Source organism: Anabrus simplex, chromosome 8, assembly GCF_040414725.1.
Source record: "Anabrus simplex isolate iqAnaSimp1 chromosome 8, ASM4041472v1, whole genome shotgun sequence".
Lineage (NCBI taxonomy): Eukaryota > Metazoa > Arthropoda > Insecta > Orthoptera > Tettigoniidae > Anabrus > Anabrus simplex.
The window spans coordinates 89,106,421-89,250,599 of NC_090272.1; the positions used below are offsets into that span (position 1 = coordinate 89,106,421).

At 39.2% G+C, this 144,179-nt stretch overlaps 1 protein-coding gene and 1 non-coding gene across 4 annotated transcripts; both read left to right on the plus strand.

The window, feature by feature from the left end:
* Positions 1-5,429: 5,429 nt before the first annotated feature.
* LOC136879153 (calcium-binding and coiled-coil domain-containing protein 1) lies at positions 5,430-103,564 on the plus strand. 3 transcript variants are annotated; one of them, XM_068228955.1, is made up of 8 exons: positions 5,430-5,567; positions 22,694-22,900; positions 22,988-23,083; positions 39,693-39,980; positions 45,279-45,494; positions 62,526-62,714; positions 90,251-90,534; positions 103,451-103,564. In XM_068228955.1, the coding sequence occupies exons 2-8, from the start codon at positions 22,724-22,726 to the stop codon at positions 103,455-103,457; spliced, it is 1,257 nt and encodes a 418-aa protein (XP_068085056.1). In that variant the 5' UTR covers positions 5,430-5,567; positions 22,694-22,723; the 3' UTR covers positions 103,458-103,564. The 3 variants fall into 3 exon arrangements, with proteins under 3 accessions (XP_068085056.1, XP_067009011.2, XP_067009012.2); XM_067152910.2 differs by lacking the exon at positions 5,430-5,567 and adding an exon at positions 7,155-7,274; XM_067152911.2 differs by lacking the exons at positions 5,430-5,567; positions 62,526-62,714 and adding an exon at positions 7,155-7,274.
* A 38,151-nt stretch (positions 103,565-141,715) lies between these two features.
* TRNAL-CAA (transfer RNA leucine (anticodon CAA)) lies at positions 141,716-141,788 on the plus strand. Its single transcript has one exon. It is a non-coding gene; the product is annotated as a tRNA-Leu (tRNA).
* The last annotated feature ends 2,391 nt before the right edge of the window (positions 141,789-144,179 follow it).

Below are 144,179 nucleotides of genomic sequence, written 5' to 3' on the forward strand. Positions count from 1 at the left end.
TCCAGTGACAACCGGTACAAGCACAAATGGAGCTGAGGAACACTGTTGCCAGCCCATAAATATTTTCTCCACCAATTTTTAGTTCAAAATCTGCTAAATTTCGAACTGAAGTAAAAGAGCATATATCAACTGTGTTAATAGAGGGGATTAACTCAACACTCACCGCACTATATGCTCTGAAACAGATCTGCAGATCTGACGTCCTGCGGTTGCATATGAAGCCACATGGTACTACTCTCTTTCAAAATATATGCTGGCAGTTCAAAGTGCAAAGCACATCCGGAAATTCTCAAATCTGTTTCGAAAGTTACTTTCACTTTCATTACTGTTTTCATTGGTTTTGATAAGTACGGAAAAAGATAATGTCTAACACTTTCGCATTTATATTGCACTACCAATAGGTGCACCGTCCGTGTTTGGGATTACTAGGATGCTTAACTAACTAGTCTTTTAAAGTTTAATTCTTTAACCACTTTTTACGAAATATCTGACTGTACATTTAACTTTTTCTTTTGACATATTGACATACCAAACATAACCTGACGTCAAAAGAAACACGATATCAAACACGACACTACCCGTCTCCTCTCATCAAGAGCACAGTAACGATTGCAACCAATTCTGGCTAAGGTTGTGGGCCAGAGCTGCTCTCATTGTGTTATACGGGCCCGCCTGAAAAAATTACAACTCGGACCCTGTCAAATAAAATGTAAAATGTATGAATAAAACCAAACTCCATTGCGCAACAGCGCCGAAGGGTCATGACCTACCAAGCGAAAGCAAACCTATGAATAACTACTGCAAATTAAATCACCGAGCTTGATAGCTGCAGTTGCTTAAGTGCGGCCAGTATCCAGTATTCGGGAGATAGTGGGTTCGAACCCCACTGTCGGCAGCCCTGAAGATGGTCTTCCGTGGTTTCCCATTTTCACACCAGGCAAATTTAATTAATTAAGACCACGGCCGTTTCCTTCCCACTCCTAGCCCTTTCCTGTCCCATCGTCGCCGTAAGACCTATCTGTGTCGGTGCGACGTAAAGCAACTTGCAAATGAAATCACAACAGGAAGATGTAATGCAATACATTGTCAATTTATGTAAGCAAATGAATTATTCATTATTGTAAGATTTCGAACAAAATATTTAAAGGTTCTTTAAGTTGATGCCATCCTGGTGGGAACATCCAAATGTTGTCCATCGATAACATCACAGGGAAATTAAATTAAAATTACCAATCTCTATTCCCTGACAGGTTTACAGGACGCGTGTGCGTCTCCGATAACCCTTCCAAAAATATGAATTCATGCTCCGCACGTGTGAATGAGTCATGCACTCAAATGCTATTACTTAGGAAATGTATACATGGCATCACGCACCCACACGATTACGCGAAGCGCTGTGCTAGTATTTACTTGACTCACCTAATTTACCAAATGATAAATTAAAGTATACATGGCATCACGCACCCACACGATTACGCGAAGCGCTGTGCTAGTATTTACTTGACTCACATAATTTACCAAATGATAAATTAAAATCCACCAGAATGATATTATTATTATTATTATTATTATTATTATTATTATTATTATTATTATTATTATTATTATTATTATTATTGCTGGCCCCGTGATGTAGGGTTAGCGTGCCTGCCTCTTACCCGGAGGCCCCGGGTTCGATTCCCGGCCAGGTCAGGATTTTTACCTGAACCTGAGGGCTGATTCGAGGTCCACTCAGCCTACGTGATTAGAATTGAGGAGCTATATGACGGTGAGATAGCGGCCCCGGTCTAGAAAGCCAAGAATAACGGCCGAGGGGAATCGTCGTGCTGACCACACGACACCTCGTAATCTGCATGCCTTCGGGCTGAGCAGCGGTCACTTGGTAGGCCAAGGCCCTTCGAGGGCTGTAGTGCCATGGAGTTTGGTTTGGTTTATTATTATTATTATTATTATTATTATTATTATTACTATTACTATTATTTGTAGAAATGTTTTAGTGATGAAGTAGATTACTGTGGATTTCTTTCGTTCACATTAAATAATGAACACCGTACCGGTATGTCTCCGTCCTGTTCTTGTCACATCCTCCCTAACGGTACGGGACGACGACGGCTGTGTCGCTGGACCGTTTGCGGATAGCAGTAGCAACACTGTCACAGCAGTGGACCGGTACAGGACGCTGTGAGTCGCAGCGCAAGACCGTCACAGTTTGGTCACAGTAGCAGACAGCAGTGGACCGGTAGCAGCAAACTGCGAGTCGCAGCGCAAGACTGTCACAGTAGCAGTGGACCGGTAGCAGCCAACTGCGAGTCGCAGCGCAAGACTGTCACAGTAGCAGTGGACCGGTAGAGAAGAGGCTTCTGGAGCAGGTTGTCACTGCTCCATTCGGAGAATAGGTGACGCGTACCGGTACAGCAGTACCGACTCACCTCTAGTAGGGCAGTTCACCTAGAGCCACCGGCGAGTGTAGACGTACGGAGTGGAGGGTACCTGGAGTGGGAGAAGGTAGTGTAAGTGCGGAGTGTTGGAAGTCAGCGAGGTGCTTACAGGCAATGATTGGTACAGAGCAGTACAGGGCGAGCATAGGTGGTTGGGAGGGAAGGAAGAAGAAAGAAGAAGTGAAGACAAGAAGATGCAGAATAGAACTGGATAAAATAGGATACTTTATACTTTCTGCAGCGGTGATTTTGATATTGCTTTGGATTGGGGGAGTAGAACTGAACCCAGGTCCGACTTCCAGAGGAAATATGAGCTGGGAGGACATGGAAACAATCAGAAAAATCGTAAAAGAGGTGGTAGCAGAGACATGTCCCTTCGAACAAATCAAGAACATGATCAAGGAACAAACGAGGGAGTTTGAAAAAATGAAGGGGTGGTTTCAGGAAAAGATAGAAGACACAGCTTCACAGGTGAGAAGAAATGGTGAAGAAGTTTCAACATTAAGAGAGGAGATAGGGAGATTGGAAGAGGAGATATCGAAACTGAAAGCCGACGTAGTTGTTAACACCCGAAGTCGCAGAAATAAATGCTTATTTATATATGGAGTGCAAGAGGGTAAGAAGGAAGATAAGACGAGTATAGTTTATAAAGTAGTGGACATAATTCAGGGTAAAATGAAAATAAATTTCAGTGAAGTGGACATTGATGATGTGACAAGCGTGGGAAGATTTAGAGGTAATAGGCCTATCAAAGTGCAATTATTTTCTACACTGATGGCTGATATAGTGGTGCGTAATGCAGGTAACGTGCAAGGAGAAAAAATATGGATAAGGAGGGACATAGGAGCTGAAGAGTGGAGGAATGAAAAAACTCTTAAAAAACACATGATACGAGCTAGGCAGCAAGGGTTGAATGCAGTCATCAGAGGACAGGAATTAGTGGTGACAGGCAACAGATGGAGGAGAGTATGGTCGGTGAATAGACTGATGGACCTAGAACGGAGGATGAAACAAGATGAGGAGGCTAAGAGAAGTGTAGTGAATAACGGGGATGACAAACGAGTGGAAGATAATAGGCAAGTGAAAGATAACGAGGGTAGAAGTGTAATTATAGGAAGTAGTACTGAAAAGTGTCAAGAGAGTCAGAGCGAGGTGCTAAGTGGAAGTATGAACAACGGTAAGGAAAGAGCAGTGGACGGGCAATGCAGGAGAGAGGCTGAAGGTCAAAGGGGTGATGGGGGAAAGGAGAGTGAGCAACAAGAAGCTGAGAGAGCGGAGTGTAGTGGTGTAGTTAGACAAGATCAGGGTATAAAAGTAAGGCCAGTGTTAACCCGTGAGTACCTCGCACAGAATATGAGTTTGAGCGCAGGGAGAGATAGAAGATATACGGACATGATGAGAGGGTTTTGTTACAAGAAGTAAAAAACAATAATATAGCGAGTAAGTAAGTAATTAAAGGCGTGGAGGCTGAAATGTTGTGAAGGAGAAGTGGTATATAAGTTATGATATGTTATAGGGTTGAAATGTGGTGGTGGAGAAGTGGTGGTATAAGATGGTGGATGGCAGTTTGTTGATATTTGGAGCTGGAGGAGTGATGGTAAATGTGGTGTTGGATAAGTGTTGTAATTTGGCTATTTGTAAATTTTGGTTTGGGGGAAGTTGGAGTTTTCGGTAGGTAATTATGATGGGTATTAGGATGAGTATGAGTGTATGGCAAATTGAGCAAATTATGATATGTTATAGGGTTGAAATGTGGTGTTGGAGAAGTGGTGGTATAAGATGGTGGATGGCAGAAGGTGAGTGTATTTGTAGAAGAAGTAGAGGTGGTGGTACTGAGATTGTATTGGTGTCTGGTATAAATGCTGAGTGATGGCAGATGAGTGTGTGTTAGGGCTGAATTGTGGTGTTGGAAGTAGAGGTGGTATATGTTGAAATGTGGTGTTGGAAAGGTATGGAGATGTAGTTATGATATGTTATAGGGTTGAAATGTGGTGTTGGAGAAGTGGTGGTATAAGACGGTGGAGGGCAGAAGGTAAGTGTATTTGTGGAAGGAGTAGAGCTGGTATGCTGAAGTGTGGTGTTGGAAGTATTGAAGGCTTAGTATTCAAGTTATGATATGTTATAGGGTTGAAATGTGGTGTTGATGGCTATTTAATTTTTGGAGCTGGAAACAGGTGAGTTTATTATCATTTTGTATTGTACTGGTGACTGGTATAAATGCTGAGTGATGGCAGACGAGTGCGTGTTAGGGCTGAAATGTGGTGTTGGAAGTAGAGGTGGTATATGTTGAAATGTGGTGTTGGAAAGGTATGGAGATGTAGTAATGTAACTCGGCTATTTGTAAATTTTGGTTTGGTAGAAGATGGAGTCTTCAGTAGGTAATTATGACGGGTAGGATGAGTATGAGTGTATGGTAAATGCAAGTTATGATATGTTATAGGGTGGAAATGTGGTGTGGGAGAAGTGGTGGTATAAGATGGTGGATGGCAGAAGGTGAGTGTATTTGTGGAAGGAGTAGAGCTGGTATGCTGAAGTGTGGTGTTGGAAGTATTAAATTATGATATGTTATAGGGTTGAAATGTGGTGTTGGAGAAGTGGTGGTATAAGATGGTGGATGGCAGAAGGTGAGTATATTTGTAGAAGAAGTAGAGGTGGTATATGAGGTAGGGTTGGTGTGGTATTGCTGAAATGTGGTGTTGGAGTATTGCTGGCCAAAATTTTTGGAGGCGTGATTGGTATTTGTTATTCATTGCCGAAATTTCTGGAGATGAGAGGTAATTTTATTATGGAGTGTTACGACGGAATGAAATGAAATGAAGCAATGTTAACGCAGATTGGTAAAAGTTGCGGTATGGTTGATTGGAACGTAATGACGGAATAAGATGGCCGGTTTGGTATGCAATCATGTAATGGCTGGTTTGGAATGCAACCTGGTAATGCTGCTGTTGCAGATTATGCTGGAGTAGGTCAGGGAACAATAGAGGTGATGAAAATGCTGAAGTAAGAAGGTTGCGTACGTGAGAGTGATAAGCAAGCATGGAGTTGTAACACCAGCAGTAGAATGTAAACATTGACCAGGCTGTTGTGAATTGATGTAGATGGAGTTGGTTCTGGTATAAAACCGGGACGGTATTGTTTATTTCATTTTATGTTATTTAGTATATAGTGGAGAGGGGTGGCTCAGGTTGGACTATTCTTATTAATCTTATTTGTTATTTATTATTATTATTGTGAACATGTATTCGGGGCTGAACGCCTGTTTTGTTCACTAATAAATACAATACAATACAATACAATAGTAATGTAGGGAAGTACCATACAGACAAAGTTTCCAGGTTTTCTTGTTCGTCGAAACCTCTTTCTCGAAAAGTGGTGAAGCTATAACTCTCTACAGCACCACTTTATACATAAAATTCTTTATTTTTTCTCTTACTTTCAGATTTTAAATTTTGCTGGTATGCTTATCTAGTTGTATTCACGCGATAACTAGGTACACCGAGCTCGATAGCTCCAGTCGCTTAAGTGCGGCCAGTATCCAGTATTCGGGAGATAGTAGGTTCGAACCCCACTGTCGGCAGCCCTGAAAATGGTTTTCCGTGGTTTCCCATTTTCACACCAGGCAAATGCTGGGGCTGTACCCTAATTAGGGCCACGGCCGCTTCCTTCCCACTCCTAGCCCATTTCTGTCCCATCGTCGCCGTAAGACCTATCTGTGTCGGTGCGACGTAAAACAACTAGCAAAAAAAAAAAAAAACTAGGTACGTCTGGTGCTGCGATCTAGCGGCAGATTGTTTTTAAGTCGTGTTACACGTTCACCGCCGTCTCGATCCTATAGGAGAATCGAGACGGCGGTGTACACGTTTGAATATGGAATGAGCAGGCAGTATAAACAGCCATCGGATGCAGATCGAGCAGGCAGTGGTTCCAAACAAACAAACCCCATGGCACTATTATACAACAGCCCTTGAAGACCATTGGCCTACCAAGCGACCGCTGCTCAGCCCAAAGGGCTGCAGATTACGATGTGTCGTGCGGTCAGCACGACGAATCCTCTCGGCCGTTATTCTTGGCTTTCTAGACCCGGGCCGCCATCTCACCGTCAGATAGCTCCTCAATTCTAATCACGTAGGCTGAGTGGACCTCGAATCAGCACTCAGATGCAGGTAAAAGTCCTTGACCTGGCCAGGAAACCACCCCGGTGCCCCGGGTAAGAGGCAGGCACGCTACCCCTACACCACGGGGCCGGCTTAACGTTAGTTCACAGACTTAAAATATTATTAACATATACGGTACCGGTACGTTACTGTCTGTGACTCCGTGTAAAGTTAATCATAGCGGCTTATGTTCTCAAGGGAATCGTAGTTCTGTAAATATAAGTTTGCTAGAAATGTATCCTACTGTATGGTGTATGGTGAATCGTGAAGAACGTTCCTTTTTTCATTCTATGGCAACAATGCATACCAGTAGTAGTTTAATCTTCACCGCGACAATTGTTAGCTACTTTCTCTTATAGCTGAGGGTTATCTTCTTTGTTCTAATGTAACACTGGTGCTGTCTCCAAACATAATAATTCTGAAATGTCAGACATGCTTGTCACCTTAGCCATTGTTGCCGAGGTGGAAAAGTGGCCGTGGTTGTTGGAAGTGATGAAGTGCGTGAAGAACTGGCACTGTGATGTAAGCGTATGAAATGATTCCTTCGAGTGAAGACGATGAATTAACAGCATTGCCATCTCGGGTAGTACCGGTATCAATGGATTTGGTGAGATTCGAGGGAGTTAATTCCAAATACCGTATTAATGAAGATATCATTGTGGAATATTACCTAGATGCTGGGGTAAGTAAAATATTAAGTTCATGTTGCGTTATTGAACTTCTAGAATAATAACGGCTTATATTCTTGAGTCAGTTGAAAATTCATCATACCGTACCGTACCGGTACCGTACCTTTGCGTTACAACATCTGCTGTACTTGTTATACTGTACCTACTAATTACGGTACTATAACAATATCCTAAAAAGCTCTTTTAGTAATGTGTAGAAAACGCAAGCATTTACGTTGAAATAACATACTGTAACGTAACATTTGACCGAAATTCAGTGGTGAGATTACACCTTTAAGCTTATTAACTTAATTACTTTTTGTTGTCTAAAAAGTAGTGTACCGGTACCGGTTAGTTACTTCGCGGTACCTATTAATATATACGGCTCATTGATGCCGGCCGTGATCAGGTTTCAGCAGCTGCCTGATACCAAATTATGCAGCACTGAGTCAATATACAGTTCTTGTTAGGCTACCAGTTATGTTTAGAAATCAAGAGAGTTTACTAATAAAGATTGATTCCTTCAGATAGTATCTCAGTTTCCTTGTGATGTTTAACTTTTATTGAAAAACATACACATGATAAATATCATATTCTGAAATTTAGGGGTAGAGGTTATGGTTTTCTCGAAAATTATCTTGTCCCGCACCACATCGACCCACAATATCATGTCTGGTATCCTGGGTCCTGAAAGCGTAAATTGGAACCTGAGGAATGGCTTTTGATAGCTGCTTGTAGAAGTAGGTAACAGTCTGAAACAGACATTTTAAACTACGGCGTCTTAGATGTGATCGATGCTCATATTAAGAGGATAACATTTTGGTAATCAACACAATTACTCTGAAGTGTATAAGGGATTAACTTGCCTATTAGGCCTACAGTTTAGAGTAGATCTATGATACTGGTACCGGTACCTATGTAATTCTTACAGTTAAATTTGTATATTGTTGGAGAATCCAGAGTTCAAAGAACTGCAATACTGTCCCTGCTAGTTCCCTTCTTAATCCTGGAACAGTATCTTTATTCTCCAGAAATATTATGGTACTGGTATGCTAGGGTACTGAGTACCCCAGAAGAGAAACACAATTCTGACATAGTACAACTAAAACAGCAAATACAAATGAGTAAAATGAACCTTGTGGCACAAGATACTCTAGATATTAAGGTCTCCACTCCAATATAACATAATAAGAAGAAGCGAGAAACCTTCTCACTCTGATATAACAATAAGATGATCAACCACCAGGCAAACATTCTAAGGACACTACGGGAGGTTCAGTCGGCTCTAAAAGCAGCATAACACGATCCGGTTCAACTAGTTAGAGTCAAAAGCAATTATTGTTAATAAGAGAACTTATGAATGAAGGATAAGATCATTTCAGAAAGACTAAGGTTCTTTGAGTTTATCGAAGAAAAATCAGATTATTTTTTAATAAGCATTTTAAAAGTGTTACGGTACTACATTAACAAACACAACAGTATCAAGATACATCTTAGTGTGTGTTAAAATAATTTTATGATTTTATATATGTTTACTGTATAAGTGAAGGTTGTTAAATCTAGAATCACTGCCTTCGTAATGTACATATGTACGAGTCCAAATACTTGTGTAAACATACAAATTTGAGAATAAATTGACAGGGCAGACCCAACTATAAATAGTATTTATACGATTATTGGATATTGATGGCTGAGTGGGTATCTCAATACTCGGTTGTTCCACGATGGCCAAGAGTAGGGATTTGAAGTCTGTACTTCATTCAAGACCTCATTAGTTCTCTCAATTTGAAGAGAAAATCTTTGCTAGATTTTACTTCTTGATTTACTGGAAAAATATTCTCTATATAGATTATGGAATCATTCAAGCATGCAGGCAGAACAATCCTCAAAAATATTTATGTTACCACACTCTGACCTGTGTAAATCATATAAAATTTGTTCATCACTTTGAAGACAATCTATTTCATTAATATAATTCGTCAGGAACTACACAGTTATTTAAGGGGCAGTCAAACTGAACACCTGCTACGTGACCATGGAATGGTTTTATTCAAAAGTAATTACCAAAAGTGTTAATACATTTATCCCACTGGGAGATGAGATTATCAATTCCAGTCTTGTAGAAAGAGGTAGGTCGCTGATGGATACACTATTGCACCCACTCTTGCACTTCCTCGGCCGAATGAAACCGATGTCCGCGAATGTCTTTCTTCAGGGCGCTAAAAATTGTGAGAATCACAAAGTGAAATATCTGGGCTGTATGGAGGATGTTGGAAGTGTTTCTCAACCAAATCACTGAAGCGTAGCCTTCGGCAGATTGGAAGAATGGAGGCGAGCATTGTCATGCAACAGGATAACTCTGTCGAACAGCATTCCAGGGTATTGACTTTATGGAGCATTGCAGTTTCTGCAAAGTGCCTTAATAATGCTGTGCATTGATTGTGGTTCAACGCTCGAGGAAGTCGATAAGCAGAGCACCCCTGCAGTCAAAGAAGGAGGTCATCATGACTTTATTGGAACTTGTGTGAACAGCTTTGGATTTCTTTGACGGGGTAGGATTGTGATGTTACCAGGCAAGTTGGCCATGCAGTTAGAGACGTGCGGCTGTGAGCTTGCATCCGGGAGATAGTGGGTTCGAATCCCACTGTCAGCAGCCCTGAAGATGGTTTTCCGTGGTTTCCCATTTTCACACCAGGCAAATGCTGGGGCTGTACCTTAATTAAGGCCACGTTCTCTTCCATCCAACTCCTAGGCCTTTCCTATCCCATCGACGCCATAAGACCAATCTGTGTCGGTGCGACGTAAAGCCACTAGCCAAAAAAAAAAAAAAGTGTTTTCATTGTTGGCTTTACCGTTTGCTCTTGGGCTCGAAATGGTGCCACCACATTTCGTCCCCTGTGACAGTATGGAACAGAAACGCATACTCTTCCTCATGGTACCGCTGCTGATGACTCAGACAAGATGCCATTCTGTCAATCTTTTGTCCTTTCGTCAGTTGACGCGGAGCCACTGCGTGCAAATTTTGCACAAATGCAAGTGATCTTTGATAATGGCATGAACGGAGCCATGGTTAATGTCGACCTGAACACAAATTTCTTCCTCTGTGATCTGTCATTTTTCCTGGATAAGGTCATTATAGGGCCTGTCCTGGGTGTGCATCGTCTTGTAGTGATGTGCAGCCTTCTTGGAATCTCCTAAGCCACTCATGCACACTCGTCATGGACATGCAGTGTTCGCCACACACAGCAGATATGCGACAATGAGTTTCGCGTACTCCAGTACCCTAAGCCACCAGAAAACAAACCACACTTCTCTCCTCTTCTTTGCTTGCCTCCATTTCTACAGGTGGACAAACACACTAGACTAGTCCACGCACCAACAAAGACATAACCCAACAACTGCGTGCATCTGTGAGTTGTCACTATGCAGTTCTCGTACCACAGCGATGGTATTATTGAAACGAAGCAACAGTGTTGGTACCTTTTGCGCAGAATGTGTGTTATGGTCGGTCTTCTGTTTTCATTTGACTGCTCCTTATATTTGAGATAACTTTCAAGAATAATAACTAGCAACAGAAGAGGAAAAGGTTACAATAACCGTATAGTGGGGTACTTACTGCCTCGGAGACATTGCTTGGGTATAAGTGACTGTCACTGCTAAGAAGTACATACATTGACAGAAAGACAGTTGAGTCACAGGAGGTAGGTGCTTAACAGATGTGCCAACATAACTTAATCTAGGAACATCAATTCTCTGGGGCATTGAGTGTCTCCTTGTATTGTTCCAGGGTTAAGCAGATCTACCAGTATTTTAGCTTGAATTTTGTCTTTAATATCCTGCTGGCAAACTAATTACTATACATTTTGGTTTATTTTCAGGTATGAATATCAAACAGTTAATCAGTGATATTAGATACAGTACAGTTTAAGAATTTATGTAGTAAGTACCATCAACTGAGGTGACTGCGGTCAAAAAGTAGTACTGATGTACCATAGTAGAAACATACTGGTTGGAGTATGTTCATGTGTTTATCACATAAAAAGAGATTCATGTGTTTATCACATAAAAAGAGAGAAGTCTTTCTGGAATTTAGAAAAAATAAAAAATGTGGGTTTCAGGAATTTAGGCCTATTACATAAACAGGCAACATTACTTTTAACTAGTTTTTGACTGTAGTCATTTCAGCTGATGGCAGGATACACATATCACAGTATACAGTTTCCTAAAGAGTTTCACAATGTAGGTCATCTAAAGAGTTTAACATCACATACTGTTGTTAAACAATTTGGAAAAAATGAAGCAATGGAAAGTGTTACAATACATAATGCTAGACAGGTTAAATCATATTTAAACATTAAAAGAAGAAAAAGCCCTAACACACCTAATTAGGTGTGGTTTTGTTCTGGTTGTGCCTTCATGTCATCATTTCAGTCACATCAACAACTATTAACTTGGGAAACTTGAGAAAAATTGAAGTACTCCAGATGACTTCATTACTGATGTGGCATCATAAGTCATAGAGATCTTTCCTTATCTATCATTCTGTTATAATAATATAAATAATTCTGTGTGGCTATTGCTAGCCTGATGCCGCTCTTGTGATGAGGGTTGGTGGGAACTGCCATCTGTGAGCAACTGCTTGTTAGTTTGTTGGAGGGCATTGTTTTATGCAGTTTGTGAGGTGCAGGAATGTGGGGAGACAGAGCAAACATCCAGTCTCTGAGCCAAGGGAATTAGCCAATTAAGATTAAAATCCCTTGACCTCACCAGGAATCAAACCTGGGGCCCCAAGGATCAAAGGCCAAGACACTGACCACTGAACCATGAAGCCGGACAAATGTAAAGCCGGCCACAGATGAGCAATCCATCAGTCCAATTGGCCTGGTGCCAATCCAGAAACTTATCGTGTGTGGGGAATCCTAGATGGATCGGCGTGGCTCAGCAGGCACAGCTGGATTTCTGCCCGATCGAAAGTTCACCGCGCCGAGCCATCCCGTGTCTGGGGAATCGCAGGTCCGATTGGACTCGAGCCATCCGTTGGCCTCACTGTGTGTGTGTGTGTGTGTGTGGAATCCCTGATCCAAATTGCTATCATTATTGAAAGAGAATCCTTGTCGTCAACACATATCCCACAAAATGTCTGGCACTACTAGCGGGCGTGATTTCGTACTTGAGGTGATTGGGAGTTATCGCAATCATCCTTGCCTTTGGCAAGTGACTCATACAGATTATCATGACAAAGTGAAACACAATAACGCTCTTGATCAACTTGTGCAATTATTTAAAACAAAAGATCCTGAAGCGAACCAGGAAACGGTGCTAAAGAAACTTGCTTCTATGCGGGGGTCATACAACGAAGAGCTGAGGAAGGTAAGTGGCGCAATTAGCCTATTATTGTTGTTGTTGTTGTTATTGTTATTATTATTATTATTATTATTATTATTATTATTATTATTATTATTATTATTATTATTATTATTATTATTATTATTATTATTATTATTATTATTAAAAATATCGAAGTGTTGGTCATTGAAAACTGAACTGATTGGGGAAGGGTAAGAGATGGTTGCACAGCCCTGCCAGAGTAAAATGTCACGAACCGCCACTGATTGAGATTTGTTCCTTGTGTCGTAAGATTTAACCCTCAACTGGTATCATCTATTTTTGTAACGTAACTGGTATCATACGTCTGTCAGACTCCAGATATTTACTTTTAAATTAAACAATATGTTCTTAAATTTTTTGTTATTTATTCAACTTAATTCCTTTAAAAATATGTTTTCAAATATGTTAGTGCAAAAGGTAGATGAAAAAAATTACAAATCGAGAAAAAATAATAAAATATTAGAAGGATGCTCCAAAATTGTGGATGCTTCTAGAAAAGATGATTATTATGATGATTTCATTGCTATGTCAGTGATATGGAAAGACCATACAAACAAATAAAACATAAAATTACTGGAAAACTCTAAACATAAATTTCATTTTTAAGGTTCAAAATCCATGTTTGTTAGAAAGCACAATTTTCCTTATCACAGGTTATGTTACCTTATTTTTACATGTATATAACTACAACTCAAAACATTTTATGTGTCCAGATATAGCTATGATTTTCAAAATATATAGAAAAACATGTTAGACTTCAAAAATGTTTCACACACCTTCATACGTTCTTTCATTTATCTGCAAAGTGCTCTTGGCAGATATTTTTGGCGCACTTTTGGTGCGGGTACTTCGTTCTTCTTTTCAGTTTCGGATCGCAAAAGTAGCACATTTTACGAACCTCAAAGAATTCAGGCAGTTCAAGTTCCTCTTGTTCATCATCAATCTGAAGAATCCTCCTCATTCGGAATGTCAGTTCATGTGGAAGATACTTCACCTCAGTAAGCCTCCGATGCATTTGTGGATAGACCAGCAACTTGGCAAGTGTCTTCATAAAATCAAGCCTAGCTATTATCTCAATGTCAGAGTAGGCTTGATGAAGAATGAATGCATTGACACCACATCCCACATCAACAATTGTGAAATACAGTATATTGCCATTGGCCATCTACGAGTTCTTCAATTGGATGAGTAGTTCACACTCTTCTGATCCCGCCCATCGACACTCCTCTTCATCATATTGTAGAAAGCAATCATCTCAGACTTTCCAGTTTTAGGATCATCTGCCATGGAGTGATGCATGGAAGATACTAAAATCACTGCTTTTGACTTCTTTGGTGCGTAGGGAAGTAATGTCATAGTTTCTGTAAAACCATAAAGAGAAGACTTCTCTACACGTGTCTTGTTAGGCTGAAACTGAGGGGGATCTCTTTTAAAATTTTTTTTCATTGTTCCTACGTATGTAAGCTCTCTTGTCAGAAACTCCGTTACAAGTTCAGTCAAGGTGAACCAATTATCTGCGGTGATATTTCGGCGTGTCTTTTGGACTGGTTTGGCAAACTTAAATACTGATTGAGTGAGAATGCTCAATTTATTTTCTTCTGCAGAGAGTCTTTGTCCGTAACTGCCTTTCCCTGAATAAATGTAGGTATTATACAAATACTGGGTCCTAGCATATGTCATACACATAACCTTTAAACCGTACTTAGCTGGTTTTCTCGGCATAAATATATGAAACCTACATCGGCCGTGGAAAGGCACAAACATCTCGTCAACACACATAGTAGAGCTTGGAGAGTAACATTGCTGAGAGTTCTCAATAAATTTATTGAAAATTTTGGACACTGCAGCTGTTACATCCTCCCTTTTTCTTTCTTCCCTGTCATCTGGGTTGTCGAATCGTAGAGCTGCCAGGAGAAACAAAAACCTCTTCTTAGTCATAGTGCTGCGAAAAATATCAAGCCCGGTTCCATTCACTGAGAAAAGATTATCTACGGATTCGTAGATTTGAATATTGATGTGAATACTAATAACCCTATGAATGCTTTCAGTTCAAGGACGTCAATATCCTGTACGAATGATGACTTCTTTCGAGAATATTTAGCTCATATTTTAGCAATTTTATTGTTCGTCCACCATAAAATCTCATCTAAAATGTCTTGAGTAAAAAGTAGACCCCATACTTCTTCAACGTCTGGTTTTCTACCTAAGGCATTTACTCTTGGTCGTAGCTCGGTAATCTACAACACAATGTTATGTTGTCTTGTTCTTACAATAGTAGGCGGTTGTGCCTTTCTCCATCGGAAGCATTTTCCCTTACCATAAAAATTGCAATTATCCTGGTGATCTGAATATCCTGTATTTACGTCCCCTTCACCTGTTTGTCCTCGCCTCCATCATCCATACCCAGTGGTTCATTATTATCCACTTCCTGCTCGGAATCAGTTTCGTCATAACTTTTGATCTCGTAATCTGGATCACTGTCACTGTTGTCCACATCATGGTTTTCCAACACTTCATTTATCATTTCCTCCAAGTCTATTTCAAAGTTTGTTTGGTTCATTAGGTCGTAAAACTCACCGAGATGGTCCTGATTGTGGCTCCATTATTATTTATAGGAATTAAACACACTATAAGTAACAACAGTGTTATATTAACTCACGATAATCATAATAAACACTCAATACTGAACAACGTCATTCGCAAACAACAGTCACGGAACGGGTATCGTATGTCTGTTAGACGGCGCGATAAGGAGATAAGGAGAGGGGATGGCCTTGGAATATTTTTCAGACGTCTCACAGACGTATGATACCAGTTGAGGGTTAATTAACTTTATCTCGTCCTTGTACGACAAATTCAATTTTTGCCTATGCTATTTTGGCATGGGGCCTTAGTCCAGGGCAGACGTTGAATTATAAAAAAATCTTTTCTTAGTACACCTCTAGAGCAAAAGATGAACCCAATTTCAGCTTTCTAGGTCTTAATCTTTTGTTCTACAAGAATGTCCTCAGATCCTATCATATCACTTTGAATCATGCACATATATGTATAATATTGTTTACGTTGCGTAAACTTGTCAGTGATTGAGATTTGGTGATATTATGAACAATTAATAAAAATAATGATCATAGTAGTCCACAACTGTCACCTTATTAGCTTACAGAAATGTTTTTTGATAGATGTAGTTAGTGAAGTTAACAGACAATTGATTAGCAGCTTAGATATGTACAGAAACAGAACAATATTGCAGATATATATGCACTTGATTTAAATCGATTTGATAGAATCTGAGGATGTTCTTGTAGAACGAAACATGTCATTCTTTGTTTAATAGTGTGTTTTTCTTACAGGTATGGTATAGTGTTATAACATGTGTTTTCGACAGACTGAAAAGGTTTAAAGTTACATTAACTAAGTTGACACTGGAAAACATGGCTTCTTTCTTTACAAATTTCTTGGTTTTCTCACTGATGATGACATCTGACCTCCCACCATGTCCAACATAAAACCTTGTATTGCAAACAAATGCACTCTGCGTTTTCTCCATGCTCTTTGATAAAACACCTTATAAATGATGAATTTCATTATGGTCCGTATTGACAATTGATCACTATCAAAGGGTAGAGAAAGGTCCTCCTATTCAATACCATTAGCTTCATATAGTGTCCTATATAATTGGTACTAGTTTTGACCCTGCATACATTGGGCCATCTTCAGCCATGATCTAATTGGAAACATATGTTTACATACAACCAATAATAAAGAATACAATTTGATATGTCTTAATTTAAAATTTAAGTCTAAAACGTTGATGAAGTTGGTCTACACAATTTAAATTGAAACTAAAATGACACATTCGAACTGCTGTGGTTGGTGCCGGACTATGTCAATGTCTTTATAGTAACCAGGTGTTCTTGAGTTGATTTGGGAGTTGGTATTCCTTATCTGTATAGTTGAGCCATTTAATTTGTAAATTATGTCTTGTTGAATAGCAACATGAGTAATGGTTTATATGTAGCTTGAAGGGGATATTCACAACTTGAATAAGTGTTCCTTTTCATCTGATGTAGTGAGTCTCATTTAGCTGTATGTTAATCTCGACTCACTCCTCTGTGAGTCTCATATATCTGTATGTTAATCTCAATCTTCTAGCTTCCCATCTTTTCTCATTAATTCATTTCAAATATTTTCTTTTTCAGACATTCACTTCAAACGGAATTAAACAATTCTCGTGGACAGTCGAGATTTTCTTCTGATGGCGCAGCACAAAGATCTCTGCGAAATGTAAAGAATTTCACCTTATTTTCTTGACACGGCATAAGCCCGAAAGCCTATATCATGTCTGTAAGTAAGGACCGTGAAAGCATCAATGGCAAATTTTTTTTGGCTATTTGTTCGGGGCGTTGACCTAGAAAGATCTTTTGCCCCTGAATGGCAACATTACTCACGTTACTATTCAACAAGACATAATTTATGTATCAAATGGCTCAACTATACAGATAAGGAATACCAACTCCCAGATCGACTCAAGAACACCTGGTTACTATAAGGACATTATCATAGTTCAACATGTCCGCCTCCGTAGCATAACGGTTAGTGTTATTAGCTGCCGTCCTCGGGGCCCCGGGTTCGATTCCCGGTACTGCCAGAAATTTAAGAATGGCAGGAGGGCTGGTATCTGGATTCAAAGGTACATGCAGCTCACCTCCAATGGGGGTGTACCTGAAAAGAGCTGCATCACCTCAGGATGAGGACACGAGTTTACTTATAGTTCAACACCAACCACAACAGTTGTAATGTGTTATTTTAGTTCCAATTTAAATGTGTAGGTAGTCCAACTTCATCAATGTTTTAGACTTAGATTTTAATTTAAGACATCAAATTGTATTCTTTATTATCGGCTGTGAGCCCCCGTGGCTCAGGCGGCAGCACACCGGCCTCTCACTGCTAGTTTCTGTGGTTCAAATCCTGGTCACTCCATGTGAGATTTGTGCTGGACAAAGCAAAGGCGGAACAGATTTTTCTCCAGGTACTCCAGTTTTCCCTGCCATCTTTCATTCCAGCAACACTCTCCAATATCATTTCATCTATCATTCATTCATCATTGCCCTAGAGGAGTGCAACAGGCTTCAGCAGCCGGCACAATTCCTATCCTCGCCGCTAGATTGGGGCTTCATTCATTCCATTCCTGACCCGGTTGAATGACTGGAAACAGGCTGTGGATTTTCATTACACCGGGCGAGTTGGCCATGCGGTTAGAGGCGCGCGGCTGTGAGCTTGCATCCGGGAGATAGTGGGTTCGAATCCCACTGTCAGCAGCCCTGAAGAAGGTTTTCCATGGTTTCCCATTTTCACACCAGGCAAATGCTGGGGCTGTACCTTGATTAAGGCCAAGGCTGCTTCCTTCCAACTCCTAGGCCTTCCCTATCCCATCATAGCCATAAGACCTATCTGTGTCGGTGCGACGTAAAGCCACTAGCAAAAAAAATATTTTCATTACTGGCTCTATGTAAACATATGTTTCCAATAAGGTCATGGCTGAAGATGACCCAATGCATGTAGGGTTGAAACTAATACCAATTATAAAACAATTTACTCACATGACTGAGTGAACATGTTGACCAGAGTTTCAAGTTGCAGGTCTTGCTCTTACTTCCAGGTGGTATAAACACAAAAAGTAAAATAACAGCAGAGAAACATGTCAGTCCATCTGTTAATGTGAGCAATAATGAAAGTAAATAAACAAATAAATAATGTAATTTCTTACTAAAAATCATACAATTATGTACAGTAAAACCTCCCTATAACGGACACCTTCGGGACAGAAAAAAATATCTGTTATGAAGGGGTGTCTGCCCGCGAGAGGTTATGAAACCGGTACCATTAAACATAAGTTGGAACACAATAACCCATGTATAGTATGTATTAACAATTCTCGCAAATGTACCTTTAATTGTATACTGTATACAGTATTGTACAATATACTGCACTGTACTCACATGAGAAAGTTGTAGATGGGCTGCTGCAGCTGCGATGCACTGTATTAAAGAGACATAAACACTTCTATGGAAACCTCTATTGAGCACACTGTGCACTATTACCGTTCACCATATTAAAATTAAAAAGAACGTATGAGTTTTTGAAACGTCAAATCAGTATGTAGATGTAGCAATCTCTAGCACAGTACAGTAAAACATTAGCACTTGAAAAAATCCTTAATGTTCGTTTGTTTTGTCCATTTCGGTTTAGCAATGATGTTTTCACTATGTGCAATTAAATCCTGGGTCAAATTTACGCTTTTTTCATCATTTTGTTTACAATAAAATTCTTTCAGTCGCTTAACAATGCCGAGAGCCTCACTGTACGAGGTTATTGGCAGCACATTCATTTCCGTATTTTCTTCAAAGTCGTCATTAGCATCATCTTCACTCCTGCTTTTGTCAGAATCTTCATTTTTGTCCCTCTTCCCTTGGATTGACTGAAGAATCGTTTTCGTGTCTCCACTCTCACACTCTGTTGGAATATCTGAATCAATTTCGATATAGGTGTTCACTTGTACACTGTAACCTGCTGCATTAATCAACTCTTGTGTTGTTTCCATGCTGTCAGGAAGGGTATCCGATTCTATTTCGGGATGTCCACCACTAGCGGGAAATCCAGCTTTCAGAAAGCAGTTACGAATTGTTGAGGCCGTGACGTTTTTCCATGCATTGGTTATCCATGAAATTGCTTGGAGAACATTCAGCCCCTTTGTCAGTGTTTGAAGGGTTACTTCATTCCCGTTAAGTTCTGATACTATGTGCTTCATCACTAACTGTCTGTACATAACCTTGAAGTTCTGGATCACTCCTTGGTCAAGCGGCTGAGAAACTGATGTTACATTTGGTGGGAGAAAGACGATCTTCACATTTTGCAACTTAATTGTATCCGGATGCGATGCTGTATTATCGAGGAATAATAACACTTTTCGCCCCTGGCGTATCATTTTTCTGTCCAATTGTCCTAGCCACTCTATCATTATTTCTCTGGTCATTCGCTTTCCATTCAATGCCAAACTTCGTAACGTCCATATTTTTAAAACACCTTGGTTTTGCAGCTTTTCCTATCACAAGGGGCTCCTCCCGTTCTCCACTCATACTTGCACATAACAAGACAGTAAGACGTTCTTTTGCAACTTTTCCACCAGTACAACAATTTCCTTTGAAACACAAAGTTTTGTCGGGTAAAGCACGGAAAAATAATCCAGTTTCATCGGCATTCAAAATATTTTCTGAAGCATACCCTTCTATGATTGAAGGTATTTTTTCTTGCCAGTTGTCAACAATCTCCATATTAACACTGGATGATTCTCCGCAAATCACTCTGAAGTTGATACCATGTCGCTTTCTGAATCTTTCTAGCCAGCCATTCGAGGCTTTGAAATCTCCAATACCTAATTCTGTCGCGAATTCTAACGCTTTTGCTTGTATCATTGGTCCTGAGACAGGGACATTCTGACTTCTTATTTTAGCGAACCACTCTAGCGTTGCCTTGTCAATGAGAGCTCCACTACCACTTTGAAACAGTTTAATGCGCTGTTCGTTGCCATTTAACTGCCATTCTTTCACTAGTTCCTCTTGCTTTTTCACAATTTCAGTTGCCTGTGTCTTTCCAATCTTAAACACTTCTGACAGTTTACGCACACCACACTTCTCATGTTTATGATAGTCTATTATGCCTACCTTTTCTTTTAAAGTTAAAAACTTCCTCGGAGCCATGTTTACACACACTTACTAACGTAAAATTGAACACATCAAAAGCCCACGAGTCAATGAAAAGTAACCTGACAGTGAAGGTACGAATTCCAGGGCTGTCGAGCATGTCAGATCACACAACTTCTGGAAGTGATAGCGTAGCATAGTGTTGCCTTCCAAGAATGTGTACAGCCAGGATCAAAAGTTACGGTGTCTGTGATTCTTGGAAGTACCGGCTGTGCAAAAAGTAAGCGAATACATGCTGTGCAGGACACAAATACAGAATTTTTTGAAAAAGAAAGTGTTCGTTAGGAGAGGTTTAATTGGAGTTTGTCGTGGCTATGGTGTGTCCGTGTCCGTAATAAAGGGTGTCCGTATAAGAGGGGTAAATTACTCATACACAACATGGCATTTAATTATGGACCTAGAAAATCGTCCGCCGATGAGAGGTGTCCGTTAAGACAGGTTTTACTGTATTATAATATTAAAGGACAAGGTAAAGCTGAGCATAATCTCAGTCAAAATGGTGTATCGGTATCCTACGAATACGGCAGGCTGGGGACTAGAAGGCGTTCTAATGCACTTAGAGCTCTACAATAATAACTCCAGATAAAGGTGGCTTAATGCTAATTCAACTATATTGAAATGATATTGAATGCACTGTACAAAATATACAATTATATACAACTTTATACAACTGATGGTTTTGTCTTGTTTTTAGGGAACTTCCTAATGTAACACTCTCAATACTAGCTAAGAAGTCTTTGGTTCCCTTTCTATACTTGACAATACTAGTTGATACTTATCTTGCAGGAGACTGATGTCTTCCTCGACGTCTTCTCTCTTGAAGCTTTGCGTTCACTCATGCACACTAACACTCACTGATTTCATTGGTTTCCTTCACTACTACCCAAGAGGATGCAGTTCTGTTACTTCTATTTGCTACTATCTGTGTGACTCCCTTAGTGTTAGCCTCAATGGATGTACTGTAATTTACTGCCTCCGTGGTTACCTCTTCCCAACTATCCGGTCAAACTCGTACAGTTCTTGTCCTCGCTCGAGTCTATGGTAGGGATGCTCTGCGCTTCTAAATGATGCCTTCCCTTGAATTACTATCAAATGGGCTCCTTCAGAGACCTTCACTTGTCAATAAATGAACAGCCAAAGTCTTTCACAGCTACTTCTCTTAAATAAAGTCTTTAATTGCCATAGATAATATGAGTCTCGGCTCCTTACCTAATTATTTATACAGTTCCCTGGTCTCTTATTATTACTTCAGGGCTTCCCTTTGTGCTAGCGGCTTTACTAGTCCGCTTAAGGGTATCCTCTACCTAAACACTGTCATCTGAGTGTATATGATTTCCCGGCACACTGCCCAAGAATAGTTATTACCAGTCGCTGGTAATTCTGACTTCGAGCTCTTACTTGAGTACTGTTCACGACCTGACTGGCTTACTGTCACGGACTTCCCTTGCTCCCAACTTCTGCTTCCGACCTGCTGACTACCAGACTAACTTCCCAACTCACTTCCTTACCTTTTGGTTCCCCTTTAAGTTACTTCAGTGTTCTCGAAACGACCCTGCCCTGATGACTTCAACCTCCTCATGATTCTGATTTGTCATTTTCCTATTGGTCAGTAACATCCCTTCCCTGAGGAAGTTATAATCATCTCAATTGTTCTAGACGCTTGAAGAGCTTTAATTTTCTTTTCTATGTGCGTTTTCCAAGCTTCGCTCTGTCGCCCTTTTGACCATGTACACATTGTGATAAGAGAGTCGCAAACATCCTGTGTTTATTCAATATTTCACCATTGGCTGGCTGGTTTCTACTGTTCAGAACTGCATCTTTTTAATATTCCCAATGTATGTCTTAAATTCATTTACATGTATTTTACCTTGACACTTAGGGATTTATTCCTTTTTCTTGACTCTATGATTCTTATTTTTACTTCACTCCGATATTGTGAGGTCTCAGTTCGATTTTAGATCGAACCGTTCACTCACTAAGTACTGATTGCGGGCGGTGCCATGTCAGCAACATGACAGGTGTTTTTCTCCCCAATAGGTAAAAGATGGGACATTTGGGTGTCACAGAACTTTCCTTCGGGACACCTGGACTTTTTGCTGAAAAAGCAGGATTGTCCTGGGAAAAACAGGATGGATGGGAATCCTATTACAGTTACATCAAGGCTTCAGAAGGCTCTACTTTTACAGGGGGATGTCTGAATACTTTTGAATATACAGTACTGTGTATTTCCAAGCTTATTATTGAGACCCCAATGTTTGTCATAATGAATGTGTTTTTTTTTTAAGGTTCAACAGTCTTCACATAACTGGGTGGGTATGTTCCCAAGGGGCTTCTCTAACCTTCAGCAGTACATCACATTTGAATGGACAATTGTCAGTCCTAGAGAAACGCTTTCACTTCAACAAACCATTCAATTTCTTAGCAAGTATTATGCATCAAATGTCCATTTCAATCAACAGTACCAGTTTCTGTTCATCAGTAAGGAAATGGAGGTGAGTTGTAATACTTTTTAATAATGTTACACATGTATAATATGGTACAAGTGATTCACATCTACATTAGTAATATTCATGTTTCAGGTTTTAGGAGGAAGTTCTTATTTTTATTTTATTCCTCCTGATGAAAGTTCCTCCATTAGAAAAGAAATTTACAATGAACAGCCTTCAACAGTTCAGGTAAATATTTATTTTCTTCACTCAATTTCATACTGAATATCTTTGTTCGTTCCTCTTAATACATACACATATGATTTGGGTTGAATTTTAGGTTCTGACATAATAAGCAACCTTGCAAGCTCCCTTTGTGGATCAGTGGTAGAGTGCCAGCCACCAGATCCCAAGATCACAGGTTCAAACCTAGAAGAGGTAGTTGGATTTCTGAAGGGTGGAATTAATCCATTAGACACTTCATGTCATACAGTGCTGGCATGTAAAAGATCTCTGATGACACATTTGGTGTTTGCCCAGAAAAATTAATTAAAACTCAACCGTAGATTGCCCAACAAAGATCTGTTTCTCTGCCATCTGATAAAGAGTAAAACAGAACTTCAAAATTGACATACAGGCAGCCTAGGTGGCATCAAATCAAAATGCCTATGCATGGTAGTTGAGACCATATAATTATTAGTAACCTTGAATGTTGCTTGCACTTGAAAAGATTATTATTCTCGAAATAAATAGGCCAATATAAGACCTTACTTTGCACTCTATGGCTCAAGACCCTGAGGTTTTGGGTTACTGGTTTTACTTCCTACATTTACAAATTTTGGAGATGCCAAGGTGCCAGAAATTTTACCTGCATAACTTCTTTTACATGCCAGTAAATTTACTGACATGACACTGGTGTATTTGAACATCTTCAAATACTCCTGGACTGAGTTGGGAACAAACTGACCATTGTGAGCTCAGAAGAGTAGCTCATTTTGAAAGTACCTCTTGAATGATAACCAGAAGGACTTGCATGATGTCTGTTTAAATTTTCTTACGTGGTGTGTCTAAAAAATGTGTAGGGGATTTCTTTTAATCAGAAAACAAACAAAATAGAAGATCAAAAAATTTCCTGTATTGCCCTTCAAAATAATTGCCATCTGCTATAACACATAGTTGGCAACATTCATCCAGGTTCTGGAAATTGTCAGCAAAGGCTTTTTAGGAATTGATTGCAGAACAGCTGTCACATGATGTATGGCTGCCACATCCACAAAATGTACGCTCTTCATGACCCTCATCAGGCAGGGAAATAGGAAGAAGTCCACAGGAGCCAGATCAAGGCAGTATCGTGTGTGTGCTCATGAACTTGCACGCTGCACACGGATCTCAATGTGCGCAGGGGCATTTTCTGCTTACAGCTTCCCTCCTGTAAACTTGCATCAACATTTCATGCACCTTCCCAATTTCTCAAAGAGCTTAACGTTCAAGCATTGCTCCATTGCGCAATGTTCCGTATTGAAAAGTATCACAGTTAAATTGAAATAATAAATATGGTAGTTCAACCTACTCAATACAAGTAAATAAGAGATGTAGGGATTACATTCTTATTTCATTAAAAGTGGAAATGGTACCGGTTTCAACCCCAGTCTGGGTCATCATCAGCCGATTATAACTCGAAAAACAATGCATAAGTAAGAAAGAAGTTAACGGTCAAGTCCACACAATATCAGTTGAAGAGGCGATTCGCGATTCTACCATATTTATTATTTCAATTTAACTGTGGTACTACCTTTCACACTGACTATGCTCTATTAGCTGCAGCAGGTTCACTATACCAGAAACATGTACTCCATTCTAGTTGGTGCTTCTCATCATATCTCTGAAGAATCATATGCATGTGCACACACTTGCGCCATGCTGTCATTTGGATATGGCACAATTCACCAAACTTTTCAGACAAATCATGTACTATCCAGGTTTCTGTTTCTTATTGGCGTTTACAAACTGTGTTCTGTATCAGTAGATCTGTTATGCATTTCACGATCATGGTGAGCTGGAGCAGAATAATAATCCTTTCAGAGCTGAGTCAGAATTTTGTATACAAACACCAGCAATCAGGTTCACTGTGCCGTCGACACCTCAGACAGCTTCCCCGTCACCACAACTCTTCGTCATTGTCATGGGCACAGTTGCAATCCCAGGTTGAAGAAAGGAACAACTGCCTCTTCTTATATGGTCCCTGCCTCAAAATCAAGAAGACTGAATACCTGGAATCTAATATAAGTGAGGGCACCATCCAAGAACTCAGCAAAAACAGATAGTTTCATTCCATGCCTAGAAAATCAACTGTTTTAAAATCTAAATGAATTTAACATTCCACAATGTAAACTAAAACAAAACGTAGTTACTCATTGGAACAGTACATGCTTAAAATTCGTAAGTGTGTTGAAAGCTAAGAAAGGAAATGAGAGTGTATTAGCTACGTATCTATAAATTCCATTAACTACAATCCAGTGGGAAATGACAGACAGAATGTTTGAATGTCTGAAGCTATGTCGAGATATACCGTACCCAGTATGTGATTTTGTTGGAGGAAGTAAATGCCTCTCACTGCATATGAGGACATAATATGCAAAAGCCGCCAAGTCCACATTGACAAAATTTTCAGAAATTGAGAAAAACATGCCTCTGCTTTACTATTTGTAGTTATCATGCGTGTATTGACAAGTGATATGTAAGGGGTTTGGGAATAATATGAGCAAAGAAAAATAAACGTATACCTATAATTTTCAATGTAAATGTGGATTTTCAAAATTCTGTCATGTAGATGAATGAGAAGTTAAGTCTCTGCAATCAAGCATTTTGTGTTAACAATGACATATGTCAATACTAAAAAGCTTTTTAAAAATGTAAACTCAAGAATAATGGTTAATTGAATGCTTGACATGGCTTCCCAGCATGATTGCAAGTTGGATAAAGCGGCAATGACTTTGCAGAATATCTGTAACAATAAGAAACATTATTGTCAGAACGGTGGTTTCATTTAATAGCTTTGACTCAAAATAGTACTAATGTAGAGTATAAAATGCCATAGCTAAACATCTAAACATACATACCTTATCCTCTTTTCTCTCTCACGTTTCTGGTTGCTAGGATGCGCTTTTCTCTTCAGACGTCTCCCTGGATCACATGGAAATATTTTAACAGAACAATCTTCCATGTTATTAATATATTTCGTGATAATTTAAACACATTTATGTGATCTTAGGACCTGACAAACTGCTCTGAAATGAAACCTATGCAGAATAAAGACATGAACTATGTCACGTGAGATGGACGAGCAGTTTCATTGGCTCCTGTGGACTTGGCGGTTCTTGCTTGCCAAGACCTGATGGACTTGGCGGTTATTGCTTGAAACTGCAAATTTCTACATGCATTTATAACACAAAATGTCGGGTTTTGCTTATGAGTAATAGACTATAACCAAAGAATTCTTCATTGTTCACATAATGGCGTATACAGCTCAAAAATGTCAGAAATGGGACTTGGCGGGTTTTGCATATTATATCCTCATATGTTGTATTGCCTGCAATAACTAATCTAAGTTGGAAAGTTACTGATACACTCCCACCTCGTTAAGGCCTCAAGCCTATGTGATATGACCGTGCCATTAGATGGTTTGAGTCCTATTGGTCGAAAAATAATTTCACCATCAGACTATTGGCTGGTAGGGGAGGAGAGGTGGTGGTATACAATTTCTTATCACTAAGTTGCATGCCAAAAGCCTGGATTCAGTTCCAAACCTCTCCACAATGTTCATATGGAGTGACGGCGTGTGACACTGTTGATGGTGATTTATCTGTTGGAGACATTAAGCCTTGAGCAGACCCCTTGGTGCCATTCAACAGGAGTAGGCTATATGCTGGCACCAGGTTTCACCCTCTCCCTTCCTGTTACCATATATCATGTCATTCATTCATAAACTCCTGTGATGAGTTTGATGTCAAGAAATGTATCTCATCATCAAATCTTGCTGGTTTTCCGTGGTTTCCCATTTTCACACCAGGCAAATGCTGGGGCTGTACCTTAATTAAGGCCACAGCCACTTCCTTCCCATTCCTAGGCCTTCCCAGTCCCATCGTCACCATAAGACCTATCTGTGTCGGTGCGATGTACAGCAACTAGCAAAAAAAAATCTTGCTACAGAGATTCATCTCACTTCATATCCAACCCCGTAGAGAAGAAGGACTACTACTACTACTACTACTACTACTACTACTACTACTACTACTACTACTACTTATTACAAGTTGCTTTATGTCGTGCCGACACAGATAGGTCCTACGGCGACGATGGTACAGGAAAAGGCCAGGAGTGGGAAGGAAGCAGCCATGGCTGTAATTGAGGTACAGCCCCAACATTTGCCTGGTGTGAAAATGGGAAACCACAGAAAACCATCTTCAGGGCTGCCGACAGTGGGGTTCGAACCCACTATCTCCCGAATACTGGATACTGGCCACACTTAAGCAACTGCAGCTATCAAGCTCGGTCTCTACTACTGCTACTACAGCTGGCTGTAGGCAGTGGATACATAAGGTTCCTGCCATTTTTCTTTCTGGGGCTTACAGCTGATTTTTTCCATTATAGCCAAAGGTTCTTCAATTTTTGTTTCTCTTTTGTCAAGATGTTGTGCAGTTTAGCGGGATGTCTCTCAGGATTCTCCCTCAAATCTGCAACTTTCTTCCTGAAAATGGTTTGTCTTGAATTTCTTTGGAATTTATGCCTCCTTCCTTAACATTTTCATGCAAATCTTTAAGCCAAGTGGATATGATTTTTTAAATTCTTTCTGAAGAGTGATTCTTCTATATGACCATCCAGGTTCATCTATAAATGGCTAGCCTCCTCTTTCTGATAGAGGTGGTAAATCATCTTTTTTTCTTTCACATAGTTGGATTTCAGATGGAATGCACAACCCTGTGACACTATTCTTGGGTCCCAGAATTTTCTTGAGAAACTTTTGTTTCTTTTTCTCAGTTGTGGGATCTTCTATTTTGGCTAGCATCTCTGCAGCATAGAAGCATTCTGCTCTGACTTCTCTACATTAGTGCCTCAGTTTTACCTGAAAGGAGATCGATCTGGACATGTAAGTCTCATGGCACAGTTTAAAAGCAGTTTCCATCCTCCTCGCTCTTTCTTCTTATGGTTCTTTTGCATTGCCATTGGGAGTGAAGGGTCATAATCATTCTTTTCTGCCTTGTCCTAGTCTTGATCAATGACTTGAGGATGAAAATTTGTTCTGGACATAAACATCCCTTAGGGAACCCCGCCAAGTACTATATTCCCCAACTGTTTATTTATCCAGGTGGCCCCCCACACTAGTTTGAAGTGCTTTCGACAATATTTGTATTCAGTGGGAAGGAGAAAGGTGCCTCTGTAATTATTGAGATCCATTTTATCATTCTTTTCTGTTCAAGGTGTGAATCAGAGCATTCTTCCACTCCTTTGGGATCTTTTTGTTGCCTAAACATGAATAAAAAGTCCTAACTATTTAACCACATTTTTGCCTACTTAAACAATTCTGCCATGACAGAGTCTTTTCTAGGAGCCTTGTTGTTTTCTTTAGCTCTTTATTAAACCTTTGATTTTTTCTTTGTGAAGAGAATGTAAATTCTGCAGTTTTTCTGTAGATGTTCCAAAAATAAGTCCTTCCTCGGAGGGGTTCACAGTTCAAAAGTTTCTGAAAATAATGAGGTAACTGTTTGCAATTTTTCTTGTTAGTTGTGTTGAGCTTTCCTTCCTCATTCTTGAAACACAGGGTCATGGGAGTGAATCCCTTAATTTTATTCTTAAAAACTTAGTAAAATTCCCTCGTATTATTTTGCTTAACCCTGTGAATTTGGATGATGAGGCACACCTGCTTCCATTCACATGGCCTACAACTTGGATGACCAGGTGGATCCACACATTGCTGAGGCTCACATATCCTCTTATATTATGCCCATTTCATAACATATAGCTTTTGAATTAAGATTTTCATATACTGAACCCATTCTGGCCTGGGGTACGAAGCCACAGTGAAAGCAAAGTTCAAGTATCCATGACAACAAATGTGGCAACGCCCAGGGCCTGTGCGGGATTCAAACACACTTCTCCGCACCCTTGATCTTAACAACTGGATCTCCTGGGGTGGTTTGTCCATATTTATAAATATACATCTAGCTTACAGGCTCAAGGGTGTGGAGGAAATTCAGGACGCACTATTCTACGGCAAAATGAAATTCTTCCAATAGGAACAAACTAAATTTTAATATCCTTGGCAAAATAAAATCATATTTTAAGATAATATAATATACAAGTCTTTGGGACCATACCACCGATTACATGTGACTACGAAATACATAAATTAACAAAAATAATATTAATTTCCCGGACAAGATGATTGTTAGTCTTTATTCAGATAAATGCATCTCGAATATACCATAGTATCTATTAAATTACTGTAATTACGAATGCGTCAGCGAAACCTACATGACATTTCTCTCAACACTGGGAACATAATTACAACTAAACAAGAAAAACAATTGAAACTAGTTGAGTGGTTAATCCCCCTTTACCATTAATAGACAAAAACAAAACAAAAATTGAAATGAAATTACATGCACAATAGAGTGGTCCACTACTCGCAACAGAGAAATACGAACCCAACGTCATTACGTGAGTAAAGTCAGAATTTACTCATAACACATAATCAAATCACTTGTATAAGCAGTCAAGAAACACAAAGAAAACAATTAAAAGAAAAATACACATTCAATTATTGGTTGTATGAATATATCTGTCCAGGTCAAAGGAACCCAGGCGATTCCACGTTGGATGTGCCGGGATTCGAATCATGGATCTTCTGGTATCGTAGCGGGTTGCTGAAAGAAAAACCCTATCTATTTCATTTGCAAAGGGTTCCTATCAGCTAAATTCATTAATTAATTACATAGCCCTACGGCCAAACAATTTCATTGTATACGAAACAAACAGAACGCATTTACAACTCCCTTGTGTAGGAAGATACGATTTTTGGTCAAGGGTCTGTATTTTACCCTAACACTGTTCTCCCCTCAGCCATCCATTTCAACAGCCCAAACAAATGGGTCACCACCCTTATTGGGCTTCCTTCACTCACAACGTCCTTCTTTAAAATCCCTGTGTGACCCTACACAGGATTCTAAACTTCTCATTCTATTGAAAACAAATCACCTGCTTTTAACATTTCGTATATATAACCGTATCAGTAGCCTTTGGTAAGACAGTAAATCACAACTTTAAATAATTAGATCATTAACAGGGATCTTCTCACTATTTAACTCACACTGACACAGGCTCAAAAAATACAGACCCGGGTTCGTGACCTGAGCACACCAAAGAGTAACAAAGAAACAGTGCTTTTAAACTCGATAATTAGTCAAATAAGAAACATTATACTTCTTTACAATGCAGGGGGAATAGAAGAATTAACATAAAATGCTTCCTTATGGAAACCCCTATCTAACTGAAGGTGGTAGATTCGAATCCCAGCGTTGTTCATCATTCATCATACAGCATATCTGTATCCAAAGACCTTATGCTATAAATCTACTACTAATTTGACATTTAAAGGAAAATGTATTGAGTGCATACCTACATCTAGAGGAAATACATGCATTAATTATACTCTATTTACATGCAGTGACTATAGGCCTAGTTATATATATTCCATCATCTTAACCTAATGCACTCACAAAGTAAATTTTAAAGTGTCTATTAAAAAAAAAAAATAATAATAAAACTGTGCATATAACCTGCTCCCAAAATGAATTACATGATTACTGTAACCCAATGGTGAAAGTGGATTAATTACACCGATTCCACCATGATTTCTAGCAAATCAATAACATTAACTCACTCAACAAGCTTCCTATGCTAAGCCCTGAAATATAATTTTCTTTTTAAAATACATCCTACTCTACTGTAAACTTATTTACAAGATACTCATTCATAATTACAAAAAATGGAATGCACTTATCTGAATACTTCATGATGCCTTCTATTCGAGCCACAGGGTGGGCCCGTGCTGGAAGACTTTAGCCCTCCATATCAGCAACAATCATCACTGGTATACCAAGGGTCCAGAGCTGGGTAGCTGTTTCTTGGAACATGGTTGAATCTCTCGTTCTCCACTGAAGACACTGTTACACCAACACAGAATATTATCCACCCATGAACTTCATGTTACAATCACCCTTGATAGTGATCTCAAGGCTACTGTCATGCACAGAAGTTATGCCCTGTTATCTATAAAAATTATCAAAATCCGATTTAACAGTTATAGAACTTATTCCATATTTGATCGCTCTCAAACACATACATTCGTATACTGTTTTTCCAATACAAGCTTATATCTCTCAAATCATTCCCGCACAAAGAAGCATATTCTTGGGACGAGTGACGTGAAGTAGGCTCCAAGACATGTTCCCAACTGACTTGGGGTGCGCCTGCTGCTGGTCTGTTTATTAAAACTGGCACAAGATGGCTGACCCTAGACTCCTCCCGGAGAGGATATCAATCTGTTCCATTGATATGACGAATATCAGTGAAGCAGTGCGCTCAAGAGGTAGCTAAACGTATTCCATGAATCTCGATTGTGTGCGGAAGGTGATCCATTCGTAAACTATCTTGCAATATCCATAGCATCATCCCTGCCTCTTAAGCAGTTGCAGGACTCCCCGTGACAGGCCACATGTTCAATGTATCGCGTGGGGATGCTTTCTTTATGTGATAGAGTCCCTACTGCGTAATTTAAATTGCATGGGATAATTAGCACACCCCTTTCGGACAATCTCTCTACATAATTCCAAAGATGCATGTGGTGTCATTTGTTCTCCTAATCATAGTATAATTTGAGATGATAATTTAATCTCTCCCTCACCTTTTTGTCCCGTTAAGCTGGCTTCCCACATAAAATTTCTGTGCGGAATGTTGGCTGTACGCAATATTCTTCCCCACTGTATTATCACGTGGTACTGGATCGAGGCCTGCCCTCTTCTGTTCTCCTCACACAGTTATCTCTCTTGCATAAGCTCCTTGGATGAAACTTCCCCTGGCTTTCAATGCTCACGCGTTTCCCCTCTCGGATGCGCACGCCAAATGGAGAACATGTTTAATAAAATTTTGAATGTATGTGCCTAGATCACTAATTCATGGCTCTGATACGGCACAATACTAGAAGGTTTTATCAAGGGTATTTCCAAGTTTCCCTTTGTTTGACCTTCACAGCATGTGCATAGAGTGTTTCAGAAATATGAATTCCTTTCAAGGCAGTAGCAATTATGGCATCCAGCAGTATGAGCACTTCTGAATATGGAGAGTTGTTATTTGGGTCGCCAGTCCATAGACTGGTTTGATGCAGTGCTGCATGCCACTCTATCCTGGGCTAACCATTTCATTTCTATGTAACTACTACATCCTAAATCTATTCTAATCTGTTTGTCATATTAGTAGCAAATTTAATTAATAGTGTTTTAGATTGTGATTTGGAGGATAGTGTAAGTGAAGATCTTCCGGAATTAGAGGATGATAATTTGTATGAGGAAGACTTGAATATAAATAGTGTAAATGAGTCAGAAAGTGTGCCGGGCTGAGTGGCTCAGACGGTAAAGGCGCTGGCCTTCTGGCCCCAACTTGGCAGGTTCGATCCTGGCTCAGTCCGGTGGTATTTGAAGGTGCTCAAATACGTCAGCCTCGTGTCGGTAGATTTACTGGCACATAAAAGAACTCCTGCGGGACAAAATTCCGGCACCTAGGCGTCTCCGAAAACCGAAAACGTAGTTAGTGGGACGTAAAGCAAATAACATTATTATTATTCAGAAAGTGTAAATACTGTTAGTGACATGGAGAGAGATAATGAGCATAACTTTCCTACCAGGCCTCCATAACCAAATCGTGCAAAACAAGATGACTGGTGTGGATAAGTAGAGATTATAATCCTGTCATTCACCCCTTCAAAGCAACAGTGGTCCTTCTGAGATTTTATTCTAGAAATATGTGGTCACAACTCTATCAGAGCTCTCTGTCTTTTCAAATTATATGAACTTGTTATTTTCTGTAATAGATAGATAGATAGATAAGGAATGGGTGAGCCCTGCCTTCGCAGGGCTCCACACGTAGGTCTGTGAAGACCCTTTGTGTCCCTTAAACAGGTTTGCCTAGCCCAGCTCTAGTGCTCCTATAAAGGATACCAGTGTCTGGATGTTGGCATTCCTGATGTCTTCCAGGCTCACAAAATGTGAGCCAAGATATCGATGTCTAGTGCTTGCAAGAGCCTCGCACTGCCACAACACATGCGCGGAGGTATCTTCCTCCCTACCGCATCTTCTACACATCGGATCCTGACTGATTTTCATGATGTGTAGGTGTCTCTGTAAGGTATTGTGGCCTGTCAACAGTCCAACTACCATTCGTGTTCTGGTCCTATTCAAATTTATCAGGATCTTTTTATAACTTTCGCTAGGCCCTTTGATAAGTTCGTGCCTGCCTTGCTATGGTTAACCTCTTCCAAATGTCTAGGTGAGACTGGTTCGTCCACTGGGATAATACCAGTCTCACACTTCGGAGTGACACTCCTAGGAAGGGCTCTGGTCCTATGAAAGGATCTTTTGAGCCTTGTTTCGCTAGTTTGTCAGCTTCTTCATTTTACTGATTCCTGTGTGCCCAGGGACCCATAATAGGGTAACTGAGCTAAGTTCACACAGTTGATCTAACATCCTTTGGCACTCCCATACCATTTTTGATGTTGTTCTAACTGCGCATCGTGCTTTTAACGCTGCCTGGCTATCACTGCAAATGGTGATGCATCTTCTATGTCCAGGCATGTTCCATATATATACAGCACAGCCCAGTATTGCATATACTTCAGCCTGGAAAACAGTAGCATATTTACCCATGGAAAGGGAGAGCCTTGTCTTAGGGCCCCAGACCCCGGCGCCTGTGCCCGTCTCTGTCCGCGAGCCATCTGTGTACCATGTACAGCCCCCAGACCCAGTATCCGCGGCCCACTCCTCCCTTGTGGGTATCACCACTTTGAACTTGTAATTCAAATTAAAACTAGGTTTCATCAGGTCCCCGATCATCATTGTCGTAGGGCAGGTCTGGTGAAGCCATGTAAGAATAGAAGCATGACCTCTATTCGGATTCTTGAAGGACCATCCTCTGAGTGACCAGAGGCGGTAAGCACTCATTCCCGCTATTTCCTTAACATATAAATGTAAGGGGGGAAGACCTAGGATGGCCTCCATTGCACATAATGGTGTAGTATCCAGTGCCCCTGTTATTCCTAGACATGCAAGTCTTTGGACACTGTTTAACTTGGTGGTCACAGTTTTACTCTCTGAACCTGGCCACCAGACTAAAGATGGGAAGGTGATCGTGGGCCATACAATAGAAATATAGAGCCACTGGACCACCTTAGGTCCTAGGCCCCAAGACTTTCCGATGGCCCTGTGACATGCCCAAGTAATCTTGCGAGCCTTGTCCACCTTATGATCTATATGTTTCTTCCAACTCAGTCTTGCCTCAAGGATTACCCCTAGGTACTTAACTGAGGTTGTCTTAACTAATTTTTTCCCAAATAGGAAAGGCTTTGACAGTCCATCTAGCCTCCTCCTCCTGGTAAATACCACGAGCTCCGTCTTGTCGGGATTAACCGACAAGTCCGTGTCATGGCACCATCTTTCCACCCTATGTAGGGAGCTCTGTACAAGCTCTGAAACTGTACTGGGGAAATTTGCCAACCTCCATCAGGTTAATGTCATCTGCATAGCCTTGGGCGTAAATTCCTCCAACATTTAACCTGGTAAGTAGTTCATCTACTACCAGACACCATAATGTTGGTGATAATACTCCTCCCTGTGGACACCCCCTGTCTATATTAGCTCTCAACATTACTGCGTTGAGGGTAAACAGAACTTGACAGCCCTGCAGTGAGGCCATAATCCATTTTATGAGCATCCTGCTCACTTCTCTTTAGACTAAGGTCTATGGAGCCCAAAGATGTGTAGTTAAAGGCCCCTTCTATATCTAGGAATACCACCATAGCAAGTTGTTGCTGATCCAAGGCGCTCTCCAGCCTAGAAACAAGATAGTGTAATGCCGTCTCAACCGACTTCCCTGGTTGGTATGCATGTTGTTGAGGATGCAGGGGACAGTCTCTTAACACTTTCTCCCTGATGTGTCTATCCACCAGCCTTTCCAAAATCTTATGAAGAAAAGACGTTAGAGTAATGGGTCTATAATCCTTAGGTCTAGTATATGAAGACCTTTCGGGTTTAGGTATATTCACTACCTTCGTCTGACGCCACAAATCTGTTGTCAGATCATTGGTACAAGAAGATTTCAAGTTCTTCAATCTAGCAGTGGACTTCTCCATTTCAGTGGTTGTAATGTTAGAAATTAGGCCAGGATTTCTCTAGTCATCAGAGATCAGTGGCTGTGGAAGCTGTGTGTTTTAACGTATCCACAAAGGCGCACACAAAATGCTGTCATTTGGCTCAGTTATTTATTCACATCTATTTACAAATTAACACACACAACATTAATCACAGTATTACAAACAAAATACTTCGCTCTGAGAACATCAACAAAGCTGCCATTTTTCCAATTGCCAATCACATCAGCATGGAGACTGCAGCCACTGCATGTCAACACGAGGTCACAATTATATTCTTGCTACACCATAACTCTACTGAACAATAACTCGTTGTTAACCATCAAGACCATCTCCTTATACACGTGCCTGGCCAGGCTTCTAGAAAGCTACATTACAAAAAATACCTTCTCGAAAATTCTAGAGTGCCTAATACATAGATCTAGTGTATAGAATATCGCTAATCGCTTTACGACTCACCGACACAGAGAGGTCTCATGGCAATGATGGGAAAGGAAAGGCCTAAGAATGTGAAGGAAGCGGCCATGGCTTTAATTAAGGTACAGCCCCAGCATTTGCCTGGTGTGAAAATGGGAAACCACAGAAAACCATCTTCAGAGCTGCTGACAGTGGGGTTCGAACCCACTATCTCCCGGATGCGAGCTCACAGCTGCTCGCCCCTAACTGCACGGCCAACTCACCTCCATTGTTCTAGTGCCTTTCTGGAAGTTACAATGTGTTTCAAAATACTGTAGTGGATTACAAATTATATATACAGGTAAGAATAAGTTATATAATATTAATTTACAGGTATTTATATTAACTGAACTCATATAAATATTTATCTAGAGCACATGTTTCATGACATAAACCCACACACAATATGAGCATTCGACTAGGAAAATAATAATAGTACTAATACTAAATGGATGTACATCACAAGTCATAATAATAATAATAATAATAATAATAATAATAATAATAATAATAATAATAATAATAATAATAATAATAATAATAATAATAATTCAAGCTCTATACTTGTATTATTTACCCATGGGTGAGAGAATTTTGTTTTCAAGTTATATCTGTTTATCACACTTGCATCAGCTTGATTATAAAAATTCTCTTATAAGTGTATCAGAATTAAACTTTTGTGGTGCAGTCACTGCCAGTCATCATTCTTCACACACTTGAAACACTCATTTTAAGAGGTTGCCATAGTTGGTGCCCTTGTCAGACAGTAAATATTCTTCTCACACTCTTTCATGTTTGATTGTTGTTTTAGGACATTGGGGGTGAGCTCTTGTTAAATTCCTCTAGGCCTTCCTTTGAGTGGTGGGCTTCAGCCAGTTCTCGTCTTCTGCATAACCTGCTCTTTCAGTGCTAATCGTACCTTCTTTTTCTACACTTTCTGCTTCACTGATTGATACTGAGCCATACCAACTTTTCTGTATGGTTATGTGAAGGATTTTTGGTCCTCAGGAACATTTTTGCAGCTTTGTTAATGGAATCTTGGAGTGCAGTCTATGTGTTGTCCAGGAAATTTGGGATGTTTTTTAGGGAGATGATGTTGCTGATGATTGCCTCTTTTTACTCATTCTGCTTCCCCTCACTTGATTGTCTATTGTCCTGCTGTACCTCATCTGCAGTAACATGGTTTTCATAATGATTACAAACAAATTGTGTTGAGGGGCTAGGTTTTCAGAAGTGATGACCTTCACGTTAATCATAGTAGAGAACTTGCTTCTTTGCTAGAATTAAGTCAGTTTGAATGTTCTTATTTCCACTAGTGTAAGAGATCAGGTGTCTAGTCCTGTTTTTGAATAACATGTTGGTGATAAGGAGGAAGTTGTTCACTTCAGCAAAGCCATGGATCCATTTTCCATTACCATTTCTTGTGTCATACCAATTGTTTGCAATCATACCCACCTCTTCCACTTCCTACATGCCTAACAGAATTACATAATTCCAATATAATTGGTCTATTATTGGATATTATCTTAGTTGCCAATGTTTTGCTCCACTGTGCCAATTTGGGCTCATCTGTTGCTAACTAGCACACCTACCAAGATGCATGGCTAGTCCATGTAGTGTATACATCATAAAAATGTTTTCATTCCCCTATCTGAAGGGGAGGAATTGGGAGATGGTTAAATGGAGCTGTGAAGTGTACGAAGGGTAGGGAGGATTGTACCTCTTGGCTATATGCTTTATTAATATGGAAGTTAAGGTACAGTAAAGAATACATAAATTAGGTAGTTCAAGGGTATTGGTTTAGTATTTGCAATGATTCATAAGAACACCACTTTATATTACTATTTACAAGACAGATACATAAGTAGCACATACAATTGATCGCAGACATCTGAGTATTCTTGGCCACACCATGGTAGATAAATTGGTTGTCCTTGCGGATGAAAAATCTTTGGCTCTTTCACCATCTTCTGTGTAGGCAGTTGATGTCTGCATTGCAATGTTTAATATTTGAGAGTTCATTTGTCCAGTGAGCGTTTAACCAAAATGAGAAATTAACACATTTATTTCACAGGTCTGTTTTAAAATTTTAATTTAAACGTAGATTAAACTGTGTCCAGACTCTTGGAATTTAGATGTACAAGAGCCTGGCTGAGTGGCTCAGACAGTTGAGGCACTGACTTTCTTTCCCCAACTTGGAAGGTTCGATCCTGGCTCAGTCCAGTGGTATTTGAATGTGCTTAAATACATCAGCCTTGTGTCGGTAGATGTACTGGCATGTAAAAGAACTCCTCTGGGACTAAATTCCAGCACCTCATTGCCTCCATAAACTGTAAAAGTAGTTAGTGGGGCGCAAAGACAAAAGCATTTAAAAAATTATTGTTAGGTTTACAAGAATATACTGTTCACTGACTGATAGTTTTCTTCTCTGTCCCATTAGTGAAGAAAATTTTCACCATCAGAATGTTGGCCAGCTATGTTGCACTAACATATCAAAGGTTTTAAGCAGTGCAAGGATGTGAAAGGGCTAGGATTGGGAAGGTAGCGGCCATGGCCTTAAAGGTGGTATACACTTCCTTGTCACTAGATTGTGTGTCAAAGGCCTGGGTTCAGTTTCAAACCTCTCAAAGAGTGCTCACATGGAGTGAAGGCAAGTGACTCCGTTAATGGTGATTTGTCCGCCAGATTGGGTCGTTAAGCCTAGAGCAGACCCCTTGATGTTATTTGACAGGACTGGGCTATGTTCCAACACTGGGCTTCAACCTTTCCTTACTTCATCAATGTCACCACCACCACCACCACCTCCTCCTCCACACACTACACAAGGCATAACATGCAGTTATCACACTGGACCACAGAAACACATACATTCACATAATGATCTTCACCTTTTAAGGAAGGAGTAACTAAATCCTTAACCAAATATGGTGCACACAAATAAATAATGGCAAACCACCCATCAGTATGGCCAATGGACTTAAATCCCCCTGTGGGTGGGGGTGGTAGAATAAGACCCACGGTATCCCCTGCCTGTTGTAAGAAGTGGTATGTTCCGGGCTGTCAGCGGAGAGATGGCGTGGAATGACATTAGTAGACGAATAAGTTTGAATGGCGTTTATAAAAGTAGGAAAGATCACAATATGAAGATAAAGTTGGAATTCAAGAGGACAAACTGGGGCAGATATTCATTTATAGGAAGGGGAGTTAGGGATTGGAATAACTTACCAAGAGAGATGTTCAATAAATTTCCAATTTCTTAGAAATCATTTAGGAAAAGGCTAGGAAAACAACAAATAGGGAATCTGCCACCTGGGCGACTGCCCTAAATGCAGATCAGTATTGATTGATTGATTGATTGATTGATTGATTGATAAAAGGGGCCCCAGGAGCTCTGAACTTTGGAGCGTGGGTTGGCAACCTCGGGGCCCTTAGCTGAGTCCTGACATTGCTTCCACTTACTTGTGTCTGGCTCCTCACTTTTATCTGTCCTATCCGACCTCCCTTGGTCAACTCTTGTTCTTTTCAGACCCCAGCGGTATTACGTATGGAGGCCTAGGGAGTCTTTTCATTTTCATGCCCTTCGTGACCCTTGTCTTCCTTTGGCCGATACCTTCATTTTTCAAAAGTGTTGGACCCCTTCCATTTTTTCTCTCTGATTAGTGTTATATAGAGGATGGTTGCCTAGTTGTACTTCCTCTTAAAACAATAATCACCACCATCACCACTCATATCAAAGGTGCCAGGGCATTCAAATACACATACAGTTTTCTTCTCTGAGGGTTAGTAACTATAATAATTAATATCATTCCAATCTTCATCACTGACATATTCCAATCCTGTCCACATCACTGGCACAGCATTAACCCATAAATGCGGTGGGGGTCCAATTAGCCTTATCGATTCAACATTATTTTTGTACTCTTACAGCCACCAGGAACTTTTAGGACTACACCACAACCTTGTGCTTCATCGGTGGTGATGAGTGCAGCCCAGAAGAAGCAAGCCCAACTTCAAAGGCAGCATCATCTCAAGAGTCACCATAGCTTTGATACAAAAATAACGAGTCACAGTGAAGAATATCGAGCCAGAAAAAATGAACTCTGGAGAAATATGAGCCTGCAAGAAGAGAATCCAACTACATCAAACCAGCATTGTTGTCCTCAGTGTAAACAGCCAAAAAATTCTGTTGATGCTTGTGAAAAACTTGTAGCTCAGGTAAGATATCTTCTTACCATAGAATAGTTTGGACATGCCAATTTCACCATGCTAGGCAAGGTTGAACTAGTCTAGAAAATGTTCATAACTAGGAATTTAGCTTCACAAAATGCACTGTTATTAATTAAAATTGCAACACTGGGAAAAGCACATTCAGTTTACCGTATAATCAGTATTAATGGACATACTAAGAAATCATTATGTGCTCATCATGCTCTTGAGAAGCAGTATAACAGAGAAGGGCATTTTTACTGTGAATCTTTCTAGATATTTTTATGGGCGATTAAATGGAATCAGACAAAGTATAGAGATTGTCAAATTATTATGATAAAGCTAAATAAAACCAAATTCTTAATTTCAAATGAGGATAAATTCTCTTAGTTTTTGCATTCCTTTAGCCTTAATTAATAGTTTTACTCTGTTAGGCATGCTTTCTACTAGGTTTCGGCAACTATTTTGAATGTCTGGGTCATGTAACCATGTTTGGGTCAGTAATTCAATTGATCATCCTTTGTTGTGACCATCTGCATTCTTATTTTCCTTTTAACTATTACCCAGAGATTTGCAATAGGATTCATATCCAGGCTATTCCCAGGCCATGGGTGCACAGAAACTCCATTTTCCTCCAAAACCTTGCCCATGCTCTTGGCCTTATGGCATACTGCTCCATCAAGCATGAAAGGACAAACATTGCCCTTAAACCCTCTCTCATTTGAGGCAGAAGTCTCTCTTGCAGTACCTTTACAATGTACAGATTTCCTGTGGGCTTCCGTAAATGTACTTATTGCATTCCTTTGCCTCATTCTATCTGTTAAGGCTTGAGAAAACGAACAAGGCTAAATATGTATAACTATGATGACGTCATCGCTGCAGGTTAAAAACAGAATAATAGCACGTGCTCACTCTAGCCATAAGCATAAGATCGCATCGTTATAGTAATGCATGTTTAACTTGTTCGATAGAGACATAACGCTATGCCTTGACAGAGGAGGAGGAAGTCAAAACAGCCTATGTATAGCCGCCATCTTGTGCAGTAGCCTCTAAGCTAGCTTTCTTCATAAGAGCCTGTGTAAAGCTGCCATCTTGTGCAGTAGCCTCTAAGCTAGTTTTTCCATAAGAGCCTGTGTATAGCCGCCATCTTGCGCAATCGCCTCCTAGGCCGTCTTATAAGAGCTGCCGCCATCTTGTGCAATCGCCCATAGCCGGCATCTCTAACAGCATCTTGGTTTAAAAACTAAGATAATAGTATGTTGAGAAGGGCAGCTCGGTAAGTATGTTCGGAAGGGCAGCTTGCTTTATAACTATGATCTTAGTAAGGGCAGCTTGCTTGCTTGCTTGCTTGCTTGCGGCATGGCTAAGTCCTGCGCTATATATTTATTTTCATCATCCTCAGTTTCTTACATTAACAATTTTACCATTCTTTTAATATAACGACATTTTAAACCATTTAAATAAACGCAGGGCCTGACCTTAGGCTTTGTTATTTATAGCTGATGATGTTCGTAAAGACGAACGAAACATGTTCTATTAACCAATGTACCTCATGAATATTTTATAGATAATTGAGTGCATTATCTTTGTATTGAATAGGTGGTTATAAAATAAAAAGTTTTTAACTTTAATAAAGTTTACTTCCGTCAAGATAGCAGTAAGCCATGTGCATGTAGTTAAAGATAGTGGCTGACAGCTGTCAAAAAGCACATGGAATTTCAAATTGCCTGCCACCACATGCCTAAGGATTAGGATTAGTGCCATAAAGATGCTCTATTGATTAAAGATGTCAGCTGTCAAAAAGCACGTGGATTTGTTTACAAACAAGAGCACGTGAAATTTCAAATTGCCCGCCACCAAGTGCCTAAGGTAGTAACCGTGAGGTTTAGTGCCATAAAGATGGCAGCACAATGCTCTGTTGATTAAAGATGGCCGCTGACAACTGTGAGAAAAGCACGTGGAATTTCACATTGCCCGCCAACACATGCCAAAGGTGGTAGCTATGAGGTTTAGTGTCGTAAAGATGGCAGCACTGAGGTTAGTGTTGCGTTCTTGTTTAAAGATAGTTGCTGACAGCTGTCAAAAGCATGTGGCTTTGTTTACAAACAAGAGCACGTGGAATTTATCAAATTTCCCGCCACCACTTGCTTAAGGTGGCAAACATGAGGTTTAGTGCTGTCAAGATGGCAGCACTGAGGTTAGCAATGCTCTGTTGTTTAAAGATGGCCGCTTGATAGCTGTCAAAAAAGCATGTGGCTTTGTTTACAAATTCAAATTTCCCACCAAAATTGAAATCTCGTGCCAAAATTCAATTTTCTTGCGCTATGATGTCAGCATCACGTGACCCGCTCCACGGCCTCTGCTTGGCTCGAATTTGGTAGTCCCACAGTCTCTCTACTCAACTAGAAGGACCTGGAAGATGTGCCTACTGGAACTGAAAAAACAACATAAAAACCAAGACTAGATGCCGTGTATGCCAGCAAAAGAAGAACACTTGGCAGTGACCTGTGTTTGGTGCTGTACGGAAAGTCAAGAATCAAGTGATGAAATACATGCCTCTGAGACTCTGCAACTCTGCAAGTAACAATATAAACACCTGCAAGCAACAGCTTTGCAGTTATTGAGACATTTCCACACACTCATAGTATTTGTATTGTTGCAGAGGGAAGCTATAAGAAACAAGTTCCTTACACCTCATTTTGTAGGCCTGTGGTATGAAAAAAAAGAAAGTACAGGTGCATTCCACGGAGCATGTAGTGGAGGGTTAACTTTTGAAGGTTACTGTTTCATCTGATATAAATCTTCATCAACACAGCTTAACCCTAGAATCATAAACTTTCGTCTCCCAAACTACGGACCCCTGTAGTTTTCGCGGAAATTTCCAGATGCTAATGAACTGTGCCTTCCCCCTCCATCTAATCTTCCCCAGCTATCAACAATCACTGCTGACCTTGGTTTCAAGCATAAAGGTCCAGTTGTTTGTTCACTGTGATATGACCGTCGTCTGAGAGACGAAAGTTTATGATTTGTGAAAGTGTTCGTGATTTGTACATAGCTGTAAATAGTGTGAATATTTGGTTTATTACAGTAATGTTTTTATATGTAATACGTAAGCTTAATAGGATACTGAAATGGAAAATCTAGCACACCATGAATTGATAGCGGCAGTTCTTTCTGAATTAGAGAGAACCACTCTCTTCAGGAGACATTAGTGGTAATGTATTTCTTGAATGAAATTACCCGGGCAATACATGGACCAAACAGAAATATTACGACCGACAATTGGTTCATCTCAATTCGTCTGGCTGATTATCTGCATTGCAACCATAACCTGACAATCATTGGAACAATGAGAAAAGACAAGCCACAGATACCACCAGAGATGAAAACAGTCAAAGGAAGAAAGCTTGGGTCCTCCATGTTTTGTTATGATGGTATAAAAACAATGGAATCCTATAAAGGAAAACCAAACAAGAATGTAATCCTCCTTTCTACATGCCATGAAGTAGGAACAATAGCAGCTGGTAAGAAACCAGGCATGGCAGAAGACTACAATGGGACTAAAGGTGCTGTGGACACTTTCGATGAAATGTCAACATTGTTGTCCTCTTCAAGAAAAACGAGAAGATGGCCAATGTGTATCTTTCATAGTGTGATTAATACATCACTTGTCAATGGATACATTGTTGATGTGCATAAGATGGTTCAAAAAGGCCAAAAGCCACTTTCCAGGCGAGAGTTTGCAAAGGATATATCCGAAATGCTAATGGCTCCAATGCTGCAAGAGAGACTTCAGACACCAACTTTGAGGCACAGCCTGAAGTGGACCATCGCTGAAATTCTTGGAAAAGATGGCATTCCTGAAGAGCCTCAATCAGGTACTGCTGAAGGAAGAATAATTTATGCGTTATGTCCATCAAATAAATGAAGAATGACCCGGTTCTTTTGTAAGACATGCCGAAGGCACTTGTCTTGATCACCAGGCAAAATAGTGCATTGAATGTGCCTATTGAAGAAAAACTGACCAGAGTGTATTGTCATCACTACGTGTGGTAGTTTTAAGTATAATATTCTGTATTTTGTGTAAAATGTTGGGTTTGTGCTTATTAAAGTGCTTTTCTTTTTGGTAGTCTGACAGACGAAAGTTTATGTTTCGTGTTACACCGGAGGGACTTTATGATTCTAGGGTTAAGAGTGCTTACAGAGAGTAAATCAGGTTGATTCATTATTTTTATTTCTTTTGGAAAGTGTGTTCTGAAGACTAAATACAAACTGAAGGGGTCCAAGCTCCTGAAGAGAAAGTTAAAATGAACTAGCCTTCCATATTTTCATTTGGTCAGAGACAAAGATGTCAGAATAGATTTTGGATATCTGTACAGCTTCAGTAGGACTGATCTGAAGTAATGTAAGGTACCGGTAATGAAAAGACATTTAATGTAATACAAAGTGTTGTACTTAAAATTTGATAGGCTTGGTCCATCCCAAAAATTTCATCAGAAATGTAAGCATGGAATTGACACTCATGAGGCTTCTAGCTGAGTCTGACACTGCTTCCACATAATTGTGCCAGACTCCTTGTTTTCATATTTTCCATTCAACCTCCTTAAGTCAACTCTTGTGTTCTTTTCCAACTCGGGCAGTATTAGGTTTGCAAGGCCTAGGGAGTTTTTTATTTTCACTCCCTTTATGGCTCTTCTCTTACTTTTCCAACACTGTCATTGTTCAGAGGGTTGGACCTCATTCTTCTTCTTCTTCTTCTTCTTCTTCTTCTTCTTCTTCTTCTTCTTCTTCTTCTTCTTCTTCTTCTTCTTCTTCTTCTTCTTCTTCTTCTTCTTCTTCTTCTTCTTCTTCTTCTTCTCTGATTAAGGGTATGTGAGATGATTATTATCTTGCTTTTCCCCTTAAAAGTAATGATCACCACTCTTGTAGTACCTGTAATACCCATATCCAATAGTCTAGAAAATAAAGATGTAATCACAACTATGGTTCAAGTTATGTTTCTTCTTGTGTATGTGTCATACCTAGTAAGCATGGAGTTGACACTCATGAAGCTCCTAGCTGAGTTTGACACTGCTCTCAATCTGTTCCATTTATAAGTTACTCATAGGAAGCTCTATAGTCAAAGATAGAATTCTCTCTCATTTTATTACATATTTTATCATAGGAAGCTTTATAGTCAAAGCTAGAATTCTCTCTCATTTTATTACATATTTTATCAGATGTGTCAAATACATCAGGTACAATTCAACCTAATATTATAAATTCATATGTGATCAAATACTAATAAGTAACTCCCTCTGAATGCAGGTTAAATCTGCTGCTGAGCATGCTCGAACACTGGAAACCAAATTGCTGGAAGTAGAACAAGCTTTGGAAATGAGTCAAGTAGCTAGGAAAGTTCTACAATTAGCAGCTCATCATGCTAAACGGGAAAGAATGGCTTACCAAAAATTCCTGAATGAACTGATAATGTCCTTATCGGAAAAGGGCACTGTCCGTATTATCCTTGCCCAAGGGACAGAGGTGTGTACAGTTATTGTATTTTATTCCATATCTTAGCTGTGTAAGATGTGTGTTTTGTACCACTAACCTTTTTATTCCACATACTCTGATACTGATGATTCGTGGAATGCTTATTTCACATGTAGTTAGTTCATGTTTGACTAAATTTGACTCTTGACACAGAATAAGTCTAGCAAATGAAGAGAGGATAAGTTTTGCCATTTTACAATGGAATCATCAGTAAGTAAATCCAGTGAAATCTAAAAGTCTTGTATTAACACACTAACTTATGTATGCGTGCTTCGCTGTGGAATTCTACATTGTATACAGAATTCTAGATAAAGTAGTGTACACATTGTGAGTAAGATTTGATTAAATTGTTGAGCTCTCAGCGCCTCTGCTAAACATGATGGGGAAATCGCCATACATCGTTTCTCATGTGAAGACCGGATGGGGGGATTTTCAGTGTAATGGCAGGCCCTGTTGCCTCCTGCCAGTCACAGCCTAATTGGGCAGTTTTCATTATAATGGCAGGCACTCACTCTCCATCTGACTTCTTATATCCTCAGAAAGAATGTTTTTGTGGTTTTCTCAAAGTCTTAAAGGATCTGCCAATGGACAGAAAAACAATGTGACAGCAATATTAATGCAATAAAGTGGATTGTATACATATCTGCATAAGTGCAAATTCAGAGGAAAAATTATTAATGATTAATATTAATGTTTATTATTGGAATATACAGTTTATTGGATAAATGGCCTGCGTATAGATATCATGTAAAAAGGTTCCCTAAAGAACAGTGTGTTTCCAAAACATATCGCTAAAATTTGATGCAACAACGTGAAGAATGTTAAGAATTAGGAAAGCTGTGACTAAGTAAGAGTTAAAACAATCTCATATTATATTATATTAGTGCAATAACTTTCAGTGAACCTCCATGTTGTGATAGCTGACAAAGTTTTTCTTTCTTTGTTTCATCATTTTTTAATCTATTCAAGTTCCTTGCCAATCAAAGGTATTCAAAATAAGATAAGACACTCACACTTCGCTAGTGTACTGTCCTCAAATTGAAGCGGAGTTAGTTGTATATGGTTTGTCCTTGGTTACTGTGAAAAGTAAAGAAAGAGCGAGAGTGTGAGTGGGTGTAGTAAATCACACACGAATGTGTATAGGAGTTCTCAAATTAAATCGTACAGCTTCTCCCATTTTGTGGCTTATTTTATTTGTTCAAAGTAAGGATGTCACACTCCAACCCTCAAAAGTATGCGCCAAAACAGAAACATTCCTTTCTTGGAAATTATTAGAGTTACAGAGATAATTCACATAGACATTTTCTGTGGGAAATCAAATTTTAAGTACACTTATATTCTCCAGTGTTTAATAGGACTAACTGTTCAGGCAGCTTATTCACTTTCAAGGTTCACTATGTAGTCCATTTAAAAATATAGCATGACAGTAAGTAGCCTGAATGTTAACCAAAGCTGTCAGCTATAAGCTTGTCAAATTTGAGCTCCATTAGTCATTTTTACATGAGGAAACACAGACAGGCATACAAACTTTGAGATCTATTATTGCTGCTGTATTTTTCTTAAGTCACAGTTCTTACAGGATCCCTTTGATATTCCAAGGTGATACATAGCCCACATTACCGAATTATATCTTTTAAATGGAAAGAAATTTCAAAATTAGTCCAGTAGTTTCTGATATTAGCTTTCACATATAAACAAACTCAGTATCTCTTTATATATTAGTATAGATTATTATTCTGTATTAAAAAGATTGTTATAATACTGATGTATGGCCTCAAAGAGGCCTGGTGCAGGTCTTTTGAATTGATGTATATATCACACAAATATTCCTTGAAAGGAAACAATCGAGGTTCCACCTTATTCAATACATTATCAAATCTTTAAGTCCTTAAATCTTTAAAAACAAGTACAAAATTTGGTACAGGTTTTGGCCATAATCTTTGGCCTTCTTTAGCTATGAAAATTATTAGATGCATAAATATGATTAATGAAATGATAAATATGTTTAAAAAGCTAACACTGAAAAATCTCTAAAATGATTGTCGCATTAAAAACTATTGTTCTTATGACTGGAATGTTCCATGTGAATAAAGTTAGACTAGAACAACTTGGAAAACATGCATTCTTAAACATTCACACAGAATGACCTAGTATTATTATGCATTCCTGAAGAATGTCCTTGATGTAGATGCATTCAAACATTAGAAGAAAGAATTCCCAGTGTGTAAAAATAATTGTGATTGATGACAACACAGAAGAAGTAGGCAGTTGCTCATCATCATCATCATCATCATCATCATCATCATGTAACCTTCCAGCTGGTCAGGTAGGGTTAAGCTATTGATGAAAAATAAATAAATAATGGCTGAAACATGTACCAAATTTGTACTTGTTTTTGAAGATTTAAAGGTAAAAAATATGAAATATATGAAATATATGAAATATATTGAATAAGGTTGAACCTCTTGTTTCCTTTCAAGGAATACTTGTCTGACATACAAAGTCAGTAAAAAAAAAAAAAAAAACCACACACACGCACAGTGTTCTTGAGCCAGCCAGCCAGGAACCAACATGGGACCCCTAGGAAAGGCCAGCATGCTAACCATTTAGCCATGGAGTTGGGCATTGAAAAGATTAAAAAACAATTTAAAAGGAAGAAAACAAAGACCTGCAGCTAGAAAAAAAATGTTAGGTTCATACAATGAGTTCTGTAGCAGATACAGTTGAAACTGTTTATAGCGACATTGCCTTTAACGACATATTGGATATAACAGTGAAGTGAAATAGAAGCAGATGTCGCAAGGGAAATCCCCATGAATCGATGAAGTCAGCATGGACATGATTAAAGCAGCAGGAGTCCAGGGTTTACAGTGGCTACACAGAGTGCTAAATGCAATTTGGAAAGATGGCAAGATACCTGCTGATTGGAGCAAGGATGTCATTATCCCCCAGTTTAAGTCTGAAGCCTATATAAACACTGTATTTTAAAAAATCACGTAGTACGACCACTCATTATGACATATTGTATAAGATAACATATTTTGATCAAATTTTCAGAGTGATCAAAAACAAAAGGAATTCAGTTGAAATCATCAAAGCAATTGAGGATCCTAATGGAAACCTGGCCAGGAAAGAAGAGGACATCAGAGAGGTTCTGAGGAATCATTTTGATCACCTACTGAACAGGACAGAAGCAGATCAGAGAACAAAAGAACAACCTGTTGAAACCTGCACAGAGGAACCTCCCATTACATAGGCAGAAATAGAAGCAGATGCCGCAAGGGAAATCCCCACGAATCGATGAAGTCAGCACGGACATGATTAAAGCAGCAGGAGTCCAGGGTTTACAGTGGCTACACAGAGTGCTAAATGCAGTTTGGAAAGATGGCAAGATACCTGCTGATTGGAGCAAGGGTGTCATTATCCCCCAGTTTAAGAAAGGAAATTGCCAAAAATGCTCCAACTACCAGGGAATAACACTCCTTTTTCATGGGCTTAAGATTCATGAGAAAATCTTAGAGAGCAGATTGCGTGTCATCTTAGAGCCACAGTTTGAAGAGGAACAGTGTGGCTTCAGACCTAACAGGTCCATAACAGATCTAATCTTCACAGTCCACTTGCCAATGGAAAAATATTGGGAAAAAGGCAAAGATCTGTTTATGGTTTTCCTTGACATTGAGAAGGTATATGACGGCGTTGCAAGAGAGAAGATATGGGAATGCCTGAGAAAAAGAAATGTGCCGGAGGGACTGGTGAGGAAAGTTCAGATGCTGTATGAGAACTGTACCAGCTGTCTGCGATTGGGTGACGGACATTCATCCTGGTTCAAGACCGGAAGTGGAGTCCTGCAAGGCAGTGCACTATCCCCATTGTTGTTTATCACCATCATGGATGACATAATGAAGAACATCAAGAAAATCTCTGGTGAACTAAATACAATGGCCTTTGCTAATGATGTCATGATCTGGGGAGAAACTGAGGAACAAGTACAGTCGAGACTCAATGAATGGAAGGTTAAGTTCCAGGAGTTCAGTCTGAAGATAAGCAAACTCAAAACAGTAGTGATGGCAATAACAGAGAAGGATGACCAGCGAACATCATGCTAGGAAACTATCCACTAGAAAGTGTGGAAAGCTTTACATACCTCGGCATTGTAATATCTCGAGATACACTAGCCACAAAGGAGGTGGCAAATAGAGTGCAGAAGAGCTTTCAGTTTTACCAGCAAGTACGAACACTCCTCTGGGATCCCAAAGTACCAACAAAATCAAAGCTGGTGATGTTCAATCAGTACTTCATACCAGTCTTAAGCTATGGTATTGAAACCTGCACCCTCACTAAGAAAGACTCATCAAGGTTGCAGGCATCCAAGATGAAGTTCCTTAGGTCCACAATTCAAAAAACCAAACTGGACAAGTTAAGGAATGATGTGGTTAGGAAGTAAGCTGGGATTGTTTCATCATTGTTAGATTGGGTCAGCATGTCCAGACTGAGGTGGTTTAGGCATGTAATGAGAATGGAGCCAACAAGGACAGCATATGTTAACTTGGAGAGACATGTGGCAAGGAAAGAGATGGTAGGAAGACCAAGAGCCCACTGGATGGACATCATAAAGATGGACAATGCAGATCGGGGAAGGACACTGGAGGACGTCATTAACAACAAAATGTATCTCAATAAGACAGAATGGAAGAGGCTCGCCAACAGTACCCGGAAAACTGGAACTGTAAAATGATGATGATGACATATTTGGGGGTTCCTGACAACAATGTAACGCTTATTATTGTAGCTTTCAAATTAGTCTGTTAAATAGTCAGGGCTGTGAAGATGTCTCAGAAGAAAGGGAAAGTGTTTAATATTGAAAAAAAAAAGACACATAATATGGCGATTAGAAAATGGGGAAACAAATGTCAGCATCACAAGGGAATCGGGTGTATCACATTAAAGATTTCTACAATTTGGAAAGACAATCTCTTTTTAAAGAAAATTCTTTAAAAATTAAGTGGACCGTATTATAATCTGAGCACAAAGATATTGAAGATACATGGTTAAAGCAGTAAAAAAACAAATAATGTGCCGACCAATGGACCTATGCTTGAAGGGAAAACCAAATAAATTCCTCTCAGTCCCACTCCCCAAATATTGTACTGTAAATACAGTACTTTGATGTCAGTTACATTTTTTGAAGTTTTAACTTAAACCGGTTGATTGGTGTGACACGTAATGTGTAATGTGAGTTTATCTATGTAAACATTTTATGAGTACATGACATGGTAGATGAATAGTGACTTACTAACCTCAGTTCATTGAAAATGGTTGTAATCTAACGTAATTCAGTATTTATTTCCCTGTTTTGAGTTTCCTTGCAACTTTCTAAATTTTTCCTTTTTATTTGTTTGGTTCTTTCTTAACGTTGGGTGATTAAGAATGCACACCGTAACTTAATTTAGTAGTTATTTAGAAATTTATTTAGTCATAAGCAAATTTTCTTTTGAAAAATGGCTGGCTGGCAATTTCCTGGATCTTATAGTTAAATTAAGAACATTAGTTGTTATTAGGAAGGTCGTTTGTGACCATATTAGGTAGATTTTAATGTTATGTATTTTGGTGTAAGATTTAGATCTTCATTTAAGTGTATAACTTGGGATTATCTGTAAAATTTTTGGGTACTAGAGTAAACTCCGGCAAATTTTCTTTTAGTCTTTTAATTTTCCTTTTGAAATCGTAAATAGCACTTGCCTAGGGGGGCTGGGGAATCCCTGTGCTACTGTGGAAGGAAACTTCCATAAAGAGCCTCATGGAGTCACCGGTTTGGTGCTCATGATTTAATTAGTTTAAGAAGAAAAACAGAAAATCCACCCTTCACCCCTTCATAATTTTAAAAGCTCTTCTGGATGGTCAGACGATGGCGTTTCCGATGTCTTCTGTTTTCTGCTGCCGATTGGTTACTGTTGCAGTACCTGCGATACCATGGTCCTTCTTCAAATGGTGATGCCTGTTTGTAGGCTGTTATGTGCCTGTTGGCCACTAAGATCCGACGATGGAGTGGGCTGGTGTTCTTACGAGTAGCTGTACAGCATCACACTTCCCACCTGTTATAAGTCAGTTCACTGTTTGAGTGAGCTGAAAGGAAGCTTCGCTGGTGACCTCAGTGGGACTGAACATATGTGGAGGTTGTGGGCATCGGCCGCAGTCTGCGCCTTAATTAATCAGCGATACCGGTGGTTGCCTGGTGTCTCTTCGACCTGGATGGACGTTCCTGAAGTGAACGGAGTGTTCTAGTGTTGAGTGTCGGATAGGATGTGTGGTCACAACCCCCTCAGTGAAAGTTAAAAAGTAATTGTTTCGAGTGTTGCTCGAGTTTAAGAGGGGGGAGGATGTGGCCGTTGGTGAGCAGAAATCAGTAAAGCAACAGAGTCCTTATTATGTAATATTATGTAAATTTTTGTCTTGTCATCATTTTAGGTAAACAAAAACATTTAAAAAACTGAAGAATTTGTGCAAAGCAAATTATTGTATGCAGCTTTCTTATTTAAAAATAATTATTATATTTAGGCATATGAAGAAATGGACTATGAAGAAGGTTTATGTTCTGTTACATTTCCTGATGTAAATTGTATTATTTTGTTAACTATGGAAAGGGATGTGGAAATTTTATACATGACTTGTGAGGCTGTGTAAGTGGCCCTTCCTGTCATTTTGTAATATCCGCGGAGATGCAAATTCTGCAGAAAGCATAATTCTAGAATATCTTTGTCATTGGTCAAAAGTACAAGTGTTTTTATTGGCCAGTATATTAGGATTTTTAATAGGTGAATGTGGCAAACTGGAGTGTTGCTATTGGTCATTTGTAATCACTCTATTTCCTGTTTGTGGCTCCTCGCGTGTGCGAGTCACTTTGTCCGTGTCTTTGAATTTGGATCACTACAGCGGGCAGGCGTGTTTAGCGCCCGTCCCGCAATGGGTCGTCAGCCGCCAAAGGTAAGCGCATTTTTGCCTTATGTTATTTAAATGCATTCTTATTCCCACTTAATGTAAATTCAGTAATTATGTAGAAGTTCATCTCGTGTGCCGGAGTTTCCTCTAGTTTTCCACATTTTCTAAAATAGAGCATTTATATGACGTAGCATTTATGCTAGTCCGCAACGTTGTTTTATGAGGCAGACCTTCTTTTCTAACTCTAGTTGTAATTTTAAGTAACAGTAACACTTTCTTGAATTGTGTAATTAATTTTGTTTCATTCGAGGTTGCTTCTCTTCATTCTGTAAATTCTGAATCTCTATGTCAAAGTTTGTTCGTGATCGAAGACCTTAATTGTTTCCCTTATACTTCTTTGTTTTGTATCTCAAGTATCAGTTAATCCGCAGTTCATTTATGCACTAATTTATAATTGTATGTTCATTTTCTTAATAATTATTTGTCTGTTGGGTGTATTATTGTAAGTCTTTTCTCCCCCATAACGTTATACGTTCCCATAGACCTCGTAGAGCTTCCCAGCACCTTTCACTCTCCTGTCTTAGTTGTCATTTTTAGGCCTGTAAGTGTTCCCTTGTATTTGATGTAAGTTTGCGTATCTAAAGATACTCGTCACGTTTCCACGTTCTGATGTGAATTCGCCGCCTCTGAGTCATTTTACTATTTCCTTATTCATATTATTAAGTGTCTATATTATTTACTACCGGTATTCCTTGATTCACATTATTTGTCAACTATTATTATTATTATTATTATGTGTAACCGTAATTGTCCCGGTGCGGTTACATATCTCATAAACTTGACATGTTACAGATATGAAAATTGGTATTTGGAATCTCCATTTAAAGTGAAGACACTCATATTTTTTTGTTTTCAGAAAATCAAATTGCGAGGGGGGGAGGGGATAAGTGAAGAAAGAGTTGAATTCTGTTAAGGAGGATACTTATATCTCAAAACTGAAGGTGTTACAGGCATGAAAATTGGTATTTCGAATCTCCTTTAAAAATAAAGAAGCAAATATTTTTTTTGTTTTTGGAAAGTCCACTCAAAGCGGGCGGGGAGAAAGAAGTGAAGGAGTTGAATTCTTTTTATGAGGATACTTATATCTCAAAAACAGAAGATGTTACAGACATGGAAATAGCTATTTGGAATCTCTTTTAAAAATAAATATGTATTTTTTTGTTTTCAAGAGAGGACTCACAATTATAGGGTTGGGAGTTTCCACCTAATCAATAATAAAAAAGAAAATAATAACATACGATTGAGAGAGGACTGTTTCTCACATGTACAGTTCTATGTTGCTTGTTCCAGAGTTAACTCTGCCAGTAGCCTGGTCAACTTTGCCCTAAAAGGCAATACTACGAACATGGTTTCCAAAGAATTGTTTTGGGATAAATGAAACTCAATTTTTCAGTACGTTTTTATACTTTGGAGATTTTCAGATAATGTCTTAGTGCAGTGCTGAGGAACAATTACTTTTATCAAATTACGAAATCCACGCGAGCGAAGCCGTGGATAAGAGCTAGTTCTTGATATTGGTTTTTTTTATAACTGCCTTACATTGCACCGACACAGATAGGTCTTATGGCGACGTTGGGATAGGAAAGGGATAGGAGTGGGAAGGAAGCAGCCATAGCCTTAATTAAGGTACAGCTTCAGCATTTGCCTGGTGTGAAAATGGGAAACCACGGAAAACCATCTTCAGGGTTGCTGACATTGGGGTTCGAACACACTATCTCCTGGATGCAAGCTCACAGCTGTGCACCCCTAATCACACAGCCAGCTTGCCCGGTCTCCATATTGTTGAAAGTAACACAGAGAAAATGAATAAGCAAAAAAAAAAATAACTTTTTTATATATAATGGTACTGTTAGAGAGCTAAAATGTTGGTTTAGCTTATCTAACCCAGTTCAAGCTAGTCAGTAATTCAAATCGATAATGACCTCATTAATTCATCATTTTTGGGACTGAGTTACACAGTCAGAACGCATGAAAGGTTGGATTACCAGAGAGGCAATTGTATTTACTGTGATACTGTCATCGGCGGCCACTACTCGTTTCCAAGAATATGTTTTTCTCCTGCAGTTCCTCTTAAAGTCTGTTGGCTCTGTGGAAATGTCGCTGATGACTGATAAAGCCAATCTTTGCATGAAACATGCGGCCACACAAGTCACATCTAAAGGTGGGTGTAGAACGTGGTTGGATCTGATGTAGTTTACGTTTTTCGTGTGTTTCAATTTCTTGTCTGCGATGTGTCTGCTCAAACAATGAGACACCTTCTGCAGTAGCTTTGCGCCAGTAAACACAGTTTTGTGCAGTTGTTGCCCTGGTGTTAGCATTTATGTTGATGCTATTCATAGTTTTCTTAAGCTGGTCTTTATAACATTTCAAAGGAGCACGTTGAGGCCTTTTGCCATGATGAATCTCACCCTAGAGAAGTTGTTTAGGCAGTCTGCTATCATTCATACGCTGAATGTGACCAACCCATCTAAGCCTACGAGTGATGATGAAGGCTTCTATGCTGTTCATACAGTATGTGCCTTGTCAAGAACTGCTGCATTGCGTATGTAGTCATCCCATTTGATGTTCATGTTGGATCTAAGTTTCTGCTGATGGAAGCGTTCCAGTTTCTTTATGTCACAATGATAAAGTGTCCAGGTTTCACATCTATATAGTAATGTTGTTATGACTACAGCTTGGTACACCATTAGTTTGGTATATATTTTGAAATTCTAATTCAAGAAAACTTGGTGGGAGAGGCAGCCGTAAGCTGTATGGGCAGAGCTTATTCTATTTTCCACATCATTTTCTGAGTTGCAGTGTGTAGTTAGAATACTACCAAGGTAGGTGAATTGGTCTACTTGTTCAAGAGGTATTCCTGCTGTGGTGACATTTGGTTCAGGGACAGTACCTCATGGTGCCGGCTGCGCAAGTACTTGTCTTATGGGTGTTGATGACAGACCAAATCGTTCATAAGCTTCCTTAAAACAGTTGATGTATGTTTGAAGCTCCTCAGGTGTTGCATTGTCATCAGCATATTGAAGCTCCATTATCCGAGTATTATGAGTCAGTTTCTGAGAACGGAGCCTGCTTTGGTTGAACAGTACGCTATCATACTGAAACTTAATTCCCACACTTACATGGTCGATAGTAGAAGTCTCGTGAAGCATGGCTGCCAAGTACAGGGTGAAAAGGGTGGGGGCAAGCACGCAGCCTTGCTTAAGCCCATTTGTGATAGGAAATTCTTCTGATAGCTCATTCTAATGAAGAACTCGTCCAACTATTCCATCATGAAGAGCCTGGATTAAGCCTAGAAAACGGTCAGGATAGCCAAAGCACCCATAATATCATCCACATAGCTTCTCTAGGCACAGCATCAAAGGCCTTTTCCAGATCGTACAATACTAAAAGAAGCAGGATTTGTTGTTCTCTGCATTTCTCTTGGATTTGTCTGGCGCAAAAAATCATGTCAATGGTACCCCTTGAGGCCTGAAACCCAGATTGAGACTCAAGGAGTACCATATGAGAGACAGTCTGAAGACGGTTCAACAAAGTCCTTGACAGAATTTTTCCTGCTATGGATAGTAGGGAAATGCCATGATAAATGCCACAGATACCTCTATCACCTTTCTTGAAAATGGTTACTATGGTGGCATTTTTTCATGTCGGCAGACACTTTCTATGTTTCCCAAATTACTAGAATTAGAGACTGGGTGAGTTGGCCATGCAGTTAGAGGCGCGCGGCTGTGAGCTTGCATCTGGGAGATAGTGGGTTCGAATCCCACTGTCGCCAGCCCTGAAGATGGTTTTCCGTGGTTTCCCATTTTCACACCAGACAAATGCTGGGGCTGTACCTTGATTAAGGCCACGGCCACTTCCAACTCCTAGGCCTTTCCTATCCCATCGTCGCCATAAGACCTATCTGTGTCAGTGCAACGTAAAGCCACTAGCAAAAAAGAAAAGAAAAATGAATTGGGGAGAAAATCCTGGTCTTCAGAAATAGCCCTCCACTTTGAATAAGTTCTAGAGGGATGTTATCTGGTCCGGGAGATTTTCTTGGTTTCATACTTTTGAGGGCTTTGGTGAATTCATGGAAGGTTGGTTGGACTGGCATCCACAGTTGTAGAGGATGTTGTGGCACATGTTGGAGGAAGTCTTCGGCAGCAGTTGAGCTTCGATTTAAAAGTAGGCTGAAGCGTTCCTTCCAGCGTCTTAATGTCTTGACTGTCTGCAAGGATGATGTTATTGTCAATGGCTTTCAGCGCACCTGATGAAGAGCGAGAGGGCCCAAACATTTCCTTTAGTTTTTTGTGGAAGTTCTCTGGTATTGGACAAAGTCTGGAGTTCCTTGGCTTTCTGCTGCCACCATTCATTTTTCATCTGTCTTATATCAGCTTGACATTTCATCTTATGCTCTTGGAAACATTCTTTCTTCACTACAGAGGAAGGGTCTTGTGTAAGGGATAAGTAGGCTTTCCTTTCTTTTACTAATTAGTTTCAGAATGTTTTCATTATTATCATCAAACCAGTCATTTCTCTTCATTTTCTCATAGCCAGTTGTTTTTTCTGCTGAGTCTTTGATGATAGTTTGAAGTGTGGCCCATTCCAGCTCCACATCCTTGGTATTGATTGGATTGGAAGTCAGCTGCTCTGATATGGAATTTTGGAATTACTTAGCAGCAGTTTCATTTTGAAGTTTGGAGGTATTAAATTTCTTCCTTGAAGGGTTTGTGAAACGAGTATGTGGTTTCTGGCGCACCAACATTCTGAGTCGGCTGATAAGAAGTCTTTGATCCGTCCAACAGTCATCGATATTTCTAGCTGTCTTTGTGATGAGGACATCTTTCTTGTTGGGCTGTCGGGTTATGACATAATCAGTGAGGTGCCAGTGTTTTGAACGTAATCTTGTATCTCTGGTAAATGGAATTGTGTGTTGGTGATGAAGAGTTCATGCTCAGCACAGAGGCCAAGAAGAAGTAATCCATTTACATTACAGTTTGCTATGCCTTCACTGCCCATGACATTACCCCATAACCAATTATCTCTACCCAGTCTAGCATTGAAATCACCAAGTAATAATAATTTATCCATGGTGGGCACGTTGGAAAGTATTGTATTCAGTTTATGGTAGAATTTTCAAAGGTGTCCAAAGTAGGTGTGTAAGCAGAGATGAGAGTGATGAATTTATCTCCAGAGAGTGGTATGTGGAGGGTCATGAGTCTTTCATTAACTGTAGTAGGTCTTCACCTAAGCATGTTTACCAGTTTAGTTTTCACTGCAAATCCAACACCATGAATTCGATGTTCACCTTCATTTTTCCCTTTCCAGAAGGTGGTATAGCCTGAACTAGATTCAGTAAGTTTTCCCACATTCAGTAATCTAGTTTCACTTAATGTGGCAATGTCAGTGTTAAGTTTTGCTAGCGCATGAGTGACAAGAGCCGTTCATCTTTCAGGTCTGGTATTACTGTCTAGTAAAGTTCTGATATTCCACGATCCCATAATCGAAGTTCTCTCATGTTTACGACTGTAAAATTGGGGTGTCCCTCTGGGTGTGGTTTCCCAGCTGGGATCTGAATGTGGCTACTGATGTTTAGCCCACATTTTTTAGGGCCTTCCCCATTCAGGGTGGGCAGCGGTGATCCTAAATAGGCCTGCCCAGACACAGATGCAGGACTAGATCCCTGAGTAGCCACTAAGTCTCAGGAAAGGCGACCATCACACATCTGCCGCTAAGATGCAGGTCCAGACTAGAAACTTCCGATTTCACCCTGAATCTGCTTCCACCATCTTTATCCCATCGCCGTTGAACTTTCTAGGAGATGCAGGAGAAAATGCCATAAGCATGACTTTGTTTAAGGTAGACCTCAACTTGTAGGGAGGAGACCCACACACTATGATTTAAGAGCCTTTCACTGCGGCACATGTAGTATGAGACAGGCAGTAGCAAGCTCCGAAACTGCAATGGACTGCCGCGGACTCCAGATTAGCTGAATAGCACCTTTATAGCCAGTCCATCTGGCTTTATCCTCTTCTGCCTCCACAGCCGTTGGAAAACCATAACATTGGGAATGGATCCTCTTCTGCCTGTTTTGCCGTTGGGCACATTACCCTGTGTTAGGGCCCTCCATATTTCTGTCCCCTGGAGAGAGGGTGTCCCAGTATTTTAAAGCCCCCAGGAATTGGGCTACCTGTTGGTCCATGGATCCGAAGATCATCCCTATGGGAATCCCCTATCTGCCACCAGAGGACGTGCTCTTAAGGGGACAGGATCTCCTAATTACTCATTGGGAGTTAACCCCAGCCACAACGGTTGAGGTTATTTGCAGAGTGTGATACTGTACATACTAATAAAGTACAATAAGTACATACAATATAGTAATAAATAGGCATATATTAAACACATAAAAATGGAAAAAAAAGTCGGTAATGCTCATTTGTCTGGCAGATGACATTCGAGATTTTGCTACTGTATCGCTCCAGTTCCTTATCCACAAAATGTCCATAGGTGTGAAACAAGAATTCTTCTCAATGTACAGGAAAGTTAAATTGAAAGCTTGTTTGGCATCAGCATGGAATACTCAACTGGGAAATTGTAGTTTTCATCATCATAGTTTCTTTTTTTTTTTTTTTTTTTAAATATTGTTTGTACTCTGAATAACAGCTGCGATGATGTGATTGTTATCTAGTTCTTCCAATGTAGAGTCTACATCATTTTTAGAAAGCCACTCATCAATTATCTTTTGTTTGAACATCAGCTTTCAATGTTGACATGTCTTGGACAATTGCCTGTGTGTATTTTCATCTTCATTTTGATCAATTTAATTGCCACTACTGTCCAAAGTACATACCAGGATTTTCCAGATGTTGATGTTTTAATTGTTTTCCAAACCTCAGCAATTATGTAAAAAGCATCCCTTATACAAAGAGATTTCAACCTTAAACAAATTTTAGCCTTCTTCTCACTTCTCTAAAATTGATGCAACATATTTCCATCAATATCTCCTCTTTAGCCATTCACTTACACCTCATCTGGCTCCTTGGCTAGATGGTTAGCATGCTGGCCTTTGGTCACAGGGGTCCCGGGTTCGATACGCGGCAGGGTCGGGAATTTTAACCATAATTGGTTAATTCCCCTGGCATGGGGACTGGGTGTATGTGCCGGCTTCATCATCATTTCATCCTCATCACGACACACACATCGCCTACAGGCTTTAAGCTAAAAGACCTGCACCAGGCCTCTTCGGAGGCCACACGTTATTATTATTATTATTATTATTATTATTATTATTATTATTATTATTATTATTATTATTATTATCACCATGATCATCACCATCATTATTATTATTACTAGTACTACTACTACTACTACTACACCTTGATCCATGGGTTGGATGCGAGACTTGACGTTGGGAAGAAAAATACAGCTTTTATTTCTCCCTCTTTTAGTTCCTGTTGCGATGATGCAATATCCATTAACATAAGGACATGTACAGTGAGTTGTTTTGCCTTTAAATGTTCAACTGCAGGCACAAACTGCTCAAAACTCTGTAGTTTAAGAAGGCCCCTGTTCATCCAAGGCATTTGTTTATGGCAGTAATGCACTGGCAGGGATGACATATTAATATTCTTGAATGCCTTCAATGTTTTTGATTTGCCAGTTATAAAAAGTGGTAATTTATGACTACTGTTAGCATTGTTGCAAGTAGCAAAATTCATTCTCTCCTTTGCAAGTTTTGTCCCTTTTGCAGTGTTGTTTCATGCGGCAGGGTTTCTTTGTGGAAGCATCTTATAGTTCAGGCCCAATTCATCAATGTACTCTGAATAACAGCTGCGATGATGTCATATTCCTTAACAATTTTTTCAAGTTGTGAAACAAATGCACTTGATGCTACACCATCAGCTGATAGTTTCTTGCCTGAAATCACCACATTTCAAATTCCATGACTTTGTTTCAGCAGTACAACTAGTTTAATTTTCTCCTTCCAAATTTTTAAAATTCAAAATTTCCTTTTCTTTGATAATGGGGCCATGTAATGGAGTTTTCTTATTTCATGCAAAAAACATATTTACAAAGCATGATCTAATAGAAATAGTTTTTTTTTCCAACATTTTACAATTTCCAAGTCATTGTCCTTCAAAAACTGTTGTCGTATGTTTATTTATGTTAGTTCTTCCTCCAGTCTTTAATCATAGTACTGCTCGCATCAATTTGATGTTGAAATATTTTTTTTATAGGAACTCACCTTCGACTAATCTTTCAAGCACTTTTAACTTCTCTTCTAAGGTCAGTGTAATGTGTTTACACTTTTTGATTGCCATAATTTGATGAATACACAGACTGAAAGCAAATTTTTACTGTAAAACACAAAAACCGTTCACCTTGTTGGAAAACACTGCTTCAACTGCTAAACAAAGAATCAGTATCCACTGGTTGGTCAACTGTCACCATCTTACTGACTCAACAATGTACAGTATCATATGCAACTTTTCAAGTGCCAGCCTGCCTAAAATGTGCATATACAGTACACATCTGGAACTGCGCCATGGTTGGATTCTGTGGAGAATCAAACCATCGGAGGTCAGACTAACAGTGCTCTACTGTTTAATCACAGTAAAGCTCTCATCAACTTGATTGGCAGTTTTTTGTAGGAACTCTCTTTTGTCTAATCTTTCAAGTACTTTTAACTTTTCTTCTAAAATCAGTGTAATGTGCTCACACTTTTTTTTGCCATAATGTGATGAGTATGCAAACCGAAAGCAAATATTTACTGTAAAACACAAAAACTATTCAAGTTGTCAAAACACTGCTTTTACGATAAACACTTCCTAAGCAAAGCATCAGAATGCATGGGTTGGTTGAGTATCACCATCTTACTGACTCAACAATGTATAGTATGTAACTTTTCAAGTGCCAGCATGCCTGCAATATACTACAGTACAGTACATACAGTAGGTTATAAACTTCATGGTTCTGATCCGTATCGAATTGTAAGTACAATATAATTATTAAATTAATGTAGTAATGGTCCACCTTTCAATACTATAATATGTAATATTTCTAAATTACATTAATTAATTAGGGATTAGGTTTGGCCATGTCTGGCCATCTTCAGCCTTAATGTAAAACATCTAATAACTAAACAAATGTACATGCACACAATTGACATGAAACAAATGAAACAATATATACAAATTGACATTAAGAAACTGGGATGAAATTATGATTAAATTTGAAAATAAACTAGGTTCTAACTTCTTGAGTATGCTCATCATTGAGAATATTTCAAGTATTAATTTATACACACAGAACATCTAATCATTAATAATTCAATAGTAAATGGGACTGGTAAAAGTTGACCCTGTAGTTCATCACCAAATCTACAATGGTGCACCACTCAAATAGATTTGGTGATGAACTACAAGGTCAACTTTTACCAGTCCCATTTACTATTGAATTATTAATGATTAGATGTTCTGTGTATATAAATTAATACTTGAAATATTCTCAATGATGAGCATACTCAAGAAGTTAGAACCTAGTTTATTTTCAAATTTAATCATAATTTCATCCCAGTTTTTTAATGTCAATTTGTATATATTGTTTCATTTGTTTCATGTCAATTGTGTGCATGTACATTTGTTTAGTTATTAGATGTTTTACATTAAGGCTGAAGATGGCCGACCCGGCCAAAACTAGTCCCTAATTAATTAATGTAATTTAGAATATTACATATTATAGTATTGAAAGGTGGAATCAACACTAGCTCATGACTTGAAGCATCACTCACCTGCATCCCCTCAACCTTTTATACACCCATTTCATCTCCCCAAATCAACAGCTCAGGCAGATGTGCAGGTCATGTATATGGCATCAACTCGAAAGATCTTCATTGGGCTTCTTCAGAGGTCGCACGCCATTATTATGAACAGCTTGGTTTTTAATACTTAATTTTCTCCTAATTCTGATGTTTGCTTTCTTAGAAATTGATGTAGCTTCCTTTTTTAATAATTAACATTGTTTTATTTCCATTATCCTTTGTAGATGCTGTTGAAGAGAGTAACTGATGAAGCTCAGGAGGCAACCCCTAAGAAGACATGCCCTCAGGAATCATTTCTTAAGGCCATAATAGGTTCTCAAGAACAGACCATACGAGATCTGCAGGCACAATTGGAATGCACTAACCTTACTACTGGATGTCCAACGGCCCAACCGATTATGACTAATATTGAGGTATAGCTACATATTTGTAAAGTCATAAAAAAACACAAGACAAGCTAAAAATCAATGAAAACAAAGAAAATAGTGGATTAAAATTTGTTGTTCCTTAAGCCCTGCAAGAGTACTACTCCCCTTTACCAATATTGTTCAATGGAATATCAATGTATACAAAATCCATCACGCGGGGGGGTCCCCAAGGATTTTTATTGACTTTCCAATGTGCTAGGAAGTTCAAAATTTGCATACTCATTCCCTCTACATTGTAGTTTGGCTAAAGAATATTAAAACTTATGGAAGTGTGGCAAACATTCTGTAAATAATAAGAATGTCCAAGTATATCGCTGCCTCATTCCACAGTCTTTCTCTGCAGCTAATTTGAGTGCTCTTCCTTATCAGGTGGTTGCAATATTCATTCTGTCCACCTCCGTAGAGTAACAGTTAGTGCTACTGGTTGCTGTCCGAGTAGGACCTCGGTTCAATTCACAGTAGTACCAGAAATTTGAAATTGATAGGAGGGCTGATAAATAGTTGAAAAGATACATGCAACTCACCTTAGGATGAGGGCAGAAATTTATTTTTGTAGAATTCATTCTCCTTGCCTTATTGATGTTGATTAAATTCATGGCTGTAAATCTTACTTACTCTTTGCAGCTCTGCATTCTTAATACTTGAAGAATTGAAGGCTGCGCTTTGTGATTTATTCTCTTATACTATCCTGAGGAGGATATTGACACGTAAATGGAGTTCTTAGCTGTAATTCTTACCCTGTACTCTGATTATACAACCTGTGACAGTAAAGTTTGGTGAATGAAGTCAGAACGGTCGATCCGGCAACACTGGTGACACACAACGCTGCACCTGCGTAGCAGCAGGTTTTGACTACCTGCTCCCAACGTTGTTCAGTTGAGCATCTCGCGTGTGCTGTGTAAGACCTGTTTGACACAATGCGTGTTTAGTGCATTGGTTCTGAACTGTGAACAGGACCGACCAAAAGATCAATGTACAGTTTGTTTTAAGCTTGGCAAGACACCGAAAGAAATGCATGCGATGCTGGTACGTGTTTATAAAGATCAAGCACTGTCCTTGAATTGTGTGTATGAGTGGTTCACCCGTTTTCAAGGAGGCTTGGAAAGTGTTTCTGACAAACCCCATAGCGGAAGACTGGTGACCGCCATCAGTGACAAAAACATTGAGAAGGTGAGGACATTAATCACGAACGATAGGCGATTAACTGTGCGCATGATAGCAGATGAACTGCAGATTAACCGTGAATCCGTGCAACAAATTGTTATCCAGAAGTTAGGGAAAAGGAAAACGTGTTCTCGTCTTGTGCCACATCACTTGTCTGATGATCAGAAGCAGGCACATTTAGAGGTTTCACAGGATTTTGTTGAAAGGGTGGATGCGACACTAAATTTCTTGAACTGTATTGTCACTGAGGATGAAACCTGTTGTCTCAGGAACGACCCTGAAATGATACGGCAAAGCATGGAATGGTGTTCTCCGGAATCCCCTCGTCGGAAAAAGGTCAGAGCCAAAAAAGTCACGCATCAAACTCGCTTTGAAAGGAAAGAGATTTGATGATAATCCTGACATCCAACGAAACGTGACGAGGCTTTTGAACACCATCCCAAAGGAAGCCTTCTTGCAAAGTTTCCAGGACATCTATCACTGATCTCAGCAGTGCATAGTTATGGGAGGGGACTATTTTGAAGGACAGTAAGGTCACTGTCATGCATTGTTCGTCTATGTTGATAGTGCAGGACTATTCACCAAACTTTGTCACAGGTTGTATACTTAATAGCAAAACATTGAAGGTTGGTGATTTATGGTTTTTATTCTCTAAGCTGTATTCTCATAAAGAGGACATTGCCTCTTAAATTTAGTTCATAGCTGTAATTCTTATCTTTTATAGTTCTTATTGGAGTTATTTTGTTACTAATTAATATCACTGCTATAAAGTCAAAAGGACGGGCTTTCAAAATGTCAGGGTTCACTAATTTACACATTACCCATTTGTTTGAGGAAATGAAGAAATTGGATTATTTATTCAGCAATCATGTTAATAAATTTAATAAAATATTAGCCATGTGTACTGTACCAGGAATGCACCGCACGGTACATGTATTTATTAAGAGCGATGTCGTGTAATCATCACACGTGCCGAGAACTCCAAGCTCGATATGTTTACATCTACCAGGACAAGCGAGCATGTGTACAAATGGCTGTGAGTGTCGTAGATGTAGGAGCAATGTAAACTAACCCGCCCAACTCATCAACTTGCCTCATGACATGGATACACCTGGAACAATGAGTCACACATTCGAGAACTTTCAATTTAAAGATTGAGAAAACTTCTTTAATAATGGTCATGTCATCTTGGGAGTTATGCCATTCTGTAGCCAATTACAAAAACGTCTCCATTATCAAATCTCAATAAAATCCACCAAGGGATTTTCAAGTAAATCCACTTTTAAATAATCATGTTATCTGATGACGTGTAGGCCTTGAACATATAAAAGGCGAGGCTACCCAGCAATAGACAAGCATTCTTTGACAAGGGCTCTGCTTGGCCAGACTGTCTGTTATTCTCTTCGTCAACAGCGGAGTCAAGTTACAACGTAGTGGTTATTAAGCGCGACGTGTAAGATCTCACACCAAGAACCGAATTCAGTGTAATTTTCAAACTACGCAGCTTAATTTTTCTTTGGTCAGAAACCAAGTGAAGTATTTAATTTATTCCATTGCTATGCAAGTGTTAGAACATCTACATACGGTATATAAAATAAGAGTTTTGTCTGTACATTGCTCAGAATTTGAAAAGAATGGTATTTCTGTATCGGTCATGTCCATAGTAACAAGGAAATGCACTTTTTACTTTTCCGTAACTTCTGTCTGTCTGTCTGTCTGTCTGTCTGTCTGTCTGTCTGTCTGTCTGTCTGTCTGTCTGTCTGTCTGTCTGTCTGTATGTATGTATGTATGTATGTATGTATGTATGTATGTATGTATGTATGTATGTATGTATGTATGTAAACGCATCACGAGAAAACGGCTGAAGAGAATTTAATGAAAATCGGTATGTAAAGTCCGGGAATAAGTCACTACAATTTAGGCCATAAATAATATTTTTTCATGCTGAGAGAAATTGTAGTTTAGGGGAAGGTCTAAAATTTAATTCACCGGGCGAGTTGGCCGTGCGCGTAGAGGCGCGCGGCTGTGAGCTCGCATCCGGGAGATAGTAGGTTCGAATCCCACTATCGGCAGCCCTGAAAATGGTTTTCCGTGGTTTCCCATTTTCACACCAGGCAAATGCTGGGGCTGTACCTTAATTAAGGCCACGGCCGCTTCCTTCCAATTCCTAGGCCTTTCCCATCCCATCGCCGCCATAAGACCTATCTGTGTCGGTGCGACGTAAAGCCCCTAGCAAAAAAAAAAAAAAAATTTAATTCTCAAATATTTATGTTATTATTTGTCCTATATTAATGAAAATTGGTATGGAAAGTCGGGGAATAATTCACTACAATCTAGGCCATAATAATTTTATTCACGCTGGGTGAAATGGTAGTTTAGGGAAAGGCCTAAAATTGAATAATCAAATATTTGCATTATTAGTGGCCCTATTGACAAATAGTATGTAACTAAATTATATGTTATTAAATTTTCCATCATTAATGTCTTATACATTTTTACTGTACCGGCTATGATAACGGAGATATTCACGAATTTGGATTTTTGTTGCTAAGCCTTTGCTGGCAGGACCTAGTGTTTACAGTGCATTATGTCTTCTGGTATAGGATAGAGCAATTTTGTTACTTTCATAGATCTGCCTCTGTCTTATCCTTGGCTTTGACAATATGAAAGTGGCTGAGGTATGAACGATGCTAGTACTGCCATTCCTTATGCAGCCAGTCCCTGCTATGAATGGTGTGAAAATGTTTCTCATACGGTCGGTTGATGCATGCATTTCAGTGGGCTTGGCAGACTGATATGTAATAGCAACTCTGGCTCGGTGAGGAAAGCAACAGGAAACTACCTCACTCCTCATTTCCCTAGTACGCCTCTTCAGTGATGCCGAGGCCATCTATGACAGCTGATGGTAGAGCTGTTGAGGATCCCACCAGCGGAATCGCTGACAGACTGAACATACAAGTCCATTTCAGTGACAACACGAAAAACTGGGTAAACATAATTTAATGAAAATCGGTATGTGAAGTTGAGGAATAAGGAACTACAGTCTACGCTATAATTCATTTTATAAGACGCCCTAATATTACAGAGTCAAAAGAAAACTGACTGTGAAGGGCTACATTACAGGAAGCTCATAACATTGATCAACAATAACATTACATTGACTATTGTTTGTTGTGATGTGCTTTGTGTCTCTGTTGCCGCTCATCTCCAATAGATGGGATTACTGGTGTATACCGATTTTTGTTTTGTTTTGAATTTGCTGTACGTCGCGCCGACACAATAGTACACATGGCGAGACGATGGGATAGGAAAGGGCTAGGAGTGAGAAGGAAGCGGCCCTGGCATTAATTACGTTGGAGCCCCAGCATTTGCCTGGTGTGAAAATGGGAGACCATGGAAAACCATCTTTAGGGCTGTCGACAGTGGGGTTCGAACCCACTACCTCCCGGATATAAGCTAACAGCTGCGCGCCCCTAACCGCACGGCCAACTCGCCTGGTCGTACTGGAAATAATAGCCTGCCTGAATATTGGCGGGAAATGGCTGGGGAGTTAGATAACTTTCTTCTTTAGCATGCCGTTCCTCTGGTTCATAAATTTTCCGATACTTCTGATACGTTACAAACTGGTTCATCATAGCATTCGAGCTATTCGATCCCTAATCTGAGGTACTGACTGCAATGAGCAGTGTGCATATTTAACGGAATAATAGCAGAGGAGTGTTCACGGCTGTGTGCGATCTGGTCATTCCAGCACTGGAACTTAGGACTGTTAGATCGGCACCATAATACTGTTCACTAAAGGTGAGAAAATGTGCGGTTTTTCATTTGATCGAGTATTTTTTATGATAACATTGCTTTTATCGCTACTTTTCTACTGACGACTTCAGGTAGGAAAACCACAAAGACAGTCTTTCTGAGAATCCCGTAGCGAAGCACGGGTACATCAGCTAGTTATTTCAATAACTTAGTATTTCTGTGGTTAAAACCCAAGTGAAGTGTTTAACTTAATCCATTGCTATGCAAGTGTTAAAACATTATTTCAGTAACTGTATTTCATCATGATAACACAAGTGTTTTCCTGTTTCTTGCAATTCAACACTTAAGTGCCCTTTAACTGATGATAAATTTTGAGTACGATAAACTGTGCCAACCGCACTGTTATAAGTTAGCGATGTAATCTGATAATCCATTCTAGTGTTAGTCTTAACTGGATTCGAACTGATTTCTGCTCTTTCTTGTACATAATTACCTCTAACTATTCCTCAGTGACTTTGTTATTTTACGAGACTCACTGTGCTAAGAGTGACTGACAAGTTATTATTTATTTCATCACTATTACCAGTGTATTACAAATAAACTCTTAAATAGCCATTTTTGTGTCAAATGTGACAGTATTATTATTGTGCCCCTGCTCCCTTCACTATTGTTATTTTGTCTTGGTGTTTTTCTAAATTCGTGCGTTCCTCGTCACCAGATGTTTCATTCCATGCTTGTGTCTATATCTTACACCTGTCTATGTCATATGTTACACAAAACACGTTATGCGAACCGCTTAGTCTGATTGTGAGGGTTCGGTCAGCTTCCGCTTCAAACGCTAGCGTTGTGCCACTTCCTGGGGGCCATCTGGTGGCGAATTAACGTACTATTTCCACTTCTAGTCTAATGTTCAAAATTTCATGGGGTCATTGTTTAAGAAGCCTTTCTCGTGGTCAGTCGAGATTTCTTCTGAGGACGCACAGCACAGTTTTTCTGCAAAACGTTAAGAATTTCTTATTTTCTTGACACGGCATAAGCCCAAAAGTCTATACAGCATCGTGTATATAAGTACGGGCCGTAAAAGCATTAATGGCAGTAGTATTATTCGTTGTGGCAAGTAACCACAGACAGTACACTACAAGTGAACGGTATTTATTTTCATAATTTTAAGTGGTAAATAACCATGAACGTGTTTCTGTCATTTAGTTTCTTAAATGAATGCTATCTGCATTTTCAACTTTTGAAGTAACATTCAATAATTTCTATCTGCAAGTGTCAAGTGAAGTTTTCGCATACTTCAAACTACGTGTCGTGCACCTACATCAATTAAAATAAGTTTTTGGTGTCAAGTGCTTCCGAACATGTTGGGGGACTGCGTGACTGTGGACACTCATATAAAGTTAAGTCACGAGTGATTACCCTGCATCAAGATTGCCGCAGACCTCTGAGAAATTCGAGATCCAGGAATGCGGTATGGGTTTGATTCCATGCTGCTGAGCGGATTTCGGAGTACGAGTCCAATTCCATGGTGATGAAAGGACTAATCAGTTAGGACAGGCTATCTTTTACTGCTACAGTACAGACTTCAATCCACAAACTGTATTTTCATTAATGCTTTTGAATTTGTTACGCCAGTCGATCGACCTCAAATTCAAATCGTTAAGGAGAAACCAACTCTAGTAGGGGACATTCCATATCATTCAGACAAAAAAACTGCAAAAAATGAAGTTGGTTTAGTAAATGATGAACATTTTACAACGCATGTTAAAAAAAGCTTCAAAATCAAGATTATGTAAATAATATTTTTCTAACTGTAATAGCTCTCTCAGAAGAACTCATTAAATTTAATGTACAATATACTCTCTGTGAATTTTAAGGCCCATATTTCCATTATCGTTCGAGATAAAAATTGAATGAGGTTGTATATTCCCACATCTATATATATTGAACCCATGACCTTTGAAAAATAAGGAGCCAGAGTCCTAAATTCATTGCATGAGGCCCCCATATAAATTACAAGTTATGAGGAGCCCTAGCTGCAATTTTTATCTCTGACCATAGACGGCACGTGGGGGACAGCTTGGTGATTCTCATTCTCGTTCAACAGAAATTATGTCACCCACATGTGTAGAAGGTGCTGGGATATGAAGTAATTTGGTGAAACTTTTTAAAATTTTTTGTTAAAAGTACATTTTAAGAAGAATTGGTGATGAAACTGCCGTTGTAAATGTCAGAAAATCATAAGTGAAACAATTCGGTTGTTAGTGGTAAAGTCTTTAGACTGCTAAATAGCTCCCAAAGGAAAATTGTCAAAAGACGTGCCTGTTTGTTTAAACTCTGTTACATCGACCAAAATATAGTGCCTAGCTTATAAGTTAATTTAACGACTCTATTGGTTAAGAGAAACCTTTAATGCTTATCATCAAAACGGCTACTAAACTAAACAACTATGTGTTATGTCATAATCAGCCATAATTACATTTTCTTTTAGCGGTAAATGCAAATGGCATGAGAGTGGGAGAAAATTTTATAAAAGGACGCTGCGTCATTTGCAAATCTCGCATTGTTTCCAGTGAATTTGAAGCGACCACACATCATTCAGACTAACATTATAAACTTATTATGGAGACTAAGTCCCCAGAAGGGAAGGCAGTTTTGGCTAAAGGTGGCTATCTAATGTCATCTCCAAGTGGAGGTAGATTAGCAGTCAAATTAATGGTATTCCAAAAAGTGGAACCGTTACATATATTCACATCCAGCAACAGACGGTCATTTTAATGCCGAAGTCCTGCAGTTGAATTAGAAAATATAATTGTTTTACTTCATTGCGTGTGCGGATCAGTGATTTGATAAATGTGTTTGGTTTGGGAGGAAGCGAACGTGTGAAGGACATCTTTTATGTCATTATTTTCAGGTGAATGATACCAAATATAAATGAAAGGAAGAATATGTTTTGTAAAGCCACTATCTGCCAAGATAGCTAGATAAAGAATGAGAGAGGCTGGTGGGCCTGTTAAGGCCACATGCGACATCCAGGTATGTAGACTACCTTGTTTATAGAGTGCATTTTATTTATTTCATGTCATCACCATTTATTTGTGTACATGTGACGCAATTTGGTCACCCTTTTATTTAGTGAAAATGTCAGAAGAATACGACAAATGTCATATTTTTATGTTTCTTGGATAATCGGGAAAGTCACGAAACTAGCCCGTGAAATGTTGTACAGTAGTAGATTTGATGACTGTAAAATGAATATAATGTCTCAACCAGAGTATCATTTCCATATGTCTGTTTCCTATATTTGTTGTTTGCCAAAGTTAAGACATTAATTTATCACAAAATTCTGTTCAGTGTAAAGATGAAATTCATGCAAGTGTAATCCGTGGTTTACCATTAAGAGCGCATGTGCGATAATGATGGAATGTCAGTTGTTGCGGAAGACACACCGTCATGTGTTCAGCGCTGTGAATTTGTCAAGGGAAGGTACGAGGCAAGACAGGTATGTGAGTTGTGGAAGAGAAATATTACACTGGTCAACAACCATTTTGGTGCCAGTCAGATTTGAGTGATTTTAAGTTGTGTTTTGGATGCTGATTTCGAATATGATAAAGATTTTGCTCAGTTGGCTTTAGTTTTTGAGATATTGAAAGTCTTACCAGAAAATATTTTTAAAATAGGAAAATAATTATGAAAAGTGTAATCTACTCACAAACAGTCTGAAAACAAAATCAAATCATTATAAAGTGAACATATGAACTATACAGCGACACTAGATTCAGTTCATGACAGAACGCATAATAGTCTTCACAATTATTGCTTGAAAAATCAGTCTGTACCATTGTCTCCTGTGTGAGTAATCAGGACAGTCGCGTTGGAGATTCTAGCGGTAGTCTGCCATCATGTGCCTGTCCTATCTTCCTTGATACCTTTCCTCCATGACTTGGATGTTTTGATAAAACCTCTCCCTTTGTTCATCACTAAAATCACCAAGATTGTCAGGAAATCTGTCTAGGTGACTATGAAGGAAGTGTACCTTTATGTTCATATCAGCCCCCAAATTATGAAAGTTTGTAAGCATGTTGTGGATCAGTTGTTTGTAGTTATCTGCTTTACGGTTGCACAACACGGAGAAAACTACACCAGGCAGATTCTTCAATGTCAGTCATGACTTTACTAAAATCTGAATCACTGATGAACTGGCAAATTTGAGGACCATCAAAGATTCCTGATTTAAGTTTTTCACAACTGAGTCCAGAAAAAGATCTGCAAATGTACTTGAAGCAATTTAAATTTCTGTCCATGGCCTTAACAAATTGCTTCATGAGGCCTAGCGTTATGTGAAGTGGGGGGAAGAATGCTTTCGCCCGTATCAACCATGGCTCATGTATGATGTTCACTGATCCAACTGTCATATATTCTCTTGAAGGCCATGTCACCTTTACCCAATGATGTTGCTTAGCCCTACTATTCCACATGCAGATGAAACATGGGTGCTTTGTGTAACCACTTTGCTGCCTAAGGAAGGTGCTGACCATCTTCAAATCAACACAAATAAAGTACCCGTGCTGATGATAACGAATTTTCTGCATAATCATATTCATGTTGTTATATTCTTCATGAAGTTTTGTGGAGTGGGCAAGTGGAATGGATGCATAGCGATTCCCACTGTGTAACAGCACACATTTCAAGCTTTTCACAGATTTATCGATAAAAATTTGCCAGTCTTCTGGTCGATATTCCGGCAAACCCTTTTCAAGTAGTAGTCCCGGAATATCATTGCAGTACACAATTTCATCATCTTCATTGAAGTACGAAAGAAGCCCCTTTTCTCTAGTTCGGTAAGCCGTAATATTAGTTTGTGGCTTCAGGCAGTTCATTTCTTTGAGCCTGGATGCCAAGAGTTCTGAATCTTTCTTAGATAGACTGAGGTCTCTTATCAAGTCACTGAGTTGTTCCTGAGAGAACTGCCAAGGTGTAGAAATATTGGCTTCATATTCATTGTCATCTGTATTACTTTCCACGTCCTGCAATTCTTCAACAGCCGACAATGGAAGTTCAGAAAGTGTGGTAAATACTGGCACTGGAACATCTTTGTTATGTGGTATAGGTCTCCTTGCTGAATCCAAACTTGGATAATTCCCCTACTGGTTTTTTTGTATTTTTTGAAACCTTTTACACTCACAACACAAAAATAACAGTCATTGTGGTGGTTTTGTTGTTCTCTCCAAACCATTGACACTCCAAATTTTAAAATTTTCTTTGTTCCATTTGTCCACTTTCTTAGACCTTTCAGATACCTTTTACAAATGTTATAGGGAGCCCAGGACTTATTTTGGTCTCCAAGATGAATACCAAAATATCCAAAATAGGTCTTCTCCACAAAGTCTGTGATGTTTTTTCTATTTTTCAACCAAGCGTATTCACCACACACATTACAGAACTCATCAGGACAGTTCACACAACCTCATCATGAAGAACTCATATTTCACTGCAGCAAACAAATAAAATGTAAAGTTGATGTTTAAGTTGACGTAATATAATGTTACATGACAATAAACAATCAAACATAATTGTTGAAAAAAAAGATTTGCCTCCATAATTCAGTGGATATAGGTAATGTCAGAATACAAGGTTAATTTAATGAACACCCTGTATCTTATAAAGTAGAGCCAATCTGTAAAAATCATTGACAGATTCATATTCAGCAACACCAAAATACCCCATATTTGTTGCAATTCCCCTGACACCTTGAATTTAATATCTTTTTGTTGGCCAGTGTTATTCCAAAGGTCTGTTAAAATTTGTATAGAATTGACGAGAGGAAACCATCATCATCTTCATTTCCCGTTTCCAACTTCCCGGGTCGGCTCGTGAATCAAGGACCTTCATTGCTTCCTGTCTCTCCACCACTCTTCTTCTTTTTTAAGTACATCTTCTGGTTTTCCTCCCTTCTTCTCTATGCACTCCCACACTGAATCTATCCACCTCTTTCGGGGTCTTCCTCGTGGTCTCTTTCCTGTTAACTTCTCTGAAAAAGCTTTTTTTGACACTCTCTCTTCTCCCATTCTTATCATATGTCCAAACCACTTTAGCTTTCCATTGATGCTTTCACGGCCCACACTTATAGACATGATACTGTATATTACTGTAGAAAAGATCATAGCAAAGGGATTAAGAACAAGGATAGAACATCAGTTTGAAGAAGAACAACATGGCTTCAGAGGCAACCAAGGAACAATAGACCTAAATTTTGCCGTTAGACAACTAATAAAAAAGTACTGAGAAAAAGGGAAAGATCTGATAGTAGTGTTCCTAGATATAGAAAGAGCCTATGACAGTGTTCCAAGGAGCAAAATACGGGAATGTCTGCATAAACTAGGGGCTGCAAGTTCTCTAATTGTGAGGCAGAAAGTGAAAAGGGACCTCTTGTTGGAGAAGTAACATTTTCAGTACAAGCAAATTAAGTGGTTGAGGTCGAAAATACACTGACTGACAGAGCAAATGCAACACCAAGAAGGAGTGTTGTGAAAGGGATGAAAATTGGGGAAAAAACAGAGACGGCACGGACGAATAATTGATGTTTATTTCAAACCGATATGCAGGTTACACAATGCGCACGGCATCGACTCAGTAGAATGTAGGACCACCGCGAGCGAATGCACGCAGAAACACGTCGAGATACAGAGTCAATAAGAGTGCGGATGGTGTCCTGAGGGATGGTTCTCCATTCTCTGTCAACCATTTGCCACAGTTGGTCGTCCGTACGAGGCTGGGGCAGAGTTTGCAAACGGCGTCCAATGAGATCCCACACGTGTTCGATTGGTGAGAGATCCGGAGAGTACGCTGGCCACGGAAGCATCTGTACACCTCGTAGAGCCTGTTGGGAGACTGCGAGCAGTGTGTGGGCGGGCATTATCCTGCTGAAACAGCATTGGGCAGCCCCTGAAGGTACAGGAGTGCCACCGGCCGCAGCACATGCTGCACATAGCGGTGGGCATTTAACGTGCCTTGAATACGCACTAGAGGTGACGTGGAATCATACGCAATAGCGCCCCAAACCATGATGCCGCGTTGTCTAGCGGTAGGGCGCTCCACAGTTACTGCCGGATTTGACCTTTCTCCACGCCGACGCCACACTCGTCTGCGGTGACTATCACTGACAGAACAGAAGCGTGACTCATCGGAGAACACGACGTTCCGCCATTCCCTCATCCAAGTCGCTCTAGCCCGGCACCATGCCAGGCGTGCACGTCTATGCTGTGGAGTCAATGGTAGTCTTCTGAGCGGACGCCGGGAGTGCAGGCCTCCTTCAACCAATCGACGGGAAATTGTTCTGGTCGATATTGGAACAGCCAGGGTGCCTTGCACATGCTGAAGAATGGCGGTTGATGTGGCGTGTGGGGCTGCCACCGCTTGGCGGCGGATGCGCCGATCCTCGCGTGCTGACGTCACTCGGGCTGCGCCTGGACCCCTCGCATGTGCCACATGTCCCTGCGCCAACCATCTTCGCCACAGGCGCTGCACCGTGGACACATCTCTATGGGTATCGGCTGCGATTTGACGAAGCGACCAACCTGCCCTTCTCAGCCCGATCACCATACCCCTCGTAAAGTCGTCTGTCTGCTGGAAATGCCTCCGTTGATGGCGGCCTGGCATTCTTAGCTATACACGTGTCCTGTGGCACACGACAACACGTTCTACAATGACTGTCGTCTGAGAAATCACGGTACGAAGTGGGCCATTCGTCAACGCCGTGTCCCATTTATCGTTCGCTACGTGCGCAGCACAGCAGCGCATTTCATATCATGAGCATACCTCAGTGACGTCAGTCTACCCTGCAATTGGCATAAAGTTCTGACCACTCCTTCTTGGTGTTGCATTTGCTCTGTCAGTCAGTGTATAAATAATTTGATTTTTGTGGATTATAATAGTTTGTTTCTTTCTCTACCAGCTGATAATGGTTTTAAAAGTGATTGGAACCAAAATGAATTTAATAATCGATGTCAGCCTTCTGAAAAGCGACCTCTTGTTATAGAGAAATAACACTGGCCCGACAAGCCCTTTTCTAAATCTCGCTGATGCGCATGTATTGCTTCACAAAATAGCTTCTCCTGAATTCTAGTGGCATATTAGGGAACTTGGAATAGCGTTGTATGAAAGAGGAAGATTTTCTGATTAAAATAATGCCTGCCACGACAAGTCATTTGAGAGGCATAAATGCCGATGGGCGTTACCAAATTGCAGTTCTCTTTCTCCCATTCAGCATTTTCCTTTAAATCTAATGATTAATTATTAAATTATCATTAATAATATTGTACATGATGAAGAATGACAGAAAATGTTTCTAGTGTCTACAGAGCTCTAAAACAGTTGACAGCTGATGTGACGTTACTCTCATTGAATGTTGATCAACAACAAAAACGTGTTTACTTCTTGCACAGTTTGAAGTTTAAAATGAGTGAATATGAAGCTGTGAAACTATTAAATAATATTGGCATTGGTGGCAATATCAGTGATGAGGACTATCAAGTGTTTAAAGATTATTTTACTGAAAGAAGACTAAGTAGTGGTGATGATTTAAGTGGTGATGAACTGGAACCTCATAGAGAAGAGTCAGGTAACCTCTCCAATAATTCTTTATTGTGAGATCTTCCAAAGTTTGATGATGCCGCAGGTAGCTACCAGAATATTAATGAAAATGTTATTGTTGAAATACAAATAGAACAATGTGATAATAATGAGAAAGTTATAGATGAGAATGATGGCGGGGAAGACCTAGTCATAACTGATGACTGCATAAATTTAGTCGACACTTTTGATCCTGGAGAAGATCATGCTTTGGTTTTGAAGTTTTTAAAAACAGGTTGTGGATGTAAGGAAAAATGTGATAATAACTTTTCTATTGGTGAATATGTACAAATGCGCCGTGAATGTGCTGAGATTGATCATTATGAAAGCAATGTTAACACATTAGATCAAGTAATTTTAGCCCAATTTCAGTGTTTAACTTTAGATTCTACTTTGACATCTCGTAATCATCAAGTCAAAACTGAGAGGAAACAGCCATGTACCAGTTATTTTCTAAAAGGCCAGAAAGTTTGTAAAAACACTTACATGTTTGCCCGTCATATTAAATCTAAGAAACTGAAACGCCTAACAAAAATGTGTAATGATACAGGCTTGATTTAAATCTGTTAGAGAACTATTTTAAATAGTTCTTTAATAGGTTCAGATAAGTTAATACAGGATCAAATATAATACCTATTATGGTTAAGTTAAATCAACAGGCTTGATAGCCAAAAGACACGGTAATGCAGGAAGAGTTCCTAAGAATGTGACTTGCTTTTCTGATACAGAGTTTGTTGTAAGATTTGTGCACAATTATGCAGAACAACATGCTATAACCTTGCCAGGAAGAAGTAACATTGTGTATAATGCAAATTTAAAACTTAAATTTAAAGCCAAAATTTTTGAAACTTATAAGTCTTCTTTTACAAATGATATGACCCAAAAACCTGTATCAAGTAGGGAGTTTTCTAACATTTGGAAGCAAGTCTCCCCAGAAATAGTTGTTATGAAGCCCAAATCAGATCTTTGTGCATTTTGCTAGAGGCATTTCACATCTGGAACTGCAATGGCTTTATTATCTGAAGAAATGAAAATAGAAACTATTGAAAATATGAGATCCCATCTACAACTTGTTGCAAAAGAAAGGTTTTTTTTAAGGGAACTTTCAAGAAGTCTAAGAAAAATTTTGAAGATGGTGATAGAACTTGTGTATACTACAGCTTCGACATAACCGTAATCATAATACCAATATAATGGTCCGTTATTGGACATTATAAATTTTCCAGCTAACTCATTCTTGGTTGCCTGCGTTTCGCCCTCGTGTGCTAAGCTAGGCTCGTCAGTTGGGACTAAGCACACCACCCAAGACGCAAGGCTAGTGCATACTGTGGAGGCCACTGCATAGGCTATTTGAAGCCACCAGCAGTGCCAATGCACTATGAGAGCTATGTCTCATTTCCAAAAATAGATGCCTGCCTGGCCATCAAATGATGTAGACGTTGATTCCCATAGGGAACCTAAAATATTTGTCCTGAATGAGTAAATTTATAATACCAATATAATGGTCCGTTATTGGACATTATAAATTTTCCAGCTAACTCATTCTTGGTTGCCTGCGTTTCGCCCTCGTGTGCTAAGCTAGGCTCGTCAGTTGGGACTTAGCACACCACCCAAGACGCAAGGCTAGTGCATACTGTGGAGGCCACTGCATAGGCTATTTGAAGCCACCAGCAGTGCCAATGCACTATGAGAGCTATGTCTCATTTCCAAAAATAGATGCCTGCCTGGCCATCAAATGATGTAGACGTTGATTCCCATAGGGAACCTAAAGTATTTGTCCTGAATGAGTAAATTTATAATACCAATATAATGGTCCGTTATTGGACATTATAAATTTTCCAGCTAACTCATTCTTGGTTGCCTGCGTTTCGCCCTCGTGTGCTAAGCTAGGCTCGTCAGTTGGGACTTAGCACACCACCCAAGACGCAAGGCTAGTGCATATTGTGGAGGCCACTGCATAGGCTATTTGAAGCCACCAGCAGTGCCAATGCACTATGAGAGCTATGTCTCATTTCCAAAAATAGATGCCTGCCTGGCCATCAAATGATGTAGACGTTGATTCCCATAGGGAACCTAAAATATTTGTCCTGAATGAGTAAATTTATAATACCAATATAATGGTCCGTTATTGGACATTATAAATTTTCCAGCTAACTCATTCTTGGTTGCCTGCGTTTCGCCCTCGTGTGCTAAGCTAGGCTCGTCAGTTGGGACTTAGCACACCACCCAAGACGCAAGGCTAGTGCATACTGTGGAGGCCACTGCATAGGCTATTTGAAGCCACCAGCAGTGCCAATGCACTATGAGAGCTATGTCTCATTTCCAAAAATAGATGCCTGCCTGGCCATCAAATGATGTAGACGTTGATTCCCATAGGGAACCTAAAATATTTGTCCTGAATGAGTAAATTTATAATACCAATATAATGGTCCATTATTGGACATTATAAATTTTCCAGCTAACTCATTCTTGGTTGCCTGCGTTTCGCCCTCGTGTGCTAAGCTAGGCTCGTCAGTTGGGACTTAGCACACCACCCAAGACGCAAGGCTAGTGCATACTGTGGAGGCCACTGCATAGGCTATTTGAAGCCACCAGCAGTGCCAATGCACTATGAGAGCCTTGCGTCTTGGATGGTGTGCTAAGTCCCAACTGACGAGCCTAGCTTAGCACACGAGGGCGAAACGCAGGCAACCAAGAATGAGTTAGCTGGAAAATTTATAATGTCCAATAATGGACCATTATATTGGTATTATAAATTTACTCATTCAGGACAAATATTTTAGGTTCCCTATGGGAATCAACGTCTACATCATAACCGTAATCCGTTACAGCCTGGGCCTATTTATTTCTTGGATCTATTCAGAATTGGATTATTTGGTGTTATGTGTGAAACTGTAAACAAACAAGTGAACTATCTGATACTGGAAAGTATAGGTACAACAAAAGGCTCCAACGTTGTTGTTAGTCTTTTCCAAAATTATTTGGAAAACTATGGCCATGGAGAAGATACAATGTTCATTCATGCTGACAATTGTGTCGGACAGAACAAGAACAATATCTTACTTGGATATCTTGCTTGGAGAATCTGTAATAACAAATACAAGAGGATTCTTTGGTTGTTCATGTCAGTAGGACACACAAAATTTTCATGTTGACTGGGCATTTGGACTTCTGAAGAAAAAATTGATACAACAATTTGTTGATTGCATTGAGAATTCTACACCTACAACACATGTTAACTCAGCTGTAACTATTGGAAATGAAAAAGGTGAAGTTTCTGTGAATGTGCATGACTGGCTAAATTTCCTGAAGAATAGTAATGCTAACAAAATACCTCACATCACTAAACATAACACTTTGAGTTCAATGTTAGCTACAAAGGTAGTGTACACTGTAAATTGGTCTTGGATGGAAATTAATTTGTATATAGCATCTTTCCTGAGAACAATGGACCTGTGGGTTTTCCCAATCCACTGATTCCAGCAGGGGTGATGGAGCAACAAAAACATTATCTGTTCAAAAACATCAGGACCAGATACTGAAGCTAGTTACAGTGGAGATGCTGAGGAAGAACCTAATGAACTAAATGCACCAGAACCAAAGAAGAGGAGGCAAAAATGCTGTACTTAAAAGAGCTTTAACCAGTTAATGTAAATTAATGTTAACTTTAAAAACCTATACCATTTGAAAAAGGACATTTGAGAGGTAATACTTATGTAAAATTTGTTAAATATGTAGAATTTAACAATGGTAATGTTGTAAAACTTTAAAACACATTTTCGCAAAACACAGTTTTCCTGTCACAAATATTCAACCTGCCAAAACTCAATCAAATTTTGAGATAAAAATCTACTTTAAAAAGAAATGTTTGGGATTCAGTGCTGATCATGAAAGTATCAATAACTCAAAATCCAAAATTTTCAACAAGAGGTCCCTTAATACCAATATAAATGGTCCATTATTGGACATTATCCCTTGTCGCTTTCCTCCTCACAATTTGTAAGATTCAGTTGCTATATGAAAACTGTGAAAGTAGTGTACAAATAGGGAATGGTAGATCTGAATGGTTCCAAACAAAAAGAGGTGTACAACAAGCAGTGCACTATCCCCACTACTTTTCCTTGCACTCATGGATGTAATCATTATGTAATTAAAGCTGCAGAACCTGGAGATTTGTATGCATTAGTGTTTGCAGATGATGTTGCCATTTGGGGAGAAACAGAGCAAGAAGTCCAAAGGAAATTAGATTGCTGGGTCAACAAATTTAAAGGATATAAGTTAACTGTGAGTAAGAAGAAAACAGTAGCAATGAAATTGAGTAGAACACCCAGCGAATGTGACCTCAAACTTCATGGAGAGAGAATTGAATGTGTAGAAAGCTTCAGTTATCTTGGAAGTATTGTATCGAACCAGGGGAGTGCTAAATCGGAAATCCAGAACAGTGACAAAAGGTTCCACGTTCTTCTATCAGGTACGAAAACTAGTGTGGGACAAAGCAGTTCCTGTAAAAGCCAAACAAACAGTGTTCAAGTCTTTCCTCCCGCCAATCATGACATATGGGTTGGAGACCTGTGTGTTATTGAAAAGAGACATCAGCAAACTACAAGCATGTGAAATGAAATTTTTACAATCTGCTATGCAAAAAACAAGAAGAGACAAAATTAAAAATGAGTGCATCAGAAATGACATGCAAGTGACCTGTACCATGGAAGAAAGACTACGCATTGCATGGTTAAAATGGTTTGGGCATGTGCAAAGCATGGAAGAGACTAGATCCCCCAGACAATACTTGGAAATGGCAGTACCTGGAAGGAGATCTGTTGGACGTCCCTGAAGAAGGTGGCTGGACCAAATAAATGCAGACCTTATCGAGAAAGAAACAACACTGTAGGATGTGAAAGGAGAAGAACTCTATAATGACAAGAAGCAATGGAGGCATATAGTCCCCAAAAATCCCACTCGGCCTGCTGGAAGGATACTGAGATGATGATGATGATGATGATGATGTCGACGAACGTAAAGACTTACGCAGTTGTATAAACTGTCACTAGAGTCACTGTAGTCGACAAAGGATGTATTGTGGAGGCATACATTACATCAAAAGTTTTCATTCCCCACCCTGAAGGGGTGAGGCAGGCCACCTAAAGGGTTAGGTCCTCTCTCTGGCCAAGAGTTGTGGGTGGGTTGGGGGGATGTAATGGACGGAGGAAGTGGGTAAAGGGATGCAAAGAAGAAGGTGATGGGAGAGGGGGGGGGGGTTATTGCCTCTTAGTTAAGGGTTTTTTGTTTGCTTGCATGATATATACAACATTTTTAAAAAATAGATCTTCGTTTGGAAATATTATAAGTCTATAGCTTTAACAAAAACTTGAGTTATTTTCCATTGGATCCTATCTGAGAATTCCAGATATGGAAACAGACAGTGAAAGTTGTAAGTAGGCTACTATTAGCAATTGTTCTTTTGATACACTTACAAACCTACTATATACATACTATGAGTGGCAACATTATTGGTCGTACAAATTCGTAGAAGATGGAACTTATTTACAAAACGAGAGAGCTGTGGGAGTTAAAAAAAAAAAAATGTTTCCAGAGGGGTAAAGTTGAAATGAGAATTTAAGCCAGAATGGGTGGTTGAGAAATGTAGATTTAATGTTTGGTTTGCTGCGGCTTGTAGGTGATTGAGTACTAAGGCTCTGTTGTAGGGGTGAATATTGAGCAATGAGAGAGTTATGAAACAGATAAGATCTTCAACTGTGGGTAGTGAGAAAAGGGAACGTTTGGACAATGTGGGCAGGTCGATGGTTCTAATAGGAGCAACAAGTTCTGTTTGATTTTGGGGAGGGGAGGGTGGCTTCTGCAATGGCATGAGTATACTGGGCGAGTTCCTCCACAGGTGTGACACTGGGGTGGTTGGTGTGTGTTGGGACATCTGGGCGTAGCATGTTATTGATTGCAGTGTCCACTTTGGACTTTGAGCTGTGCAATGAGTGGTGGGATGATTGTTGTAGGCGAGGCACCTCTCACACTTGATGGATTGGGAAGGTGGTGCACGAGATGGTTGAAATTTATGGTGATGTCTGTGAATGAGGACTCCGCTGATCATTACCCAGTCGATGTCTTCTGGTGATAGGAGAAGAATCTGTACCATGTATGTTGGACCCGTTGCAGTCTTGATCCGGAACGCCTTTTTTGCCGGGATGTCTTCTGCGTTGAGCTCGGAGAGTATGGTGTCTTCAGCAATAGAGGGGTCTATGCCTTGTATAACGCAACTGAGAAGTCTAGCACGGAGGGGGAGGGGGAGTTTTTGTAGGGGGCGGTGGGAGGGGTTGAAGGAGGGTACTTGATCCTAGATGTTGAGAACCTATGCCAGTGGTGAGAAGATTGGCAGCAATGTCCCCGTTAACCTGTATGATGTCTCTATTTGTAGTTCTTCTGATGTCCACTATGTCTTCTCGGCGTATGTTGTATCTGCGTAGGGTGGAGAAAATTGTTTGGGGTGACTGGAAGTTAGGGGAGGGACTGGAAAGTAAGAATGAATGTGTTCCTGCTGGAGCGGATTGGAGAAAAAGGGAGCAATTGATAGGGCGTCTAGTACCATATACAACAGAAAATGCAAGCTTGGGAGGAGTGTAGGTAGGGGCGGTAGTGGTGGTAGTAGGAGGAATATTCTGAACAGAGGTGTCCATGGGAAGCGGTGGGTCAATTGTCGTCACTGCTGGAGGTGCCAATTGGTGTTGTTGAACTCGTCCCTCTGCTGCCGTAGAATGTGGTGTCAGTCTCGTAAATTGAAATTGGAATTTGATGGTGTCCCATTGTGGAGTTGGTGGCGCTGGGATGAATCTGGCTTGGTAATTGGGCACTGCGTAACTGGACATCAGTCTGGCCCCGTGGTGTAGGGGTCAACGCGTCCGCCTGTCATCCAGTGGCCCCAGGTTCGATTCCCAGCCGGGTCAGGCTTTTTAAATTGTAATGATTAATATCCCTGGCCTGGGTACTGGGTGTTTGTGACGTCCTTAATCTTCCTTTCCTCACACACAATATTCCACACTACCGCTATTCCAATTACATGCAGGTTCATACAACATGGTACCAGTAGGGGCAAAAGATCCACATGGGTCGCCGCCCTGAACAAATACTTTTTTTTTTTAAACTGGACATATGCAACTGCGGCTGATTGGCTGAGTTCGGTGATGGTGGTTGTGGTGGTACTAGTTGTTGCCATTGTGGTGGTCAGACATTGAGGTGAATATGGAAACAGTAATTGTGTCTATTTCAGTACACTGTAAAGAGTTCAGGGCAGATAATTCAACCTGTGTGTTGCGGTAGTCACTGGTGATGGGCTCATTCTGAGGTGAAACCTCCCGGATTTTCTTTTGTCCACCTATTCAGTTCACTTTTTCAATATGCCTGACTTGCACTGTTCAAAAATCGTTCATTCCACTCCCCGAAAGCAGAGGGGCAGGCCACTGAGCAGGTAACCTTCTCTCTGGTCCGGAGATTCGGCGGGTTAGGAGGTTTGATGGAGTATGGGGATGGGTTAGGGTGGTTTGTCATGGTGATGGAGACGGGGGGGGGGGGGGGGGTAATTTGGCTCTGTCTGCGTTCTTTATTGCTGTTTTGAGATTTTACAATAGTTTCATTTTTACATGGTTTTCGTAGTGATTTACAATTTTCTATTGGTTTACAATTGAATTAAGCTTTTATATGGTGTTAATTGTGATTTGTTAACATAGGACTGAAGTATTGTTACATTTAATATTTACAGATAATGAGCTCATCTTCTAGTTAGACATTTTACAATTGACATATTTACAGTAAATTTATTTATGCTGTGAACTTTACAATGTTATTACAGTTGAATTGTTATGCTGCAGTGGTTGTGTACAATGTGATTATTTACAATGGTATATACAGTTTACTGACTAGTCTTCCTTCTTGACAGTTATATAATTTCCTATTGACATATGCATTTATGATATACATGCTATAAACAGTTAAAGATTGGATATACAGGCGATGGTATATAGCCTGAGGTGAGAAGTTCGGTTGGTGTGTCTTTCTTCTTTTATTATACACATTTTACAACATAAAAAGTAATTGGATTGCAAGCAGTTGTGGTAACTTGGTGTTTACACTTTTTTCTTGGTTGGTACAATCATAGAGCGGAGATGAGATTACAGTAGTTGCAAATTTCTGTTAGTATACATTGTCAGAGTCTTCCTCTGGGTCATTCAATTAAAATGAACAAATGCAGAAAAGTAACTATTTACAGTATGAAACAAACTAGCTAGTTATAAACTAGCTAGTTATATTTACATATGTATGGAATATACACTAAAGAGGTGGTGTCTCTTTGTCGGTTAGAGAACATACAGTGAGGGTTTAGAGTATAACACCGAACTCAAGTTGAGAATACGTCAACGAGGGCTCACTGAGCTGCTGTGAATTACCTCTGCAATGAAATGAGTTATTGTTCAGGGAGGGGGGTGGGGGAGTTGGGTGGCTGGTAGTTATCATCACAGTTCTCTTGGAGGCATCATCTTAGGATAAGGGAGGGACCGTTAGAGGTGAAAGAGGGTTTGGATAAAGTGAGGTGAGGGGGAAGGGGGGTCTCCACAAGAGTTGGTTTAAGGAGGGATGATCTCGGTCAAGGGCACGGTGGGAGGTATGTTGGAATTGGGATAGGATGTAGGAGCTGGATTGCGTGACGGACTGTGCGGCATTCTATGGAGAGGAGAGGGCGATATAGGTTGCGGTTCGAGTTGGAGTTGGCTATGGCTGCCCAGGTGGCAAGGCCATAGGTTATAGGTGGCCGGATGAAGGACTTGTAGATCTGGAGGAGATCTGGGTCCCGGCTAGGTGGTGCACTAGTCTAGTATGATTGGCGGTCTTGGTTTTGAGATGGAGAAAGTGGGGCTGGAAAGTTAGGTGTTGGTCGAAAAGGATTCCAAAGTATTTCAGGGTGGGTTGAGTGCAGATGGGGGTGTCTCAGATCTGGAGATTGAGGTAGTCTGGTTTGCTGGTGGTACTGAACTTTCTGCGTTTGCGGCGAAAAAGAACTGATTGGGTTTTGTGAGGGTTGAGTTTGAAGTGCCACCGGTCGCTTGTGGATATAGTTTCAGAAAGTGATACAATGTTATACTTGCAGTGAAAGTAATAGCAGCGTGATGGAAAGTTTTATGAGAGTGAGGGTGTGTTTGAATGCGACTGCTATGATGAAGCCCAGCCTGACTCCAAAAGACAAAGAAGAGAAAGGAAGAATGTTGGGAATGGAGTAAAACAGTCAATAAACCATCCAAATACTGTTTTAAAGGGAAAATTCTGAAATAAATCCCATCATGAACTGGAGCCTTCCTCCAGATACCTCCCCTCTAGATATTTTTAAACACATGGTTTACAACTCTTTGTGGGATCAGATAGCTGCCAAAACAAACCATTTTCCTGATAATTGTTTGACAGAAAATCCCAACTCACCCTATATTAGCTCAGTGGGCACATTTGAAAAATGTGTACTTCCAAACCCTACAAGAAGACTCTGGGCCATGACTGTGTTGCACACAAGGCTGGCAAGAAAAAAGTGCAACAGAATATGAGTGTGAAATGTGTTTGATATCTTTGTACTTTCTGGAGTGTTTTAGGGTGTTTCACACCACTAAAAAACTGTTAAATTATTCTCCAGGGTGCACTTCATCATCACATCAAAGGTGTGATTAAAATTCAGTACATTGCAGATTACATGCATAAAATTTAGTAGCCTAATGCATGAAAAAAATGGTATATACATGCATGGTCAGCATGTTAAGATTAACATGCCAATGGGTTATTATTCCATAACTGGTAGAATAATAAACATAATAATAATCTTAATTTATGCTATACGTATTAAGAGTAAAAGGACCCAGTCATTCGTACCCTCACTCATACCCCTGTATACACATTCTTCTGATCTCATAGGGCCATTCTACACGAGCGGGTAAAACGTCTCGTTTCGTCTGCCTCCTACTGTGCCATCGGACAGAACCTACAGTAATGAATTGCTCTGTCTACACAAGTGTTTTGCCGATCGTGGGAGGAGGCGTTCAAAACACATTGGACAGCAAGCACGCCCTTGGAGGCATCATCCCCGTTTGCGGAAGACACGCTAACTAAACTACACATGGCGTTGTTCAAGTGGTGTACTCGCGTCAGTAACCTCCTGTTGTGTATTGTAACTTACGTATTTTGCGCCATGTGAAGTTTGATACGGAAAAGTTTATTGTGTAGGTCAAGAATCTACCAGCACCTTTTGATGTACAACTGAAATACTGTAGTAATAGGAAGATCAAAGCAAAGTGTTAGATGAAGATCGGAAAAGCTGTTTGCAGACTGGCGATCTATTTCTGTGCAAATAAAGGATGCAAGTGGTAAGTAACTTAATGTATCAAAAATGTGTTGGAAGAGTAACTAGTTATTTATTCAACAAATCACTTCCATTTTGATAGAATATAAACGTAATAGTAGTTTGCAGTTAAGAATACACCAGTATGTGTACAAGTGTTCTTCCCTGGCAAAATGTGCATATTGCTTATACATGGACAGATGTGTTTTGCCATGAAAGTGCACACTGTCTATTAAAGTACTCATCCCTGACATTGATTCGCTTTGGGAGTCCTTCGACACCTATCAACTAGTTCATTTCTGCCATTGTACATGTAAGAGTATCTTCAAAAAGATAGGACGAAACAAAGTTGTGCAAGATACAACAACATTGTACTACATGCTGGCAAATTCTGAATGTACAAGCATGACAGAGTGCAAAATATGCTATTTATTGTTCAAAAGCCCAAAGGAGCACTCTATGACATCGGCACCAAGTTGTGGAACAAAAATAAGGTCATTCATATTTAACTTGGCTGAAGAATTGTTTTGCAAGAAGTTTTAAACTACCTCTTTAAATATATGTATATTTGTTCTCCTATATTTTCTCAATAGTTCAAAAAGTAACTTCCGTTTCAAATACGGACAGCAACAGTGGACATTAATTCTGTATGAGATGTTATGGCAGGCTTGTCAGTTTCAAGTTAATTTCATTTTTTAACATTGAATACAAAAGTTTTTGCAAGAAGTGTTGTCAATTTGTGTAAATAATGTGTGTGTATGTATATATATATCTTTTGCATTTCCCAAATAGTCCTTAAAAAGACATTGGCTTCTTCCATTTTTTTACATTTTTTTTTTTTCAGTTTCTGATTTGAGTTTTGTAATCTACCACGTGATTTTATGGCTGATGAAGTCTCAAATAGAGACAAAACATGTCCCTAAATATTTTTAATATGTTTTTAATTAAATAGTTCACTTGTAAAATGATGTGTATTGATTGAGTGGACCAAAACCTAACATTGTTTCTTAGTTTTGTTACAAAAGCTTACAATCATAACTTCCAGGCAGGTAAACAAGCAGCTTTGGAAAGATCTGTTGTTTCCTCAGCCAAGGATTTAACCAAAATAGCTTGGCTATACAAAAAGAGGACCGATAGGCAGATGTGTATTGACACAAGTCATTTTTAATGTCTTTTGTTCCTATTCTCAATACCGAGCTCAATAGCTGAAGTCGCTTAAGTGTGGCCAGTATCCAGTAGTCGGGAGATAGTAGGTTCGAACCCCACTGTCGGCAGCCCTGAAAATGGTTTTCCGTGGTTTCCCATTTTCACACCAGGCAAAATGCTGGGGCTGTACCTTAACTAAGGCCACGGCTGCTTCCTTCCCACTCCTAGCCCTTCCCTGTCCCATAGTCACCATAAGATCTAGCTGTGTCGGTGTGACGTAAAGCAACTAGCCTATTCTCAACGGTTTGCCGCTTAATGCTGCAATTCAAGCCAGGCTACAAATTGCGCAAGTCATTAGTAACATTCACGGACAAGTAACTGGGTACAGTACTCCTCCTTCCAAGAACTCGACTCCAGCTCCATCGGTAACATCAGCCTACCATTCCTCGGATTCCAACAATGATGATGCCTTCAATGTGTCCAATTATATACAGTTAATTTATAAAGTACTGAAGAGTAAAAAATTGTTTGTAAAGATAAATTCAAAACTTTGAGTTCTGTTATACTCATGCAGATGTGGTAAAAAATGTGATGTTTCAATAAAATATTACATTGTTATCCCCTTTATGTTTTATTTACTACTTACTTCAGTGTCACCACTAGTCTTTCAGCAGGACTAATACTCTTCGTCATTACGGTGTCATGTTTTGTGAGAACTTCACTCAAGAAACCAAGCAATTCATCAAGTGAAGATACTGACAGTCGATAATATTGAAAAAACTTATCAGGGGTACTTCCTGTGTTCGCTGAACATAATGTGAAACATACCACTAGACAAACGGTTCGCTAATATAGGATGAGCCCATCAACGTCTCTTTTTATGATTATCTTCATTATTAAACATATCATTTAATAAAAGTAATCCTGCAATGCAACCATTTCAAAGCACTCACTAGATGCGGGTTGACTGCTTTAAGCGGGTCTGTTGGTGATCACACGCTGCGTTTTGATGGTCACATGTAGATTGAAACATTTTGGCGCGGTCGGAGGCTGGCGAAACGCGGCATTGTACCTGCTCACGTAGAATGGCCCATAGTTGTTCATAACCATTCCCACACACACACACACACACGTACACATTCACTCATATTGAACTGGACTTGCGCACATCATTTTTGAAATACTAATTTATACAATTTATATACATCACATATGGGTTTTTATTAGACACAAACAATTTTTTTACTGCATGGAGGAAGTAAGAAAGAGAAGTCAGTTTTACTTCAGGTGGTAGAAGGTTCCATAGCTGAGCATTACATGTGTAAAATCCCTTTAAAGATGAGGTTGTTCTGACAAGGGGTAGAACAAGAGTAACTCCTTGGCTTCTCTTAACAGAACGCTAAATTAATAATCTGCAGATGGTGGAAAGTGGAGAGATGTGTGTTATCTGTTAGGGATTTCATAAGGAAGGCTAGGTATATTTGTTTACACAACCTCTGATATATGAATAGGCTTCAGCTGGTGTGTGTGAGGCTAGGTTTTCAGCACTTGTTTCTGTCAAGGTAATTAGGAAACAATTGGATGGCAGAGATACCTAAAGCCATTCCATAGTTTCATCTTATACATACCAAACAACAATAATGTTCTCATTGATATTAACTTACAAGCTGAATTAAAGATTTATTTTGTTTAGTTTTGTTCAATTTGTGCTTAATGTGTGTTTGTGTGTGTGAAATGAATGTAATTTTTTTTTTATATGAGAAATTTTTGGTTACTTTGTTTACTTTATTCATACACAAAGAACCATGGTCATGCGAAAGTTTCATTGTCAGAGAAAGTTCTAAAAACTATTCCAAAAAAAGAGAGCAAAGAATAACAACTTTATTTTTCATGATAGGCCTATTGATGTAGAAGTGGACAACAAAGAAATTAATCATTAAATTGTTGTTCATAAAATAAAATATTTTCTTCATTTAATTTTTCTTTATAAATACACTGGCAGGATGCCCGTGCTTTGCTATGGTTCTAAACTGAAATTTTTATATTTTGGGGAGTTCGTTGTCGGTTGAGCCTGCAAACAGTTTTGGAGGAACGATTATTTATTTTCGGATCAAACATTCATTTGAACCTCGATAGAAGTGAAATGTTTTAAACCCTATCATACTTAACATCTGGGATGCAGAAGTGACCAACATGTGAAATTTTGACTTTGTACATTGAATAGGTAGTAATGGAGAGATGTTTTGTTTAAGGGGTAGTAATGGAGACAGATCCATAGTCTTCACCAGATTTTCAAGGAGGTCCATAACCAAAAAAAAATGTTTGAGAACCCCTGGTTTAATATTTGGCAGTTAGGAAAGTACAACAGAAATGAGATCAGGAAACCAGGAGAGAGTCGTAGAACAGTTCTTCTATTTTTGTGTTTTTATTTTGCTTGTTGCAGATTGACCCAGAAGCTGATCTCCACCCATGCATTAAAGAAACAGTGGATCTACATGCTGCAGATAATAATGATGACAAAATGAATAAGACATACAGCATTGATGAGTCAGTCACTATGAGAAACAAAAAACAGCAAGTGTTGAAAGAACTTTCTCAGGTTCTAACCAGAAGGAGAATAGCTTATGAGCAGCAGTCAGAGGCTGATTGGTGGAGTGAAAACAGAAGAGAACTAGACCCTACCACAGTAATGGTTAAAGGAGATTTTGCTAAATTTGCTATAATACGGTGAGTGTAATATATAAGTGTCACATAAAGATTTATTCTCTGCTTCAGGTACATTATTCTTAAAGGTACATACTGCATAGTATAGCATGAAAGGAGATCGATCAAGAGTTTTGAGTTAGCCAATACAAGTTTTTTTAGGAGAATCCAAATAAGCATATTGAGAAGTATCACAGTTATTTAAATAATACATATTAATTATTTATACATACACCAGCATCAGAAAAGTTTAAACTCACCTCTGAAATTCTCTATATATTCTTGAAATGTATTATTATTAATACAACTTCCCTGTGGGAAGGCTGCCCCAAGGATAAAGTATAATGATTACAAAAATATTTTTTTGCCTGTGAAAGTCATTGGTGGAAATAATAGAATGTCCTAGATAAAAAGGAGCAGAAGGTTCTGGAATAAATTAGAAAATACAGTATGATGTAAAGATCATCAAATGCTACACAAATGTTTGTGGAGTATGGTTAGTGAAATTATTTTTACAATATTGTTGAATTAGAAAGTATTAGCCACTCTTGAAACGTATAATATTAAATATGATACTAAAAAATCATCCTTTTGTTATCACAACTGATGGTGCATCAACAAGGCCCTTACAAAGGCATAGCCACTTGGCTGCATAAACAGTTACATAAGGACTTAATTGTTGTGCATTGTATGAAACACAGATTGGAACTAGCTGTGCATGATGTGGTAGATGTGTATCGTATACAATTTTTTTTTTTTAATATTCTGTGTTCTATCAAAGTTCTAAAAATCAGAGACTGCTACAGGATATTTTGCATGAACTCAACTCTCAGCTGCTAAAGTTAGGCCATGTTTTTGAAGTTCATTGAAGTTTTTTGCTTCATCATTTAATGCTGTTCGAGCTCTTTTTAAAATCCACTGTTCTCTTGTCCATCTCTTTTTGAAAGCTGAGTCATGATGGTTCCCAATCAACTCGTGAGAGTTCTACATTTGAAGGATTGGTAAAATATCTCGCAAAGTCAATGCTTACCTTAAAGAAATTGGGGGAAGATGCTCCACCTAATCAACACTTCAATATATGATGGAAATATTTATTTCATGTTGTACTAGTTTCAAAACCTGTGGTACCTATCTTCAGTAACAGAAAAGAAAAATTCTTAAAGAATAAATTAGCACATAACAAGAATACAACCTTAAAATAACCTTAATACACAGAAACATCAAAACAGTGGATAAAAACAAGAATGTAAACTATAGAGTTCTAATATACTTGTTAAAAAGTTCACTAATCCCATCTAGTGGAGGTCTTGAGATAAATATCAAATAAATGTATAAACTCATTTAAAAAATCAAAACTTCTGGTTGTAAAAAGTTACATTAATGTCTGAAGTGGAATGCCACACATTGAAAAAAAAGGTATATTGACACTCGCTGAAGATAAAATGAAAAGGGAGCAAAAATTGCTAAAAATGTTTTGATACACTGTATTGAAGAAAACATAACACCGGGCAAGTTGGCCATGTGGTTAGGGGCGTGCAGCTGTGAGCTTGCATCTAGCGGATAGTGGGTTTGAGCCCCACTGTTGGCTGCCCTGAAGATGGTTTTCAGTGGTTTCCCATTTTCACACCAGACTGTACCTCAATTAAGATCATGGCCACTTCCTTCCCACTCCTAGGCCTTTCTTATCCCATCGTCACCATAAGACCTGTCTGTGTCAGTGTGACGTAAAAAAAAAACCTGAATAGATATCTAGTAGATAGTAAGATATCTTATGTAACATGGGAAGTAGTTGAACTGTGGACAGGAGAAACATCTTGCCAATTTTGTACTGTAGACAATAATATTGGGGAGTGCCAGCCTCAGAAACGCAAATAAACAGACAGTGGAATTTTCTCTTCATACATGTGCTGCATCTGACAGAGTTGAGAGCTATGTTCTGGCTGACAGTCTCAGCTGGTTGCTGAGCGACAGTAGTGCTCACAGGTATTCTCTATATCAGCACAGAATGAAAATCATTAATTATGAAATCAATGCTTTTACTGTAATTAAATTAGTTGTAGGTAATTTATGAGGCCCTGGAAATTCTGAACTGCAACAAAACATAAATTCTTCAGTTCTTGGAGCAAAATAAGATCTTGGAGTAAACAAGAAACTGAGCTGGGTATAAAATCTCTTGAAACACAGAAAACAATGACTCGTTTCATATGAAGATGATAGTACAAAAATCGCAGGAAAGGCACACATTCAAATGAGTCACAATTAAAGAACCATCATGTGATGAATGCAAAAAATTTCAAATATTTCAAAAGAATTTTTTCAGTATTCGGCAGAAAATATGAAAAGCATTTTGAAGACTCGGATATCCTTTTGGATGTAGTCATATTAAATCTGGATACTGGCCATCAGATGAATGTGAACGTGTATTTTATGGGGACATGTCAGTTCTTCATTTATGTAAAAAGGTGGATTTTAAATGTAAGCACATGTGCATCACTATAGTCGTAATATTAACCCATCTACATCCGTGTCCTCCTATAGCAGAAAGGGCTTGGTAACCATGAATTTTCACACAATTTGTTCAGTTTGTACACCTCTGAATAAATCGGCATAAATTCTGTATTTATTGACATAATTCAAGATTCTTTACAGAAAAAGGGTTGTGAAGCAACAGTTATATATATCAATGAATATTGAATTTTCACGACCGCATCGTAATCGAAACCGACTTTTAACCTATTAGGTCGTGTTACGTACATTTAGTACGTTCGAAACCGACTTTCAACCTATTAGGTTGTGTTACGTACATTTAGTACGTGTTGAAGAGATGTTAAGTACAGAACAAAAATCTCTTCAACACGTACTAAATGTACGTAACACGACCTAATAGGTTGAAAGTCGGTTTCGATTACGATGCGGTCGTGAAAATTCAATATTCATTGACTTGGCCCTCAACAGGCAACTTAAACGCACTCTACAGTGTGATGGTAGTAGTACCAGACCTGTAGCTCAGATCCTTTCCAACAGAACAAAGATGGCCTAGGCCACCATAGCTCAATTGGTAGAGCAACCGACGCAAAATCGGGATGTTGTGGGTTCAGATCCCACTGGTGTCTGGTTGGCCATTTTTGTTCTGTACTTAACATCTCTTCAACACGTACTAAATGTACGTAACACGACCTAATAGGTTGAAAGTTGGTTTCGGTTATATATATCATTTATGCACTCACACAGAATAGGTTCCTTGTTGCTTGGAGTACGGGATTGGAAAGTCAGTAGGCCTTTTTTGTGTGGTTTGGCTGGAAATGCTCCAGACACAATGGAGAGTTGCAGGAGTCACATTGCCATGTACTTTCCCTTCTGGTCCTCTTTTACCAACATGCAACACGCTTTTGCAGTTTTAGTTCCTTTGGTTTCTCTTGGGCAGGAGTCACATTGCCATGTACTTTCCCTTCTGGTCTTCTTTTACCAACATGCAACACAGCTTTTGCAGTTTTAGTTCCTTTGGTTTCTGTTGGGTGGATCTTGAAAGAAAAAAGTGGGCCAGTAGTCGTGACGGCAATTCTCCTGGTGTAGCTGCCCGTCGCTTGACAACGCCTTTTGTGAAGTGATTAGCAATCATTTCCTTGGAAAGTTTCTGTTTGTACACTTGAAACATTCTGTCTGCATTCCCGTTCACTAGTCTGTCTGCATAATTTTGTCTGCCACTGATGTAGTGTTGTCAAGTTCCATTTCATTTTCACTTGTTGCATCACACCAGTTCAAACGTATATGCATATTATCACCAGGATCTTCCTCATCCCTCCTCTATGAAACATATGACCTTGCCGCGGTGGGGAGGTTTGCGTGTCCCAATGAAGCAGATAGCCGAGCCGCAGGTGCAACCATATCGGATGGGTATCTGTTGAGAGACCAGACTAACGGATGGTTCATCGAAAGTTGCAAGGGCGGCAGGCAGTCTAGATGATTGACTGATATGGCTTTGTAATAATACTCGACATAGCTTAGCTGTGTTGATACTGCTACACAGCTGAAAGCTTCAGGAAACTACAGCCGTAAGTAACTCCTGAGGACATCCAGCTCTCTCTGTATGAATGATGTACTGATGATGGCTTCCTCCCGGTTAAAATATTCCGGAGGTAAACTAGTCCCCCATTCGGATCACTGGGAAGTAGGGATACTGACATTCTGCAAGTCGGAGCATGGAATATTAGAAATTTGAATCGTTGTGGTAGGTTAGAGAATCTGAAAAGGGAGATGGATAGTCTAGAGTTAGATGTAGTTGGTATAAGTGAAGTACGTTGGCAGGAAGAACAGAATTTTTGGTCAGGCAACTACTGAATTATCAACACAAAATCTAACTGGGGAAATGCAGGAGTTGGTTTAATAATGAACAAGAAAATAGGGCAGTGGGTAAGCTACCACGACCAGCATAGTGAAAGAATTATCGTCGTCAAGATAGACACCAAACCAATGCCAATCACGATAGTGCAAGTCTATATGCCTACTAGTTCAGCGGATGATGAGGAAAACGAAAGAATATATGAAAAGATAGAAGATTTAATACAGTATGTAAAAGGTGACAAGAATCTAATTGTGATGGGAGACTGGAATGCGGTGGTAGGCCAAGGAAGAGAAGGTAATACAGTAGGAGAATTCGGATTGGGACAACGGAATGAAAGAGGAAGTCGGCTAGTTGAATTCTGCACTGATCATAATTTAGTCCTTGCCAATACTTACCTGGAGACACTGGAAGGTATCAAATAGACTTCATTATGATTAGGCAGAGATTCAGAAACCAGGTGTTGGATTGCAAAACTTTCCCAGGAGCAGACATCAACTCTGACCACAACTTTTTGGTCATGAAATGCCATCTGAAGTTGAAGAAACGAAGGAATGCAAGGAGATGGGATCTAGATAAGTTGAAAGACAAGAGTGTGAGGGATTGTTTCAATGAACATGTTGCACTAGGACTAAATGAAAAGGTGAAGGAAACACAAAGGAAGAGGAAGAGTGGATAGCAATGAAAAATGAAGTCAGTAGGGCAGCTGAAGAAATGTTAGGAAGGAAGAAAAGATCAACTAAAAATCAATGGATAACTCAGGAGATACTAGACCTGATTGATAAATGATGAAAATACAAGAATGCTAGAAATGAAGAGGGCAGAAAAGAATACAGGCGATTAAAGAATGAAGTGGATAGGAAGTGCAGGACAACTAAGGAAGAATGGCTGAAGAAGAAGTGCAAGGATGTTGTAGGTTGTATGGTCCTAGAAAAGGTACTTTAGATGCTGTATACAGGAAAATCAAGGAAACCTTTGGAGAAAGGAAAAGTAAGTGTATGAATATTAAGAGCTCAGAGGAAAACCACTTCTAGGGAAAGAAGACAAGCCAGAAATATAGCAGCAACATATCCAACAGTTGTATCAAGGTAAAGAGTAGATGATATGGTTCTGGAACAAGAAGAGGCTGTTGATGCTGATGAAATGGGAGATCCAATTTTGAGGTCAGAATTTGACAGAGTTTGAGAGACCTAAATAGGAACAAGGCACCTGGAATTGATGACATTCCCTCTGAATTACTGACTGCCTTAGGAGAAACCAGCATGGCGAGGTTATCCCATTTAGTGTGTAAGATATATGAGACGGGAGAAGTGCCATCCGATTTTCGGCAGAATGTTGTTATACCTATTCCCAAGAAAGAGGTGTTGACAAGTGTGAAAACTACTGCATCATTAGTTTAGTATCTCATACCTGCAAAATTTTAACATGTATTATTTACAGAAGAATGGAAAGTCAAGTTGAAGCTGAGTTGGGAGAAGATGGCTTCAGAAGAAATGTAGGAACGCGTGAAGCAATCCTGACTTTACGTCTGATCTTAGAGGACCGAATTAAGAAGGACAAGCCCACATACATGGTGTTCATTGATCTAGAAAAGGCATTTGATGTTGTTGATTGGACCAAGCTATTTAAGATTCTGAACGTGATTGGGATCAGATACCAAGAACGAAGAATTATCTACAATCTGTATAAAAATCAGTCTGCAGTGATAAGAATCGAGGGCTTTGAAAAAGAAGCAGCAATCCAGAAAGAAGTGAGGCAAGGCTGCAGCTTGTCCCCCCTCCTTTTCAATTTTTACAGAGAACAGGCAGTAAAGGAAATCAAAGAGGAATTTGAAAATCCAGGGAGAGGAAATCAAGACCTTGGGATTTGCCAATGATATTGTTATTCTATCTGAGACTGCAGAAAATCTTGAGAAGCTGCTGAATGATATGGACGAAGTCTTAGGTAAGGAATACAATATGAAAATAAATAAGTCCAAAACAAAAGTAATGGAGTGCAGTCAAATGAAGACAGGTGATGCAGGAAATATTAGATTAGGATATGAAGTCTTAAAGGAAGTAGATGAATATTGTTACTTGGGTAGTAAAATAACTACCGATGACAGAAGTAAGGACATAAAATGCAGACTAGCACAAGCAAGGAAGAGCTTTCTTAAGAAAAGAAATTTGCTCACTTCAAACATTGATATAGGAATTAGAAAGATGTTTCTGAAGACTTTCATCTGGAGCGTGGCATTGTATGGAAGTGAAACATGGACGATAACTAGCTTGGAAAGAAAGAGAATAGAAGCTTTTGAAATGTGGTTGTACAGAAGAATGCTGAAGGTGAGATGGATAGATCGAATCACGAATGAAGAGATACTGAATCGAATCGGTGAGAGGAAATCGATTTGGCTAAATTTGACAAGAAGAAGAGATAGAATGATAGGACACATCTTAAGACACCCGGGACTTGTTCGGTTGGTTTTTGAAGGAAGTGTAGGCGGTAAGAATGGTAGGGGTAGACCAAGGTATGAATATGACAGCAGATTAGAGCAGATGTAGGATGCAATAGTTATGTCGAAATGAAAAGGTTGGCACAGGATAGGGTGACATGGAGAGCTGCATCAAACCAGTCTATGGACTGATGACTCAAACAACAACAACATCCTCATCATCACTATTATTATTATTATTAACAAATACATCGCAATTTGGAAATATCCCGGTGGGAATGATCACTTAAATTAGTGTGATAGTAAGTAATGTTAAAACATAATTACCCAACAAAAAACAACAGCAACAACTACAACAAGAGTACAACAAGCAATTTTCTGGAAAGAAAATATTACAAGAAATACCACTAGTTTAACATTCTAATCAGAGCCTAGAAGTTCAAAATAACGCATTCATTCTTCATCATCCTTGCCACTAATGAACACATGTTTCTGTTCATCACAGAGCCTAGAAGTTCAAAATAACGCATTCATTCTTCATCATCCTTGCCACTAACGAACACATGTTTCTGTTCATCAGCCATTGTTTCCAAATAATATGGCTCGGAGATTGCAAGTACTGTTACAGGCACCACTCAAATGAAATAGTTCTTAAATCAGGCCTCAGGTGCAGGATGTCTCATCTCTGGCAAACAACTGTTAAGAACTACCAAATAGTTGGACAGGTCTACTGACAGAAAGCAGCATATCTCGTTTTTGATAGACGAATGAGCGCTGTATGGCTATAAGAGCCCTTTATCGCATCAGCGTAGTGATACACTTATGGATGCGTTGGTTTAATAGAAGCATTCTGACAGCTAACACAGGAGGGAAGGGCTGCTGTAGTGCCATTGTGCGGTGTTGGCACATTCCTTTCTCTTTCTGGCTCTCTTGTTCATTGAGATCACTGTTCTGATGTAGCATACCAGACTATTTGGTCAGACTACAACTGACTTGATTTCACGTTTGATTCTCTTCAACAAGGATGATACCTATTTTCTGTCAAATCCTATCCTTATCTTAATAAACCTTAATAACTTAGTATAAATTTAGAACGTAAAACAAATAAGAATTATAGACATTTAGTTCCGTCTTCCAATCTGCAGGAACGTACTCCATAGACCAACTATGTCATCTCTCTCCTTCAGCATCTTCTTTCTACAGATAGTTTTATATTCAAAGCCAAGGCTATGAACCACTTTCAAGAAGGAAGAGTAACTGCCATTAAATAAACTTGTCCTGAAGTGAATTGAGCAGCCTTGTGTTTGTTGGATGTTCCCTCCTGGTGTAATATGAATATATGTAACAGCGAATGACAGCCTCTTGAAACGGATCCAGCTTTAAGAATCGGGCAGTTTTAGGCCTCTTCTTTGCAGGTGAGGACAGTTGTGATGAACCCTACTAAAGATGTTGTATTTCTCTTTTGTAACTCTTGTCACAGTATATTTGCTAACTTGAAGAGCTTTGATGGTGTGTTCCTGGAGTCTCTGAAATGGAATTAAAAGAACATTCTGTTCCAGCAAACTCTTAGGCTCCTCTTCAAAAAATTCCCTTGTGGCACACATTTCCCTTCCTTGATGATGGATAGTCAATAGTCACATCATGGCTGGAATAACTTTTTCATGAGTTGGACAAGTCCTGGGCCTCCCCCTCCCCTGACAGGTATTCATTGTGCTCGAAATAAGTATTGAAATATAATAATTGTGCTGTATTAGTATTTAGAAATACTGTTTGATACTTCAAAACAGCCACACAACAGAAACAGAAATCACACTGAACCATTTGCCACAAGATGGCAATATACAATATAGGACATTCTACAAGTTGGAGCTTGGAATGTTAGAAGTTTGAATCATTATGGTAGGTTAGACAATCAGAAAAGGGAGATGGATAGACTAAAGTTAGATGTAGTTGGTATAAGTAAGTTGGCAGGAAGAGCAGGATTTTTGGTCAGAGGACTTCAGAATTATTAACACAAAATCAAACCGGGGAAATGCAGGAGTTGTTTAATAATGAATAAGAAAATAGGACAGCTACTACGACCAGCATAGTGAAAGGATTATTGATGTCAAGATAGACACCAAACTAATATCCACCACAATAGGGCAGGTCTATATGCCTACTAGTTCAGTAGATGATGAAGAAATTGAAATAATGTATGAAGAGGTAGAAGATTTAATACAATATGTAAAAGGTGACGAGAATCTAATTGTGATGGGAGACAGGAATGCAGTGGTAGGCCAAGGAAGAAAAGGTAATACAGTAGGATAATCTGGATTGGGACAAAGGAATGAAAGAGGAAGTCAGCTGGTTGAATTCTGCGCTGATCATAATTTAGTCCTTGCTAATATTTGGTTCAGACAACACAAAAGATGGCTGTATACGTGGATGAGACCTGGAGACACTGGAAGGTATCAAATAGACTTCATTATGATTAGGCAGAGATTCAGAAACCAGGTGTTGGATTGAAAAACTTTCCCAGGAGTTGACGTAGATTCTGACCACAACTTGTTGGACACTAAATGCCACCTGAGGTTGAAGAAATTGAAGAAAGGAAGGAATGCAAGGAGGTAGGAAATGAAATTGCATATGGTTTTTAGTGCTGGGAGTGTCCAAGGACAAGTTCAGCTCGTCAGGTGCAGGTCTTTTGATTTGACGCCCGTAGGTGACCTGCGCGTCGTAATGGGGATGAAATTATGATACAGACGACACATACACTCAGCCCTCGTGCCAACGAAATAAACCAATGATGGTTAAAATTCCCGACCCTGCCAGGAATCGAACCCAGGAACCCTGTGACCAAAGGCCAGCGCATGGAAAATGTAGCACAAGGACTAAATGAAAAGGCTGAAGGAAACACAATAGAGGAAGAATGGACAGTTGTGAAGAATGAGATCTCTAGTGCTGCTGAAGAAATGGTAGGAAGAAAGGAAAGATCACCTAAGAATCAATGGATAACTCAGGAGATACTAGACCTGATTGATGAAAGACGAAAGTACAAGAATGCAAAAAATGAAGAGGGCAATAAAGGAATACAGACGATTAAAGAATGAAGTGGATAGAAAGTGCATGACAGGTAAGGAGGAATGGCTGAAGGAGAAGTGCAAGGATGTTGAAGGTTGTATGGTCCTAGGAAAGGTAGATGTTGCATACAGAAAAATCAAGGAGACCTTTGGAGAAAGGAAAACTAAGTATATGAATACTAAGAGCTCAGATGGAAAATCACTTCTAGGCAAAGAAGACAGGGCAGGAAGATGGCAGGAACATATCCAAAAGTTGTATCAACGTAAAGACATAGATGATATGCTTCTGGAACAAGAAGAAGCTGTTGATACTGATGAAATGGGGGGCCCAAATTTGACGCCAGAATTTGACAGAACTTTGAGAGATGTAAATAAGAACAAGGCACCTGGAATTGATGACATTCCCTCTGAATTACTGACTGCCTTGGGAGAAACCAGCATGGTGAGGTTATTCCATTTAATGTGTAAGATGTATGAGACAGGAGAAGTGCCATCCGATTTTCGGCCGAATGTTATTATACCTATTCCCAAGAAAGCTGGTGCTGACAATTGTGAAAACTACCGCACCATTGTTTAGTATCTCATGTATGCCAAATTTTAGCACTTATTATTTACAGAAGAATGGAAGGACAAGTTGAAACTTAGTTGGGAGAAGATCAGTTTGGCTTCAGAAGAAATGTAGGATCACGTGAAGCAATCCTGACTTTACGTCTGATCTTAGAGGATCAAATTAAGAAGGACAAGCCCACATATATGGCGTTCATAGATCTCGAAATTGCATTCGATAATGTCGATTGGACCAAGCTATTGGAGATTCTGAAGGTGATCAAGATCAGATGCTGAGAATGAAGAATTATCTACAATCTGTGTAAAAATCAGTCTGTGATGATATAATCGAGGGCTTTGAAAAAGAAGCAGCAATCCAGACAGGAGTGAGGCAAGGTTGCAATTTGTCCCCCCTACTTTTCACTGTTTATGTAGAACAGCCAGTAAAGGAAATCAAAGAGGAATTTGGGAAGGGAATCAAAATCCAAGGAGAGGAAATCAAAACCCTGAGATTTGCTGATGATATTGTTATTTTATCTGAGACTGCTGAAGATCTGGAGAAATTGCTGAATGGTATGGACAGAGTCTTGGGTAAGAAGTACAAGATGAAAATAAATAAGTCCAAAACAAAAGTAATGGAGTGCAGTTGAACAAAGTCAGGTGATACGTGAAATATAAAATTAGGAAATGAAGTCTTAAAGGAAGTAGATGAATATTGTTACTTGGATAGTAAAATAACTAACAATGGCAGAAGAAAGGAGGACATAAAATGCGGACTAGTACAAGCAAAGAACGGTAGGGGTAGACCAAGGTATGAATATAACAAGCAGATTAGAGCAGATGTAGGATGCAGCAGTTGCATAGAAATGAAAAGTTTAGCACAGTATAGGATGGCATGGAGAGATGCATTAAACCAGTCTATGGAGTGATGAGTCAAACAAGTCTTAAGGAAAGAAATTTGCTCACTTCAAACATTGATATAGGAATTAGAAATATGTTTTTGAAGACTTTCGTCTGGATTGAGGCATTGTGTATGTTGGGTATTCACCCCAAAGGCTGGTTTGTATGGAATTGAAACTCAACAAAAATGAAATTTATAGCTTATAATTAAACAAGATCTAACTGACTGAGCTCGATAGCTGCAGTCGCTTAAGTGTGACCAGTATCCAGTATTCGGAAGATAGTAGGTTTGAACCCCATTGTCGGCAGCCCTGAAGATGGTTTTCCGTGATTTCCCATTTTCACATCAGGCAAATACCTGTACCTTAATTAAGGCCATGGCTGCTTTCTTCCTACTCCTAGTCCTTTCCTATCGCATCGGCACCATAAGACCTATCTCTGTCAGGTGCAACGTAAAGCAACTTGTAAAAGAAAAAAAACTCTAACTGAGAAGTGAGAGGTTTGGCAACTCCAAGTGGACAGCTGGTATATCTCCACGGCGACTGCAATGGGTCTGCTCACATTTCCATGACAATCATAGCCCTACTCCCTTCTTCCCAGCCAGGTAGGCAGTCATTGGACCCACCCTGTGTTAGCTGTCAGAAAGCTTCTATTAATATTATGACTGTAGTTAAAAGATTTTCACATCTATAAAGAAAAGCCTCAACATATACCCACTTCAGTGAAAGAACTTGTGAAATCAGTCAAAATATAGTATTACCTATATCTATGGCTGCCTCCCCTGCGATCCATGTGACCTTGCTGCGGTGGGAAGGTTTGCACGTCCCAATGAAGCGGATAGTCGAGCCACAGGTGTGACCATATCGGATTGGTATCTGTCGAGAGACCAGACTAATGAATGGTTCATCAAAAGCAGGGGGGGGGGGGGGTTAGCAGCCTTTGGGAAGTCGCAGGAGCAGTAGTCTAGATGATTCGGATCTCCGGGTGAGGACTACACAAGAGGGGCCAATCATCTGGAAGATGGATACTAATATTCTGTGAGTCAGAGCGTGGAATGTTAGAAATTTGAATCGTTGTGGTAGGTTAGGGAACAGACAAATCTAACCGGAAGTGTTCAGGCAAGAATGCTAAAGCAAAGAAAGTAATGCATAAATGAAAGATCAAACCCTTTCACAGCAGTGCACTTCACATCTTGATTATATGTCTAATTTCAGTCTTTAAATATAACCGGTTAAATAATTCTTCTTTCATTTATCCAGAATTGCTTTAGCAACTTTGAAGTTAATATCTTCATAACACTTTCTTTCTAGATGTAATTTATTTATCCATTTCCTTATATGAATTTCCATTGATATTTGAATTTAGCACGAATTTCCAGGTCACGCCACTAGGAGCGCCACTTGCGAATTGTCTCCCATTTTAACAAGGCTTAATCTGGAAGTGTTGTGCATTGTCTATACTGTATTTGATTTCAGTTACTTCATAGCAAACCTGACTCACCATTTTTGGGAGGAATAGCAGTATAGTGATTCACATTTAACTGTAAACTTGCTTGATTTTTTAGTCTTTTTCTCTGTAAGCCTTTCCAGCTTCATGGGCTTATTTTTCTCAATTAAACAATAAAGAATGATGGAATTGTCTGCCATTTTCTTGTTCCAGCTTCTGATACATTGAAGATCTACAAAGCTGCTGCTGATCATCTGTATGTACCAAGTACTGTACTCCTTGAAGCAAGTTGTTCTCTTGGTTCTTTGTACTGAAATAAAGTCTAACATATTTCTAATCTTTGACAGTTTATTTTTCCTCTCCTTAACATTAATTCACAATTCATCACCATAACTGAGTGACTGTGTCTCGTAACTCCCGGTGAGTAGCGGCCTCCTCCCGCAGTAACAAGTGGCGCATGCAGTGACTGCTAAGACTAGAGGGATGTGACCATAGGAGTTTTGAAGTGAGAAACCATGTGCTAACTGCAGCTATACGAGATATCTTTTTATCCCCCAAGTAATACTGTGGCACCTAAACTTATGTGTAAATAATGAGTTGCACACGCTACCACATATCCTATAATAGCACAGGTCATCAGACAGTTCACATACATAACTGAGTTGTGACTCAGATTGTAGAAGCACTGGCCTTCTGAGCTCAAGTTGGTGGGTTCAATCCCAGCTCAGTCTGGTAGTATTTGAAGTGCTCATACATGCAGCCTCATGTCAGTAGATTTACCAGCACATTAAAGAACTTTTGTGACACCTCAGCATGTCTGAAAACCGTAAAAGTAGCTAGTGGGATGTGGAACCAATAATTAGAGATACGAATTCTTCTCGCTCAAGATTCTGGAGGCCGGGAGCCAAAACAATGAGAATCTCATAAAGCCTCTCAAAGTGAATAGTGCCGTGTTCTCTGCACCTCTCTGCAAACTATATCTTGCAAACATTTCTCTTGAAAAACATGGGATTCGAGCTGCTTTTATGAAAATGGTTGTAAGTCATAAGGCTAGTGACTAACATCAACCAAACCACCTTCTTCAAAATAGTTAGAGTCGACTTCTGCTACGAGTAATACAAATACGTTCAAAGAACAAAGTAGTGACTAGAGGTAGTTCTGCATGAAGTTCAAGTGGAGGAAGAGAAGAAGAAGGAGAAGGATCAAATTTTCATTTAATCTTTCATAACACATGCACATCTTTTAGAATTTCTTGCCTCCATAGTATTGTATATTGGATCTTCTTTGTTAATATTAATGCAACTGCTTTTTTTTTTTTTGCCAAAATAAATGAAATAGGAATTCTTAAAACAATAGATTAAATATTATTTGCAATTAAATAAAAATTGAATATTGTTATTACTTTCAATCATGCTTTCTCTCTTTTTTTAAACTTTGTATTTAACTGTAAAATTATAACTACTTTTTTCGCAATAAAGGGATGAAGAAAACAACGTATTTTAAACTATAACTCTACCCTGCCAAGTAGCCTACCTGATGATCAGATGATCATGATCATTAACGCATTAAGTCTGTGGGGTCTAACACAGTGATTAGCTGGTTCGCCATCTGAATGTTGGCCAGCATGGAAGAAGAGGTAGGTAGTGGAACACAATTACTAATCACTAGATTGTGTGTCAAAAGCCTGGATTCACCTCCAAATCTCTCTGCAGGGTTCGAATGGAGTGAGGTCATATGATGCTGTTAATGGTGATTTGTCCATTGGAAGAAGACATTAAGCCTCGAGCAGACCCATTGGTGTTATTTGACACAAGTAGGCTATGTGCCTATACTGGATTTCACCCCCTCTGTTCCTCATTACCATCATCATCTCATGTACGGGTCACTCATGGGCATCAAATAAAAAGATCTGCACTAGGTGAGCCAAACATATCTAAGGGTATTCCCAGCACTAAAAGCCATATGCTAAATAAATAGACCCTGCAAAGTAGAACAGCTACTAGCTGATGGTTGACTGCCCTAACATGCATCATGGCTATTCTAATGGCTAAAGCCCGGATGTTAATGACGTCATATTTTTCTTCTTTACATTATTTCCATGGAAAATTCAAGTTAAGCATAATTTTATCTACGGTGATAAAATTATACAATGTTCACGGGTCATAAAGTCATAATTTGCCCTACACTGGATTTCACCACCTCTGTTCCTCATTACCATCATCATCTCATGCACAGGTCACTCATGGGCATCAAATAGAAAGATCTGCACTAGGTGAGCCAAACATATTTTTTTGTCATTTTCTGGTAATTTTTCTTATTATGGCCATATTTCCTTGTGAAGTTTTATATTTTTGTCATATTTTTTCTCTTTTCCATTTTGGAATAGCTGCTTGCAGTCGTCTCAAAGATGTATTTTTCACATATCCTAATTGTTGTCTGTAATTTCTTATCCCTTTCAGACCTGAAAGAAAACTGGCGGTGTGAATTTTTGTTTGTACATCAAAAACTGACTAAAATGCTCTTAAATACATATGTTTTAGTTTATTCTACAAAATAAAAATTAACATCTGAAAAAAAAGCACCCGCACAATTGTGCATGTCAGGACTTAATTCACTACTTACAAAAAAGAAAAATTATCTCAATGCATGTGAATATACATATGTACATGATTAAATGTTCTGTTTTACAGTGGGGAATAATTTTAAACAATTAAATCTTCGTTCAAACACAAGTAAACGTTACATTTTCTACATTGAGAAGGAGTTTTGCTTTTACTGCCCTTTTGGCAGCAGCAACTTGTCGTCAGACCTGAAAGAAATCTGGAGGTGTCAAAACGTCAAAAACTTACTAAAATGCTCTCAAGTACATGTTTTTACAGTTTATTTTACAAAATAAGAACTATCGGCTGATAAACAGAACCCACACAATTGTGCGTGTCAGGACTTCATTCACTACTTGCAAAAAATTAATTAAACTCATCTCAGTACATGTGAATATGCACATGTACATGATCAAATGTTCTATTTTACAATATGGAACAATTTTAAACAATTAAAATCTTATACATTACATTTCTCATGTAGAATACGAGTTTTGCTTTCACAGTCCTTTTTGTGACAGCACCCAGCACTCCTGCATGCATTGCCTGTAAGGAAACCTAGCCCGCACATATGTGCGTATCAACATTCAAAACCTCATGGTATTATGTTGTAAGTTCACAATTTACGTTTGCTACGCAATTTACACACTTCACTGATTATATTCTGATATTCAGTAAAGCTTCTAGATTAATATGAATGCAATAAATTACTTACTTTAGGCATTACTGCTTCCCGCCATCTTGGTAATGAACTGTATTTTTAAACTCTTCTTCCTGCCCCCTGGTGGTCAAGTACTAACGAAAAACAGCTACATGTCCCGCACAAGCACTGCAGTCTGGTCTAGCGGCAAGAAAACGTCAAATAAGCTCAGACATAAATAAAATACAAACCCGCACAATTGTGCGTACACGGTCTGAAAGGGATATAATTATCTTTCTTAGAAATATATATATTTATGTGAATTGGAAGGGTAAGCAGTACAGAAAGAGACAAGATACATAGAAACCAACAGATTGTCTTCACGGGGGTGCCAAAGGAGAAGGGGTGATAGAAAGGTTCAGCGGGCTCAGTTACTGGAAATATTTCGCTGTATGCATGTTTGATCGCGAATACTCTCAGTTCATTATGTCTAAACCTACCGGTTAGATAAGTGAAAAATTGAGAGTATTTGTGTGGGAGTTTGGAGATAATTATTTCAGTACAGATAGTACCATTATGTTCTGTAATCTGTGCAAAATTAAAGTAGAAGCTAAAAAGCAGTTTAATGTTGAACAACACTGCAGTACAGCAAAACATAAAAACAATTTGGCTTGAAATGTTACATCACAGAGCTGTCAACAGCTCCTGTTCCAGAGAATTTTGCCGCTGTCTAGGACAAGCAAAACTTCAGATTTTAACAAGGATTTATGTATGACGATGATGATATCTGCTGATATACCGCTGAAGAAAGTTAATAATCAGCACTTCAGCAATGTTTTGAAGAAATACACTAGGCCTAATCATCACATTCCGAATGCAGCAACACTTTGCAAGAACTACATGACTACCTGTTATGAAGATGGTTTAAATAGAATATGATCCTGCATCGCTGATAACAAGAGCTGGGTTTCTATGGATGAGATCACCGACACTAAAGGGAGATACATGGCAAACGTTGTTGTTGGTGTTTTAAGGGGAGACCGAGCAGGAGATAAATTTCTTGTTTCCTGTGAAACATTGGGCGGTACAAATTATTCTACAATTGCTGTAACCTGCGATAATACAATGAATCTGAAGCAGTGAAGAGAGAAAATGTTCTACTTCTGGTCACTGATGCAGCTCCCTATATGGTGAAATCTGGCAAAGGTCTGCAGCTTCTGTACCCTAAAATGATACACGTAACATGCATTGCACATGCACTATATATAGTTGGGGAAGAAATTTGTGGAAATGATCTTGCTGTGGAGAAGTTAATTTCAGTAGTGGGAAAAAAAACTTCATCAGAGCACCATTACGAGTGCAGAAATTCAAGGAAATGGTTCTTTCTGTGCCATTGCCTCCCCAAGCCATCCTCACACATTCAAAAATATGGCTTAATGCTGCAATCTGCTACTGTACCAATTATAATGCTATCGAAGATGTTAATGCATTCAATGAAGGTAAAGCTTCTTCTATCAAAACTGCCAAGGCACTGTTTTTAGGAACCACATGGACAAGAAATATAGCTAATATCAATGCAAATTTCAGCTTAACAATAACAAATATCATATAATTAGAAGAAAGTGGATTCAACTCTCTGTTGCACTTCGACTGGTGAAAAATATGGAAAATGAGTTAAAGGCTGCTCATGGAGAAGTTGTTGAATGTGTAAATGCAGAACTACAGTATGTGCTGGGTTGGAATGAAGGGTACTCTATTCTCTCCAAGATTAGCGACATTCTTAGTGGCAAGCCGGCAACATTCCATGAAGGTAAGCCTCAATTGAACTCTAATGATTTGACTTATTTCAAATATGAGTGGTCTTTTTCCCATTACAGGTCAGTGTTGCGTGAAAATAGAAGATCGTTCCCATTTGAAAACTTGAAAATGTACAGTGGAGTCCCGTTAATCCAAACTAATTGGGACCAGAATCTGTTCATATTATGACATTTTTGGATTAACCGGAGAATAGTCTCTATAATACAGTACAGAATTTGAAATGACCATTCTTTAGCAGTTGCATTAATAAAATACTGTATAAAATTACTGTAGTTAAGAACCCATGAAGGACAAACCAACTAAAACTAGGTTAAAACTTGTCTCTTAAAACTGCTAAAGTAAGGGTAACAGGTTACACTTATGTTTATTTCAAAGTTCTGCCGCTCTCTCAGTAGTAGTGCTGCAGAACTTGAACTAGTGACTCTCACCGCAGCACGCCACAGTTGTAAAAGTCTCTGTGTGATTCTGCCCTCCTCAGTTAACTGCTGGCTTTGTCTCAGCTTATTAGCAGTGCTATACTGTGATAAATTTAAGTTAACGCTTGAAAAAAAAAGCAAGCAAACGAAAGCGCAGGTCTTGTACTCTTCAAGAAAACCTTGAAATGCTGAAACAGTTGGATAAGGGTGACAATGCATCAAGATTATCTGTCGAGTATGGTGTTGGAAATGTTACGATTTCCAACTGGAAGAAAAACTGTTCTAAAATAAAACAGTTTTGTACAAGTATTGTTGGCAGACATCCTTAAAACCGGCCAAACATCAAAAGTGTCCAAATTCGATAAACTTGATGAAGTGCTTTATGTATGGTTTTCACAGGAGAGGAAAAAGGTACTCTGTTAAGTGGATCTCTTGTTCAATTAAATAAATGATTGAATGGAGCTGTTTCATTCACTGCTGGTACTGGATGGTTCAATCGATGGAAGAAAGGCATGGAATACATCAGTTAACAATGACGGGAGAACAGTTATCAGGTGATCATGCCACTGCAGAAGATTACATCAGTGAATTTAATGACTTGGTAGCATCAGGAAATTATTCATCACAAGAAGTGTACAATGCCGATGAAACAGGTTTAAATTTCAAGGCCCTTCCCAATGAAAGCCTTGTGTCTCGGAGGAATCTTGTGCACCTGGGTTTAATATGAGTAAGGAACGTGTTACTGTATTGGCATGTAGTAATGCTGCAGGAACAAAGAAATTGCCCCTAATGGTTATTGGCAAATCAGCAAAACCAAGGGCATTCAAAAACTGTAACATGAACACTCTTCCAGTTTTAGACATGATATTGGCTTTTGGGCTTATGCCGTGTCAAGAAAACAAGCTGAAACAGAATGACGACAAAGAAGAAAACAATGAACAACTAGTGTCGCATTCAGATGCCGCAGCTGCCTTAGAACTTGCTGTATGCTACATCGAGTAACACTCCGCTGCTACGCCCACTGATGTGATGTTTATGAGACGCTAGTTTAGCACTGCATCTTCGAGTAGGTTCCAGTCACTGCTGCAAAAGAAACTAACAGACTCTGTAAAGAAAAACGACCAGTGATTGATGGTTTATGATTTGTAATTATGTTTACATTATGTTATTCTAGTAAAGTATAAAGGAGAAAAATTTGATAAAATGGAATATTTCAGTTTGGATTAACCAGATTTTTGGATTAATGGGACTCCACTATATCTCATTTGCTATTGTAATTCCTTCTGATCACCCATCAAAATGTGACATTTATTTTATTCTGTGCCGAGTCAAGAGTTACCTCTGAATTGAGTAATTAAATAAATTCAATATGTAATAATAAAAAATTAATTTTATTACTTAGTTATTATTATTGAATGCGATAGATTTTAAAAGTATAATTCAATATAATGTTCATTTAAACAGCAGCATGAATTTGAAGGTTTGAGACCAGAATAATTTTAAGTCATATTTAGTGTCATATTTTTTAGGTCATAAATGCTTGCATATTTCTAACATCTTTAGGTCTTAAACATCTGGACCCTAGTAATGGCAAATCATGCCTGTTGTATTTTATAGACTAGTCAACTTATGCAGCATTTTTGCATGGCAGAGCTGAAAGCAAAATTGTCAACTGAACCCAAAAACTTCAGGCCAATATCCTTGTGTCTTCTGCTTAAAATCTTCAAGCAGATGTTGCTGAAACGTTTAATTCATGTTGTAGAGACATTTCTAATACAACAACAAACAGGCTTCAGATCAGGGAAAAACTGTTTGCTTCCCAGTTAATTTATCTTACACAATTTATTATTACTGTATTTATTTTCTTTAAATTGTACATGTCCAATCTAGGGGTGGTAGATGGAGAAGCGGCAAAACCCACATGTATGGAAGTGCCTCCATCCCTACAAGTATGTTTACATGAACTCTACTGAATATTTACAGATGTATAGACAATTTTAAATTTACATATTTATACTCCACACACTATACTCTTAAAAAATAATAATAATCTTTATTTATGCTATACATATTAAGAGTAAAAATACCTGGTCATTTATACCGTCACTCATACCCCATATATAAGCACTCTTCTGAACTCATACTCGTTCACAACCACTCTCTAATATACACGCATACACATTGACCCACATTCAACTGTACTTGCACACATCATTTTTGAAATACTAATTTATACAAGTTATATACATCACATATGGGTTTCTATTTACATATACATTTTCTTTACTGCATGGAGGAAGTAAGGAAGAGAAAGCAGTTTTATTTCAGATGGTAGAAGATTCCATTGCTGAGCAGATTGTGCATAAAATCCATTTAAATACGAGGCTGTTGTGATGAGGGGGAGAAGAGTAACGCCTTGGCCTTTCTTAACAGAGTGGTAATTAAGCTGCAGGTGGTGGAAGGGGGGAAAGGTGTTGTATTGTCTGTCAGGGATTTCTTAAGGAAGGCTACATCTATTTGTTTACATAATGAGTTCCCTGGTGGCAATGACCTGGCCGTTTTTAAAGGGATGTATTTGTTTATTATACGTTCTGCTCAGCACTGTATGCCATCTATTTTTCTCATATTTTCTGTTGTAGTTAGGTGCCAGGAGGGAGGTCCACAGAGTAGTATGGGCTGCACCAGGGAAGGGTATGCCATTCATAGGGCTTTACTTCTTCCTCTGAAGAGACACCTATGGACAAAACGTAATGCTCTGTACGCTTTACACCTCACTTCCAACATGTGCTTATTCCATTTTAGATTCTCTGTAATGTGAATACCGAGCAGTTTGATGGAGTTGAAAGGCAGTAGTTGGATTCCACATAGAGTAGGCTGATTCTGGAGTGGTTGTCTAGCTCTGCTTAGTCTTATATATTTACACTTCTTAACATTTATACACATTTTATTTACATCACACCAAAGAGCTATACTATCCAGATTCAATTGGAATCGTACCAGATCATGATAATTTTTCATGGCTCTGTAAATGACTGTTTTATCGGCAGAGTGTGCCATGATATAGATGTTGATTCCCATAGGGAATCTGAAATATCTGTTCTGAATGAGTAAATTTATAATACCAATATAAATGGTCCGTTATTGGACATTATAGATTTTCCAGCTAACTCATTCTTGGTTGCCAGCGTTTCGCCCTCGTGTTCTAGGCTGGGCTCATCAGTTGGTACCTAGCACACCTACCAAGACGCTGGATAGTGCATACCGTGGAGGCCACTGCGTAGGCTAATTGTAGCTACCGGCAGTGCCAATGCACTATGAGAGACCTTGTCTCATTATCAAAAACTGATGCCTGCTTGGCCATCAGATGATATAGATGTTGATTCCCATAGGGAATCTGAAATATCTGTTCCGAATGAGCAAATTTATAATACAAATATAAATGGTCCGTTATTGGACATTATAAATTTTCCAGCTAACTCATTCCTGGTTACCAGCGTTTCGCCCTCGTGTGCTAGGCTGGGCTCATCAGTTGGTACCTAGCACACCTACCAAGACGCTGGATAGTGCATACCGTGGAGGCCACTACGTAGGCTAATTGTAGCTACCGGCAGTGCCAATGCACTATGAGAGACCTTGTCTCATTATCAAAAATTGATGCCTGCTTGGCCATCAGATGATATAGATGATAGTGCATTGGCACTGCCAGTAGCTACAATTAGCCTACGCAGTGGCCTCCACGGTATGCACTATCCAACGTCTTGGTAGGTGTGCTAGGTACCAACTGATGAGCCCAGCCTAGCACACGAGGGCGAAACGCTGGCAACCAGGAATGAGTTAGCTGGAAAATTTATAATGTCCAATAACAGACCATTTATATTGGTATTATAAATTTACTCATTCGGAACAGATATTTCAGATTCCCTATGGGAATCAACATCTATATCATCTGATGGCCAAGCAGGCATCAATTTTTGATAATGAGACAAGGTCTCTCATAGTGCATTGGCACTGCCGGTAGCTACAATTAGCCTACGCAGTGGCCTCCACGGTATGCACTATCCAGCGTCTTGGTAGGTGTGCTAGGTACCAACTGATGAGCCCAGCCTAGCACACGAGGGCGAAATGCTGGCAACCAGGAATGAGTTAGCTGGAAGAGTGTGCCATGGTCGAATTTGTACAATCCAGTCAAGAACGTAAATCGTGTACAAGAGAGGACCTATCACACTATCTTGAATTATTCCAGAAGTAATGTGGTTTGGTCTGATTTAGCTCTTCCGTACACAACACATCATGTTTCACCTGCCAAAAATTATCTCATCCATGCCTACAGTTCATCCTGAATGCTGTAGTTGTTAACTTTTAACAGAAGTCTCTGATGTGACACCTGGTCAAAATCTTTGTCCATTCCAGGGTCATACAGTCTATTTGTGAGACATCCGTCTGCCCCAAGAGAACTGCCAGTCATCAATGACTTTTATTAAAAGTGTTGTGCAGGATTTTCCAGAAAGAAAACTGTGCTGGTTTAAGTTCAACATGTTTCTCTCTTGGGAAAATCCAACATATATATTTAATAACTAGATGTTCCGTACATTTTCAGACCCCTGATGTAATAAAAATTGGACAGTAATCACCTATGTTTTCGTTGTCTCCATCTTTGAAAACCGGGACTATGCTGGCTTTTTTCCATTCCACAGACACAGCCCTGGTATTCGAATTTGGCAGAAGAAAACTTGTTAAAATTGCTAAATTTCTCTGTTAAAAAAAAGAAAATTAGATAATAATGAATCTAAAACCTTTCTCCCTGTCGAGGTTTCGAATACTCTTCCACTCAGAGTTAAAGAAGTCACAATCCTACTACTTTCCTGTTACCTGCAAAACATTGCTAACCACAGCAAATATATATATTCACAGTCCTAGAAGAACACTGTGTCAACAACAACCATTCTTTTAATTAGCAACAACAACATTCTGAAGAACAAGTGTAATGTGTTATCTGAGTAAAAACTTTTATTAGCTTAAGATCTTTGAAGATATAATGGCTGTATTTCAATTGCTTGTTTTAAGTAATAGTTGAACATATCATTAATTTGTCATAATCAAATTGTTATTTTGGTAAATACAGTATATGTTAACAAATAACTCCGTGGCTCAGGCGGCAGCGCGATGGCCTTTCACCACTGGGTTCTGTGGTTCAAGTCCCGGTCACTCCATGTGATATTTGTGCTGGACAAAGTGGAGGCGGGACAGGTTTTTCTCTGGGTACACTGGTTTTCCCTGTCATCTTTCATTCCAGCAACACTCTCCACTATCATTTCATTTCATCTGTCAGTCACTAATCGTTGCCCCAGAAGAGTGTGATAGGCTTCGGCATCTGGCACAATTTCTATCCTTGCCCCAAGATTGGGGGCTTTATTCATTCCATCCCTGACCCGGTCACTGACTGGAAAACAGGTTGTAGGTTTTTCCTTAAACAGATTTTTGTGTATAGTATTGACAAGGCAGATCATATTATCTCCTGTTTTTCAGTGTAATGAGATTGACGATGGGAATACACAAAAATCACAGGTTGTTGTTTTTTTTTTTTTTTGCTAGTTGCTTTATGTCGCACCGACACAGATAGGTCTTATGGCGATGATGGACAGGAAAGGTCTAGGAATGGGAAGGAAGCAGCCATGGTCTTAATTAAGGTACAGTGTCAACATTTGCCTGGTGTGAAAATGGGAAACCACGGAAAACCATTTTCAGGGCTGCCGACAATGGGGTTCGAACCCACTATCTCCCAGATGCAAGTTCACAGCTGTGCGCTCCTAACCGCACGGCCAACTCGCCCGGTCTCAGTAATTTTTTTTTTTTACAGGCACTTTGGCTACCAACCTGATTACCCTTTCATAAGTTATGAATTTCATTATGGTCCGTATTGACAATTGATCACTATCAATACCATACTATTGAATAGGTGGACCCTTCCTACCCTTTGATTACCCTCTATCGATGATCTGGGTTAGATCTCTTTTCTGTCCCATGGGCATAATGTCTCCCCTCGTTTCAAGATGGGTTCATAAATAACAATGGATATGAAGCACACCTGTTGCTATATTGCATGAAAGCTCAAACAGTTAGATATACGAAGGGAGTTCAATACATAATGCAACAGTTTTTTTCTAAAAGCAGGTTGGTTTTATTGAGGATTCAAATCACCATGTTATTACCCAATCCTTTTGCTACAATGATGTCGGAGCCAACGTCGATAACTTCCCCATCATCCATGTGCTTCCTGTGGAGTGCATCTTTCATTGGGTCAAACAGATGGAAGTCAGAAGGCACATGATCCGGGATGTAGGGTGGATGAGGAAGAACAGTCCACTGAAGTTTTGTGAGCTCCTGTCGGGTGCGCAAACTTGTGTGAGGTTTTGCACTGTCGTGGAGAAGGAGAAGTTTGTTCGCATTTTTGTGGCTACGAACACGCTGAAGTAGTTTCTTCAATTTCCTTAGAGTAGCACAGTACACTTCAGTGTTGATCGTTTCACCATGCGGGAGGACATCGAACAGAATAAGCCCTTCAGTGTCCCAGAAGACCGTAGTCATGAGGATACGGTTTTGAACTTATTCTTTGTGGGAGAGTTGGTGTGGCGCTACTCCATGGATTTCCATTTTGTTTCCGGTTTGAAGTGATGAATCCATGTTTCATCACCTGTGACAATGTTTGACAAGAAATTGTCACCTTCAGCCTCATAACGAACAAGCAATTCCACACAGATGTTTCTTCTTTGCTCTTTATGGTCTTCTGTTAGGTGTTGTGGAACCCAGCAGGAACAAAACTTTTAATACTCCAACTGATGGATAAGTGTGTCAGCACTACCAACAGAGACGTCAAGTTCAGCAGCGAAGTGCTTGACTGTGATCCATCGATCACCTCAAATGAGGGTGACCGCAAGTTCCAACTTTGCAGGCGTCAAAACTGTGTGTGGCCAGCCAGCATGTGGGAGATCAGACATGTTTGCTCAACCTTGTTGTGATGATGAAACACGACTCACCGTGTTTTTGTCCACTGCCAGGTCTCTGTAGACATTCTTCAAGCGCCTATGAATATCTGTATTGCCCTGGTTTTCCACCAAAAGAAACTCAATAACTGCTCTCTGTTTGTATGCACCTCCGTTACAGATGCCATTTTGAAGGCTGCCACCTACTGTAAATTAATGAATCTCTAAGCGACGAAGCGGGAATATTGAAAGATTCCAATATTTTAAAACCAAAATTGGCCAAGCAATAAAACATGTTGCATTATGTACTGAACACCCCTCGTATTTCTATTTGTATGAGTGCTTTCTGGTGAAAGTATCAAAACAACTAAAGCAAATGATGTTGATTGATTTTTGTAACCCGGTCGGATGACTGGAAACAAGCTGTGGATTTATATTTCATTTTCACTGATCCTTCTGATTTTATTTAGTTGGTACACCAATTTATTTCTTGTTAATTTATTCATTTATTTTTAAATTAGTTTATTTTATTTGTTCAAAGATCTTCTTATTTTACAAAAGTATTCTTATATTTTCTCAAATGAATTGATTGTTTTCTGGATAATCTCTTCCTAAGATTAATTACAATTTTAATTTAAAGTATGCAGGTGTTATTATTTAGTAGTTTAGGCATGGCATTATCCTGGGGATCCAGTTCCTTTTTTAATAGGGTGGGTTTTCAGCTTGCTTCCCTAATTGTTTGCTTGTTTCTGGGTAAGTTTATTTCTGAGTTTGATACATGTTTGAATATTTTGTTTGTTCACCCTACCCTTCCCCCCACCCCCAATTCTTGTAACCCTATGGCGTTTGTTGAGCATAAGGTCATTGCTGTAACGCGGGGTTATGTTGCATGTAAATATCGCAAGATGAGTTCAAACCTGTCCCTTTTTGAGGGAATATAGGGGTTTGTAAAAATCCATCCCTGGTGAAATAGTTCTTCAAGGTGGGTTTCTGCATTATCCTCATCAACATTACCAGCCCCAAGAACACATAAATTTCCTCCCGTCACTACCTCCCATTTCCTGGCTCGTGACCTTCGTTTCAAGGGCGCACCAAGTATACACTCCGCCACGTACCTATTTGTTTACTAATAAGTTAAAAGAAAGTATAAAATGGTTCAACCTTTCAATACTATTAAAATAAGAAATGTAAGTTTACATTCCTAGTTAATTAAAATTGGTACTGGTTTCGACCAGTATTTTTGGTCATCATCAGCCAATCATAAATAGGTGTAAAACAATGCACAGATAAATAAATTGTGGAGTATAAAGAATTCTGTAGGTTGCTGATAGTGAAGCACTAAAATCTATAGGGAGTAATGTGCGTTGAAAGATGCACAGGTAAAAATATGAAGTTTAGAGATAGTAGGTTCGAATCCCACTATCGGCAGCCCTGAAAATGGTTTGCCGTGGTTTCCCATTTTCACACCAGGCAAATGCTGGTGTGTACCTTAATTAAGGCCACGACCGCTTCCTTCCAACTCCTAGGCCTTTCCTATCCCATCGTTGCCATAAAACCTATCTGTGTCGGTGCGACGTAAAGCCCCTATGACATAGATGTTGATTCCCATAGGGAATCTGAAATATTTGTCCTGAATGAGTAAATTTATAATACCAATATAAATGGTCCGTTATTGGACATTATAAATTTTCCAGCTAACTCATTCTTGGTTGCCAGCGTTTCGCCCTCGTGTGCTAGGGTGGGCTCATCAGTTGGTACCTAGCACACCTACCAATACGCTGGCTAGTGCATACCGTGGAGGCCACTGCGTAGGCTAACTTGAGCCACCGGCAGTGCCAATGCACTAAGAGACTTTGTCTCTTTACCAAAAATTGATGCCTGCTTGGCCATCAGATGATATAGATGTTGATTCCCATAGGGAATCTGAAATATTTGTCCTGAATGAGTAAATTAATAATACCAATATAAATGGTCCGTTATTGGACATTATAAATTTTCCAGCTAACTCATTCTTGGTTGCCAGCGTTTCGCCCTCGTGTGCTAGGGTGGGCTCATCAGTTGGTACCTAGTCTCTTAGTGCATTGGCACTGCCGGTGGCTCAAGTTAGCCTACGCAGTGGCCTCCATGGTATGCACTAGCCAGCGTATTGGTAGGTGTGCTAGGTACCAACTGATGAGCCCACCCTAGCACACGAGGGCGAAACGCTGGCAACCAAGAATGAGTTAGCTGGAAAATTTATAATGTCCAATAACGGACCATTTATATTGGTATTGTGAAGCCCCTAGCAAAAAAAATGTTTAGATGATACTGTTAGATGGAGTTTATGAAGCACTATAACACATGTATTTATCAGCTGCAGTTTATAAGGCACTGCAATTTTAAGGATACTGCATGTCAATCATGAACGTTAGTAAGACATAAGCATTAGAGAGCAATGTACGGGAAGAAGTCAATAATCAAATATGTATCCAAATATACAAATTCTTGAAGAGTTCTATTGTAGTTTATGAGACACTGTATAATTTCAGGGAATAGCACTGCCTGTCGATAGGTCCAAAAATTATGAAGAAGTCACCGATCAAATACGCAAATGCACTAAGGAGCAAGTTCCCGAAGCATAGATCAGCATTGTGCTTCTAAAATCTCTTAAGTTAGATGTGTTAGAGAGCACTGTGTGTGAAGAAATCCAGAATCAAATATGTATCTAAATGTAGCATGGAGTAAATTCTTGAAGAGTTCAGGTGCAGTCCTTGAGGCACTGTATAATTTTACTTGTCGATAAATTCAAAAATTATGAAGAAAGTCCAGATCAAATATATAAATGTATTACGGAGCAAGTACTTGAAGAATAAATCGGCACTGTGCTTCCAAAAGTTTCGTAAGTTAGATCAATGAAGTTATTAAAAGATATGACATAGAGGAAAAACAATTATGAAGAGAAGAAATATTAAAAAGCGCAATATTAAAACAGTTGAGGAGCGTAATGACTTAGCGTGAGATATATTTGAAGGTAAGAGTTGAGGTCGAACTTAGAATAGCGTAAAATATAAATTTGGAAGTTAGAGTGGTCAAAATTATTAGAGATGTTAGAAAATATAATTCAAATGGGGGAATGAAATATGAGGAATATAATGAGGAAAAAAAGGTTGAAGCAGAAAACTAATGAATAAAATAATAAATGAGGAGGCAAAGTAGTTTAAGATAGATCAGGAGGGTGAGTTATAGGAAGTGGAAAATGTTGGTAGGAACTATATAAGGACTGGAATATTGAGTTTGGGTTTGTAAATTTAGCATTTTTGAAAAAGAAGATAAGGGAGTCAAATAAAACATTAGGTTTTCCAGAAAGTCATTTAAATTCAAATTGGGGTTGAAGTATTGGTCAAGATGAATAAAACAATTTTCAGTAGTGTTTAGAAGGGGCCCCTTGTTAATAACTTTAAGTATTTTTATGTCTTCATCAATACTGGTGAAATTATGATTAGAATCTTGTATGTGTTATCCTATTGCAGAGAATCTGTTGTATTTTATGGCGTTGATGTCTTCAGGTTATCTGATATTAAAGTTACATCCTGTCTGTCCAATATACGAAGAGCTACAGTTATTGCATTGGAATCTATACACAGCAGATTTAGAAAAATCATTAGATTTATTAACTGAATTAGAGTTGTGTAATAAATCAAGATTTCTATTATTGGTTCTAAAAGATATTTTCATGTTATGTTTTTTAAGAATGTTGGTGATTTTATAAGCATTTTGGGAGAAAGTAAAGGTGGAAAATGCAGTGGATTTGGTTTTATCTTTTGTTAATGTGGTTTTGGGGTGGTGTTTGAATTTATTAATATTACGGTTTATGAAAGAATTGTTAAAGCCATTTAATTTTGCAATGGTACGGATGGTGTTTAACACATTGGGTGCCACGTGCCGCCATATGGCGTCATGGTGGTCTTCAAATTTGAGATGGTGTGACGTCATATGGCGGCACACCGTTCTTGAAATCAGAGTTAGCGTGACGCCATATGGCGGCACAGTAGAGTTTCAGGCGATGTGCCGTAGATAATCAGCTGTGATATCTATGCGCGTAAAATTGGTACTACGTGAAGAGCGAACTCCAGGGTCTATTCCAGCTCTGTATTTTGCTTGTTTGCCACCATGTGGCGCCACAGTATTCTTCCAAAGTCACTGACTGGCCAGTGGTCATTGTCACAGGTGAAAGCGTGCCAGGCATTGTTTATTCCTCATTTACGTACGTATTATCACTCAGTTTGTATAGTTGTGCAAAAATATAAAAATTGGAAGATATTGGTAATAATCTTAGTAGAAATGGTAAGCGACTTGCAAAGAAGAGAATTAGTGAAGTGGATATTTGTGAATTACTGATGGATTCTGATGGAGAGGAAGATGTAAGTTTTGATGGCAGTGAATATAACGCTAGTGATGATGAGTGCAGCGACAGTGACAGCATGACGGATGTATGGAGTGATGCGGAAGACGATGGCGATACTGATAGTGATATTATAGATGGGGACGGTGCTGGTGCAGACAATCATGTGAACAATGATGTCTGGGGTCCTTGTGTAGGAGCACAGAAAGATATTCCGTTTACAAGCCAGGAACATCTAAATCTTCAAATTGATACTTCTACAGCCACACCATATGAGTTTTACCGACTGTTCCTAACAGACGAAGTTCTTGATTTGATGGTACTACAAACTAATATCAATGCAAATCAAACACTAGCGTCTATGCATATTAAGCGGTCTAGTCGTTTGAAGGAGTGGGTAGATACTACAAAGGAGGAAATGAAAGTTTTTATAGGTTTGAGATTGTGGATGGGTCTTGTAAGAATGCCTTCATTATCAAATTACTGGAGCCAGTTTTCTGTATATGGAAATAGTGTAGCTGGTAAGGCAATGCCAAGAAATTGTTTTCAGTTACTACTTCGATTCTGGCACTTTAGTCCCAACGATGCTTCAGCTGGAAAGTTGCACAAGATTCAGCCACTGTTAGATATAATGCATATGAACTTCAAGAGTGTCAAAACTCCAGGTTGATGAATCAATGATTCCGTGGAGGGGTCGTTTATCATTCCGGCAATTTATGCCTGGTAAGGCACACAGGTACGGCGTTAAACAATTTAAGCTGTGCGACGACATGGGCTACACCTACAAAACTATAGTATATGCTGTTAAAGGTACCTTGAATGCTCAGAATACACTGAGCATGGCTACTCAAGTGGTAATGCAACTTATGGACCCGTATTTGGATAGTGGTCACTTTCTCTGCACCGACAATTATTACTCATCAATTGAGTTAGCTGAGGTGCTACTAGATCGTAAGACACATTTTATTGGCACACTTAGGAAAAATCGAAAAGGTTTACCAAAAGATGTTGTAAATGCAAAGCTTAAAAAGGGAGAACTCATTGCAATGGAGAATGGAAATGGATTGACAGTGATGAAGTGGAGAGATCAGAGGGACGTGCTGATTATGTCAACCAAATGTTCTAATGATGTAATTGCTACGGGCAAAAAGAACAAGAAACACAAAGATGTGGTTAAACCGAAAATGGTAATAACGTACAATAAAATGAAAGGAGGAATAGATATTGCGGACACACTTTCTTCGTATCACACTGCAATGAGGAAAACCATCCGATGGTACCACAAAGTTGCAGATGACATTCTTTTTGGTACTGCCGTTGTAAATGCACTGCTTCTGTACAATACGACGCGGATTACTGGACATCGGAAAATGTCTCTTGCGGAGTTTCGAAGGAATGTGGTCAGCACTCTACTTTGTTTAACTAACGACCCTGTTAGACGTACTCCTAAGAGAAAGAACAACTACCTTGGGGAAGCCAACAAGACGGAAGGACAGAAAAGTACCAGATAAGTGTTGTCTAGTTCAACATTATTGCACTTCCGAAGGATGTCAATACTAATTATAAAATTGTTTTTTATTTTTTCCTTTCAATATTTCAGGAAAGCTCAAGGTCGGTGTCGAAGCTGCTATCAGCAACTATGCAAGGTCATGGGCAGAAAGGCTGCTGCTTCTGCCACAAAAAGGGTGTCAACTGTCTGCACAACCTGTCCTGACACACCTTTCCTTTGTCTGAAGTGCTTTGAATCATTTCACAACAAAGAGTGACTGAAGGTTAATTGTTGTTTAATGTCTAATGCTTATGTTGCAATGCAAGTGTCACTGCCTGCCAATCGTGCCGAGACTCATATTTTCATTGTTTCGAGTTATCAGAAAACTGTTCACAACAATGTGTAATGTAATTAGTTTTTTTTGCATTTTACTAGGATTTCATAAATATTGCGTTAATTTGAATTAGAAAATAAATCTCCAGTATTTGAAATTCATATTGCATATTCCATGTCAAAAAAATTCTGTGACACCATATGGCGTCACACATGACCTTGGTATGGTGAGATAAAATTTACTTAGTACATCATATAAATACATCCCAAGATTATATAAACACCCTACAACGCATGCAATCGCTTTGGCACCAGCAGAATACTATTCAAAAACATGCCTGGCACCAGTGAAATAGTGTGCTACAATCGGCTCGGCACACAATGTGTTAATTCATTATTTAAATCTTTTCTAGACATTGGAGTGTTAAATGCATAAAAAATTAGGGTGTTATAGGAAGATCATTTATGTGCTTGTGGGTGTATAGAATCTTGCCAGATAGAGGTTGCTGTTTTGAGTTGGTTTTCTGAAAATTTTGCTAGTTGAAGAATAAGGATGTCATGTAATAGTTAAGCCAAGAAAATTAAGGGTTTTTAATGTTCAGATTCAAGGGTAAATTTGATGTTAGGGTCAATGTTGTTAAGAAGAAGAAGAGTGGAGTCAGCACTGGATGATTTTTCATTTAAAATAACTATAGTGTCATCGACATACCTAGCCCAAAATAAGAGGTTTGAGAAATTATTATTATTGTTGATTTTTGTATTTCCCAAGAAATCAAGATATATTTCAGCTAGGATGCCTGAAGCTGGTGAGCCCATGGCTAGACCATCTTGATGGTAAATGGTGTTCTGAAAGGTGAAAACGTTATTGTTGATTACTTTAATATGGACATGAAGTCCTTAATTTCTAATTTACGTAGATGACTGTATTTATTTAAGTTGTTATCAATTATGGGTAGTAATTTGGAAATTGGAAAAATGGGGTACATGTTTACAGTATCGAAAGAATGGAGAGAGAAATTTGGTTGGATGTCAAAAATTTTTAATTTTTCAATTAATTCAGATGTGCTTTTGATAGATTTATTAGATAAAAATCAAGAATTGTTTAATAAATTTTTTTGGATGAATTTAGAAATGTTGTATAAGGGGCTAGGTCTGTAATTGATGATAGATTGAATCGTAATGTTGGTTTTATGAATTTTGGGAAGGGCTTTGGCAGTAGGTAGGCTAGGGTTCATTTTTAGTAATTTGGTTTTTTCTTGATCTATGAAGAGTAAAGAGGTGTTTTTTAAGGTTTCTTTCAACAGACGTTGAATTTTATTGGTTGGGTCTTTTTTTAATTACAGAAAAGGAAGGATTGTTGAAGAAATCTTTAGTTTTTTCTAGTTGCTTTACGTCGCACTGACACAGATAGGTCTTATGGCGACGATGGGATAGGAAAGGCCTAGGAATGGGAAGGAAGCAGCCGTGGCCTTAATTAAGGTATAGCCCCAGCATTTGCCCGGTGTGAAAATAGGAAACCACAGAAAACTATCTTCAGGGCTGCCGACAGTGGTGTTTGAACCCACTATCTCCCAGGTGTGAGCTCACAGCTGTGCGCTCCCAACCGTACGGCCAACTTGCCCAGTCTTTTTAGTTTTTGATATGTAGTAGGATTCATCCATTGTGACAGTTGTGTTGCTTTTATCGGCTTTGGTAATGATGATGTTATTGTTATAAATTTTTTTAAAGATCTGAAATATGTTTATAATCATTATTTAAATCTTTAATGTTAAGGTTGGAGACAGTAATATTGCTATTACGCTCCTCAACTGTTCCAATATTGCACATTTTAGTATTTTTTTCTCTTCATAATTGTTTTTTTTTTTTATGTCATATGTTTTAATAACTTCATTGTCCAGCTCCATGGCTAAATGGTTTGTGTGCTGGCCTTTGGTCGCAGGGGTCCTGGGTTCAATTCCTGGCAGGGTCGAGAATTTTAACCATTATTGGTTAATTTTTCTGGCACAAGGAATGGGTGTATCATCATCATTTCATCCTTATCACGATGCGTAGGTCGCCTACGGGAGTCAATTTTAAAAAAGACCTGCATCTGGTGAGCCGAACATGTCCTTGGACACTCCCGGCACTAAAAGCCATACGCCATTTCATTTTCATAACTTCATTGATCTAAATTACAAAACTTTTGGAAGCACAGTGCCGATCTACTCTTCAAGAACTTGCTCCATAATACATTTACATATTTGATCTGCGATTTTCTTCATCATTTTTGGATCTATCGACAAGCAATGCTAATTCCTAAAATTATTCATTGCCTCATGGACTGCAGCTGGACTCTTCAAGAATTTACTCCGTGCTACATTTAGATATGTATTTGATTCTGGATTTCTTCACACACAGTGCTCTCTAACACATCTAACTTAAGAGACTTTTAGAAGCACAGTGCTGCTCTACTCTTTGGGAACTTGCTCCAGAGTACATTTGCGTATTTGATCGGCGACTTCTTCATAATTTTTGGATCTATCGATGGGCAGTGCTATTCCCTGACATTATACAGTGTCTCATAAACTACAATTGAACTCTTCAAGAATTTGCTCAGTACTATATTTGGATATGTATTTGATTGACTTCTTCCCGTACAGTGCTCTCTTAACGCTTATGTCTTACTAACGTTCATGATTGACACGCAGTATCCTTAAATTGTACAGTGTTTTACAAACTGCAGCTGATAAATACGTGTGTTATATTGCTTCATAAACTGCATCTAACAGTATCATCTAAACTTCATATTTTTACCTGTGCATCTTTCAACGCACATTACTCCCTAAATATTTTAGTGCTTCACTATCAACAACCTACAGAATTCTTTATACTTAGCAATTTATTTATCTGTGCATTGTTTTACACCTATTTATGATCGGCTGATGATGACCAAAAATACTGGTCGATACCAGTACCAATTTTAATTAAATAGGAATGTAAACTTACATTTTTTATTTTAATAGTATTGAAAGGTTGAACCATTCTATACTCTCCTTTAAGTTATTAGTGAACTCACTTCATTACGGAACAACATGATTATGCTAACCAAGCAAACCAAAAATCCTTCCATTATATGGCCTTAAAGATCAAGAATTCTTATCTCTTAATAATACCTATTTATTTCTCAAACAATTAGGTCAATCACTTTGTCGTCTAAAAATAGCAAAAAAGCATCTAAAACAGATTGAAATGCTTTCTTGTACCTGACACACCCGTGAAGGGGATCGTTTGTGTGCTCATGATGAAACCTACCTCTCGCCACAACCACTGAAGAGCGGACGAAGTTATTACAGCTGAAGCTATTTCGTCTTCATCTGCACTGTCTGACACTTCTCCAGTAACCTCTTGCTGTTCATAGTCACTGTCCATATCACTACCGAAAATGTCCGCCTCTGTAGCGTAACGGTTAGTGTTATTAGCTGCCGTCCTCGGGGGCCCGGGTTCGATTCCCGGTACTGCCAGAAATTAAAAAAACTGACAGGAGGGCTGGTATGTGGTTGATACGGTACACGCAGCTCACCTCCAATGGGGGTGTGCCTGAAACGAGCTGCACCACCTCGGAATGAGGACACGAATTTACTACCGAAAATATCGCTTCCCGATACATTACTTCCACTACTGTCATCTATCAAACCAATAATCTCTGCGCCCGAAAGATAATGAAATGGCCTTGCCATTCTTCTACGACTGAGCAGTATCTACCCTGCAAAGCAAAAAATATATATATCTATGCAGTCTTTGCTTTCGGTGCTTCCCATTCATAAGTGGCAAGAATTTTCAAGTTAGATATAGTTCACAAAACATTCTCGAGATGACAGGAAAGGACGTGACAACTTCTAAAGAAATTACTCTGAAACTTAATAGACCGGGCGAGTTGACCATGAGGTTAGGGGCGCGTAGCTGTGAGCTTGCATCCGGGAGATAGTGGGTTCGAACCCCACTGTTGGCAGCCCTGAAGATGGTTTTCCGTGGTTTCCCATTTCATACCAGCCAAATGCTGGGGCTGTACCTTAATTAAGGCCACGCCCGCTTCCTTCCCATTCCTAGGCCTTTCCTATCCCATTGTCGCTATAAGACCTATCTGTGTCGGTGCGACATAAAACAAATAGCAAAAATGAAACTCAATAGAGCGCGTCTCATGATCTATCCCTTATCGATATGATTCGAAAGCAACAGATATTGATCTTGTATTAGTTCTCATTATGAAACAGAGATGGCATGAAAGTAAGTAACTTCTCAATTCATAAGGTGAAAAAAAATCCCACAAAGCGGCAGTGTTACATGAGTAATAGGCATTCTAACTTCCGCTGGCAACGGCCGTTTGTAGTACGTCGAACTAGCTGAATTAGTAGTCCTGTGGACGTGGTATGTACGTCAAACCGGCCTGAGCAGTTAAGGGGTGGAACTGTACAATTTATTAATCACAGAATGTTCAGGGAAGGACGTTTGTTCATTTATACATGTCTTTTGGATATATATGACAAACTTTTATATTTCTATTATATCTAAAGAATTTAATATGGATCCCCTTGGGATTTGGAGATGCTGATCCGAATTGAAGATATGATTGTTTGTAATGAGTTGTTTGGAGAACTGCAACTGTGTAGGCTTAAGTAATTTCCATGATCTGTTCTTTCATCCTGATTTTAAAGTTCCATCCTGTCTGACCCGGCGTAAACAGAGTTACACTCACTGCACTAAAATTTACATACACCACTTTCATTTTCCTTTCTGATAGTATCCTTTGTTTTCGATCATTTTGAGAAATAAAAACTACATTTAAACACTACAGAATAAACCTGTCTTTGTAGCAGAGTTCCTAATTTTCAGAAACCGGACCATAGTATGGTAGAACTGTCCATGTTTTCTTAATGGAGTGATAAGTACACTGAAATCATATTTAATTTCTTCTGTTTTTGTGTTGCTAATTTTTCAATGAGGTTCAGCTTGTAGCCATTATTCACAGCAATTTCTTTGATAATCAGAAGTTCTTTATCAAAGTCTGACTGAGTTTGGGGTACAGAAAAAGGTCTATGAATCGTACTACGGAAAGTAGCTAACTTGTATTGGAAGGGGTGGCATGAATTATATGGAATTATTAAATCCATAGAAGTGGGTTTCCTGTTGATGCTAAAGGTGTGGATATTTTGAAAATGGTCAATAATTAAGTCAAGAAAACTTAATTTGAAATTGCTTTCAGTTTCAAGAGTAAACTGCATGAAAGTGTGACAGTAATTGAGTAACAGAAATAACTGAAGTAGTTTTTTCAAGTTGACAGTTGGTATTTTTAGAGTATTATAACATCAATATACTGAAACCAATAAAGAAAATGTCCACCTCTATAGTGTAGTAGTTACCTGTCACCCTCGGAGGCCCAGGTTCAATTCCTGGCTCTGCCATGAAATTTGAAAAGTGGTATGAGGGTTGGAATGGGGTCCACTCAGCCTTGGGAGGTCAACTGAGTAGAGGGGGTTCTATTCCCACCTCAGCCATCCTCGAAGTGGTTTTCCGTGGTTTCCCACTTCTCCTTCAGGCAAATGTCAGGATGGTACCTAACTTAAGGCAACGGCCGCTTCCTTCCCTCTTCCTTGTCTATACCTTCTGATCTTCCCGTCCCCACACAAGGCCCCTGCTCAGCATAGCAGGTGTGGTACTGGCCCTCCTTCCCAGTTGTATCCCCGACCCAAAGTCTCACTCTCCAGGACACTGCCCTTGAGGCGGTAGAGGTGGGATCCCTTGCTGAGTCCAAAGGAAAAACAAACCCTGGAGGGTAAGCAGATTAAGAAAGAAGAATAAACAAAATACCAGGCAAGTTGGCTGTGTGTTTAGAGGCATGCAGCTGTGAGCTTGCATCCGGGAGATAGTGGGTTTGAACCCCACTGTCAGCAGCCCTGAAGATGGTTTTCTGTAGTTTCCCATTTTCACAGCAGGCAAATGCTGGGGCTGTACCTCAATTAAGGCCACGGCCGCCTCCTTCCCGTTCCTAGCTCTCCCCTGTTCGATCGTCGCCATAAGACCTATCTGTGTCGGTGTGACATAAAGCAAATTGTAAAAAAAAAAAAAAAAAAATGTTCACTGTTGTTTCTGTTACATTTATAGCTGAAGATGACTTTGAATAAAGCTGAAAGTCAAGTTCTCAAATGGAGTAATTCATGGCAAAAACGACATCTAAAACCCATCAGTTATTGTTCTGCTCAGTCTAATGTTGTTTTAAGTATATACAGTACTTCACTGCACTGTATTTTGGCTTATGCAACATCATTGTTCATAGTTTAGTGCATGCTTGTATTTATTTTGGTTGTTAATATTTGTGTTGCACTTACCATAAGACTGATGACAAACCACCCAACCACACACAGCAGAGCAAGTGAAAAGGTAGCTGAGGTAAAGTACTTGTGAACAGATCAGTCTCAGTAGATTGGGTTTAGCAGCACTTCGAAAGCTGGATTCTCATAAATCATTTTGATGCTGCCTAAGTAAAGAAAAGCTGCCACAGTTGTAAAACTTTGTGAACGCCTATAGTAAGTGAGGATTTAAATAGAAACTGGGCTCAAAAACTGACAGTGTAATTTTTAATCAAACATATAGTGACCTGTAGGTTTTAGTGCCTGAGATTCACATTTAGATCCTAGTTTCAGTCACATTGTGGGACTGTAATAGTAGTAGTAGTAGTAGTAGCAGCAGTATGGATAAGTACCTTCACAAAACATATGTGAATATGTTAATATTTAATATGGTCCACATTATAAAAAGCATAGCTCGATAAAATTGTGACTATCCTACAAAAATTGAAGCACACAGTTTACTATACGTAGGACTCTATATTGTGAATTTTAGCTGAAGGTTTTAGGAAAGAGGATAAATTGCAAAAGTAAGGGTACTCAAAAACAATTATATATATTTTCCTTTTTTACAAGTTGATATAAAATACAAGGGCAACACAATGTAAAAAAATACTATGAAACCATTACAAACTAATCAGCCATTCATATACAATAGCACCAAGTATAGACCATCAAGGCTCTCCTTTTTAAAGGTTTCCAATCACCTTCCTCAGAATACTGTAAAGAGAAATAAATTCTAGGTTGTGAAAGTGAACATCAAAACAGAAGAAAATGTTAAGACAATTGGTTTACATATCATACAGTTCACTATGCAAAAAGTGACAAGAAATTAGCCCTGCCAAAGTAATGTACAGCAAATGAAATAAATTATCTATGGTTGAAAATAAAAACAATTACACTTAGAATTTAGAATTATAAATGAAATTTCAAAAAGGTCTCTGTTGAGTAAAAACTACCAAATTATCTAAACAATGGAAAGGGGCACGTGTGCAAATATGTCAAAAGCTAGACTAGGAATAGCCTATCCACCAAAAAATAAATTTAATGACACATCAATATGAGAAAAAAAAAAGCAAAAGAAACAAGGACAAGGCCAAATTCCACATCTTCATACACTGCTATCTTCACCTAACAGGTTTCTCACAGCATCTAGATTAATTTCCTCTTGGCCCCTGGCAAGTTCATCTCTCCTTCCCAGCAGTTTCTAACCAAAGTTTTGTATGGGGAACAAACATCCACAATATTACTGAGGTGGCCATACATGAGGGAGATTTACAATCCTGATGTGAGTAATGTAGGATACGAAGAAAGCTGGATAAAACAAGAGAAAGGGTAAAAGGTAGGAATGGCAAACAGTCTTGCTGGAGACTCTTTCAAGCTTCTCAGGCCAACAATGCTACTGTACTACGCTCTAAGTAGTTTTCAGAGAACTTTCAGTATCTTATACACAACAACAGGCTAAAGAATGAAGCTTTATATAGTCTGAACAATGCAAATTTTAATGCCACATTATGATGCCTTTACACGCTTGAAATATAATAACTGTAACAATAAATATCAGTAGACAAAGAAAGAAAATTAAATCTAACTGAAATGTAATAGGCACTATCGTTTAACCATCACAGTTCATATTTAAAAATCCAATTTCCTCACTCTCATCACATAACCTGCTTTGTTCCTAATTTATAAGCAGCCCTGTTTAAAAAAAAAAAATACAGGGCAGCGCATGAAATGTAATGTCATACCATTTAATTATCTCATTAAGGCCCAGTTTCTGTAACACTAGATATGGAATCCATAGGCTTATTTAGGTACAATTCTTAAAAATTGCTTTACCAGAATGATAAATAAAATTATTGATTCCATAAATCATTGTATAATGCTTACTGGTTCCATAAGAAATTACTTTAAGATGGCAGATGCCCGCCTGCAACAGTTAGTGAGGTTAGAATACGATAATGAGTAGACACAGATAGGTTAACTATGACTGAAATATAATACGGATAATAATGCTTCTTCTTCAACCGGGCGAGTTGGCCGTGCGCGTAGAGGCGCGCGGCTGTGAGCTTGCATCCGGGAGATAGTAGGTTCGAATCCCACTATTGGCAGCCCTGAAAATGGTTTTCCGTGGTTTCCCATTTTCACACCAGGCAAATGCTGGGGCTGTACCTTAATTAAGCCCACAGCCGCTTCCTTCCAGCTCCTATCCCATTGTCGCCATAAGACCTATCTGTGTCGGCGCGACGTAAAGCCCCTAGCAAAAAAAAAAAAAAATGCTTCAAAGCTTCTTCTTCTTCATCAACATCATCATCATCATCAGCAGCAGATACCTAAAATTTATGTTGGCTACCATAGGATTTTCAGAGACTGTACAAATACTTCTGAGATGTTATCATAATGGATATAGCCTACTGCAGCTAATGGAAATATTGGCATTGATGCAGATTTTGATTATGCTTAGATTTTATGCAACTGGTGCCTTTCACTTAGTTATTGGCGACATGTTCTCCATACTCAATAACAGTTTGGAAAACAGTCAAGAAAGTGATGCATCACATTGCAGTGTTGAGACCAGCTTTAATACATATGCTAGCAACAAAAGAAGAGGTTTGGGAAACAGCGGTGTATTTATTTAATATTCATGAGTTTCCAGGAATACTGGGTTGTGTTGATGGGACTCGCATTCCTATCAAATTCCCTAGTGTCAGTGAAGGCAAGCTTTATAGAAACAGGAAAACCTGGTGTTTTATACCTGTAAAGGTGGTGTGCACTTCAGATTAGACATTTTGTATTACTGATACTCATTGGCCTGGCTCTACACATGACAACACAGTACTCAATGCTTTGTTCCTATGTGTACAAGTTGAAAATGGATACTTGCTGGGAGACAGTGCTTATGCAAACAACAGCTACATGATGACAACTCTCTTAAATCTCTTTACTTGCTTAGAAAATGCCAACAAGGCCCACAAAAACCAGAGATACAGTCAAAAGGGCCCCTGGGTTATGGAAGAGGAAATTCCTATGCACTGTGTTGAAACTCCACACTAAAATACCTACAACACTGGCAATATTTGTTGCTACAGAGGGGTTGCACAACTTCCGTACCATTAGCGGATATAATGTGTCAGCAGATTTCATGGATATCAACTTACCACAGGATCCTGATGACCCAAATCTGCCATGGGGTTATGCAATGAGAGGAATTTTATTATAACACATTTCAATGGTAAAAATGAATTCTTGGTTTTCACATAAAGAGTCCCAAATTAAAGCTTATTTTTCCATACTGAAACATTTTTATCTTGGGTTCCATGCCTTTAAATTTTGATAAGTTTTCAACAACTGAACTGTTTTCATTATGACATCTTCTTTCAGTTTTCAATTATTTCTCTTCTTCTGTATTTCAAGATCCATTATTTTTAACCTCTTCTTGTGCAGTTCTAAATTTAACTCACTTTCCAACATTTTTCATAGTTTTATGCTCTCTTCCAATAGAGTACTCATGGTTTATAATCGCTCAGGTTTTCTTCTCAAACACTTTTTTCACTGATGTTTTCTGTGGAGTGGTTTGCAGTGATGGAAGATTGACAGCAGATGATACTAGAGCTGATAGTGGTAATGACAGTGAAGGATCCACAATAAATGATGATGTGACTATTTCTTGTGAGCTTTGTAAACCTGTTAGTGGCTGTGCTGCCACTGCTGAATACGTCTCTGTAGTAACTATCAGTTCTGTACAACAGAAGTATAAGAATAATACGGTAATCATAGAACATGCCAAAATGTACTTGGTAAGGTGAAATGGGTCCACCTTTCAATACAAAGGCAGGTGATAAATATAACTATATTTTCATAATAGTCAGTTTTATTACCGACCCCTGGTGGCCATTATTGTTAAGGCATTGAAGTCTAAATGGTCTAACATCGTGGTTAGCCGGTTCAAGTCCCGTTGGTCGAAAAAAATTTCACCATCAGAATGTTGGCCGGCAGGGTAAGGGAGGTGGTGGTATACAATTTCTAATCACTAGATTGCCTGCCAAAAGCCTGGATTAAATTCCAAACCTCTCCACAGTGCTCAAATGGAGTGAGGACATATGCCACTGTTGATGGTGATTCATCTGTCGGATGGGGACGTTAAGCCTTGGTGCTATTCAACAGGAGTAGGCTATGTGCCGGCACTGGGCTTCACCCACTCCCTTTATCATATATCACGTCATTCATTTAATCTCATTAACTCCTCTGATGAGGTTGATGCCAGGAAGGGCATCAGGTCATAAAAAACCTGCCAGGGCAGATTCGTAATGAGAAATAAATTGACAAGAGTGTGCACCTTTTCAGTACAATATATCAAGTAAGTAATATTACATCAGTCTTGGGACTAGTTTCAGCCACTTAGTGGCCATCTTCAGTCAAATAAAATTAAACAGATTATGTGATAACTAAAACATATGTATACCAGACAAAGACAATGTTGCAGAAATAATTATAACATTAAAATACATATAATAACAAAAATTATGGTTATGATCTTCTTGTCATAACATGATGTCTTTAAGTTGACTTAGGACCTCAGGCAAAGAAGTGAATCTTTAATGTCTGATGTAGAACAAGCACTGACTTGTTGGAGGAAGCAGGCAAGCCATGTAAACAAAGGAGTGGATAGGGAACAAGCACTGACTTCTTGTAGGACACCTCATCTAATCAAGACTCCTGATTCAACAGATACTGTGTTCCTAATAAATTAAAGAATCTCATTATGAATTTACAAGAAGACAATAGTGTGCAAATCAAAACATGAAACCAGAAAACTGATCCCATCCAATTTACACATGGTGTATTGCAAGGTTCTCCACTATCTCCTGCTCTGTATAATTTACCAACAGATCACATTTTGCAGAGTTATCTGACAAATCCAATCTAGTCAATATGGTTTCCCTCTAATCAAATGATAACAAAGACTGATTGTCATCAGTTTTTCAGATGACTCAGTAATCATCAATAACAACATGGAAGCAGCAGCTGAGCTGACTAAAATTGCCCTATAATGTTTTCAAGAACTAGGCCTCGACATCAATGTTTCTAAATATGCAGCTATATGCTATTAGATGACATGGGATGCGATCCCTTCTCATCATCATCATCATCATCATCATCATCATCCTTTCCCTTTATCCAGCTGTAGCCGGGTAGGGGCAAATATGTTCCTCTCCACTTTCTTTGGTCTTTCCACCACTCCTCCAACACTGTGTCCCAGTCCAGGTTTCTTTCTATAATGCTGCATTGGATGGTATCCTTCCATCTCAATCATGGTCGTCCACGGCCTCTCCTTCCTTGGATTTGCATTTCCATCACCTTTTTTGGCATTCTTTCGTCGCTCATTCGCTTTATGTGCCCAAACCATCTTGGTCGGCTCTTCTCTATTCAATCATTCATTTTTTCCACTCCAATTTCTTCCTGGATTTTCTCATTCCTTATTTTGTCTCTTCTACTCTTCTGTATCATACTCCTCAAGAACTTCATTTCGGCTGCCTGTATCCGACTCTCATCCTTCTTAGTCATTGTCCAAGTTTCTGCTCCATAAGTTGTTATAGGTATGTAATACATCTTGTACATAGTATCCTTTGCTTCCGTTGGCACATCTTTGTCCCATAACATGTTTCTTACACTATGATAGAAACAACTTCCAGCTTGAATCCTTTTACTAGTCTCAGCATCCAGTCAAGCATTCTCCATTAATTCACTCCCCAGGTATTTAAACGTTTCCACTACTTCCAGGGGCTTGTCTGCAAGTCTAATCTGACCTTTCCATTCTTTTTCCCCTCTAGTCATAACAAGAGTTTTACTCTTTTCTACACTTATTTTCAATCCACATTCTTCGATCGTCCCATTCACCACATTCAACTGTTCTTGAACCTTCCTGTTGTCTTCTCCCCAAATCACAATATCATCTGCAAATAACATCATGTTCATTTCTCTTCCTCCATATGCTGCTTTTGCTGTTCTCATGATGTCATCCATTACTATTGTAAACAGGATTGGTGATAGAACACTTCCCTGTCTCAGCCCACTAGTTATTTTGAACCAACTTGTCCTGCCAACTTGTGTTTGCACGCAACTACAACATTCCTTATACAATGCCATGATCATTTTTATTAATCCCTGTCCAATTCCTTTTTGCACCAGACTGTCCCAAACTTTCGTCCTGGGGACACTGTCATATGCCTTTTCAATGTCAATGAATGTCATCACCATATCATTTCCGTACTCCCAATGCTTTTCCATTAGTTGTCTCATAATGAAAATGGGCTCTATTGTTGACCTTCCACTTCTGAAACCAAACTGATTTTCCTGTATCTGATTCTCAACCCTCAACCTTATTCTACTTTCCAGTATCCTTTCCATTATCTTTGCAACATGGGATATTAGAGTAATTCCCCTGTAGTTCTTCAAAACTTTCTTATCACCTTTCTTGAAAATTGGGATGATTATTCCTTTTTGCCAATCCTCAGGGACCTCCTTATTCTCCCAGACATTCTTGAGGACCCGATATGTCCACTGCAGGCCTACAGCTCCAGCTGCCTTTATCATCTCCACTGAAATTTTATCTATTCCAGCAGTTTTTCCATTCTTCATCTTTCTTACTGCCATTTCAATTTCATTCATTGTAATTTCTTTATCCATTTCTTCATCAACTAATTGCCTTTCCTGGTCCTCCATTGAATGACTGTCATCCGTTCTTATGTTCAGCAGCTTCTGAAAATACTCTCTCCATCTATTTATTTATTTATTTATTTATTTATTTATTTATTTATTTATTTATTTATTTATTTATTTATTTAGTCTGATCCAGGACACCCTAGATTTGCCATAAGACACAGAATAATACACAATAACAATTTTGAGGGAAGATAAAAAAGATTAATGTTTAAAAAAATGATAGGTTACAATTAACCATGTTAAATGGCATGAACTCCATATAAATGGTGACAAAGAATCGAAACGGAATATTTGATGAGTGAGATGACTGTCTCATCTTGTAGGCTTCTCGCTAGTTTATATTTTTGTCGCCATGTGACGAAAGATTTGGGAATTGTTCCCCTCGCGCCAAAGAAAAGTCCAGTCACCGTAATTTTTTTAAGGTTATACGACTCAAGAAAGAAAGGGATGGTTGGATTATAGATATCCTTTTTCTCATTGTCTACGTCAGTCGGCTGAGAGGCTGAAGATTCAAAGCGTACCGTAGGATCAATAATTTCTGCTTCATTCCTCCGTCTGTCAATCACTGGCTTTGTTAAAATTATGCCATCTTCATCCTTCACAAATCTGGTGTTTACTTGATCTCTCTTTTTGTTTCTTAAGATACCATACAGTAATTTCTTGCTGCCCTGCGTATCATCTCTCAATTTCTGTGTGAATAAGGCCCAGCTTTTCCTCTTTTCTTCCTCCACTACTTTCTTGGCCAAATTCTTTGCCTCCACACATTTTCTTCTACTTTCTTCAGTCTTAGATGTTTTCCATGCTTTCCATGCCATTTTCTTTTCCTTCACTTTAATCTTTACCCTATCATTCCACCAGTGTGTTTCTTTGTCTTTCACATTTCCTGATGTTGTACCACACACCTTTTCTGCACATCCAACCAGTGCTTCCTTAAATCTTTTCCATTCCTCTTCAACATTCCCCATCTCTGTCCTGGGTACCAAGGGTATTATTTCCCTTCGAAATTCTTCTTGTATGCTTTTCTCCTTCAACTTCCATACTTTAATTCTTTTCTCTCTTCTTACTTGGAGTTTTTCAATCTTTCCAACTTTCAATTTTCCTATCACAACTCTATGATCTCCACCAAAGACTTCTTCTATGAACTGAAAACAAAAGCAGAGAAATGTAAAGAATGGAGAGCTGCTGCCAACCAGCCTCACGGCTGATGACTAGAGAGAGAGAGCGAGAGAGCTATATGCATCAAGAAGGGAAATTTTCAGACAAAAACCTCAGTATAAATCAACAAGTAATAAGAACACAAGCCTGCAGTGAATCAATACTTTATCTGGGCATAAACTTCTCCGATGAACTGATATTTGATTCTCAAACCACCCTGAAACTCATGTTAACTCATGTTTGCTGCAAGTGGACCAGAAATTCCAAATTCTAAACTGTTCAATCACTCCCAACACTCATATATCCATTCCAGACAACACCTATACACAAATTTCCACGGAAGTTTCTATCCGGTGCAGGTAAGGTAATAAAAGCACCCTGAAAAAGGTCTTTCAACTACCAACCAACACAGCAGATCATATGTTATATGTGGCTAGGAAATGGAGAGGCCTTGGTCTCTTCTGCACCGGTTGGGAAGCTCAACTTCAAACTTACAAATATCTGTCAGGTTTTTAGTAGAGAGAACAGCCCTTTTCTAACAAAGAACCTAAAACCAGAGAGCTATGACTGCTTGAATCAACTTGGCAGTAAAACAATTGACTTAATCATCAACAGTTGCACTTGATTTCCTAGTGGTTCCTACTTAATGGTGAAAATGTGAATTTTTGCACTGAAGTGAGCTGCCCTATAAGGGTAAGGATGTCACATTATTTAAGGCATATACACCTGCTAATAAGTGGATATCGGATCACCATGGTCTTTAATGTTCAAAATGGTGGAAAGCAATCAAGATGACAGCTATTTTTGCCGCGTTACCGGGTAGGTCCCAATACAACATTCTCTGTTGCATGAAACACTTGCCCATGTCCTGGGTGCTGGTCAGTACGGAGATGTTTTAAGAAATAGTCGACACCACAAGACTCAACACACGATGACCGCAGCCCTGTAAGAACAAGGCCACATGATCTACTAGGAAGAGTCAGGATTGGTGGTAAATGGAGGGCTATAGATATCATAGCCTTTAAACCGCAAAGCAAGAACAGAATGATCATCGATCCAACTGTGCAATTTGAATCCCATACTGGTCAGCCAGACGATGTGGACTTAGAGGAGTAGAAGAGGATATATGAGGCATGGTTTTTAAGCAAGTATCGTTTTGATACAGGAAAAAAGTAATGCAATTTATTAAACAATTTTTTTTTTTTTTACATGTAAGCCTATACCTTAAACTACTTCTCAACATAAGTTCCAAACATATTAAGGCACTTGTCATATTGAGAAACCAGCTTCTGAATTCCATCCTCACAGAAATCTGTCACCGGATGTGCCAGCCACTGCAGTGCGGTCGTTTTTAGGTCGTCATCACCGTTGTGCCACTGACCTCCTACCGTAAATGCTTTTTCAAGTGCAGGGACAAGTGGTAGTCAGCAAATCTTCAGTAATGACAGGCTGATGCCCACTACACTTCTTGTCGTGACATTAGTATGGCCTTCTTTAAATGCTCTAACCCATTTTCTTACCATTCCTTCGCTCATAGTGCATTCTCCATACACTTCACTAATCTGGTGATGAATTTCAAGAGCATTCAGGTCTTTTGCATTTAGAAAATGAATCACAGTGTGTACTTCACACCTGGCAAGACCATTAATTGTCAAAGACATTTTCAATACGCACAAACAAATGTAAATACGGGTGAATGCTTTCATAATGGTGTTTGTGGCTAACATACAGATGTACATACCGAGCGCGCATGCTTTGAACAACAACTGAAGTTCTGCAGAACCCATATTTAAAAACGGTACTTACTTAAAAATCATGCTTCGGTACTTACTTAAAAAGCATGCTTCGTATAAACCTACAGTTTTGTATTATAAAGAAGAATATGGACTGCAAAATATATCTTTCACAGGTTTAATGGCAAGATGGGAACATGGGAAACAATTCCTAAATTTTTATCCCAGTTTTGGACTTCATTTGACTAGAAAATCATCTATTGAAAAATATAGTGATAGCTGCCATCTGCAGTTCAATATTAATTCTGAGAAACCCGCTTATACGGTCAATAGTATTGTGAGTTAGGTACTATTTTTTTAACCTGTTTCTTAGTTCTATTTTCTATTTTATGTCAAGGATTTTTATTCATATTCCCACACTAATACAATTATCTCTTATTTTATTAGATATTAAATTTTATAACCTTTTAAGCAGTGATGATGTCTGCCTCTGTAGTGTAGTGGTTAGTGTGATTAGCTGCCACTCCTGGAGGCCCGCATTTGATTCACGGCTCTTCCATAAAATTTGAAATGTGGTACGAGGACTGGAATAGGGTCTACTCAGCCTCGGGAGGTGAACTGAGTAGAGGGGGTTCGATTCCCACATCGGCTATCCTCTAAGTGGTTTTCCATGGTTTCCCACTTCTTCTCCAGGAAAATGCCAGGATGGTACTTAACTTAAGACCACAGCCACTTCCTTCCCTTCTCACAAGGCCCCTGTTCAGCATAGCAGGCATGGCTGCCTGGCCGAGGTACTGGTCCTCCTCCCCAGTTTTATCATCAACCAAATGTCACATGCTCCAGGACACTGTCCTTAAGGCGGTACAGGTGGGATCCCTCGCTGAGTCTGGGAGATAAATCAACCCTGGAGGGTAAACAAATTAAATTTTTTTTAAGCAGTGATAACATGATGTCTGATGTATATTGGAAAATTAAGTATTCTTTGTCCTACCACATGGGGTGTAAAAATGGAAATATTCACAAATAACAATTTCTATTGCTAATTCTATCAACAGCTACCATCACTGACATGGAAATATAGTTCAATCATGATGGTAATGAACCAACTGGCAACGGAGGTGGTGTGATTGATTTTATGTTGATTTTATTTCAGATTCCCTATGGGAATCAACATCTATCATCTGATGGCCAAGCAGGCATCAATTTTTGATAATGAGACAAAGTCTCTCATAGTGCATTGGCACTGCCGGTGGCTACAATTAGCCTACACAGTGGCCTCCACGGTATGCACTAGCCAGCGTCTTGGTAGGTGTGCTAGATACCAACTGATGAGCCCAGCCTAGCACACGAGGGCGAAACGCTGGCAACCAGGAATGAGTTAGCTGGAAAATTTATAATGTCCAATAACGGACCATTTATATTGGTATTATCCTATCCTGTGCTAAACTATTCATTTCTACATAACTGCTGTATCCTACATCTGCTCTAATCTGCTTGTCATATTCATACCTTGGTCTACCCCTACCATTCTTACCACCTACACTTCCCACAAGAAACAACTGCACAAGTTCCGGGTGTCTTAAGATGTGTCCTATCATCCTATCTCTTCATTCGTGATTCGATCTATCCATCTCACCTTCAACATTCTTCTGTAACACCACATTTCTAAAGCTACTATCCTCTTTCTTACTGAACTAGTTATCATCCGCGTTTCACTTCCATATGATGCTATGCTCCAGACGAAAGTCTTCAAAAACATCTTTCTAATACCTATATCAATGTTCGAAGTAAACAAATTTCTTTTCTTAAAAAAGGCCTTCTTAGCTTGTGCTAGTCTGCGTTTTATGTCTTCCTTACTTCTGCTACCCAAATAACAATATTCATCTACATCCCTTAAGACTTCCTTTCCTAATCTAATATTTTCTGCATCACCTGACTTTGTTCGACTGCACTCCATTACCTTTGTTTTGGACTTATTTTCATCTTGTACTCCTTTCCCAAGACTCTGTCAATACCATTCAGCAATTTCTCCAGATCTTCTGCAGTCTCACATAAAATAACAATATCATCAGCAAATTTTAGGGTTTTGATTTTCTCTCTTTGGATTGTGAATCCCTTCTCAAATTTTTCTTTGATTTCCTTTACTGCCTGTTCTATATAAATATTGAAAGGGAGAGGGGAAAACTGCAACCCTGCCTCATTCCTTTCTAGATTGCTGCTTCTTTTTCAAAGTCCTCGATTCTTATCACTGCAAACTGATTTTTATACAGATTGTAGATAATTCTTCGTTCTCGGTACCTGATCCTGTTCACCTTCATAATCTCAAATAGCTTGGTCCAATCAACATTATCAGATGATTTTTGAAGATCTACAAACACCATGTATGTGGGCTTGTCCTTAATTCGATCATCTAGGATCAGATGTAACGTCAGGATTGCTTCGCGTGTTGCTACATTTCTTCCAAAGCCAAATTGATCGTCTCCCAACTCAGTTTCAAATTGTCTTTCCATTCGTCTGTAAATAATACGTGTTAACATTTTGCAGGCATGAGATACTAAACTAATGGTGCAGTAGTTTTCACACTTGTCAGCACCGGCTTTCTTGGGAATAGGTATAACAACATTCTGCCGAAAATCGGATGGCACTTCTCCTGTTTCATACATCTTAGACACTAAAATAACCTTGTCATGCTAGTTTCTCCTAAAGCAGTCAGTAATTCAAAGGGAATGTCATCAATTCCAGGTGCCTTGTTCCTATTTAGGTCTCTCACAGCTCTGTCATACTCTGACCTCAAAATTGGGTCTCCCATTTCATCAGCATCAACAGCCCCTCCTTGTTCCAGAAACATATCATCTATGTCTTTACCTTGATACAACTGTTGGATATGTTGCTGCCATCTTTCTACCTTGTCTTCTTGCCCTTGAAATGGTTTTCCATCTGAGCTCTCAATATTCATACTCTTACTTTTCCTTTCTCCAAAGGTTCCTTGATTTTCCTGTGTGCAGCATCTAAAGTACCTTTTCTAGGACTATACAACACTCAACATCTTTGCACTTCTTCCTCAGACATTCTTCCTTAGTTGTCCTGCACTTCCTATCAACTTCATTCTTTAATCGTCTGTATTCCTTTCTGCCCTTTTCATTTTTTGCATTCTTGTACTTTCATTGTTCATCAATCAGGTCTAGTACCTCCTGAGTTATCCATTGCTTCTTAGTTGATCTTTCCTTTCTTTCTAACATTTCTTGAGCATCCCTAGAGACCTCATTCTCCATGACTATCCATTCTTCCTCTGTTGTGTTTCCTTCAGCCTTTTCATTTAGTTTTCGTGCAACATGTTCCTTGAAACAGTCCCTCACACTCTTTTCTTTCAACTTGTCTAGGTCTCATCTCCTTGCATTCCTTCCTTACATCAATTTCTTCAACTTCACATGACATTTCATAACCAGCAAGTTGTGGTCAGAATCCACGCTCTTGGGAAAGTTTTGCAATCCAACACTGGTTTCTGAATCTCTGCCTAATCATAATGATCTATTTGATACCTTCAAGTGTCTCCAGGTCTCGTCCACATACACAGCCATCTATTGTGTTGTCTGAACCAAGTATTAGCAAGGACTAAATTATGATCGGTGCAGAATTCAACCAGCTGACTTCCTCTTTCATTCCTTTGTCCCAATCTGAATTCTCCTACTGCATTGCCTTCTTTTCCCTGGCCTACCACTGCATTCCAGTCTCTAGTCACAATTAGATTCTCATCATCTTTTACATATTGTATTAAATCTTCTCTCTCTTCATATATTCTTTCGATTACCTCATCATCTGTTGGACTAGTAAGCACCATAGCTCAATTGGTAGAGCAACCGACGCAAAATCGGGAGGTTGTGGGTTCGGATCCCACTGGTGTCTGGTTGGCCATTTTTGTTCTGTACTTAACATCTCTTCAACACGTACTGAATGTACATAACACGACCTAATAGGTTGAAAGTCGGTTTTGACTGCACTATTGTGTTTGATTCCCAGCCAGGTCAGGGATTTTACCTGGACATGAGGGTTGATTCGAGGTCCACTTAGTCTACGTGATTAGAATTGAGGAGCTATCTGCCAGTGAGATAGCGGCCTTGTCTAGGAAGCCAAGAATAACGGCCGAGAGGATTCGTCGTGCTGACCACACGACACCTCGTAATCTGCAGCCCTTTGGGCTGAGCAGTGGTCGCTTGGTAGGCCAAGGCCCTTCAAGGGCTGTAGTGCCATGGGGTTTGGTTTGGTTTGGTCTATCTTGACAACAATAATCCTTTCACTATGGTGGTCGTAGTAGCTGCCCTATTTTCTTATTCATTATTAAACCAACTCCTGCATTTCCCCTGTCTGATTCTGTATTGATAATTCTGTAGTCACCTGACCAAAAATCCTGCTCTTCCTGTCACTGTACTTCACTTATACCAACTACATCTAACTTTAGTCTATCCATCTCTCTTTTCAGATTCTCTAACCTATCACAACAATCAAACTTCTAACATTCCATGCTCCAACTTGCAGAATGTCAGTATCCATCTTTCTGATGTTTGCCCCCACCTCTCGTGTAGTCCTCACCCGGAGATCCGAATGGGGGACTATTTTACCTCCGGAATATTTTACCCAGGAGGAAGAGAGAGCTGCATGTCCTCGGGAGTTAGTTACGGCTGTAGTTTCCCTGTTGCTTTCAGCCATGTAGCAGTATCAACGCAGCTAAGCCATGTTGAGTATTATTACAAGCCCATAACAGTCAATCATCCAGACTGCCGCCCTTGGAACTTCCGAAAGGCTGCTACCCCCCCTTTCGATGAACCATTTGTTAGTCTGGTCTCTTGACAGATACCCATCTGACATGGTTGCACCTGCATCTTGGCTATCTGCTTCATTGGGACAGGCAAGCCTCCCCACCGCGGCAAGGTCACATAGTCACAAAACAAATAAATAATCGCTTAAATCACTAAAAATAATAAATTTGATAGAACTACAATGAAGATTAAAATCTCTGAACACATTCTGCTTTCAAGCTATTTAGCAAGACTGTTCCAACCAGTCATAAAGAAGTCGTGGAATATTAAAACTGCTAACAGTAAAGTAAAACATAATAAAAACATTATCATAAGCATATTAAACAGATAAAAATGTTATATTTAAGAGGCACTTATCATAAATGTTGATTCCTCCTCCTGTCCACATGTCTAATAGGGGCTTACTTAAGTAGATAGTCAATGGTGGTAACACTGTCCCATATGCAGCTGCAGCTACGATAACATAGATAATCTTTTTTAAGTCTAAAATTCTCTCCTGATGCTTGACCCCGCATTTCACAACCACCTTCACATGCCCCAGGTCATCACAGAAATTTGTTTTGTCGTAATTGATAATATTTGAGGCAGGAACTCCTTCCAGTGTATTTTGCAGGTAATGATAATATCTCTCATATAATAGCTGCCATGACTCTTTTAGTGTTTTCCCAGATTCTCACTGTGAGTTTGTGATTCTTCCTCAGATAACCACAAATCAATTCTAACCCAGGGCAGTTATCTGTAAACCTTTTCTCAACCTTCTCAGCATGATTCAGATAACCCTGGGCAATATTATGCATATCGTTACTTTCAGTGGGAAACCCCACCTGACACAGAGCAGCAGCCCTTCGACAAGAGTTTTTCCTCCTTCCTGGTTAACGCTGTCTGTGCACCACCTTGGGTCAATATCTGTTCTTGAATTTTATCATTTAAGTGTTGTAACTCTGCCTACAGTACCTACTGGGTGGATTGAGTAGCTCAGTAGTTGCTGTTGCCAGTCCCAAGCCTGGGGAAAGGAGGAGGGTTGGCTCAATGCTATAAAATAACAGCCAGAGAACATCTTGAGGCAAACACACTTCACAATCTCATTTTTCATCATATCATATTCATTTATCACCTTTCCACACCACATCTGGAATTGTAAACCCTGACCATGGTCAGACTCTTGATCACTGATCAGACAATCAACCTAATATGGGAAGTCATCTATTGAAAGACTCCACCGGTTTGGGCAGCTATATAATCTTCCAAACGAAGACACGATTCAGATACGGTGGGGTGTCAGATACAGGATTGTGGCGAGTCGGAGCGCTCAGAGAATGATCAATCATGCAGATTAATCAAACTAAGAATGTATTTAAGTTCAATAAACCAGGAAAGTTTTTGAATTTGGCAACATTAAATATCAATTCATTGATGAAGATTGGTAAGTTGAAACATCTAATAGATATTTTGAATCAACATAAAATTGTGATCACAGCTC

What these genes read in the sequence shown, in the direction of transcription:
- LOC136879153 (XM_067152910.2), top strand. Translation starts at nt 7,191, where the DNA reads ATGGATTTGGTGAGATTCGAGGGAGTTAATTCCAAATACCGTATTAAT. An exon ending in GTGAAAAACTTGTAGCTCAG is followed by an intron (nt 39,981 to 45,278) that starts GTAAGATATCTT and finishes CTCTGAATGCAG; the next exon opens with GTTAAATCTGCTGCTGAGCA. An exon ending in CGATTATGACTAATATTGAG is followed by an intron (nt 62,715 to 90,250) that starts GTATAGCTACAT and finishes TGCTTGTTGCAG; the next exon opens with ATTGACCCAGAAGCTGATCT.